The 112,304-nt window shown below is 46.6% G+C and overlaps 1 protein-coding gene across 1 annotated transcript; it reads right to left on the bottom strand.

Moving 5' to 3' along the window:
• Positions 1-36,471: 36,471 nt before the first annotated feature.
• LOC142464235 (vomeronasal type-2 receptor 26-like) lies at positions 36,472-92,375 on the bottom strand. Its single transcript, XM_075567641.1, has 5 exons — positions 92,172-92,375; positions 82,656-82,947; positions 51,207-51,434; positions 39,084-39,207; positions 36,472-37,485 (listed from the first exon to the last, which is right to left on the bottom strand). Exons 1-5 carry the CDS (start codon positions 92,240-92,242, stop codon positions 36,581-36,583), a joined length of 1,620 nt encoding a protein of 539 aa, XP_075423756.1. The 5' UTR covers positions 92,243-92,375; the 3' UTR covers positions 36,472-36,580.
• Between the last annotated feature and the right edge of the window lie 19,929 nt (positions 92,376-112,304).

Below are 112,304 nucleotides of genomic sequence, written 5' to 3'. Positions count from 1 at the left end.
CTTAAGTAATAATCCCTGAAGAACAGGGCATTACTGGCCAATAATGCCCTGTTCTGAGGGGATTATGACTATTATAGGCTTTTTTCATAAATAATAGACACTTTTGTATAGTTAAATAGATTTTTTTATTAAAATAAAATGGTAAATACATTAAAGTACCTCTATATACTCTTACAATGCAGCTATCTATATCCACACACTGCCGCCCCCTCTGTGTACACACACACACACACACACACACACACACACACACACACACACACACACACACACACACACACACACACACACACACACACACACACACACACACACACACACACACACACACACACAGCACCTCTACACCTCACCCCTCACAACACACACACAACACTGCACCTCTACACCTCACCCCTCAAAACACACACACAAACACACACACACACACACACCACAGCACCTCTACACCTGACCCCTCACCCCACACTTCTTTGCAGTCCCCCCAATTCATCTGAATCTGCTCAGAAAATCTCAGTCAGCTCGGGAGGGGGAGGAGTCAAACACCTGCCCTGTCTCAGAGCTGGTTCTTAATTCAAACCAATCCCCTGCCCTGTCTCCGCTGTTCTGAAAGCTGATTGGCTGGAAATAAACAGATTGAAAACTGCACTTTGCAAGCTGCTGAAATTCAGGGCATCACTGATTAAACTGTGTTATGCTCGGTACTCCTCTTTGTTCTTTAAGAGAGAGACACGCGTGGTCAGACCATCTTTATGCAGACCTATGTGAGTGATGTGTTCACTTAACCACTTTCACACCACTTTCACTGGGTCAATCTTAGTATAAGTTGTTTGTGTGCCAGCACTCCATTGCGCTTTATATTTCTCCACTAATGTTGTTAGCCTATATAAGGAAACATCCGTGCTGCATCAAACACATTTTTGGTTCATACCTGGCAAACTCATTCTGCTCTTGCAGCTTAAACAGACATTTTAATGTTCACGCCAAGCTGAACTTGGTAGACGATTTTGACCCACCCCTCTAATTATTTTTGGAGCACATACTATTTTCGTACATACCATTTGCATCTGTAGCCTAGCGCAGTTCCTATCCGTGCGCCAAGAAAAAAAAACACATTTTTGACGCTGAAAGCGCAGATTGATAAATTCCAGGTTAGTACATACGTAGGCACACACAATCTCTATTTAAAATGAGACATTACCATGCACCAATTTTGCACCATTACAGCAGTGTGGGATGCTTAGTACATAGGGACCTTAATGTCTCCTCCACATGTCTAAATAATGAATCTAATTCACCCGTAAAGCTTGAGGGCCATGTTTACTAAGCAGCTGTAAATTGTCTTTCAGAGCCGGAAGGTGTCATATGGCAGAAGGCTGCTAAGAAATGTACAGTATATGGCCTACTGTACAGGCATACCCCAGTTTAAGGACACTCACTTTAAGTACACTTGCGAGTAACTACATCTCGCTCAATAGGCAAACAGCAGCTCGCGCATGCGCCGGTCAGCATGTCCTGAACAGCAATACCGGCTCCCTACCTGTACCGAAGCTGTGCGCAAGCGGGGAGACTATAGAGCCTGTTACACGTGTTATTTACATCAGTTATGCACGTATATGATGATTGCAGAACAATACATGCATCGATAAGTGGAAAAAAGGTAGTGCTTCACTTTAAGTACATTTTCGCTTTACATACATGCTCCGGTCCCATTGCGTACGTTAATGCGGGGTATGCCTGTATATGATTTTGAACACCAATGTATTAATGTATAATGCGGTGTGTTACTTACATTTGAAGATTTGCAGCAAGAAGCAGAATGTTTGGGACATCCACAGTCATGAAAGAGAGCAAAAGATTCCATAGATATTCCGTTCCTTGGATTGGAGAGCTGCAGGACACTTTTCCCTTCTGAGCTGTTACTCTACCCATAGCAAGAGGGAGTTTGCAGCTCCTAGAAACCACCATCTGCTGGAACGCAGATTCAGGATTGCATGCTGCCATGTTTCAGGCTGACTTAGTATGAGCTACTTACCCTCCTCATATGAACCAGCGGACAGATATACAGTACCCTGCAACTGTTATCACTGCATGGGATACTGTGCAACGATACAGGGCTTTAATAGACTGAGACAAACACCAGGCAATCTAATTTTAACCGAACGCGTGTTCTGAGGGCGTAATGTGACAGTTTCTGTGCTTCAAAAGTATAATCATATTAATGATTTAATTATAGTTTATAATAGAGCTGGAAAACAACAAGTAAAAAAATTAGAAGTTGTACTGTGAGTTTATTTTGATGTAATTCCCCATAAGAATTTAGGTAAAGAAAAACACCTGTACTGAGGAGTGTGTGCAACTCTGGCAAAGATTACAAATGTACGGCATTTTGTTACCAAAGATGGAATGATGTAATATAAATTGGAATAAAAAAAATTAAAGTGACTGGCTTCTTTAAAAAATATAAATATTAAAATAGATTATAAGTGTAGCCAGGTCCCCCTTTGTCCCGCGACCCTGCCCTCGTTACCTCCGCTGCCGGGGGTCACTCGACAGACCCGCCGGCACTTCTGGAGGGTGGGGGCCGAGCAGGGAGCACTCCGGTGCTCCGGAGGTCCCCGGCGGCTCCCGAGCAGGGCGTCACCATCTTGCGCAAGTTCGCGCATGCGCAGTACCAAGGTATATGCGGCGGCCAGCCAGAGACCATGCGCAGTGATAGCGCGCAAACCCTAGCCTATCAGGGAGGCTCTTGGAAGGGACTACAAGTCCCATGAGCCTCAGCAGCGACCCACGTGATGCCAGGGAGCCAATAGGGCTGTAGTATCTCCCTGCACCAAGGGATTGATACATTTCGCGGGCTATGCGTATGCCAGTTGGAGCAGGGAGCTGGGTGAGTGACGGTGCAGGGGAGCAGTAGCCCCTTGCACTAGGCCAGTTAACCCTATAGGCCCCAGATACAGTTACCCTTGACCCCAGTTTGTGGTTGCTTCAGGGACAGGCCTTAAGGAGGGAGATCTGCCCCTTTAGCTATTTGGTTGCTCTAAATATACACTCTGTGGCGCGCAGCCTGATTCCTGGGTCTGGGCTCAGACCCCTATTATATAAAGACTATCTTCCCAGAGACTCATATATATATATATATATATATATATATATATATAGAGACTATCTTCACGGAGGCCCCGCCAAGCAGTGACTGCGGCCTGCCGGCTGCAGACGGATCCCCTTCAAGGTACAGACGGTACGGCGCATGGTGATATTATCCACGCCGGAATTCACCCCACGCGTAATCGGACGTCTCGTCGGATCAGGCGGATCCAATCCCGTTATCTTGCGGCCCTGTGGGCTGGAGCCACGGGCAGGTACCTATAATAGTGCACTCAACACTCCAAGGGATAGCGCTATCTCCAACACACGTGGGTGGGTTTGGACATAAGGGACATCAAGGAATTGGTGCCCAGCACCCAGGTACTCTACTCAGGTAAATCTACTCGCCGAACAAAAAAATCTACTCGCCACCTAGTACCACACGTGTGCTGCTTGGGCCAATAGGAGCTCGCCACGATGTTAAATCCACTCGCCCGGGGCATGCAAATGTATAGGCTTGTCGAACACTGGTTATATGCATTATGCTGTGTGGTACAGGGTACCGAGGTTATTATTAGTTATAGTAAAACGGTTGCTAACATATATTGTGTGCGTGTCTTACTATTACTCTGTTCCTGTAAGAGAATCATCCCACTCAGGTGGGAACCTTTACAGGTGGAGGCGCTGTGTTTTCGAATCATCAGGTAACCCCAGGCTCCCCGTGGCGGAGGTTCAGGCCTTCTGTGAGCCTATCAGGTAACGCACCACACCCGGTAACAGAAGTGTACTTCCCCACATGGTCCCCATCTGTGATAGGGGGTGGGGGGGGGGAGTGTTACATAGGTGTAGCCATGTATAAAAATGGTATACAGTTCTTTCTCATGCTGGCAGCAAACCTGGTAAGTATACAGGATTGCCAGCATCAATCATGGAGGTTTGCCCTCACACCCTGGTGAGGTGTCATATGTACTCAAGGGGAGTGGTAACATGCTCTGAGTCCACTATTAGTGACACAAGAGGTGTGGCTATTTCCTAAGTCTATATAACACAGCACTGCCAAAAGTTAGTTGGTTCTGTAGTGGTTGGAGAACGTTAATCAAGGGATCCGTTATGATCCAGTTCCAGAAGTCTGCAGCAGTTAATGCTGTCAGATATAATTGATAGCTATCTACACTGTGTTCAGTGACCTGACACAGTTGGTGATCTCCCTGAGGGGAGAGGTGACCCAACTCCATTAGGAGGGAAGGAACTTCCTCAAGGACAGAGTGCACAGAGACAATGAGCGGCTAGGACGACCGCTGTGAGGGGCAGTCTGCCAATGATGCCAATAAAGATGCCCAGATTCACAAGACACTTGCTGTGTATGTGTGGAGTCCTCATCAGGCACATCCCCCTGCGGACGCAGAGATCCTGATGAGGTGGAGGCGCTGCATCGGATGTAGGTAGGACTCTAAGCACACTACCTCAGTGCCTGTCATGCTGATATCCCCACCAACATCATGCGGGAGACTCAGGAGTCCTGTAAGCCAGCAGGTGCACCACAACACACATCCATGTAATGGGGACCAGTTAGACCACAGGGGCCAATGTGAGATTGGGTGGGTCCAGAAACACCGTTACATAGGCTAAAGTGGGTGCATACTGGGCATTATTGATATCCCTGCTCTCTGATTGGTTAAAATTCCGGGCATTATCCATTCTGTAATGGCCCGGAATTTTGGCCAAGATTTTCAGCCAATCAGCTTTCAGTTCTCATCCACATAGAGTGAAAGTAGCTCTCAGTCAGGGGAGGTGATTGGACAAGAGGCAGCAACAAGGCTCCTGAACCACCCTGCCTGCAGAGAGCTCTGCACTGGAGAACACTGAGGAGAAAGGTTTGTGTGTCTTTGTGTCTGCTGAGTATTTTGTGGGTCTAAAGGGGAGCAGCAGAGTGTTTTGTTGTGTGTGTCTTGTTGGTTGTGTTTTGTGGGTGTGGAGGGGGGCAGCAGAATCTGTTTTGTTGTTGTGTGTGTCTTCAGTGTGTGTTTTGTGGGTGGAGGAGGGGTGCAGAGTGTTTTGTTGGTTTGTGTGTCTGTGTCTGCAGTGTGTGAGTTTACAGGGGGGCTGTAGGGGTATTGAGGGGGGGGGGGTGTAACGCTCGCGCTACCCACAAACAAGACAAGACCCCGGTACTGAGGTGGGAAGGCACAAAGCCACGCACCCACAGCAGCGGAAGTGAAGACGGGTGCTTCTGTGAGGCTATTCTTAAGGCCGATGAATGCCTGTTCGCAGGCAGATGTTCGCTTGTCTCCGAAGGGTGTCCATGGGGAGGCGGCCTTCTGTCTAGGTTCCTCTGGGTAGATCTTCAGGAATAATTGAGCTATATATAGGAGATATACTGTGTATAGCCGTTGGTGGATTTGTATACCTTCCTGGTCTCCATCCAGACCAGGGTACATGGAAGATGATGTGTCCGCAGGCCGCAACATGATACCACGACGCGGTCTACTGGATCCTCTCCTGTCCGTAGGCGTCTGCCTCTTGAGGGAGTTCCAGCTGGAGTTTGTTCCCTAATGTCTCTTAAGGCTGCCTGTGGTTTGGTCCCAGACCGCAGGCCGAGCGCAGTGTCTGGCGTCACAGATGCAGCACTCTATCACTATATATTACTAAGGGAAGTGTCCCTATCTGGGGCCTTCCCTACAACAATCACAACCTGGTAGGGACTCAGGGCCTAGCTGGGGCCTAAGGGGCAAATCTAGCCCTAGTCCAGGGAAGCACTGCTTCCTGGACCCTACCTCTCTAGATGCCGCCTCCTTCCAACTGACAGCACACGCCTTTCGCGCCAAAGACCCTCTCCAATCACCTGGCTGTACCCCTATGCTTCTAGAACATGTAGTCCCTTGCAGAGCCATGGGCAAGATGGCCGCCGCAACTCTAGGTTCTACTGCGCATGCTCAAACCATCAAGATTGCGGCCGCAACTCGGCCCCCTCTACGCATGCGCGAGGCACTCGACGCACATGTGCTTAGACCCAAAATGGCGGCACCCTGCACCGGCGATCCGCCTTGCGGTCCAATCGCACTGCAGCCGCCCCCCCACAGGCCACAGAGGTGAGCGGGGACCTGGCTACATCTGTATAGAGGGGGGCTGCAGAGTGTGTGTTTATAGAGGGGGCTATGTGTATGTACAATTTCCTTTTAATAAACACATGCAGTAAAATAATGTAGACGATCATGCTGATAAAAATCAAAATGACTAAAAAAGTGTCTACAAAAGTATCTTTTTTATGAAAAATTAAAAATAAGCCTAACTTTAGCCTATAATAGTAATAATCCCCTCAGAATAGGGCATTACTGGCCAATAATGCCCTGGCTAAGTTAAAGTCCATTAGCTTCGCTTCAGGCCTTCAACTCTTCCAGCCAGGGCATTATTGGCCAGTAGTGACCTGTTCTGCTGGGATTATTACTTAAATATACTGCTAATTAATTCACAAAATGTCTGAATCCTACAAGTGTAATGTTGCAGAATATTCCAGAAAAACCTATAAGATAAATGAACTACATCTGGTTGTTTAATAAAACAGAAAAGTGTGTAAAAGTACTTGATCTAAACTGATATATTAGACAAATACAATGTATCTATGTATTTAAAAGCTTAGTTATTTCAAATGTGTAAAGATTACATTAAAGCAGTGATTTCCAACCTTTTTTTGGTTAAGGAACCCTATGTGAAATTCTGTTGAACCCCATCCCTCTTTAATAGCGTGGCTGAGATCAGATGCATCGTAAGGAAACCCAACCCTCTTTAATAGCGCGTCTGAGATCAGATGCATTGTAAGGAACCCCGACCCTCTCTAATAGCGCGTCTGAGATCAGATGCATTGTAAGGATCACCCAACGTTCCCCACTAGCGCGTTGAGATCAGATTCATTGTAAATGTGGCCTGGGTTCCCCCTTACCCCCGCTGCAGCTGGGGAGAGTGTGGTTGCTGCAAACGGGGGTTGCCCCTGAGCGAGCGCATCGCCGGTGACTACCTGCGGCTCTCGATCAGAGCGCCGCCATTTTTGATTATATCGTGCATGCGCCAGATGCCGCACATGCGCAGTACAGGCGCGTGAGGCAAAGAGTAAGGAGAGTGCTCTGCAGGGACTACAACCCCCAGCAGCCATCAGGGCTGCAAACCACGTGATGCCAGGGAGCCAATCGCGCGTCTGGATTTCCCTGCTAAGGGAAAGATACATTTTGCGCAAAGGGACCACGCTAGCAGTCGGTGCTGGGACAGGATAGGGGTAAGAGGTGTATGTGCAGGGGTCTATGACCCTCTGCACTAGGCCAAATTCCCCCTAGGCCCCAGCCAGGCCCCGACTCCCGTTAATAGATTGTAGTTGCTACAGGGTCAGACCCTTAGGTAGGGACCCTACCTCCTTAGCTTTTTAATAATTCAGGACAGAGCTGCTACGCTGCGCGACCCTGATACTTATGGTCTGGGTCAGACTACTGTTGCGGAGACAGAAACTATCTTCATGGTGGGACACTCAGACGGGACACCACCCCACATGGAGGCGGACTCATCGCGGAGGATATCGTTGGATCAGCGGATCCCCATGATCTCTAAATCGGTGCACCCTGCATGTACCTATATCTTAAAGTGCACCAACCAAGTACATACACCATAGTGGCAGCGCTGACCACATATAGGGGTGGGGTTGTATACTTCTGGACACCCGGTGGGGGTTGGATGCCAAGGGCCCCATCAGGTACTGTGGACACGATGTGGGTTACACACGGGGTGGGATAAGGCCCTGCGTGGTGAAGGTATAGCTGTAACCAGTAGCGTTATTATTTCCATTTATACTGCATATATCTATGTGTCACAGAAAAGGTTATTGTTATAATCTGTGTGCTATTATTATTTGTTCCTGCATGGGGTTATCCCACCTAGTTAGGTGCCAGCGCCTTCACCTGCACGGGATCCTATCGAATCAGGTACACCCCAGGCTCACAGCGGCGGAGATTGAGGCTTCCTGTGAGCCACAGGTAAAGTACCACACACACCGTAGACGCCTTATCTCTCAGAAGGTGGGGGAATACGCTACTTTTGGAGGCGCTGCTGAGATTCTCAGACCTGGGGTGCCCACCCAAACGCGAAGTTATACCAGAATCATATTTGTGCCCTCAAAGCAAGAGGTCCACGAATGGGACTTGGTGCACAAAGTATCCTGGTGACACGTGGTCGCAGTGGGAGGAGTTTCCACCCTTACGTCTGCATTTACAGTTCGTGAGCAAATAAGAAGCTCCCCGGGCCTGGCAACCGCACGACTCCTAGACTGGAGATATGATGATGCCTTCCGTTGGTGTAAGGTACTCCGGTCCACCGAGCATGAAATGCTCAGAGACTGTACCTCGAGTACTAAACTTACCTGAGCCCTCAAGTGAAGGTTGCCCCCTTATTTACCATGAAATACCAGATACTCAGGCCACATCCACGCCGCTTCCCTCGGGCACCGTACATTACTCGGATCTGACCCCCATGCCTTTCCTCCAAGAGTTCTGTAAGGAGGTAACCCGAGTGTCGGCTGCTGGTACCCCTGAAGGAATGTTGGACATGGGGAGATGACCGGGATGAAAGCCATAATTCGCAAACAATGGGGATTCCTGGGTAGATTCGTTCCTGTGTGAATTGATTGCGAATTCAGCCCAGGGTAGTAACTTGGACCAGTCATCAAGTGTTTTGGACACAAAGCATCTTAGATACTGCTCCAAATTCTGGTTCATTCTCTCGGTCTGCCCGTTGGTTTGGGGGGTGGTAGCCGGATGAGAACGAGAGGGAGATACCGAGTCTCTTGGAGGAAGCCCGCCAAAATTTGGAGATGAATTGTGAGCCCCTGTCGGATACTATGGACTTAGGAATGCCATGAATTCTGAACATCTCCTTGGAGAAGACATCGGCCAAAATGGACCTTGAGGGGAATGAAGGGCGCTTGTTTAGTGAATCTATCCACAATGACGAGTATGGTAGTCATTCCCGTGGAGGGTGGGAGTTCTACTATGAAATCCATGGATATGTGAGTCCATGGGCGTTCGGGAATGGGCAATGGTAGCAGGAAACCTGAAGGCTTGTGTCGAGCGGACTTGCTTTGGGCGCATGTGGGGCAAGCGCTAGTGAACTCCTAGACTACTCTTCCCATCTTGGGCCACCAGAAGGTACATCTGATGAGATCCAGAGTTTTCTTGAAGCCAGGATGACCAGCAGCTCTGGAAGAATGACCCCATTCCAGGATCTTCCGCCGGAATTGCCGGGATGCTTATAGTCCAAGACGTCAAATGAGGTAGCCGAGATGATACATTTAGAAGGCAGAATGGTCTCAGAGGATGCGTCTGACCTCTCTTCTGGCGAGAATTGCCGGGATAATGCATCAGGCTTAACATTCTTGGTACCAGGTATGTAAGATAGAACATAGTTAAATCTTGAGAAAAACAATGCCCACCGAGCCTATCGGGACCCAGCCGGCGAGCTCCTTTGATGTATAAGAGGTTCTTATGATCCGTGAGAATGGAAATGGGTTCCCGGGTACCCTCCAGTAGATTCGCCATTCAAGAAGAGCCATCTTGATGGCCAGTAGTTCCCTGTTCCCAACATCGTAATTCCTTTCGGCCGAATATTGTTTTTTAGAGAAGAACCCACATGGATGTAGCTTGTCCTGGGGTCCAGCTCTTTGAGAGAGCACTGCACCTGCTCCAGAGTCCGAGGCATCCACCTCCAGAGTGAAAGGGAGAGAAGTATCAGGATGGCGGAGGATGGGTGCTGAAACAAAGATTTTCTTGAGGGTTTCGAAGGCAGCAGTGGCTTCGGGGGGCCAGGAGAAGTGGTCGGCTCCTTTCTTGGTAAGGGCTGTGATGGAAGCCACGGTAGTGGAAAATATGCGAATAAACTTCCTATAATAATTCGAAAATCCGAGGAAGCGTTGAATAGCCTTTAACGACTTGGGCTGAGGCCACTCCAGTATGGCTTTCAGCTTTTCGGGGTCCATACTAAACCCTTGGTCAGAGATGACATAGCCAAGAAAGGCTCTGGGGTCTGATGAAAGAGGCACTTCTCCAGTTTGGCGTAGAGATGGTTAGAGTGGAGACAGGTAAGAACGAGCCTGGTGTGGAGAGTTTTGGAAAAGATGAGTATATCATCTAGGTAGATGATTACAAAAACGTTCAGTACGTCGCGGAAAACCTAATTCATAAAGTCCTGAAAGACCGCCGGGGCGTTGCAAAAGCCAAAGGGCATCACCAGGTACTCGTAGTGGCCGCTACGGGTGTTGAAGGCGGTTTTCCACTCGTCACCCTCTCGGATGCGGATAAGGCTGCGGTCCCAGTGCACACGTGCACAGCGCTGCACCCACACACGCGGTCCTGGGAGGGAGAGAGGTTGCGATGGAAGGGGGCGGGGGGTGTGCGGGGGTGTGGCCATGACTTCATGCGGCTGGTTCGTCATCATTGGCTGAACCGCTGGCGGCGGCGTGGCCACAGCTCCTTCGCAAGTTCCACACACAAATTTTTTGTGTGTGTGGAATCTTGCAGTACAGCGCGGCTGCTGAATGTGCGCGATGCATGTACTAGGCCCTGAGTGACTGGGGGGGGCGGTGCTTGTGTGCAAAGCGCATGCTGAGGCGTGCGCTGTGGCAGTCACTGGGACCGCAGCCTAAGGTTCTAAGCCCCTCTAAAATCGATCTTGGAAAAAATGGTAGCCCCTTGTAACCTGTCAAATAACTCAGAGATGAAGGGAAGAGGATAACGATTTTTGATGGTTATGCGGTTGAGACCTCTATAGTCAATGCAGGGTCTAAGCGTACCGTCCTTCTTCACAAAAAAGAAACCTGCGCCAGCTGGGGAAGTGGAGTGTCGAATAAACCCCTTTTGGAGATTCTCCTGAATATAGTCCGCTATGGCTGTGGTTTCAGGTACAGAGAGAGGATAAGACTTGGACTTAGGGAGAGTTGCGCCGGGAACCAAATCGATGGGGCAGTCGTACGGGCGATGCAGAGGTAGGAGGTCGGATTGGGTTTTACTGAAGACGTCCAGGAAGTCAGCGTATGCCTCCAGAAGAGAAGAATGTTTAGGAGAGGATGAATCCACCCCGGCGAGCAGTGTGGTAGGAAAGGGGAGTTCTGTTGGAGCCTGCCACTGAATGGGTACCTGATCCCTCCAATCAATGCGCGGGTTGTGCAGTTGTAGCCAGGGCAAACCAAGGATAACTTGAACTGTGGGGGAGTGAAATACATCGAACGAGATGATTTCGCTGTGACCATCCTTCGTGGACAAGGTAAGCATGGGAGTCTCAAATGAAATAAAGGCCGGTCGCAAAGGATGTCCATCAATTGCCTCTAGCCCTATGGGAAACCTCTTCTTGATCAGTGGAATCTTGTTCAGGATGGTGAAATTATGATCTATGAAGTTTCCTCCTGATCAAGAGTCGAGGAAGGCGGAAGGCGGTATACGAAATCCGGACCCTCGAGAAGAATGGGTAACATGATCCTCTTGGGAAGTTCTTCTTTAGAAAGGGGGCGAGAAGAGCTGGTACCCAGGGAGAGCCCCGTATAACTCACTGGGTGTACTCATTTCCCGGTCTCAGGGGTCAGAAACGTACCGGTTGTTCAGGAGAGCCGCAGTTGAAGCAAAGACCTTCGTTTCTTCGAGGGATCTCTCTGTAGCCCGAACTTGTTGGCTGCCAATCTGCATCTGTTCAGAAGTATCTGTGAGGTGGTAGGATAGCCGGAGGACCCCTGAAAGGCATAGAAGGAGGTGGAGAGGAGACGGGCATGACGAACCGGGGATGCTGGCATTCGTGACGTCTCTCCAGAAGGCGCTGGTCCACCGAATACACTGAGTAATAAGATCCTCCAAGGTATCAGGCCGTGGGCGTGTCGCGAGATCGTCCTTCACTGGCTCGACCAGACCCTGCCAGAATACTGCTACGACGGCTTCTTCATTCCATCGAATCTCCACCGCGATGGTCCGGAATTCTAATGCGTATTTCGCTACGGACCTACGCCCCTGGTAAGATACATCAAGGAAGTGGCTGCGGTGTCCTGGCGGGATGGGGTGTCGAACACCTGTTGAAATTCCCTTTTGAAGTGGGGGTAGTCCCTGGTAAATTCCAGCCGCATGTCCCAGATGGGAGAGACCCAGGCCAGGGCGCTTCCTGTATGGAGAGAGAAAATGTAGCCCACCTTGGCGTGGTCAGAAGAGAGGTGGCTAGTTTAAACTGAATCTTGCACTGGTTCAGGAAGCCACGACAGGCGAGTGGGTCTCCGGAATATGGTTTGGGTGCAGGGATCTTAGGTTCCGAGGCGGTGGCTCCTTCTCGAGTGGGCGAGGAGAGGCACGGGGTGCGTGGTACTCTTGGTGGATTCTCTTGGAGGGAAAGGTTAGCGAGTTGTTGCGTGAGGGTGCCTACTTGAGTCCCGAGAGTTTGGCAATGTTGTGCAAGGGCCATTAATATTTGGTCCATCTCAGGGGGAGTCTGCGTTGGTTTGGCTCTGCATAATGTCACGCTGTGCTGCCCACAGACCAGACTAACCCCCAGTACTGAGGTGGAGAGTTAGTAGACCACGTACCCGCAGCAGTGAGGGCGTGCCCGGAATATGGATTTAGTAGCGTAGTCTAGGCCAGGGTACAAGGGTTTAGCCAAAGTACTTGCCAGATCCGGGCGCAGAGTAGTGATGTCCGTAGCGAAGGGTCGTGGGCAGTAGAGGTCCGAGTAGTAGAGGTCTGTGAGCCGTGTTCATGGGGTCTGAGAGGTAAACGAGGCCAAGAGATTGCCGGGGTCGAGGAGCCAGAGAGGGTAAGTAGACAAGCCGGTTCGGTAACGAGATCTGAAAGGTAAGAGGGAGCTGGGCATAGGATCCAAACAGCACGAGGCAAACAAAACTATGCAGAGCGATGTTGCAACGGAGCTACAGGGGTAATAAAGCGCAGTGAGCCAATCAGAGGTGGAGGCAGGGCAGAGGTAAGCTGACGAGCCTCCTGTGATAGGATAGGAGAAGATGAGTAGTATTGCTGCAGCTGAAGGGCTGGAGGGCGGGAGGCTGGACCCAGAGTCATTCGGTGGAGCTAGCCGCCGGGTGCAGTGCATAAATTAACTTATGCGGCGCTCGCCCTGTAAGTGGGGGCAGCGCACGCCTATTGATAGCAACGGCGGTGTGTGAGAGAGCCGCGGGGGAACGGGGGGGGGGGTGATGCGAGCCATCCTCTGCTGCGAGGAGCAGGGGCGGAGGGACCCTGCTGCCGGAAGTCGAGGTAAGGAGTGGCAGCACCGAGGGCGGCGTGTGTCCTGATTCCTTACACAAGACTATCTGTCCAATGCCTGAATCAAATAGCCGGTTTCTAGTGGCGGCTCTCTTCAGGGAGTGACGATGCCTCAACTGGTGGACGCCCTGACCCAATCATCCCAATCCCAACAACACCGCAAACTCAAGGCTTTCTCGTGGACCCGGCCTTCGCCCCTCGGCGAGGCAGAGTTTGAATCAGGTACACCCCAGGCTCCCAGCAGCAGAGGTTAAGGCCTCCTGTGAGCCACAAGTAAAGCACCACACACACCGTAGATGCCTTATTTCTCAGAGGGTGGGGGAAAAGGCACTACATAAGGAATCCCAACCCTCTCTAATAGCGGGTCTAAGATCAGATGCATTGTAGGGAACCCCAACTCTTTGTGAGGATTCACCATCCTGGCGGCCGAAGACTGTCTCCTCACCTCAGACTTGCGGCAGTGTCAGACTCCCTGGAAGCACAGTTGTGAGGTCCTGCTATGCGCACGTGGATCTTGCGCGGACTGCCTGCCCGTTCGCAGGTCCTGGCCCCCTGCTCTTGCTCTCATCCAGCCTCCACTCTGTGGCATGCCCCGGTCTCTGCCCCCGCTCCGCTGACGGACAGGACGGCGTGGGAGTGACTTGCGTACCAGGCTCCACCCCCTGAACTCCGTGACCTCCGTCGCCGCGACCTCAGTCCCGCCTCCCTTCCTGATCAGGCTGCATCATAGGGCACACCTGTGTGCACCAGCAGCCTATAGGATTCAGTTTCCTGGTTCCGCCCTGGCTTACCATTGGAGGATCTTCCTTTATATACCCTCTTGTTCCTGACTCTCATTGCTGAGCATAGTCTAGTATGACGCTGTGCCTTGCTGCATTCAATTCCTGTGACCTTGCCTTGCCTGTTAACCTCTTGTTGCCTGACCCTGCTTCTCTCATTGGACTCCGCACCTCTCCTCTCCTGATCCGGCTACGAACGACCATTCTCCTGCCTCCAGTCCTGACCTTGGCTAAGTACTCCATGATCCGCTACACTCCTATCCTAAACCTGGCTATGTACCCAGACGATCTGCTACTCTCCAATCCTGAACTTGGCAAGTACCATATACTATTCTCACATCTCTAATCCTGATCTTGCTTGCACGACCAATCTACATCCTAGGCGCGCCCGCGTGGCTGTGGGTTGGCGTTACTCAATTCCCTACCTCAGTACCGCAGTTGCGCTTCGTTTGTGGTGAGCTACGCGTTACAGTATGCTCAGCCACACAAACGTCAACCCCGCTGAGGTAGGAAGAGTCCTGAGCACACACGCAAGCTACCTGTCTAGTATTGAGGAAAAACTTGTGGCTAGTGATCAAAGCATGCGCTCCCTTCAGGAGAACTTCAGGTCTCTCACTCGCTCTCTCCAAGAACCTCGTTCCTCTCTTGCTCCTGCTGTTCTTGAGCCTGCCACTATACCCTCTTCACACTTCTCCCAAGAACCTCGGTTACCTACCCCTAACCGATATGGGGGTGACCCTCACGAATGCCGGGGATTTCTTAATCAATGCTTAATACAATTTGAAATTAATCCTCCACGCTTCACGGCACCCCGCGCAAAAGTGGCGTAATTGTTTCTCTTCTCATAGATAATGCTCTTGCCTGGGCCTCTCCCATCTGGGAACGAAGATCCGACCTCACACAGGAAATCGGAGCCTTTGCAAGGGAGTTCCGGAAAGTGTTTTATACACCAGGCCGTAAGGTGTGTGCTGCCTTTGCACTATTTCATGTTTCTCAACGCAATCGCCCAGTTGCTAGATAGGCACTCGAGTTTAGGACTATAGCTGCAGAAACCGACCGGAACGACGAAGCCCTGTCTGTGGCTTTTTGGCAAGGGCTATCAGACGCTTTGAAGGATGAGCTGGCAACTTTCGAATGTCCCACCGACTTGGAAGAACTTATCGCCATCTGCATCAAGGTGGATAATCGTTTTCAGGAAAGGAGGTCAGAGACGGTTCATCATCGTGTCATGCCATCCCGGATCACTCCCTGTCAGGTGAGCCAAGCTGAACCTCAGCTCCCGGATACTTCTGAACCTATGCAATTAGGGGGTACTAGTCTTTCCAAATCTGAGAAATTACGACACAAGAATGCCGGTTTATGCCTTTACTGCAGTACTTCTGGACATTTTGCATATATTTGTCCCCAAAAGTCAGGAAATGTAAAGTTCCCATGAGACCCGCGTGAGTCTCATTGGGAACGCTTTTTTTCCCCCATTTCTGCTAACAACCCTTCTTGCATTCTTATTCCCATCACTCTCTTCGGGAGGGCTTCCAAGTATCTACACTTGCTTTCCTTGATTCAGGTTCAGGGGGAAACTTCATAGATCAAGCATTCGCGAAACACCATCTGGTACCTATCAGGCGCAGAAGGAAGCCCATTGCCCTTGAAGGCATAGATGGAAGACCTCTTCAGCCGGCTTTTATCTCCTTGGAGACAGAAGTACTTCAGCTCAAGATTGAGAATAAACACCTGGAAAAGATTCAATTCAACGTTATTCACACTCCATCCATTAGCGTGATCCTCGGTCTACCCTGGCTACAGATTCATAACCCTCGGGTGGATTGACTCAACAAAGAACCCATTCAATGGAGTTCCTTCTGCAATGAGAACTGCATCCTAGAAGCAAGTAGCATTGGGGTACCACCGTGTACGAGGAGAAGGAAAAGGTACAATTGCCAGTGGAGTATGATGACATCCGGGACGTCTTCGATAAGGTCAAATCCAAGGCCCTTCCTCCTCATCCTCCATTCAATTGTCCCATTGATCTACTTCCAGGTACCACACCACCCAGAGGGACCGCTTACCCGTTGTCTATGCCTGAAACCAAGGCAATGCAAGAATATATTGCAGAGAATTTACAGAAGGGATTTATACGTAAGTCCACTTCTCCTGTGGGCGCTCAGTTTTTCTTTGTGAAGAAGGACGGAGCCTTACACCCCTGCATAGACTACCAGGCCCTCAACAAAATCACCGTTAAAAATCGCTATCCTTTACCCCTCATTTCTGAACTGTTTGATCGATTACAAGGAGCTAATATTTTCTCTAAACTAGTTTTACGAGGTGCCTACAATCTTGTTAGGATCCGTCAGGGTGACGAATGGAAGACTGCTTTCAACACCAGAGATGGACATTATGAGTACTTGGTCATGCCTTTTGGTTTGTGCAATGCCCCAGCCGTGTTTCAGGATTTCGTAAATTAAGTTTTTAGAGACCTTCTCAATTCCTTTGTAATCATTTATCTCGATGACATATTAATCTTTTCTAAATCCATATAAGAACACATTACTCATGTGAAACAAGTGCTTCTTCACCTACACGAAAACAGACTTTTTGCCAAACTTGAGAATTGTCATTTTCATCAAACGTCTACCATTTTCCTGGGATACATCATTTCCGACACCGGCCTCACCATGGATCCCGCCAAGGTTAAAGCAGTCCTGTCTTGGCCTCAACCGACTACTCTCAAAGCGGTACAGTGATTTCTTGGATTCTCAAATTATTATCGCAGATTCATCCAAAACTTTTCTTCTTTAGTGGCTCCGCTTACGGAATTAACCAAGAAAGGAGCGAACCCTGGTTCCTAGCCCACTGCTGCGCTTCAGTCTTTCGCACTTCTCAAGAAGGCCTTCGTCTCTGCCCCTGTTCTCATTCATCCTGATCCTAAACTTCCTTTTACTCTTGAAGTTCGTGCCTCTGACGTTGGTGTTGGCGCTGTTCTGTCCCAGAGAAAGAATCCTCTATCCAGGTTGCATCCTTGTGCTTTCTTTTCGAAAACAATTTCTCTGGCTAAATGTAACTATGATATTGGGAATCTGAACTTCTGGCCCTGAAATTAGCTCTCGAAGAATGAAGACATCTTCTGGAGGGCACCGAAGATCCAATAACTATCCTCACGGATCATAAGAACTTGCTATACATTGAAGGAGCACTTGGCCTGGGAGCCCGTCAAGCCAGATGGTCGCAATTTTTCTCTAGATTTCATTTCATAATTTCCTATCTCCCTGGATCCAAAAATGTCAAGGCTGGTGCCTTATCTCGTCAATTCTCTCTGGACGACAAGTCTGAGGATCAGCAGAAACCCATCGTATCGCCTAAATTTATGCTTTCGGCCACGTCATTCGGAGCACTCAAGGACATTGTCCACCAACAGTCATATTCCACCTGGCGTCTCACCACCTCAGGACTGTCTCTTCACTTCTTCTCTGCACTAAAAGAAAGTCCTCGAGTGGAGCCATTCTTCCAAATCTGCAGGACAACCCCGCACCAAGAGGACAGTGGACCTTATTTCTCGCACATTTTGGTGGCCGGGGATGCAAAAGAATGTAAAATGTTTCGTAGTTGCGTGCCCCACGTTTGCCAGGACTAAAACTCCCAGAAATCTTTGCTCAGGTCTTCTTCAACTTCTCCCTGTTCCTGACCGGCCATGGACACACTTGTCCATGGATTTCATTGTTGACTTACCTATCTCTAAGGATATGGACACGATTCTTGTGGTAGTGGACCTATTCTCGAAACAGGCTCACTTCATACCCCTCAAGGGTCTCCCCAATTCTCCCAAATTAGCCGATATTTTCATCAAGGAGATTTTTCGCTTACATGGAGTACCTATGGTAATAGTATCAGACAGAGGTTCTCAGTTCATTCACTGGTTCTGGCGCTTGATTTGCCTCCAGCTAGGTATCGTACTCCTTTTCTCCTCTGGATACCACCCACACGGGTCACACGGAGGTCACAAAGGTCACACGGAGAGGACCAATCAGTCTCTCGAACAATATTTACGCTGTTTGTATTGGATGCCCAAGATGACTGGGCTGAACTCTTACCCTGGGCAGAATTCGCTCACAACAACATGACCTTATACAGCTTTTCTTCCCTAAAGTTCAAGTTGCGTCTCCATGCACGGCTCTTACAGGCGATCATAAAGTTTAAATATTAATTTTAACACCAGTGTGCGGGAGCAGGGGGTCTCCTGAGCTGAACCACATTAGTTTCAGCCTCTTGGACCCCCTACTTCCTGAGATACAGGCCCCGGAACGGGGTGTCGGTATCCCCGCCACCATACCACACCATAACGAGGAGACCCCCTGCTCCCGCACACGAGTATTAAAACAAAAAAATAAATAAAAACGTTATTACTGTAGCGGCTAGCTGCTAAGGTAATGAAGCTGCTTTAATGTAATTTTTACTAATAGTGTACGGGAGATGGGGTTCTCCGGAGTTTAACCTCATTAATTTCAGCCTTGGGGACCCCCTACTTCCTGAGTTATAGGCCCCAGTATGGGGTGCAAGTAAAGGCTGTGAGATTTCTGTGATATGTGTTTGAAAAGGCCTGCGGGCACTGTGTTAATCCAATGGGCCATTAGTCTGCCTGCAGATCTTGCAACTTTTACTGTGAGATTGCTCCAGATTTTCAAAGGCAAGTGGTTGGATACATGGGCTGCATCTGTAGCAGGCTGCCAGTAATCAAAATGTCCACAGCCGCCAGGTAAGGGTAGGTTCCAGCAAAAGCCTGGACTGGAACCCTTACAGGACCCCTGTACACAAAATTCTTCCTCCATGGACTGCTTGGTTCTCCCGCCTAATGACTGCACTCTGCTACCTGCCTAGGCGCTCCATAGCTGGCTGCTGGCAGTGGCTGTAGGGACCACTGGCTGTGTTCTCTCCTGTAACTACTGCACCGATATTTGATGGTCGGGGACAGCCTTTCATAGGTTGTCTGCCATATAGCTGGGGAGCTTTGCCCCAGACTGGGGATACTGGCTCGATGGGTACTGGGTCTCACAACGGGGTTCACAACCTGCTTCTCTATCTTTGGCCATGCGGGCACACAGTCCGCCACCATCTTGGTGACCGCGAGGCATGGTACCTCCTGGGCACCCTCGTCAACCCGCATGGGAGCTCTCGGCTGACTCCTCCACGGCTTGGTGGCTTGAGGGGAGTCAGCTACCAGGAGTGCTTGCCCCTCTGGCATGCTTGTAGGGCTCTGGACCTGCTTCTCCTGTTGTGTCCTTGTAGGCACACTGCCGGTTGCCATCTTGGCAACAATGAGGCATGGCACCCGCGTGGCACCATCCTCAGCCAGCATGGTGGCTCTCAGGGAGGCAGATTTGCCAGCATCACCTTGGCTGATCTCTCCATGAGCCCCTCTGGCTCTCGGCTGAGTCCTGGTTTGGTAAGAGTCAGCCCCTGGGAGCGCTCGGATCACCGGTACTTCTGCGGGGGTTAGGACCTGCTTCTCTGACTGTGCCCATGCGGGCACACAGTCTGCCACTCTTTGAGCGGCTGTGGGGTAAGGCACCAGCTTAGGTCCACACACGAGCCGCAAGTCAGCGCCCACCCAGTTATAGTCATTGGCATAGGCTTGGTCCATTGCTCGGTGGAAAGCCCACCTTCTCTCATTCAGTGTGGGGAGAAGGTATGTTAGCCACCAGGATTCACGCACCTTGAGCTTCAAGCATTGGCTCTCAAAAGCCTGCAGGAAATTCTAGATGGTGTTGGTGTCTTCCATAAACTTAACAAAGTTTGGGACCTCCCCTTGGCATGGGGAGTCCGGTGACTGTTCTTCACACTCGGGGAGAGGATTGAAGTGAGTCCCGCTGGACTTCATTCATCCGAATAAACTATAGGGACACTGACTGGCTATATTCCCCGAAATGTACAATATATGTCTGCAAAAAATTGTCCTGTGATCTTGCAACTTCAAGACCGACTTTGAGTTCTGATTCCCTGCAAGAAATCCTAGCTCTTAGCCCAGTGATCCCAACGCTGTCACCATAAAAAAAGCCTGTCACAGGAGACCAGTACTTTTAACACATTTTACCTTTCGGGATCAATTCACTAGGCAGGACAACATTATTGAATACAATTGTGTTTATTCGGGCAAGCCCTCAAACATACAAAAATGCACAAATACATGGCAATACATACCAACTGGGGGTCTGGGGGGAGAGACTAGCTTCAACTAGGTGCAGGGCGCCTGCTTCAGGAAGGCTTACCCTTTCTGATCCAAAATCAGGAACACACAACACTTTTTCAGGAGAGTCGCCCCGCTGTCCCTGCATTCTCAAAACTTGGCCGCACTCTGAGAAGTTGGCCGTGACTATAGAACTTGTCCTCAGCTAGGCTAGGCTTTCCCGGCAACTCCGTTCCCAGAGCTTTGCTATTCAGAGCAAAGAACTTTTGAAAAGCCCGCCAGCATTTCACCGGAACAAGCCCTAGGATGCTCTGGGTCGCTAATTGGGAAGTCCCCTTACATAGACCTCGCTCTGCTATGTTTAACATGGAAATGGGACTGGCGACCAATCGGAGCGTGGGATTGTACACAGCAGCCAATCATGAATCAGAGGCTCACCTGACTGTAACCAATCAAAGGAGTGGGCGTCCTTAGGCTCAGGTTGCCGGCAAGGCGGGAAATATGAACTGGCCAATGGAAATCATGGCTACGAGCTCCGTCTCGACAATGGCTTTCTCTGGCCAGCCCATTACCGCCTGCTGGGTAGGCTCCACAGAGTCTGGCTACAACACTCCTTTCCCCCCCAAAATCCACCCTTAAACTCCTGTTCCCAAAGTCCCAGTTCTGCAGCTATTTCCCATAAGGGGTCCTAAACACACAGGACATTCCTAGCTTATGAGCTCACAGGGGGCAGTTCAAGGAAACATGGTTACAGGGGACAATAATTACATATATTCAGTGTAGGTACCCGCAAATTCGGCTTTGCCTTGACATTGGCTGCAGGCTTATAACGCTTTGGCCAAAGGGTTTAACTAAATAACCCTTATTCATGAGATTACTACTGTATTTTATTTTATCCTAATTGGTAGGAGCGCAGGAATCATTCTTTTAACTTACTAGAACATAGGTGATCAGAAATACACAGAAAACCAATAATGGGCTGGATCAGAATTCCTAACCACACCACCCTTCCAATCAGGTACTTCTACATAATGAACCTGTTTAGCCCTCTTTTTGTCTATATACTCCACTTGGTCTTTGTAAATGCTCTGACCAATGTACCATACTCTCACTATTTTATTTACTCTATCCTTATTTTCTGCAAACAGGGCATGCCCACACTGAGAAATGTGAGCCTTAGCTTTGCATTGTAACCAATGTTTTCTGAACATATCGACTATATCCATAGTATCCCCAGGTACATATGGGTACGCATAACCCCAGGTCTTCTTGACCCGATCCCGGACCATGGGATTAGCCCCACTCAACCGTGTTAGCTTACGGCCTCTCAGAGCACTGGGTTGAACCCCGACTATTGGCTTCTCTTTGGGAAGCTCTGTCGTCACCATGTCCCACTGTACATCGTCACTGAAACATAAGCGCTCATGTAGTTCTTCAATGTGCCATGTATAGGCCTTGTTTTCCCTCAAAGTGTTCATAGGGCCCTCTTCCCATTACTGTTCCACCTTACCCCATCAGCCAGACACCATTTGTGTCATACCAACGGCTGGCACCATCCTGGAGCAAATCCGCGCTGCCGGGTGACTTCCTCTGCGGGGGTTTCTCCGGACACTCTGGAGCGACTGAGTTAGTGGTGCAATCTGGCAACACAGCAGCTACCGGGCATTTCCCCATAGATGGGAGAGAAGGCGCTCCATTCTTGGAATCATTGCAGGCCACACAAGCTGAAACCGAGCAAGCCGCATCAATCAGGCCCACAGGTTCCACCACTTGCGAAAACTTACGTGGGTCCTCAATCATCTCCCAGGTAGTGGTGCCCTTCGGTGTCCCCCCGTAAGGGTCTCTAGAGGTGTCTCAGCAACCGTAGGGATAGGTATGGCATCACTCCTCTCTTCCGGGGTGGAAGTCACGGGTTTGGGGTTGTGTATGCCTTCCACCAACCCAGGTCAACTGGTAAAGGGAGGAGGTGTGTCAGGTTCTGCCGGAATTTCAGGGACAGATCTGTCAGTTTTTTTTTTTCAACTTCAAGTTTATTGGGTTTTTGTTGACAAGACATGGAGCCACTTCATATATATATATGTAAACATATTATCATCAGAGTATCTGTGATACAGACCCCCTGCCTTTGCATACTTCCACGACACTCAACAAATAACAAATATGGGAGGGGGAAGACATGGGGAAGGAAGGAAAGGTAGGGGTGGCAGGTCATTGTGATGTAACTCTCTTGCCCGGTTGATCTTGGCTCGGCTTCCAGCGGACCATCCTGTGGTTCTGAGCCTCGCACACAGAGCTTTTCAAAATTGGTTAAAGGCGGCCGTATCATGTGTTTGGTGTAGAATGCCCGTACCTGGAGGTATCTAAGAAATTCTGTGTTGGAGATGTCCATTTCTGACTAGATTGGTTCGAATGTCCCTCCAGGTCTCTTAGCCTCTTTAAGCCTACTTGTCTCCAAAATTTAAAACTTGTACTGTCTAGCCCCGGAGCAAACTCTGGGCTACCGAATAGGGGGGACATCAGTGAGTGTCGTGAAGTCAGAGAGCATCTAAATTTAGTTGCCTCCCAGACCTATAATGAGCTGAGCATTGAGGATAGTGGTTTCTCTGACTCTTTTAATCTAATATGGGGTACCAAATTAAGTTCTCAAGCTTTAGAGGGGCGCACATCTCCTTCTCTAGCGCTACCCATCGTCTCACCTCTGGCTCTACGTGCCATTGTATAATTTGGGTAAATTGTGCCGCCTTATAGTAAGATAACAAGCAAGGTACTGCCAATCCACCATTCTCCCTGGGTCTTTGCAAAATCTTTGCTTTAGTCCGTGGTTTCTTATTTTTCCAAATAAATTTATAGATCGGTCTTTGCAAGGTTAATATATCAGATTGAACCACGGGTATCGTAAGAGTCTGAAACAAATACTGTAAATGGGGTAGTAGGTTCATCTTTACACTATAGATTCTTCCGATCCAAGAGATTTCAAATGAAACCCATTCTTGTAATTCATCCTTCAAGGATCGTAAGAGTCTGGAATAATTTGCCTGATATAGGGATTTCGCATTCTTTGTGAGGTTTATACCTAGATATTTTATAATTTCAGCTGCCACTTATATTTGAAATTGATCTCTATTAATTTTTCCAAATCTTTTGAAATGTTCAGGCTAAGGGCCTCCGATTTTGATTGATTAATTTTGAAACCAGATATCCTGTTGCACTTTCCTAACAGGTCAAATAGGTTGGGTAGCGAGGTGAGTGGCCTTGTTAGTGTCAAGATGACGTCATCTGCGTACAGTGCCACTTTGTGTGTTTGCAAACGAATTTGGATTCCAGCTATGTCCTGATTACTGCGAATCTGAGCAGCCAGTGGTTTCATGCATAGGCCGAACAACAGGGGCGAAAGCAGGCAGCTCTTTCTTGTACCACTTTTAATTTTGAACACCTCTGAGGAAAGCCCTGGTGTAAGACCTTCGCCGCCGGTGTAGTGTATAATGCTTTAATTGCCCTTAAAATGTTGCCACCAAATCCAAATGCCCCAAGCGTGGCCTCCATGTACTGTATGGCCAGTCTATTCTGTCGAAGGCCTTTTCTGCGTCCAGGCTTAACACAATACCCGGGACCTTGTTGGTATTAATATAGTCAATTATATCTATTATCCTTCTGGTATTGTCGGCCGCCTGACGGACTCTATGAACCCAACCTGGTCAGGGTTAATCAACCTGGGCAGAATAGCGCTCAATCTGTTGGCCAGTAATTTGGAATATATTTTGATGTCTGAATTTATTAAGGATATCGGCCTATAGCTTTGGCAATTGGAGGGATCATTGCCCTTTTTATGGATCAAGGAGATTGACACCTGGAGCATTTGTTCCGGAAAAGGTTCTCCTGCTAGGACTGCATCCTCAGCATGTGCGGGGCCAAGATCCCTATAAACGTCTTGTAATATAAATTGGAGAACCCATCCGGCCCCGGTGCCTTAGAGGGTTTTAGATTTTTAACTACCTCTTTTACAGGTCTGTCAGTTTTGCTCCAGGTCACCACTGCCTTGGGCAGAGTCGATCAGTGACTCCATCATCCAATGGGCATGCGGCTGCATGTAAGGTAATCCATACAACGCACACTTGGCAGTAATAAACAAGGCTCTTCGTTGACATCGACATTCAAAACAAGTAGCTTGTAGGAATTCTGTGTCTCCTACGATAATGACAAAAACTCCGCCGGGGATGCAAAACTGCACTAGCTGTGGAGTAATGAAAGCAGCTGCCATCTCACCAAAACTACACTAAAATAGTGCAGTACACACAATGGCGAGAGTGAATGATATGGTCAATCCCTGTTCCACGTGTTTTTGTCTCTCTTACTGTCAGTCCTTTCCCTAACAAACCGGAATGATTAAGGCAATGCCCATATTGTATATAGCAAAAAACTTATAAATAGTGGCGCTCTGTGTATTAGGTTAAAATATTAAATGATATAAACCCACAGTGTAGTGCAAAATCAACTGAATAAAAAACAATAGTGAATTAAGGCAATGCCCATATTGACCTGTATGTCCAAATGGTTGCTGGACAGTCCAGATGGAAAGGGATGGCCACACACTGCGCGTAACTAGGCAATGGACTCCGCACATCATTGCCACCATATTGTACATTCTTGCATCTTTGTTAGGAAACTTCGTCCCTCTTTAACTGGTTGGGAAATGCTGTAGCTCTTGACTGGGTGGGAAACGCTGTCCCTATTAACTGGGAGGGAAAAGCAGTACCTCTTAACCTCGCGGGAAACTCAGTCCCTCTTGACTCAATGCAAAATGTTCTGGTAGTGAGGAATTGGGTTCACCATGAGTTTACTGGACTGGGGTTTTGATTAACAGTCACTTTTGTCCCATGTACACTCACATTTTCCTCAGGGACGTTATTTTGGCTTTGCAGTAGGCTAGTACCGTTTGTCGCGAATCACCGCCATTTTGAATGTACAATTCCCCTAACCGGGATTTATGCAATTTCAAATTGTGGATATCGGGAAAGCTTTGCACAGCCATAGTCCACAATGTTTTTTTTTTTATTCACCCCACGAAAGCGTACAATATTGTCAAAATCCACACAAAACAAATGCTTCGCCCTAAAAGTTCCAAAACGGACAAAACACAAAAGTATTCTTCCTCTTTCTTTTGCTTGCTGGCCCAGCCCCATGTTGGGCGTCAAATGTAACTCTCCCTGCCCGGCTCCTGGGGAGTTTACATCGTAGAGCAAAGGTTGACTACTCAACATGGATTACCTTGACTCAGGGTGCTGGGTTCAGGCAGCTGGGCAATGAATTAGCAAGGATGTATAAGAATGGGCGCCAAGAACTTTTGTTGTGCAACTGTCATTTATTCATGTCCCCAAACACAGGAACTCCTCATACATATATTGACAATAGTGCACTGTATTTTATATCAGACATACATGAATATAGTTCTTCCATCAGTGCCCATGCTTAAAACTAGAATGGAGGTACATTGACATAGTTGTTCTACGTAGGTGTGGCACCCGAATCCCTTGTTGTCTCAGAATGATAGTCAGAATTAATCCGTTTACTCTATGGCCTCTATGGGAATCCTGGTGAGTACTTCTTTCGGGACCCAATACCTTTGGCCGGTTGGGGAACTACCACTCCCATACAGACTGTTGAAGTGTATTAGCACAGATCCGCGGTTAGAGCTAATCCTCCGACACCTGGGAGCCATTGTTCTAGAGGCCCTCTATGGCGTGCTGTATTCCTTTTCCTTAACTATTCAAGACTCCACTCCTTGTTTTGAGGATCCTAAGGCCGAGGTGTCTCTACATTTTGCCTTCAGGAACCTAACTTTCTCGAATGTTCCACATCCCTAATATATATTATCTGTGATGTCGAGAACCCATGGCAACACAGGGTGGGGCCCGGCACATGCTAACCTGCTAGTAACCCTTTAGATGGGGGGAGGGGTTACATATGTGTAACCCCCCCACCCCCCGTACCCACACCCCTCGCCCGGTTCCAAAGGAGTATACAGAGTCAGAATAGGTGTCAGTCTCTCAGGGTACATACCTGAAGTCCAGAGGTTGTTTCTGGTTGCTGGGCATGGCTCTCTCAGATTTCTTGCAAGATGGTAACTAAAGGGTGCCAGGAGTTGTATAGTTTAAAATAAAAATATAATGTATTGAACTGCAGTGCCACTTTGGTTACATTCCTCACAGTAAGGAGGCTCATACTTAATAACTTTAAACAGTTTCTTATAAAATGTTTCTGTAATTGCAACCACTATCTCTGTAATGTATATTTAACATCAACTTGGTTCTGACCATACACATATATTTACGCTATGATCCAACTCTTACTACAACATCAACTACTCCTATTGTACCTGTAACCTAACTGTATTATCTACAACCTACATTGCAAACAGTGCATCTACAAAGCATCCTACACTATCACGACCTTCTGACTCAAATCCTGCCCAAGTTACCAGGTATACTGTTCTCTTATTACAGACCTACACAATTCCAGTCCTCGAGGGCTGCAAACAGGCCAGGTTTTCAGGGTATCCCCACTTCAGCACAGCTGGCTCAATTAGTGGCTCAGTCATACTGAACCACTAATTGAGCCAAAACTCAGTCATACTGAGACACTAATTGAGCCAGCTGTGCTGAAGTAGGGATATCCTGAAAACCTGGCCCGTTTGCGGCCCTCGAGGACTGGAGTTGTGCAGGCCTGTCTTATTACAACAGTCTCTATCCTGTCCAAGTTACCATGTATACTCCTCTCTTAGTATAACTGTTTCTAGTGTAACAGTGTTTCCCCATCCTCTGGGAGTACCTGTTGGTTCACAGAAGCTCTGAGGTTCCGCCGTTATTGTTGGGGAAGACAGGACAGGCTTTCAAGGTAATAGTTGGTTCTTTCTCACTCTCGGTTCAGTGCCTCCATCTCTTGCAGGCTTCAGGGATGTTGGAGAACCCCCTGCTACTCCCCCTGATAGGTTGCAGACTCAGGCAGGAGTGTATTATAAACTTGAACAACTTTATTCTCTGCAGCAAACAGCATACACTAGAAACACTGCAGACACTAGGCCTCCAGCCTTCAGATGGTCCTCAGGCATCAATCCTGTTTTTCCCATGCCAACATATATGTGTCGGTCTTGGGGTACCCTGGGATGCTGCATATTCCTGACACTATTGGTCTCCCCTGGGGACAATCAAGGCTCTTGTGAATCTTAGGGAGGTGGTCATAAATGGGAATCTAGCCCATAGTCTTTCTAAACATTTTCATCCTGTCACAATAGAGATCCTGCTTCTTTGACCATCAAGGGGCTAGAGTGTGTGTCATGTCCCTAATTGGGGGGGGGGATAGATTAAGGAGGTTGTGCCTTAGGGAGACCTTCTGGATCTATACATTAGACACACTGTCCCCCAAGGGGTTCAATGAACACATAGATACCAGTACATTGGTGTAACATCCTCTTGGTCCCCTGCAATATTTGTTGACTTCATCGTCTTTTTGTTCATTCAAAGATCTCGAAGAAATTTCAAAAGGTTTCAAAAAGTTTTAAATAATATTTGTAGAATATGTTTTAGAACCATTTTCAGCATACCCCTATGTAGACTACATATGTGTATGAAAATGTATAGAATATAATAAATTGTAGTCTATTATGATAAATTATATTAATGCATGTTGGGGGTTCTGATGTATCTATAGATGGTTAGCTATATATTTAAAATTCAAATAAAATATTTACAGATGGTCAGACATATATCTAGGTGTATTAAGATCATTTTTATAGTTCATTTCTTCTCTGTAGGTTGTTTACCCGCACGGTATGGGAGATTTTGCTTGTCTAAGGTATATCCTATGTTTTCTTGAAGGTAAATTAGGTTCAATGTGAGAAGTGACATTAGCATACAGTATCTACATATATCATGTGGCTATAATTAAATGACATAAGCATTTTTTATATATATTTTTTACATTTTTTATATATCATACAATTTTTAATCACACGTTTTTTATATACACTTCTTATCATTATATACAGTGTTCGACAATCCTATACATTTACACGCCCGGGGCGTATAGATTTAACCCCCGGGCGAGTAAATATTGGCCCAAGCAGCACATGTGTTTTTTTTTTAAATTTCCTTGCTCGCGCTGAAAAAAAATAAATAAAAAAAACTCCCCTGTTACCTGACTGCTGATTGGCGCGTGCTCCCAGGCTTTGTGGGCGCGCGGCCAGGCTCTATATGAGCCCGCCCCCAATGAGCGGCCATTCTTTCTTCCCGGACATCTGTTGGAGGGTAAGTACTCGCCATGCTGCGGCCCCTCTGCTCCTTCCCTGCGATCCCCCTGGTCCCCACATGGCTCCCTACTCCCCACCGCGGCAACTCTCCTGTCCCCTGCTCCTGTCCCCTCCTCCTGTTCCTGTCCCCGTCCCCTGCTCCTGTCCCCTCCTCCTGTCCCTTTCCCGTCCCCTGCTCCTGTCCCCTTCCCCTGCTCCTGTCCCCTTCCCCTGCTCCTGTCCCCTTCCACTCCTCCTGTCCCCTGTTCCTGTCCCATCCCCTGCTCCTGTCCCCTGCTCCTGTCCCCTTCCCCTCCTCCTGTCCCCTGTTCCTGTCCCGTCCCCTGCTCCTGTCCCCGTCCACTGCTCCTGTCCCCTGCTCCTGTCCCCTGCTCCTGTCCCCTTCCACTCCTCCTGTCCCCTGTTCCTGTCCCGTCCCCTGCTCCTGTCCCCTGCTCTTGTCCCCGTCCCCTGCTCCCGTCCCCTTCCCCTGCTTCTGTCCCCTTCTCCTGTCCCCTTCCCCTGCTCCTGTCCCCTTCCCCTCGATCCACCGATCACTGCCCGGGGCGGGAGGTCCCCACTGCTGCAGCCCGGTTGGCGTGCGGGGGCCTCGGCCCTCACCCCTCACCACGTGCCTACCATGCGCCAGCTAGCTTCATGACGGCGCAGCCACCGCATGAGGAGGGGGGGATGTCGGCCTGCCCCCCTACCCCACCCCCGAGCTTCATGCCGCCGCGAGCTGGGGGGGAAGATGCAGCCTGCAAAGCTGCTTGGCCGCGCACTGTGACAAGCCGGCGAGGGGAGCAGTGGCGGCCACGGTGGGGCTGACTGTCCCCTGGGGCGCCCGCTGGGGATACCTCGCCACGTGCCTCCCACCCACCCTGCTGATTGGGGGGGGATGTCGGCCTGCCCCCCCCCCACGAGCGGGAGATGGGCGCGGGTGGGTGGGGAAGGAGGGTTGTGCTGGTCGCGGCCTTTCCTCCCCTGTGTGTGTGTGGGAGAGTGTGTGTGTATGTGTGTATGGGAGTATGTGTATGAGTGTGACAGTCAGTCACCCCCCCCAGTCAGTCACCCCCCCCAGTCAGTCACCCCCCCCATTCAGTCACCCCCCCCAGTCACCCCCACCAGTCACCCCCCCCAGTCAGTCACCCCCCCCAGTCAGTCACCCCCCCAGTCAGTCACCCCCCCCCCAGTCAGTCACCCCCCCCAGTCAGTCACCCCTCCCCCCAGTCAGTCACCCCTCCCCCCAGTCAGTCACCCCCCCCAGTCAGTCACCCCCCCAGTCAGTCACCCCCCCAGTCAGTCACCCCCCCCGTCAGTCACCCCCCCCCAGTCAGTCACCCCCCCAGGTCAGTCTCCCCCCCCAGTCAATCACCCCCCCCCCCAGTCAGTCACCCCCCCAGTCAGTCACCCACCCCCACTCTGTGTATCACCCACCCTCTGTGTGTGACCCACCGTTTCTCCCCTCTGTCTACCCCCCACACTCTCTCTCTCCCCCACACTCTCTCTCTCCTCCACACACACTCTCTCTCTCTACCCCCACACTCTCTCTCTACCCCCACAATCTCTCTCTCTCCCCCACACTCTCTCTCTCCCCCACACACTCTCTCTCCCCCACACACTCTCTCTCTCTCCCCCACTCTCTCTCTCCCCCACACACTCTCTCTCCCCCAAACTCTCTCTCTATCCCCCACACACGCTCTCTCTCCCCCCCACACACTCTCTCTCTCTCCCCCACACACACACTCTCTCTCCCCCACTCTCTCTCTCTCTCCCCCACTCTATTTCTCTCTCCCCCAGACACTCTCTCTCTCCCCCACACACTCTCTCTCTATCACCCACACACTCTCTCTCCCCCCCACACACTCTCTCTCTCTCCCCCACTCTCTCTCTTTCCCCCACTCTCTCTCTCTCTCCCCCACTCTCTCTCCCACACACTCTCTCTCTCCCCCACACTCTCTCTCTCTCTCCCCCACTCTCTCTCTCCCCCCCACTCTCTCTCTCCCCCACACACTCTCTCTCTCTCCCCCACACTCTCTCTTTCTCTCTCCCACACTGTCTCTCTCTCCCCCACTCTCTCTCTCCCCCACACACTCTCTCTCTCCCCCACACACTCTCTCTCCCCCACACACTCTCTCTCCCCCACACACTCTCTCTCCCCACACACTCTCTCTCTCTCCCCCCCACACACTCTCTCTCTCTCCCCACACACTCTCTCCCTCCCCCACACACTCTCTCTGTCTCCCCCACTCTCTCTCTCTCCCCCACTCTCTCCCTCCCACTCTCTCTCTCTCTCCCCCACTTTCTCTCTCTCCCACACACTCTCTCTCTCTCCCCCCCACACTCTCTCTCTCTCCCCCACTCTCTCTCTCTCCCACTCTCTCTCTCTCCCCCACACTCTCTCTCTCCCCCCCACTCTCTCTCTCTCCCCCCCCACACTCTCTCTCTCCCCCCCCCACACTCTCTCTCTCTCCCCCACACTCTCTCTCCCCCACACTCTCTCTCCCTCTCTCCCCCACACTCTCTCTCCCTCTCTCCCCCCACACTCTCTCTCCCTCTCTCCCCCACACTCTCTCTCCCTCTCTCCCCCACACTCTCTCTCCCTCTCTCCCCCACACTCTCTCCCCCACACTCTCTCTCCCTCTCCCCCACACTCTCTCTCTCCCCCCCCCCACTCTCTCTCTCTCTCTCCCCCACACTCTCTCTCTCCCCCACACTCTCTCTCCCTCTCTCCCCCACACTCTCTGTCCCTCTCTCCCCCACACTCTCTCTCCCTCTCTCCCCCACACTCTCTCTCCCTCTCTCCCCCACACGCTCTCTCCCTCTTCCCCACACTCTCTCTCTCTCTCTCTCTCCCCCACACTCTCTCTCTCTCTCTCCCCCACACTCTCTCTCTCTGTCACTCCCACACTCTCTCTCTCTGTCACTCACACTCTGGATCTCTTATTTACCCTATATATCTTAACTGCCCTATACTACACCGAAATCTTAACTACCCTATACTGCTTTCTTCCAGATCTGGCTCAAGCTTCACACGGAAGACATCGGAACCCCCCCCTAACCCAGAAGACAGGTAATGAACACCTCCCCAATGTATAACATTGTGGGAATGAGCGTACCTGGACATTGAGGGACTGCGGATCAGGTAAGATCCCAGGTGGGATTGCTGCTTTAGATATTGTGAAGCGGGGACATCCAGACACTGGTTAAGGGGTTCAGGAAACTAGTCATTCACACCAGGCTTTTATTTCTAGATCCGACATTTACACACACACACACACGTAACAAGGACTAATTGTAGTATAATGTAATACAATAAATACATTTATGTCAAAAACGAATGTTGTTCTGACTAGGAATTTATTAAATGTATTTTATTTATATATTTTATTTTAAAGCGGGGTTGGGGGCGGGACTAGGGTTGGGGAGCGGGACTAGGGGCGGAGTTGGGGGCGGGGTTGGGGGCGGGACTAGGTGGCGAGTAGATTTTTTGGTTGGGCGAGTAGATTTTTGGGTGATTTGTCGAACACTGTATATATATATATATATACACACACACACACACACTTTGGAAATTGCATCAAACACGTACATAAAAGTAAAGAAACATTTGCTTAATTTGATTTGAATTCACTTGGATGGGCTGTTGCATACTGTTTATTTTATATTTAACCGAAGGCTCCAAACCCAAACACAACAGTAAACACACAACAGTAAATTGCAATAGCTTAAATTGTATCATAAGCTAAAACTCACCACAAACACCAAGCTGTACTCTAAATTAAAGTGTAATTGTTATCTCATCTGTCATAGGAAGTGTGTAAAACATCTATAAATATTGACAAACCCTCCGATTGATGGCACATGAAAGTAGGTTCACTATTTTCTCTGCAGGGTGGTGGAACTTCCAATCAATAGTGCAAATTACAAGGCGACACCTTAACATATGTAGAATAAAAATGTGGTGTATTTAACGGGGCAGCTCCTCCTACTCGTTTTTATGTGCGATTTTTTTGGCATGGGATTCATGCCGGGGATCTCCGGTGCTGGTATTAATGGGTATCAGCTCTGGAAACCCCTGGCATCAATTAGATGCAGGAAAAATGCATTTTTTTTCTAAGTCCCACTCTCACCACTTCGCGGCAGCTTCTCACCACCTTCCTGCTGTCTTTTCCTGGCGGGAGGATTTTGAGAGGAAATCTCCATTCTTGAGCCGCGATTAGCCTTGATAAGCTAATCAGGGCTACTAGAATTGCGCGAGTTTGAAAACCTGCTGATAAGTGGCTTATCGCCACTCAAAAAGGTTTTTTATCTGCTTCTTATCGGGGCTTACTGAATCACAGTAGGCCTTTTTGGTAGGCGCTTATTGCATAGGCAGAGTTGGATAGGATACGCTCAGGGGCTTACAACAATTTTGGCCAAAAATGTCAACTAAAAGACCATTTTACTTATTAGATATTTATACATATATATTTAGGCACTGTACGTGTATGAGTTTCACTGGATGTGCTAAAACTGAGCCCTGTCTGTGTTTTATGTTCTGTCTCTGGTTTTAAATATATATTGCCATGCTCAGTATCACTCCTCTGTGACACTCATATGCTTATATATATGTTGTGGTTATTTTGGGGGTTCAATAGGAGCTTGTTAGGTGTCCAGTATGTTTTACAATTCTTATTCAGCTAGTCTTGGCTGTTTGGAGGGTGGCAACCTCCTACCTAATTTAAGCTCACCCCCTCCCACATTTAAATGATTAAGGGCTCACTCCATAGCATCTTCCACTCAGGGGAACTTGCTTGCTTGCAGGATGGTTGTGACAACTCTAATACAGAGTGCTTTTCCTGGTAATGTACAGGTTAATAAAAGCTTCAATCAGACTTAGAACTTTGCAAGTAATATTGACAGATTTACTATAAATCATTCTTCCTGTTATTACACAGGTTATTAAGAATTTATATTAGCGTTAGGGACCCCTGAAATGTGGTCTGCCGTGCCGTTGGCTCAGGGGCTTACAACAATTTTGGCCAAAAATGTCAATTAAAAGACCATTTTACTTATTAGATATTTATACATATATATTTAGGCACTGTACCGTGTATGAGTTTCACTGGATGTGCTAAAACTGAGCCCTGTCTGTGTTTTATGTTCTGAATAACAACATCAATTAGATCAACACCCTGAACACATGATGTTTGTAATGATAATGGAGTTTATTGTGTTTCTGATGGCCAAGGTGCAAGACGGGTTAACTTTAGTCTCTTACAGACATGCTTAAATGTAGTAATTTGCTGTGAACAGGCTACTGATGGAAAATAACAGCTAGAATAATTGTTATGAGAAAGTGCGAGATATAGCTCGGATATAGCTGGAGTCCCTCGCATCCCTAACTGGGATGTTGGCTGAATGCCTGGATGTGTTCTCTGATACATTTGTACAGCACAGAAATGTGCCAGACTCTCAACTGTGCCAAAGCTGATAGTATACTCAGGACTATGCGCAGCACAAATTGATCACAAAATAGCAACTATTGACAAGGCAGTTCATCTTAACCGATGATGGGAGTCCCCTGGTTATTGATGACATCATGAGCGGTATCCTGAGTGCCATAGAATGCTGAAATATATCCGAAGCTAAGTACCCAATAAATTATATTTACTCATAACAACTGGTGTGTGCACTCGTGGCTCAGATCGAAAATCCGAATTAATCTCTCTAACAAGTAATTTTTTTCACATTATATATATATATATATGTACAAAAAACACAAAAAGAAAGCACCCGATCCTAGTGCAATAAGTCCAAAAAAATACACATTTAATATCCCTTAAAATTCCAACAAAATGCAAACTCACAAAGAACAAAGTTAAAATAGCATGTTATGAGGTATACTCATGCACCAAACGAGGACTCAGCTATTCAGCTCACTCGATCTCTTCACCGCATGGAATCGCAATGCTCCTCTGGGTCTCCGTCCATGCAGGAACTCAGGGAGCGACACAGTTACTCTTGATGTCCTCCGGCAACCCAACTGGCGTATATTAGGTGCCGGGCAGAGCTGTGTACTGCGTGCATGCTGATATTGCAGCCGATAGCATCTATGAGTCCAGGATGCCAAGGTGAGCAACCACACTAGCAACGCGACATACACCCTACGCGTTTCTTCACATTACGTGATTTCATCAGGGGATGGATATGAGATGTAATTCATTAGTATATATATTTAAACGATCCAATCAAATAAGATCTAGCTAAATGGCCTGATTGGTAACAGTTGGAGATTTGCTTGTGTCACATTAACTCTTTGTATACAACAATAAAATTGTGCAGAGCAAATATAAAGCAAATACAAGAATAAATCTAATACAAACATAAAAAATTAATAAAATTAAAATAATCAGATATATAATTATCTAACTGCACAGTAAATGCCATAAAATTCATTAAAAAAAAAACACAAAAAAACTAAATCTCCCTTTAAGATATTTGAATATATTCTCTCATGTGTATGAGTGTATCTGTACACTGTTAGTGTGGCCGTTACATAGATGACCTTTTATTCATATGGGATGGTGAGGGGCAAGATTTATTGGATATTTTTCAGACATTTAACATTAATAATAGGGGATAAAGATTCACATTTGAAATAAATAAATGTATCAATTTAACAATTTTATTGTTGTATACAAGAGTATTACTACTACCCGCATCATCTAGCACAGAGCTGTTTCCAAAGCGAGGTTGAAGAAAGTTGAACCTCCCTCAAGCTCAACTCAGACATATCCTGTCTCTGTAGCAGAGGCTGAACAACAATAGGAGCAACAGGTTCCTGAGGCATGCACACAACAGGAGATGCAGTCGCAGGACTTCTACTACTGCTGGTACCAGGAAAAACAACCGGTACATCTACTGCTGCCCTTGCTGTTCTGCCTCATTGTTAAGTGAGCATGAAAATGTCCTCCTCACAGGAAAGGCAAGAGCAAATCCCATCCTTCCCTAGATGCCACCACCACGTTCCATAATGAAAATAAAAATTAAACCAAAAATAAAACAAACAAACTCACTCATCTCTTTCTCCCTGCCTGCGGCTGATAGAACTGCCTGCTGTCTATCCACACACCAACCCAGCCACCAGCCCGTTCCCACACACCCTCTCCCCTCCCTCACAGTCACAAGCATGAGAAAAACAAAAGGCAGGAAGCGGGAGTGGCAAAATGGAGGTGCGCGGATTTGATTTTTAAATAGTACGCTTAGAAACATTATCGGATTCAAAAGAAATCTGTACTTGTGGAATCCAAAGGCAGATTCAAAGACTCCAAATGGATTTATTAACGCCAAATCCGCATGCTGATTTCATGAAATCAGGAAGGAATTAATTTTTACTCTTATGAGATATCATTGAATGTTTCACTTGGGTTTTTTGTTTTCCTTCTTCTGGATCAATATACTGTAAATACAAATATAGGACGAGTATTATTCATCTGAATTTAATATAGTTTGGACTCAATGTACTCTACATGTCTTTTAAACCTTTTCTAATATGTAATGCTGTAACTATATGAAACAATGTATTATAGCAGCAGCATAATCAAATCAGTATTAAGTGGAATCCCTCTACATATGGACCCTACATTCTGATGGAAGCATTCTACCATTCCATTCGCTTGTGGGTGGTAATGAAGGGACTCACTGTAAATATGTGTTTGAGCATTACGTGAAAGAAAATAGAATTAAAGCTCCCTAAAGACCAACTGTGGGTCACTATATTAAGTTTCCATAGTAATCTTCATGTAACAATAAAAAAATAGAAAGCAAGACAAGGGCCACTCACTATTGTTGAAAGAAACTGGGCACTGGAAAAATTGTTGACTGGGATTTTAATCACTGAGATTTAAGTTCATACTGGAGTGTATTATTTCTAATTTATCTAATATTTTAGTTAAAAAAAGTAAATGCCATAGACACACAAATACATTTACTTTGGCTAATTTCGTATTCTACCTAATAATGTTTCCCTACTATTTAAGTTAGACTTTATCATTATAGTGTAGCACTTAGAAATAAATATACAGCCCAGGAGCCCTGCACTAGAAGCCAGAATGGCAAATATCTCCACAGCCACCATGGTTTTGCCTTTGGTGGTCTCATATGCTGGGATGAAGGTTACCCAAACAGTACAGAAGACCATCATGCTGAATGTTATATTGCGAGCTTCATTAAAGTGATCAGGCAACTTCCTTACCATAAAAGCTACAATAAAGCTGACGAGAGCCAGAAATCCAATATAGCCAAGTCGTATATAAAACCCAACGATGGAGCCTTCATTACATAGTAATATTATATTCCCAGTTTCCGTCTTGGTGTCTCTATCTGGGAATGGAGGGGAGTGGCCTAAAGACACCAGGCAGATCCCCAATTCCACTAGTGAGCATATTAGGACAACCGAGCTAGATAATCTCTTTCCCATCCACTTTTTTAACTTGCTGCCGGGTTTTGTGGATCTGAAAGCAACAAAAACTGTGATAGTTTTTCCTAGGACTGAGGAAACCGCCAATGTGAAGATGACACAGAAGGCAGCACGTCTCAGCAGGCAGATCACCATTGTAGGTTGGCCAATGAATAACAAGGGGCAGAGGAAGCACAGCATGAGGGAGATGAGGAGGGTGTAGCTGAGATCTCTGTTGTTGGCCTTGACTATGGGTGTGTCCCTATGTATAATGAAGACCACTAGCACAGAAAAAGTTCCAATACAGAATGTAACAGAAAGTGTTGCTAAAGCCAAACCCAGGGGTTCCTGAAAGGACAGGAAATTCAATGTTTTCTTGACACACAAGACTTTCTTCTCATCGGGCCACGCATCTTCAGGACACTGCAGACAGTTTGCCATGTCTGAAAGAGAAAGTGTAGAATGCATCAAGGCCAGAAAATATGTCATATCTATGCTCTGGAAGCTGCCCTCTCCTACGGTGGCCTTTCCTTCTCCCACACTCCGCCACTGATGGCAGGGGTGGAGGCATGGGGCTTCTGCTCTCCTCTATTTGCCGTTACCGAACCCTTCCTATTCCACCATCTCTTGCTTTTCCCTCCTATGAGGCTCACACTGTCCAGATTTTCTATTCTCTCCCTGTCCATATGGCGGTCATCTATCGCCCACCTACTTCTACTCGCCCCCCCCCTCTGCCTTTCTCTCTCACTTTGAATCCTGGCTCTCTTTCTTCCTCTCCTCAGACTCCCCTGTTCTTCTCCTTGGGGTCTTCAATTGCCACATTGATGGCCCCTCTCTCCCTTGGGCTTCCCGCTTTCTTTCTCTAACCTCTTTTTTTGGCCTTCAACAGTGGACTGCATTCAGCACCCACAAGGATGGCCACTACTTAGACCTGGTTTTCACTAAAAACTTCTCTCTCCCCGATTTCTCCATTTCCCCTTTTCCTCTCTCTGACCATCACCTCATCTCATTCTCTCTATCTCGCTTCTCCCCTTCTCCACCTACATCTACCCCCCGGTTCTGCAGAAACCTGCGCTCTAGTCACTTACCTGAACACATGATACATAAAGCTTGGCCCCCTTCAGACCCACTTACCAGAACTCCCTCCTACTGTCTCTGTACGTTCTCCCTACCTACCAATTAGATTGTAAGCTCCTCGGGCAGGGACTCCTCTTCCTTAATGTTACTTTTAACAATAATAATAATAATACTTGTAGCATGTCTATTACTTTTCTCCTTTATAGGCACACAGAAAACCTTTTATGCCTACAATCTGCAGTGTTTCCACACTGACTGCTCTCTTTCCCACAGTAATAGATAAGGGGAGAAAAAACATTCCCGACACACCATGCGAGTTTCTGTATTGGTGAATTTATTTTATATCCTGAAAGTGTTCGGGGCCTATGTATTAAGATCATATTTAATTAATTTTTTTTTGTATCAAATGTTTGTGTGCTAAAAAGTAGTACAAACGTTCCTAAAATGCACATGATATTTATGAAGGCTTCATACATTTTGTTGTTTGACATTAATTTTGACAACATATTAAATACCTGATACAAGTTAAATTATAACCAAATTCTGTGTATTTTTTTACATTTATAACTAGTGTTTGTAAATATAAATTATTTGTATAATATTATTTATAACAGCCATACTGTGAAAGTAATACATTTCCTTTAGCTATTTAATGAAACAACCATACCGTGTAAAATCTAAATTCGGGTTGATAAATAGCAACTTAATGATGAGTCAACAATATAAATAGACTTTTTTAGAGTTTACGCCAGGTTCAACTTGGGGAAACATTCATTTTTAATACATACTATTCACATCTGTACGCCTAGCTCAGTCCATTTCTGTGCAAACGTTATTTTGTACGGCGATGATGCAGACTGAGAAATGTCAGGTTAGTACATAGGCACACACGCTTAATATAAAATGAGATTTACGTGCAGCAATTTAGCCCCCGGTAGTGATTATGGGGTGTGTGCTCACCCACCTGTCATGTTTGAGATAGTTCCCTCTGAGCAAGGAACGCAGTCGTAGCAGCAGACAGGCTGTCCGACCCGTACAGCTTTCCTATACCCCGGGGAACAGCTGTCACTGCACACGGAGCGCGGAATCTAGAAGTAATATGGAGTGAGACGGCAAACTCAAGAATGCTCAGAACTAATATATAGGGAAAAACCGGGATAAATGGCTTAAGGGGCAGGGGGGGGGGGGGTGGGGAGCTCTTACTACAGTCTAATATATTGTTGATTGGGTGCTAGAAGGTAGCGCACTGGCCAATGAGAAAAAATGCCTGCAAAGGCTAGAAAATAGCACTGCAATCAAGGGATGAATTAGTTGCCTAGTTAAAAGTCACTTTTAATAAAATACCCTTATTAGGAAATGACAGACAAGCAGGGACGTTAAGACAGCACGGAAATTCAATAAAAATACGCGGATCACACACTGTTGGGAACAATAGAATTATTCTCCTCCTCCTAACCCTCTGTACAGTTAGGATGTAATTGGTGGGTGTGTGGATAGATTTTAAGATAGGTTGATTTCAAGCCTAAATATTAAGTATGCTATATTCGCTATATACATATGTAACACACTTCCCCCCCCTAATCGCAGATAGGGACCATGTGGGGAAATCTACATGTATTACCAGGTGTGGTGCATTACCTGTCAGGCTCACAGGAGGCCTGAGCCTCCGCCACGTGGAGCCTGGGGTGTATCCTGGAACATATTTACAGCGCCTCCACCTGTGCAGGATTCTAGAGTGTAGAATAACCCCTGACACAGGACCCACATACAGTAACCACATACACCAGGGTATGGATAAACAGTTTACTATATGCACACAGAACCATATAACCATATGACAATAGTGTCACCCTGTAACACTGGGCCTCACAGGGCCATAACTCCACACCTTATCCCCCAACTCCGTGTCCCAGAGTCCCAAGGTCACCCAAGTGTGAGACAGCGCTGCCCACTAGTTTGAGTAGGTGGTTGGTGCACGTGTTGTGAAGAAGGTACCTGCCGGGTGTGTCCACACCCGAGCGCTGAAAGGAATACAGAGTGGATCCACTGATCCCACGATGAATCTGCCTCGGCATGGGGTGGTATCCCACTGGGCGATCCCACCATGAAGATAGTCTCTATCTTGAGTGGTGGTCTGATCCCAGACACGATAATCAGGGCTGCCAGCAGATGAACTGTATCCCTGAACGTAGCAAATAACTAAAGGGGAAGGGTCCCTACTTAAGTAGCAACCAGAATCTAGGTTATAGGATTGGGGACTAACTGGGGCCTAGTGGGGTAACCTGGCATAGTGCAGGGGCTACACATACAACCTCCCCTAACCTTCTGCGTTTGGCTGCTGTGGGTTCACATGGATAGCAGCCACCATGGCTGCTGGGTCTTGTAGTCCCCTGTGGAGTCCTTTCCTATTGGGGCCGCGTGCACTATCTGCTGCGCATGCGTGAGTTTGTAATGGCCGCCGCTAGCTCTATCTGCGCATGCGCGACTCCATGTAGATGCGTGATCTCTCTCGCCAATCCTAACATGGCTGCAGGACTCCTGGCCGTCACTGCGCAAGCGCGACTACACTGCGCATGCACGACCGCATAGAAGATGGCGGCGCCCTGTGGAGTGGGCCCGCCGGGGCCCCAGGCGATCCTGTTGCCAGTCACACTCCCCTGCATCACTGGGGTAAGGGGAGTGAAAACGGAGGTCTGGGGAGCCAGAGGGGACCTGGCTACACATATATATTCAGCATGTAACTAGCTAAAATAAGAATTTAGCATTAAGTTCGATTTTATATTGGAAAATGATTAGCTGACTCTGCAAAGATAAGCTGAAGACAGCCATGTGTAAACATGTTTTAAACCTTGAGATGTATACATATGGCCCAGCACGCAAGAATAGAAGCAATGAACAATAGTCAATTGGAATAAGTCAAAAGTGTATACTATTGTTCATTGCTTCTATTGTTGTGTGCTGGGGCCATATGTATATCTCTATTCACCTTGGGGTGATAGAGGTTCACCCTGCTACCGTGCACCAAATCACTTTATTTGTTTGTTTATCACTGACGTGGAGTGCTACTTAACAGACACATACTTACTGTTTTAAACCTTGTATGTTTAATGTCTGTTAAGTTGCAACTGTTTGGAATCAAAGGTTAATTAAATAGTTAATAAAAGACAACACAATAGAGAGAGGACTTCAAAGCTTAGGAGCATAATTAACTATAGTTACATAGGGCCTCATGCAGTAAGCGCCGAAAAAGTGCAATCGCCAAGTGTTCCCTATTGGCATGATTTTGGCGATTTGCCCTCGCAGTATTCAGTAAGGGCCGAATCCATGCCGAATCCCTGGCGAATCACTGCGAAAGCAAAACGCAGATGAGCCGGTGATAAAAAAGCCTGGCTCCCGATAGCCTGGCGATAGGCCGTTTCTGCCGATATGTGTTTGCAGCAGAGAGAGACCCGCTGCTCTCTCTGCGCAAACATCGGCAAAATAAAAATATATCAAAACAACTTTTACTCATAGTGTACATGTGCAGGGGGTCTCCGGAGCTGAATCGCAAAAGTTTCAGGTCCCGGGACCCCCTGCTTCCCGAGATACAGGCCCCTTTATGAGGTGCCAGTATCCTTCTGCATTAAATGTCCCGATCACGTGACCGCGGAATGTAAACAAAGCAGAGGGATACCGGCACCCCATAAAGGGGCCTGTATCTCGGGAAGCAGGGGGTCCCCGGACCTAAAACCAAAGCGGTTCAGCTCCGGAGACCCTCTGCACATCTACAGTATAAATAAAACACACATATCAATACACAATCATTCCTTACCTTAGCGGCTATCCGCTATGGTAATTAAGCAGCCTTAATGTATTTTTAATAATATTGTGGGGGAGCAGGGGGTCCCCTGAGCTGAACCACATTGATTTTTGGCTCAGGGACCCCCTGCTTCCCGAGTCACAGGCCCCGGGAAGGGGCATCGGGTGCCAGTGTTGCCGCCATCTTTATAGAGCCCACGTCGCGTCTTCCCTGTAACTCGGGAAGCAGGGGGTCCCTGAGCCACAAATCAATGCGGTTCAGCTCAGGGGACCCCCTGCTCCCGCACAATATTATTAAAATACATTAATGCTGCTTCATTACCACAGCGGATAGCCGCGAAGGCAATTAAGGGGTTATTGCCCCAATAAACATTGCAATACACAACATACACCCCCTGTGCCCACCAACAACCCCTATACCCCCAATAAATATATCTCATTTTTGGGATGCACAGCAATGATACTAGAGGCCGGCGGGGGCCCTCGGGTGTTCCCCGCAGACCTGCAGTACCAATTCTGTGCCCCCCCCAAAATACAACAACACAAATACTTTACAATAAATACACCCCCCCTAAAACATACAATACAGTAATGGGCAAAATTACTATTATCCACAAATGGATAATAGTGCATTTGTCCATTTAAAATACATAAAGAACAATAAATACATTAAATACATATTGCACTCACCCATGTCCGGCTGCCACGATGAAGGCCATCCTCATCTTCATCCTGCCCATGCCCCCTCCGATGCTGCAAAACAGAACAAGAATAAAAACATCCAATGTAATGTCCCCTAACCCCTTAATCACCATAGCAGTTATTAACTGCTACAGTCATTAAGGGGTTAACCCACCCTCACCCACCACTCGGGAGGCCTACATTCCCTCCCCCACTAACCCCCCACCCCGTGAGGCCTAACCACCCTTACCCACTACCCAGCCGGGAGGCCTACCCACATACCCTTGGGGCCAATACCCCCTCCCCCGACCCCCAGTACCACAATAAAAACAATACACTGCCCCACAATAAACATCATTCTATTTATTAAATACTTAACCCACCCCCTGTGCCCCCCCATAAATACATGATTTATCCATTTACATACAGGGTTCATACCCCAAGCCCACGTGAGTCCCTGGTGGGCCCGACAGGTCACCTCACAGACCTACAGGTTACCAGCAACTTGTTTCATACAGGTTCTGGAGGCCTGTTCGTGGGTCCCGCCAGGCGCCATGGCCCACCAGGTGGTCTCCGCAGGTCACCGTGGGCCACAATTGGTAGGCCCGCGGATGTCTGGGAGTCCCAGGTCAGACCCACAGGTGTCTGCGGGACCTCGGGTGGTTCCCACGGGGGTCTGGGGACCCACAGGTGGGCACTATGGGTCTGCGGTGCCGCCACAGGTGTGGGGCCACCGGTTCTTCCCCGCACACTACGGGTCCGCGGTGCCCCCACAGATGTGAGGCCACCGTTTTTTATATATATCGAGATATATATATATATATATATACACACACACATGATGAACCAATATACAAATAATGTAGAAGGGTTATCAAAAACATGCTCTACTACAAATACCACTTCTCCATACAGACACAGTACAATAAAATCATATTTCCTTAAAAAATCCAATCTCATCTTCCAATCAAAATCCTGAAATGCCAATCAAAAGCCTCAAATGCCAATCAAAACATTGCATTTACATTGTATACATGATGCATACAATCTATGCACCATGTACACTCTGCCAATGAATGTTAACAATAACATATTCCAAACAAAATACCAATACAGCCAAACAAGTATACTATTTAAACCAATCAAGTAACCATAAATCAATTAGCATTCATTAATTAAATCACTAAACAATTTAAATTCCATCCATAACAATTAAACAATTAACTATTTCAATCGTTAAACAGAACAAGTTATCCTCAGACAAAATATAAGTACCAAAAAGAATACAATATACAAAAGCAAGCCTCAACCTGACCTAAAGTACACCATACAAGACCAAAAATTACATCTATCTAATTTTTAATTTTAAAATACATGACACACACATTTATATATAGCAGTATAGCCAAAAACATTTTAAACACTGCGAAACAAGCTTTTAAAACAACGTCATTTCTTACCCTGTATGTATATATCGATCTAGACATACATACATTGGCAAGAAATGATATAATCGAAATACAGAGAACACTGTATGATGCAAAGGCACATAACATACAGATAAGGCCCTATTGATGCACTCAAAGTCTGGGGGGTAGGTCACCCTAATAAAACAGCAGCAACAAAGGAATAATCTGAACCAAGCCAAAAAGTATGGTATAAAGTGAATGCTTTATTAAAGTGATTAAAAATGTGGTACCAGAGTAAATAGTGAACTGAATGAACTAAATACAATAAGTGCAGGTGGGGTAAGTAACCAAATAGTTATTCCAAAACAATTGGAAAACTACACCTAAGCACTATATGTATCAGATAGCATACAATCAATGCCAGTGGTATGGGACAGTGAAGGCTATCTGAGTGAGATGACGTCACACGTCGTGCTTTCCAGCATGGACGCCAGCAGCTTCTAGCAGAGCTCACTGTGCCCACGCCAGAGTTCCCTTCAGCTGCGCTCTCCACGAGGCATCTCTACAGGTTGACCGGCAGGATCGTGTACCCAGGGCCAGTACAGATAAGTTTACAGGGCCACCTTTCCCTCTTTTCTGTCCTCCTACCCTCCCCTCTCCCCCCCGTGTGCTGTAGGGGTATGTTATTGAGGGCCAGAGTCAGTAGGTTACACGATCCTGTAGTATTGTTCTCTCCCACAGGGACTACATATATTGGTGTGCAGGGTACCCCATTCCTTATCTCTATCCCTATATGCAGTTACTAACGAGCAGGGACAGGTTTTGTGGGGCTCACACTACAATTATGTCATCGATCATTGCATGTCAGCTGTATTAATATTTATGTGTGCTAATAATGATTACTTCTACTACTGTTTACCTTCTATCATATCACTGGTGAATGGTTCACAGTAAGATTGTGCTCACACACATTTAACTGCCTCCAGTGGATATATATACTATATCCAGTGCTCCAGTGACGTCATCTCACTCAGATAGCCTTCACTGTCCCATACCACTGGCATTGATTGTATGCTCTCCGATACATATACTGTAGTGCTTAGGTGTAGTTTTCCAATTGTTTTGAAATAACTATTTGGTTACTTTCCCCACCTGCACTTATTGTATTTAGTTCATTCAGTTCACTATTTACTCTGGTACCACATTTTTAATCACTTTAATAAAGCATTCACTTTATATCATACTTTTTGGCTTGGTTCAGATTATTCCTGTGTTGCTGCTGTTTTATTAGGGTGACCTACCCCCCAGACTTTGAGTGCATCAATAGGGCCTTATCTGTATGTTATGTGCCTTTGCATCATACAGTGTTCTCTGTATTTCGATTAAGTCTCCTTGCCCTATTGCACCAGTCTGACGGAGTGACCCCTGCGGTCACACTAGGTTGAACGGGTGCAACCCCTCTTCTGTTCTCCAAGAAATGATATACCAAAAAAAAAAAAAAACCACATGTAAAAAACAAAAAAAAAATGCACAAGTTAAATAAAATACATTTCTTTTGTTCACTTACCATTACTTGACCCACTCACCGACTCCCGTTGAACAGTTTACTCTCGAACCAATCCACGGACAGGAACCCATAAAATAATAAACCATAAAATAATAAACATTAAAATAAAAAAATAAAACAATCCAGAGGTCTTCTGTAACAAAACAATCCATCTTCATCTGTATTCTTTTTTCTTGTATCTTCTTCTGGTCTCTTCCGGGGTCTTCTTGTCTTCTTCGGCCACGCCCTGGCCGTCTTCTTCTGTAGGAGGTCCTTCCTCCTCGGCGTCTGCCTTCAAAATGAGACGACATAGGCTTTTATAGGCCTATGACGTCACATTTTCGGCATATGGTTCCCACGGCCCTGATTGGCCAATATATATATTGGGAAAAACCATGTGCTTTGGCCGAGAGAAAAAAAATGATGACATCATTTAAAGGCAATGAAAGAACAGCCAATCAGAATGGCTGTGCTTCAATTGCCTTTAAGATGATGTCAGGAAAAGAAAGATGGCCGGTCTCACATGGTATGGTAGCCAATCAGAGCATGGGAACTCCATCCAAACTCTGATTGGCTCTTGTAGACCATGGGGCAGAGGCTTGGGGGAGAACGGATGTGATGTCATTGAAAGCCTGTCACATAGTACTAGAGCCAATCAGAGTTGACCATTCATTTGCACCCATCTAAGGAGGCAAATCTTCAAGATTCATGAGAGATAATCCCTGAGAGCGCTGAACAATGTGACTTAAGGTCAGAGTTGTTACCTAGACGTCAGACCCTCACTGAGCCACTCCTTCACATATATATATGTAGGGATGTTTAAGTTTGCTTCTCTTCGCTGCAGCGTGTCTCCAGAGGAAGTGTCGGAAGGTTCCGCGGCGGCCCGATAGCATAGGGTGCCGCCATGTTGTTGCGTAATAGTTAGGAGCACTGTCAGAGCGGCGAGAGGTCGCGCATGCGCCGTGCAAGTGCGCGAACGGTGGGCCAATAAGAAAGTAACTACAACTCCCAGGAGCCTTAGCAAAATCACCTGACGCCAGGGAGCGAATAGGAGGGCCGGATTCGCGGGAGGCAGGAAAGGGAAGCGTTGGGGAGAGACCACGCTAGCCAGAGGGCACCGGAGGAGCAAGGGAAGAGGTAGTGTGTGAGCAGGGGATCAGTGACCCACCTGCATAGGCAGATTCTCCCTCAGGCCCCAGTGTATTCCCTGAGTCACCATAGCTTGTGGTGCTGCAGGGACGCCCTATATTGGTAGCGACACAGGCACCTTACTGCATAGACAGATAGGGACACAGTGTCGCAGAGCTGCGGTTGGTGACAGACGTTTGGGCCCAGGCTGCTGTGCATCATCCACTACTCGTGAGAGACTGCGCTGGATCGGCGGATCCTTTGTGAAGTTGTTGCCGGTCACCACAGTGAACGGAAGGTATTACTAAAGTGCACCAACACCGGTCAACAGGCGCTGATCCCGCCTTAGGGAACACTCTTTGGGGACACTACGTGGAGTGGCCAAAGGACTGAGCCTATATACATAATTACATTTACATGGACACGGTGTGGGGGCATGCGGTGACGGGACAGTGACATTTCTCCTTATGAGAGTGGCCGAGCCACTAGTGTTATAGTATAAGCAGTTGCTTGATGTGTTATATGTGTTCTTGCATGACTATGCGATAAGGGTTATCCGTACCTTACAGTAAACAGTTCCAATCATATGTGTGTTGCTATTGTTCTTGCCCAGGGGAATCTTACACAATGGGGATCCTGGGTAAGTGGAAGCGCTGCCAATAAGATAACTATTACCCCAGGCTCCCAGTTAGCGGAGGCCCAGATCTCCTTGAGCTAACAGGTGTGTGCAGTACCCGTAGTCACTCTAGAGCGTAGGAAAGAGGGCTATATATATATATATAAATATCTATATATATCTTATACTATATTAGTGAAAGCACTGTATGTTTGCCTGCCTGCATGCATGCCTGCCTGCTGGATGTCCGGTGTCCCTAGCGGCAATCTCATTGGTCCCTTGGCCCGCCCGCCCCCGCACACCTCTCATTGGCCTCACACACTCACACCACCCCCTTGGCCCGCCCCCCACACCTCTCATTGGCCTGAGGCGGAGTGACGGGCCAAAGGTCCAAAAAAATAAATAAAAAACACACACACACACACACACACACACACACACACACCTCTCTCCCCTCTCCAAATCACCTTTTCCCCCTCCCCAGCGGCATCACCTCTTCCCCCTCCCCAGCGGCATCACCTCTTCCCCCTCCCCAGCGGCATCACCTCTTCCCCCTCCCCAGCGGCATCACCTCTTCCCCCTCCCTAGCGGCATCACCTCTTCCCCCTCCCCAGCGGCATCACCTCTTCCCCCTCCCCAGCGGCATCACCTCTTCCCCCTCCCCAGCGGCATCACCTCTTCCCCCTCCCCAGCGGCATCACCTCTTCCCCGCTCCAAATCACCTTTCCCCCTCCCCAGCGGCATCACCTCTCCCCCCTCACCGCTCCAAATCACCTCTCCCCGCTCCAAATCACCTCTCCCCGCTCCAAATCACCTCTCCCCGCTCCAAATCACCTCTCCCCCCTCACCGCTCCAAATCACCTCTCCCCGCTCCAAATCACCTCTCCCCGCTCCAAATCACCTCGCTTCCCGCAGCTGCCACGCGGCGCGTAAGATGGCGGACCCCCTTCCTCCCTCGCGGCGCCGAGTCAGACGGTGGCGGCGCCCGGAAGTACAGGTAGGTGTCGCTCCCCACCTCCGGCGCCAAACGGAACTGAGAAAGGGCGCATCAACTGAGGTGTGTGTGTGTGTGTGTGTGTGTGTGTGTGTGTCACTGTCCACTGCCCCCCCCTCCTATCCACTGCCCCCCCTCCTGTCCACTGCGTCCCCCTCCTGTCCACTGCGTCCCCCTCCTGTCCACTGCGTCCCCCCTCCTGTCCACTGCGTCCCCCCTCCTGTCCACTGCCCCCCCCTCCTGTCCACTGCCCCCCCCCCTCCTGTCCACTGCCCCCCCCTCCTGTCCACTGCCCCCCCCTCCTGTCCACTGCCCCCCCTCCTGTCCACTGCCCCCCCTCCTGTCCACTGCCCCCCCTCCTGTCCACTGCCCCCCCCCTCCTGTCCACTGCCCCCTCCCTCCTGTCCACTGCCCCCCCCCTCCTGTCCACTGCCCCCCCCCCTCCTGTCCACTGCCCCCCCTCCTGTTCACTGCCCCCCCCTCCTGTCCACTGCCCCCCCCCCTCCTGTCCACTGCCCCCCCCCTCCTGTCCACTGCCCCCCCCCCTCCTGTCCACTGCCCCCCCCTCCTGTCCCCTGCCCCCCCCCTCCTGTCCACTGCCCCCCCCCTCCTGTCCACTACCCCCCCCCTCCTGTCCACTGCCCCCTCCCTCCTGTCCACTGCCCCCCCTCCTGTCCACTGCCCCCCCCTCCTGTCCACTGCAGGAAATGCAGGGGGAGGAATCCATGCCTTTGAGGCGCCCCCCCCTCCCTTTGACGCCCCCCCCCTCCCTTTGATGCCCCCCCCCTCCCTTTGACGCCCCCCCCTCCCTTTGACGCCCCCCCCTCCCTTTGACGCCCCCCCCTCCCTTTGACGCCCCCCCCTCCCTTTGACGCCCCCCCCCTCCCTTTGACACCCCCCCCCTCCCTTTGACGCCCCCCCCTCCCTTTGACGCCCCCCCCCCTCCCTTTGACGCCCCCCCCCCTCCCTTTGACGCCCCCCCCCCTCCCTTTGACGCCCCCCCCCTCCCTTTGACGCCCCCCCCTCCCTTTGACGCCCCCCCCCTCCCTTTGACGCCCCCTCCCTTTGACGCCCCCCCCCCTCCCTTTGACGCCCCCCCCCTCCCTTTGACGCCCCCCCCCTCCCTTTGACGCCCACCCCTCCCTTTGACGCCCCCCCCCCCTCCCTTTGACGCCCCCCCCCTCCCTTTGACGCCCCCCCCCTCCCTTTGACGCCCCCCCCCTCCCTTTGACGCCCCCCCCTGCCTTTGACGCCCCCCCTGCCTTTGACGCCCCCCCTGCCTTTGACGCCCCGCGCGCACACACTGACTGACTGCCGCACGCACGCACACACTGACTGACGCGCACACAAAGCCTGACTGACGCACGCACACACTGACTGAGGCACACACTGACTGTGTGTGCGTCAGTCAGTCTGTGTGTGTTTGTGTTTCTGCCTCAGACTCACTGACGCGCGAGCAAACACACAGTGACTGACGCACACACGCTACATGAAGCTGTAAAGGAGGGAGGGAGGGGGGGGACTGGATTCATGTGAATGGGGGACAAACAGAGAGAGGGGGGAGGAGAGAGAGGAACGGGAACATTACATCCCGGGCAACGCCGGGTCTCTCAGCTAGTATATATATATATATATATATATATATACCAAAAAAGAAAGAAGCGCCAGTTCCATACAATGAATAATATAAACTGGAATTTGTTAATAACCAGAATAGACTCAAGGACAATGCAAAACTGGTGTGTTTAAAAAGCAATATTTACAAAAAATAAAATGAAATGGTTAGCAGCAATATGCAAGTGACGTACAGTATATGAGGAACTTGTGAGCGAGGAGGCAATTGATGGTAAGGAGGAGGTAACCACTGGAGCATATAAGAGTATTTGTAGTCTGTGTATTAGCTTACAGCTAGGGAACAATAGTCACCAATTAGAGAATGACCCATCTCAGAAGTAAATAGGTGTAATGTAGACAGACCTGATGGTGCACGGAGTAAATCCTCTCACCGTGCAGTCTGATTCCGCTGTATAACAGTGCTCACTCCTAGAAGAAATCCCTCCTGTGATGTAATGAGACCCAGCTGTTTGCCAAATCTTACGGAGGGATGGTAATTTTCTCCGTGTTAGACCTCATAGGTAAAATTCCGGTGTATGCCTCTTCCTGAGATGAGTAATATCCTGTGCTCAATGCACCTCCGTGTTAAGCCTCGCTCTGTCGCAAAGTGTACAACTACAGTGTATATCCAGATAGAGATCTGAAATCTGTACTTCAAGTTCCTCTGAGTGTAACCGCGTCACTGCGTAGCTGCGTGATGGCGTCATCACATTCTTTTTTGGTTTGTAGTTCATTATGGTCAAGCTTGACCATTTAGAAGCATTGCCTCTTCCGTACAGACTGATCTTATGCTAACATCAATATTTCATCTACATATTTAATATTAACTGCACTTCACCTTCACCTTTTAAACATTTATAACTTTTTGCACATCACGGTTATTTCTATCAGAAACTAGCGCTACTATTTTTTTTTTTTTGTGTATATATATATATATATATATATATATATATATATATACATATATATATATATACATATATATATATATATATATTTTTTTTTTTTTTTGTTTGGTGTGCAGCATTGTTTATATATTTTGCCCTATTCCCTAAAGTCCATGGCCCTGCTTACTATGAATAATGCTAATTTCTAAAAGTATCCCAAAATAGAGCCATTTCAGAAAGCCTTAGTAATATTTTGCGTATGAGCTGGGATCGGTATGTGTATATTTTGCTTTATTTTTTATACATTTAATAACAAAAAAATTGAAAATTGTTTTTGAAAAAAGTGGTTTGCATTCCACTTATCCATGAATAATGACAAGAACTTTAATTAACGAATTTAGCATTGTTACTTACCCCCTTTTTATCAAATCCCCATATGATGATGCTATCATTGACAAGTAACTGTTGTCCATGAGAGGTAGAGGAGAGATATTGTCCAACCTGGATGCTTCTTGATGTTTCATTAGGATAGATCACATAGTTTAACAAATCCAATTTACTTGTTGAGCTCCCCATTTCATCAAAGAAGATCTCATCTCCAGAAGGGGTCTTAAAATGAACATGTTTTAAATACTGTGCAAGCTAAGGAGAATAACAAAATACAAGAGAGAACAATTATGTTGCATATTCAATCAAGGGTTTTCAAAACTGCATTATTAGTACAGCAAATTACACCTGGCTGCTAATACTTACTGGACTTTAGAAATACAGTACATGTGGCATTCTTTGAAGATATTATACAGTCTTTTTCTAAGTATCTATCAGTACATAAGGTGCCTTTGTTGATCTGCAGCACTGAATGTGATCATCATCATGAGTGACTGGAATCTTGCGCATTATCTCTTGAATTAGCTTTGTTTGGAGGCACGAGGACAGCAGGCATGGCAGAACAGTGAATTGGGGCCATAGTGCAAAAATATTTTTGGGCATCCCTGCACGCGATTTCTCAGGCCTTCTCTAACTTGTCACGGGGTGCGCCAATGGCAGACTCATATTTTTTGTGGGCCTTCTCTGTAAGTGCGACGTTTAAGTCTTACGCTCTGTTGCGTCTATTCCAGTTGTGTAGAGGACTCAGCGTCTGTGTTGTCAATCAGTTTCGTGGTGTCTGGTGAGACTCCGAGTCCTGCCATGCTGCGGGTGTCTGTAGGCCTTTGTCAATGTGTGTGGGGTGCGGTCTGTTACCTGTGTTAATGGTGGTCGACTGCCTCAGATTGTGCCAGCCCGTGTCCTGTAGCGGTCAGTCTAGTGATAGCTGTACTCACAGGTGTCCGTGGCTCTGATCCCTGTCCTGACTGGATGTCCATAGCATGGCCCTTTGTTGGCATACCTGTTGGGACGTAGCTTAGGGGTGGATTTAAGGGGCTTGTACCTTGGCTTGGGAAGCTACACTGGCGACACACTTTATTCGAGCTCGGCTAGTCCCACGAATTCGGGTATACTCGGGTGTATTGAGGTTTGTGACTGTTTTCTGCCCGAGTGCATTGAGGTATTTTCCAAGCAGGGATTGAAGCATTTTATTCCCGCTGGCTGCAATAATGCACAGTATATATATATATACTGCATTACAATTCATGAATTTATGCCATCTGGTAGACACGCGAAGCATTGCAGCCTATTAAATCCTAATCATTATCATTTAACAGATCAGCCGCCCATCAGCCAGGCATGAACCCAGGCTGGGAAGGCAAATGCAACGGGGCTTGTCAGAGGTGAGGAGCGGCGCATTCCAGGTATCTGCCAGGTACATACCGGGTATTTGCTCGAATAAAGTGTGTCGGTGCAGTATGCTGAGTTGCCATGTGTCTGCTTTCTCTATAGTTTGTCCGTGATCAGCCTCTCTCCAGCTGTTTTTACTTTTCTGTCCTAGGTTTACTAAGACTTAATAAGCAGTTAACCCATCTCCTTCTTTCTTTCACACAAAGTCTTCTTTGGATTTATGATGGTTTTTATTATTGGAATACAAACAGTAATGTAGGGAAAACATTTGGGAATGCATAAAATAAGGAATAAGGTAAGAAACAATGCTATCACAGGGAGAACCGTGGGGAAGAACAAGGCAGAAGACTACAATATCTAAAAAGACCTAACGTCCGGGATTGACCTTCAGGGAAACAGGCGGAAGCAAGTGCTAGTGAGAGATGAACAAACCAAAACCACAGGGATCGGGAAGGGTTTTTGCTGATAGCAATAGCAGGAAACAAGATAAAAATACAGGGATGGAAACCACACAGCGTACATTACCATTGTCCAGAATTAGACTTACCGCAGTGGTGTGTGAAGGCAGAAGCACTTATAATCCATTCTTCTACTAAATATTAATGTTTCATGAACATTTGAAATATTTGTGATATGCATTTCTTAAGAAGCAATCAAAAGAAACCACCCAAAACATAGGTGGTTAAAGACCCCAGGTATGTGCAACCATTACCAATGAACGTGTAAGTCGATGAACTAATAATGTCAGTAAATATTAATACGGCATGTGGAGAAGTGGGCAGATTAAGGCTAGAAGTAGCCCTGATGGAGAAGAATCAAAACAGGCATCCAGAGAACGAAGATGTGCACCAGAGCTTGTGATTTAATTAGCAATAAGGCAATATTGAGCCTGGTTCTATATCGAATGTGGGATTACTCATCCAGTATGGATATGGTAAAATCTAAAGATTATTATTAATATATTTTTTTTAAATAGACAAGAACTAATGTAAGTGCATATATACATGGTGAGGTCTAAACAAAATATAAAAACATTCGACAATAGCAATTGATCTGATTGGTGGAGAGGGAATGTTTTTCCCTATAAAGAACACCCCATCTAGCAGGGAGGCCGATTCCTTGTGTGGTGTAGCTCCCCTCCTGTTAGGCATTCAATATAGAGCTAAAGGCACTCTTTATAGGGCAAGATTCTCCCTCTCCACTCCTACCTTGTCTCTCTTCCTTCTGTCAGGGACATTGTAGGGCAGTTAGAAGGAGAGACCTCACGGTATTACCCAGCACATAGCTACTTTGACATTTTTACCGTGTTTACCAACACATTGAAAAGCTGACATTGAGCATTTATGAAATGTCTGATGGTAGCTATGAGCATAAGTGATATCCACAAATTGAATTAATAGTTTTACAGTGGATATCCTGTCACAGCCAGGGAATTTGGGGTATTGGTGTTTCACATTAGTGATATCACGTATATACACACTTCCTTGGGCTTTTGGGTCCTATAACTGGACTTTATTATCTTGGTTATAAAAGTTCACATTGTGGCTACTCATATCAGTTTATATGTGGCACAGAATTTTTACTCTGAACTTCATCAATTGCGGTGACGGTAGGGGCAAGCTAGCCAGCACATTAAAGGTTAAGTCCCACAAAAAGCGTAAATAAGAACACAAATAATACAATAGTGATAGTGATCTGTTCTAAAAGTCTAATTAGAGCCTAGGTGGGCAACGTATTTTTCAATGTAGCCACAGGTGTGACGAATGAGAAGTGAAAATAGCCACACCATGTAAAAATTGAGAAATTAAGTTGCTCAATCGAACATTGAAAACAACACACACTGTTTGAACAAGTTTATTCAAAACATGCACACTTTGACTACTCAGTTACAACTGCCTGAGACGCAAATGATGAAAATTCTTCAAATTGAAAATGTAAGACAATTTAATGCGAAATTTGACTCCTTACTGACAAGTTGCAGAAACATTGGCTGAATATCTGTTCTCAATCTTATCTCTGCCTCCAAATTTACATCAACAATTCGAGATCTGTATATGGACTTGATGCATCCCATTGTAGAGAACGTTGATTCACACACTCACGTTGATCCAAACATGGATAATAATTTTGAAATGACAGTTTTCAAAGTTGGGAGATGGTTGTCAGTCAGAATAGATTTACATGTATCTGTGACTGAAGAATTCAGGTAAAGTGTTCCAGACTGTGAAGAGAAAGCAAATCACCTTCAAGCCCGCGGGTGTCCAAAGACAGAAGGATGGAAATTTCTTTGCTTGAATTTGTAATATCAAAGTGGAATGGAGCACGCAATAATTTAAATGCCAATTTGAAGTCTTTGAAATCAGAAAAATGTGATTCAAATTTCTGGGACAGGTTTTTTATCCAGTTTACGTAGAGTTGCCGTTTCACGCCGAGTAAACCAGCAGTGCGCAAACTGGGGGACGTGCCCCCCTAGGGGCGCGCAAGATTGTTTAGGGGGGAGCAGGTGGCGGAACCTGGTGTATGCAGGCCGGCAGACACCAAAACATGCTGTTTGCGGGCGGCGATATTGCCAGGAGCAGAGAGAAAAGCAGTCGGTAGCTGCAATTTCTCTTTCAGCCATTAGGTGGCGCTGTGTGGCACAGCTCATGCAGCTCCTTCTTTGCCTTGCTGCATGCAGCGTGATAAGGTGAGTGTGTGAGTCAGTGTGTCATGGGGAGGGCGTGAAAGAGAGACATGGAGAGGTGGGAAGGGGGTGAAAGAGAGACATGGAGAGGGTGAAAGAGAGATATGGGGAGGGGAGGGTAAAAGAGAGACATGGGGAGGGGAGGGTGAAAGAGAGACATGGGGTGGGGAAGGTGAAAGAGAGACATGGGGAAGGGGGTGAAAGAGAAATGGGAGGAGGGGTGAAAAAGACATGGGGAAGGGTGGTGAAAGAGAAATGGGGAGGGGGTGAAAGAGATACATGGGGAGGAAAGGGTGAAAGAGAGACATGGGGAAGGGGGTGAAAGAGAAATGGGAGGAGGGGTGAAAGAGACATGGGGAGGGTGGTGAAAGAGAAATGGGGAGGGGTGGTGAAAGAGAGACATGGGGAGGAAAGGGTGAAAGAGAGACATGGGGAGGGGAGGGTGAAAAAGACATGGGATGGGGATGAAAGAGAGACATGTGGAGGGAAGGGTGAAAGAGAGACATGGGGAGGGGGTGAAAGAAAGACATTGTTAGGAGGGATAAAATAGAGACAAGGGGAGGGGGAGTTAAATAGAAATGGGGAGAGGGGGTGAAAGAGAGACACGGGGTGGGGAAAGAGAGAAATGAGGGGGTGATAGAGACATGAGGAGGGAGGATGAAAGAGACCTGGGGAGGGGGGGGGGTGAAAGTGCAACATGGGAGTGAGAGAAAGACACTGGGGGGAAGGGGAGAGTGACACTGGAGGGAAGGGAGAAACACACACACTGGCTGGGAGAGAGAGAGACACAGGGGGAGGGAAAGTGAGAGAGACACTGGTGGGAGGAAGAGACACGAGGGCTGGAGGGAGAGAGACACACTGGGGGAGGGAGAGTGTGTGAGACACTAGGGGGAGGGAGAAAGAGAGAGACATACACTGGGGGGAGGGAAAGAGAGAATGGGGGGAGGGAGGAAGAGCCACTGAGGGGAGGGATAGAGAGACACTGGAGAGGGAGTGAGAAATACTGGGAGAGTGTGAGACTGTGGAAGAGGGAAGAGAGGTCCTGATGTGGTGGGGAGAGATTAATAATACAGCATAAATGGGGACACTATTAGACAAATATCATAATATTTATTTTTAAGTGATGTAATTTGTGTTATAAATACTTTTTTGATGTGTCTCGGGCTGGCGGCCAACATCATGGGGCACACGGGGGCTGCGGAGGTACGGTGGCTGAAGAAAAATGGCTCCAAAGAGGCCAGGGGAGGAGCACGCCCCAGCGCAGTGACATGAAACGCGCTGCAGATCTGTCCGGCACCGTGGAGTGATTGATGTTCCAGCTGCAGCTGCACACTTTGCTGTGTCTGCTGCTGCTGGGGAAGAGGGCAGATGAGGGAAATTCTGGCTGGGGAGGAGGTGATTCCCCTTTCAGACTAATGAGCTGCACACCCACTGGTAGCAGGGCCTTCCAGCACCTGGAGTAGCCGGAGCAGGCCCCCGCCTCATGATCACCTATCCCCAGGGAGCTCCAGCAGGACAGGAAGAGATCAACAAAGCAACCCCCCCTCCCCCCAGCTAAACGGAGGGATGAAGGTCAGGCAGAGATGGCAGAATTGGGGGGCTTGAGAGGAGGATGAGTTTTGGGGGTCTGAGGGTTATTCTTTGGGTCAGGGAGGGACACTTGGGAGTGTTGATCAGCAGGGGAGATCCATCAGTACCCCCCTTGAGTTTGGTTATTGGGGTCCCTGATCCCTGGGCAACATTTAAAATGGAAATAAATAAATAATACATCATACTGGTAGGTAGGAGTGGATGACACTGGGGAAAGCAAATGGGAGGAGGAAAAAAGGGAAGGGAAGGGGAAAAAAGGGGGGGGGAAGAGGGAAGGGAGGAAGCAATGAGGTGGATGAATGCCCCCCTCAAATGGATTGTCTTTGTGCACCAGAAAAAACATATTACCAGATGCCAGCAAACAATAAAATAAACAGTAAAATCTACGTAAATACCAGCACTCACTGTCTAATAGCTAAATGATGAAAACAGTTGTAATGCAGAATAAACATTTAATAACAAAACGACCAGAAATAAATCAAATGTGTTTGCAGAAACCAGTATCACAAATGGGCATGTCACAAAGTGAGGGGTGGGGGGGAGGGGGTGGGGAAGGAAAAGGGGAAAAAACATGAAACACAAGGAATATACACAAAATGGAGAATGGCAAGTATGCTAGGGGGGCGACGTTTCGAGGGACTACCTCTTCATCTGGCCCATTCCCCCTGGTCCAAAAGATCCCAGAGGTACTTCCCTAAGCCTCCCTTCCCCTATAACTGGTCAAATCAGACACCCCTTAAAATAGATAGCAAACATACAGTGTAGGCTAAATACAGCTAAACAGCTAATAGCAGGGCAGCAAGAATCCACTAAAGTCAATGCCAGTAGTTCAAGTACCACAAGAAACTGTGGGCAATAGTACAGTAAAGGCTGAACACAGCTTGCAAGAAAGCAGCTTGCAAGAAAGCACCAGGAGTCCACAACAGTCAATGAAAGGTTAATGGGAATAGCAAATGAACACAGTAATCAAACCCTCTGGCTCTGCTCCTTGTGCACTCCACACGAGCATTGCCCACAGTTTCTTGTGGTACTTGAACTACTCCTCATTTTTTTCTAGAAATCTAGTCAGGTTTGCAAAATGGGTCCAATCGTCTTTCTGAGTTTGCACCAGAATGAGGTTCAGTTTTGACTTGAATTGTTGAGTATGCTGTGCCAGCTCACATATTACTTTACCCTTTCCCTGCAGCTTCACGTTTAATTCATTTAAGTGAGCCATATCGCCCAGAAAATGTAAATCACACTGCATGAAGGGTTCTCAATGTCAGAAATGTTTCTATCTGACGTTTCTCAACAATAAGTTTTTTAATTTCAGGAAGCCAATAGGGAAACTGTTCCAGAACTTTTCCTCTGCTCAACCATCTCACATTTGCATAGTCAGTAAGATCATCGAAATCACAGTCACCGCATTCTTTAAAGGCCTCAACAAACTGTCGATGGATGAGGGAACTTCCACCTGGGATGTAATTCACGATTTTCACAATCATGTCCATCAAAATGTTCAACGTATCGGTTCCGAGCATCTGAGCACAAATTCTACTGATGCAGAATGCAATGGAAGGCGGGCAGCAGGTTTTTCACACCATTCTCACTCAAATGCGGCTTCAATCGAGAAACAAATCCCGATTTTCTTCCAATCATTGCGGGTGCACCGTCCGTTGTAATAGAAGCGAGTTTTATCATATCTAGGTCACATTTTTTTTAAAGCTTTTTTGGCAAACTCCAATTAGCCACACTTTGATGGCCAATTAGCTACTCGTGGCTATTGGCTACAGGGTTGCACACCTTAGAATTAGAGGATTGCTGCCCCCAAATAGCAGGTTCCAAGCCACTATAATAAAGTAACACAAGCCAACAGAGCAGCGCAGAGCCCCAATAAGTGAACACTAGAAGGCAATAAAAGTACACTGGTATAACGTCCTCCTCCAAATGAGTAGCGGGACCTCCTCAGTACAAGAAAGCCATTGAGCTCTGACAAAAACAGAAGAAAAAAAGGCAACCATACTGTAACAATGTCATTCTATTGTGTACGCAGGCAATCACAATCGCACTTACAGAAAGTCCAATGAATTCAAGCCTTGGGTGCTAGTGACGGGACACCCGCTCCTTAATTGCAAGCAAACACTGGAAGACGCGCTCTGATACTGAGGAGGTCCCGCTACTCATTTGGAGCAGAACGGAGGACGGTATCGTTATACCAGTGTACTATTATTGTCTGCTAGTTCCCACTTATTGAGGCTCTTTGCGCTCCTTTGTTTGTATGTGGTAAGTACACTTCTGTGTATCCTCCTGTAAAACAGTTTATTCCCCATGTTGCTTGCTGCTTTGCATTTGTAAGGCTGCGCTTATAGTGCGCGCGATGGTGACGCGACGGATGATGTCACCCATCGCCGCTATCGAAAGTTGTAATTCGCTTTGCGGCGAGGTCGCGGGCTACCAGGTCTTTGATTGGTTCAGAGGCTGTCACATGTGGCGACAGCCTCTGAAAAATCAAATTTGACTGGCTTCAGAAAATCGAATCGCTCCCGTCGCGCTTACTATAGCACACGTGATGGCAATACATTTGTTTTGCCGCGACATACACACACATACTGTACACACACATACACACACACATACAGACATACACACACACATACACACACATACATAAACAGCGGCGGTAGCGGCGCAAATTCATTATTGTCTTCATCTTCTCCCTCGTCGGTCGGCCCAACCTCACTGCCATGCGCACACGGCACCATTATAGAAAGGCTGACTAACCTCAGCCAACTATAACTGCCGCGCACGGCGGAGCAAGACGCCCTCTATAGAACAGCCCTTAAGCACCAATGACTTCAACTAAGCGTTTCCTGTAACTGCTGGTCAATCTCTCACATCAGTTTTGAGGAATTTGGGCCCATTCCTCCTTAAAGAACTTCAACTCAGTGACATTTGAGGGCTTCCTTGCATGGAGTGCTCGCTTCAGGTCCTGCCACACCATTTCGATGGGGTTTAGGTCAGGACTTTGACCAGGCCATTCTAAAATGCGGAATTTCTTCTTTTACAGCAGTTCTTTTGTAGATCTGCTTGTATGTTTAGGATCATTGTCTTTCTGCATAACCCACTTTCACTTCAGCTTCATCTCACAAATGAATGGCTTGACATTCTCCTCTAGAATCTTTTGATACAATGCAGAATGCATGTGTAGCCAGGTCCCCCAGGTTTACCCTCACCTCCGCTGCAGTGGGAGAGTTAGGGAAGGTTGCAGAGCGTGCAGGGAGCGCTTCGGTGCACAGGTGGCTCCGCGGTGGGCCGAGCACCCAGGGCGCCGCCATTTTGGTACTCGCGCATGCGCAGTGAGTCCCGCGCTGGAAGAGAGTTTGCGCATGCGCAGGGAGTGGCTGCGGTAGCGCGTGAAGCCCAGACCAATAGGAGTAGGGCTAGAGTGGGGAACTACATGTCCCATGAGCATCCACAAGATCAGGTGAGGCCGGAGAGCCAATAGGAGGACAGGGACTCTGCAGGAAGAGGATAGTAGGTTGCGCAGGGGAGCACATTGCTCAGTCCAGAACAGGAAGTGAAAGAGGTAGGAGCTCAGGGTGTAGAGAGGTAATTAGCCTCTACACTATGCCAGAACCTTTCCCCTAGGCCCTGAGTCACAGACAGTTTGTGATTACTACAGGGACAGGCCCTAGACTAGGAACCTGCCCCATTAGTGTGTTAGTACAGAGACACTGCGGTCACTGCAGAGTTGTATCAGAGGTTTGGGATCAGACCTCTTCAGAGACATCAGTATCCACCCGGGTGAGATCGCCCCGGAGGAGCATCGCGGAAGGCCCTGTGTCTGCTGATCCTTTGCAAAGATTGTTTGCGGGTCCGAGTGCAGGAGCGCTCGGCAGGTAATATCTACTAAGTGCACCAACTGTAAAATTTCTCATCCTAGTGGCTGCGCAGTCACCACACACATACTTGGGGGTTTGCGGTGTGTGGGACATTGGACACGGTGTGGGGAACACGGTGGAGGATTGCGTCCTGCGAGTCGCGTTGGCTAGTTGTGTCTCCTCAGGGAAGAATACTGACATCTCATGCATATAAGGTTATGGTTACCATTAGTAAAGATGCTATTTCTTTTACATGCTGTGTGAATATTATTGTGTTGGTGTCCTGCGAGGAACAAACCCGCTCTGCTGGGAGCCATCGCAGGTGGAGGCGCTGCATCTGGTAAGATACAATACGTATATATATATTGCCCCAGGCTCTCCCTGGCAGAGGCTCAGGCCCTGCAACTCAACAGGTTATACAGCATTGGTAGTCTTCCTGTATTCTCGGAGAAGCAGGGCTACACATGGTTTTGTTAATAACATATACAAACCTAACTAAAACCCTAAATTAAAAAGCGCTAGACTTATAATAAGTGCACCAAATGAATAAACAAACAGTGTTCGTGCCAACAAATGAATAAGTGCACAGGTGATCCTAATCTATAAATTAATATACCCACTAACGACCTGGATAAAGAATAATCAGCTGGGTGGAGCTGCCTAGGGGATTTCAATTACAATTTTTTCTATAAACTTGTCACATGGAAAACAGTAAAAAGAAAAAGCAATCCCAGGCGCTTGTACCTGACAGCAATCATTCAGTGGATACACATTATAAGGGATAAATGTCCACAACAAATGTCCAAAAGTATGTTCCAATTATGTTCCAGTCCTGGATCCTCCTTGCCAATCCCCTGAGGAAGTGGCCAGTAGCGTCACGAAACATGTTGGGAGGATCCTAAGCACGTTGCCGGTTGAGGAGTGTGGAGTGAGCCTTACAATGACGTCATCAGTGCGCGCGCCTGGACACGCGAGCGCGACCGCGGGGGTGACCACCCAGCACATGCATTTTGGAACTGCGGCTCTGCTCTGGACACGCTGCGGATGGCAGCAGTGTTTCACTTTTAGCAGAGATACATTGTAAGTGTGTTTCTCTGCCTTGCCATTTTTAAATTAAAGCTTTGTAGATCTGCACCATCTTTCTCCCTCTGTTTACTTTCTGGGGGAACTGATGTGGTGCTAAGTGTGGGAGTGCAACAACGGATTCCAGGGAGCGGCAGCTTTTTGTTTTTACTGTTATGGTTTTGTCAATGATGGCAAGCCGTCCAGCAAACCCGCCCCAAAATCATCACACTCCCATGCTTGACAGTTGGAATGAGGACGTTCGAACGCAGTGTTTGGTTTTCACCAAACATAACATTTCTCATTGAGGCCAAAAAGATCTGCCTTTGACTCATCTGTCCAGAGAACATTGTTCCAGAAGTCGTGTGGATCATTTGTATATTATGCTCTTTAACTAACTTCAGATGGGCAGCAATGTTCTTTTTAGAGAGCAGTGGTTTCCTCCTGGATATTCTTCCATGAGTAGCATTCTCGTTCAGTCTTTTTCTGATAGTTGAGTCATGAACACTCACATTAGCCAAGGTGAGAGTGGCCTGCAGATCCTTGGATGTTACTCTGGGGTTCTTTCTGATTTCCTGGATGAATTGATGGTTTATTCTTGTAGAGAATTTGGTAGGAAGATCGCTCCTGGGAAGAGTGACTGCAGTCTTGAACATTCTTCACTCTGTCTGACAGTGGATTGGTGAACAGTGGATTTATGAAGCCCCAAATCATTCGAAATGGGTTTGTAACTGTAGAGGGAGAGGGGGGTTGGCCCGGTATTAAAGGGGTTGCACCCCATATGGCCACACCCTGACCTCACCAGGGAGGCAAGGGGTTAACTGGACTGCGGTCCAGGAAGGTGGTTTACACCTTGTCATTTCATGAAAATGTATGTTCCCCTGTTCCCATGTTTCATTATAATCCTGTATTTTAAAGATGTTTTAAAGTGCATTTCTGTATCTCCAGTTCTGGAGGTCGCAGAGAGTTGATATTTGGCCAATATGTGGAGTCACTGTAGGCATTAAGAACTGGCAAATTTCGACCCACTGAGCCCACCAGATTGGAACTTATTAATATGTGTATATATTAAAGTATATACATGGTATTTTGGATCTGCTCTGGAAATGCAGACCATCTGCTATGCTAATAGGTCATGAAGGGCAGCCGGCTGATTGAGCCTAAGTACTGTGATCAAAAGTTAACTGCCTGATTGTTTACACTAAGTACTAATCAACAGACTCTGCCACTCTAATTGTTACCTGAGGGTGGAGAATCATCAAACTGGAGTGGTTTGTAAGTGTTATGTCTACACCTACAAACAATGCAGATACTTCATTTGGTAGACTGGTCATTGCCTTTGATTTAATTATGGGGCTACCCATAGAGTACCAGTACACATGGGCTAATTAGCTGGGGGGCATGGGTTAATCTATGTCGCCACGTTAGGGATTGGATACAGATAATTGTTCACCAATAGTCTGTATTCAATGTTAAGAATAGGGTTACACAGGTATATAAACTGTGTCAACCCTACAGTTTTTAGTTCTTCTTCTGATACCATCTTGAATGTCACCGGATTGCTGGAGAATTGCTAGCTGATGCTTCTCCATTCCCCAACCCTAAGTAAGTGTTACCTTATTGTCTGTAAATTGTACTATATTGTTGTGTTCACCTTATTTAAGGAATAAATATATTTTAATATTTCTAAGCCTCGTTCAGTTCAACCCAGATATTTGGTGTTCATTATATCTTGTCATAAGCTACCGTGACAATAACCCTTTCTAGACTGATGAGCATCAAATAACTGCTTGTCTGAGGTCCTCAGAGATTTCTTTTGATCATGGCATGACTTGTTAACACACACCTGTACGCTGAAGACCAAACTCACAAAGTTTCTGATGTTTATATAGGATGGGGCCTCCCAAACTCACCCATGAAGATCTACCTAATTATTTAAACACCTGATTCTACTTATCTCCTTTCATTTAGCTGATAAAACCAGGGTTTTACTTACTTTTGCACATACCCTGACTTCATTGTTTGTCTATTTCAAATATAATGTGTTTTTCAAAAGACATGGAATTGGTTCATATAAACCCTTTTGGATTTGTAAGAAAAGACTGGTTTTGATTCAAGAAGGTTATCATGGGAAACATGATTTACATAAATTTTACATTTGTAATTTACAAATTTACATAATTATCATTGGAGTTCGCAAACTTTTTCTCGCCACTGTATATGAGTAATTATTTATTGCATGAATGTCTTACCTGAATAAGACAAATTGTCCTGTATTTAACGAATGAAAAGACAATATAACAGAGCTTCCCAAGTGAGATACTGAGCAGAACTCTGCCCACGAATGTCTTAGCGCCGTCTCTTCCATGTATTAAAGAGCAGTGAGGAATGCAATGTTGTAAGTCCCATACAGACCTTTCATCAGGTCCATACGGGACCTGAAACGTTGTTTTCTTCACTGCTCTTTAATAAATGGCAGAGACCGCACTAAGACATTCGTGGGCAGAGTTCTGCTCAGTATCTCACTTACAGTAGGAAGCTTTGGTCTATGTTTTTCAGTCTCTCTTGTGCTGGACACACATCAGATTCTTTCCCACCTACTGTGCTTCCCCAAAATATTTTTCTGTATTTAAATAAGAAATCCAATAGTAGTCATTACTTTTTTTTTTTTAATAAACATCAAGCAGTGGGTCCGGGAGCTGAAATTAATGCGTTTCAGCCCGGAGAACCCCTTGCTGTCACATAGGTTATTGGTTTATTCCCCTATGTGAAACCACACCTTTAACTTTATTAGTTCAGCTGTATATTTATGTACTTTGCTGATCACTTACCTTTCCAGGATACAAAGTATTAATTTTTGATAAAGGGATCTTTTGCTTCTGGAAATAAGTTGAATACAGGTTGTGTAAAGAATGTGCCAAAGCATATACTGCAGTGTAAACACTGTACGTGAGTCTGAAATTATCAACGTCATAGTCAGAGGTAGACAGTAAACTGAGTGACTCATTATCTGTGCAGATATAGTATTTCTGGAATTTGGGGTGTGCATTGCAACTAAATGTTGTCCTCCACAAATCCCTTATCATCCTGTTGTTTGGATATATGGATGGACTTGCTCTGTAGAGAAATTCCTTCAAACCAGGAATGTTTCCTTTTGGAGGAGAGAACATTAGGGAGCCATTTAGGGCAGGCATCAGTGTTCTGGTCTGATAATTATTTGCCACTGATACGGTAGCAGGTAAAATCAAAACCTTTGTAATGATCTGAATCCGGGTCATAAATTCGAACAAATTTATCCCATAATCGAATGTGAGGTAGGTGATTATCACTTGGGCTGAAGAATTCCCTATCACATGAAGAGCATGTCGATGGTATTTTTTCCAATCAGAAATATCATCCAATGGTAGCTGCAATAAATAGGCAACACAGTTCCCACTTGTGATGATTTCATTTCTTAGTTCCTCGCTGGCTCTTTGGTTACTGTCATCAATTGTGGTCACAATCCCAACCCAAGTCCAACCAAAGTGCTTCAGTAACTGTAGGATTGCTGCATTTTGGACAAAATCAGTAGGGACAGTCCGGAAGAATAATGGAAACTTTTTCCTGTCATTGAAAATGGAATCCATTGCTCCATAACTGATCTGTCAAATATAGGAAAATATGAGACATTACTTATTGCACAGTATTTGCCAAGTAGATTCAGTGGCATATTGAAATGTGGGCATACAAAGCATTAGATTGCAGGCTTCGTGACAGTGAAGCAGGAGGTTAGACTTGCATTATCTAGATTTTTTAAAGCTCAAACAAGTTTCTTTGTTCTTTATTCTATATATGCAATTAAAGTTTATGGAGATTTCCATCTGATCGAACGGACATAAGGACACACACGTATATATATAAATATATATAACAAAAAACAGAAGCGCATGCCCCATAGCATAATTCAATTTGAATACATTTGTAGTTTGAGATCTGTAAAAATGCACACTCACTAGTGTAGATGTTTAAAACGCAGTTCGTTAAACCTGATACAAGTTGGAGTCACTCACAAAGTTTCTGATCTTTATCTAGGATGGGGCCTCTCAAACTCATACCTGAAGATCTACCTAATTATTTAAACACTTGATTTTAATTATTCTCTTTAATTTAGCTGATAAAACAAGGGTTTCACTTACTATTTCACATACCCTGACTCTTAATTATGCATTGTTTGTCTAATTCATACATCATTTTGTTTCAAAAGACATGGAATTGGTTAATATAAACCCTACTGGATATTTAAGAAAAGACTGGTTTTGATTCAAAAAGGTTATCATGGAAAAACGATGAAATGACCATTGCGGTTCACAAACTTGTTATCGCCACTCTATATATTGTGACCGAGTCACTGTCTGTGTAGGTCAGAGAGAAGTGCAGTATATGTGCCTTCCAGCATGCAGGAGGTTAAACTCCTCTGGAGAGGCTAGCTGCAGGTGCACCTAATTAAGGCAGCCTGAAGTCCTTAATGCAAGGCGGTTTTAAAAGGCAGTCTGCAAGCTGCCAGAGCTGAGAGACTTTCTTCACACAGTAAGGTCGCTGGTTGGTACGGTTCCCCAGGCCAGCTGGACGCAGGACCTAATGGGATCCAGCAAAACAAACCTCCATGAAACCGAACAAGCCTTCTGGACGTAGCGCTTGTCTACAAGGACATACAATAGATGTAACTCTTGCTCAGCTAAAGTAGTAAAAGAGGGGGAGGTGCATCTCTGCGCTAGTTACTGATTAAGCAGAAACTAAATAAAGAAAATGCAAAACCAGTTGTGGGCACTCAGCCACCTTTCGTAGTGATAATAGTTCAAATAAAACTTTAATAGATACATTTTAAATAATGGGGTAAATTAAACAACAATCAACGATGTGTACCATTAATGAAGCACTAAAGTGGGTGCTGGGCATAACTTAAGTTATCCAAGTGTAGAAAATTGTAGAACAAAAGTTAACATACTGTACAGGGGACAACCCCAGAAAAGTATAGTCAAGGTAAAAATCTGACTCTTTGTGGGGGGGTTGGCAATTGCTCCTCTGTTATTCGGGGGCCCCTACTCTTCTCAGTGTTCATCAATGATCTTCCCACAGCTTGTCAGGAAGTCTCAATACACATGTATGCAGATGACACAATCCTATATGCGCTCAGCCATAGCCTCTCTGACCTTCAACACATACTACAGTCTGACTTTTTGAAACTCGAAAACTGGATTTCCCAAAACAAACTGTTTTTAAACACTGACAAGACTGTAACAATGGTATTTGGGACCAAGACTAAATTTTTAAAGCTTGCAGTGACTGAGCTCCAGATCAGAACCAACACTAACACCACCCTAACCCCTGTCACTAGTTTTAAATACCTGGGCTTATGGTTCAACTCCCACTTAACATTCGGGATGCACCCTGACATCCAAGACCTATGCCAAACTAGGGGTACTTTACAGGAACAAACCCTCCCTAAGTCTCCTGGTCAGAAAGCGTATCGCACAGCAGATGCTAATGCCAATTATCGACTATGGAGACATAGTATACGGCTCAGCACCCCAAACCACCTTAGCAAACTTGACACCATCTACAATTCAATTTGTCGTTTTGTTCTCCAATGCAACTATGTTAAATGTCCTTAAATTCGCTTTTTCTGTAGATTCACATCAGTATAACAGAATTCAGCATTCTTGTCGTTTGCACACAAAAACAAAACGTTTATTTTGAAAATAATTACTTACATACAAAAATAGTAAGAATGACGATGGTGATGTTTCAAATAGATTGATATTCTTAAGAATAGTTGCACATAGTAACCTTCTTTCTGTTAATATTCTCTTCAGGTATTAACATGTCCTTTTCTCCTCTTCATGGTATTATCAATCTGGCCTGGTCTTTCTTCGTCTGGCCTATCTTCTCTCCATCCTTCCTTCCTAAACTCACTAAGCTCACTGCTGTATTTATCCATAAAGACCCACCCAGTCAGCCATTTTAACCTTTAAGATGTTATATCCCAACATGGTATTCACCTACATTACTGATGTCATATGAACTACTTCTGAACATATAAGTAGTTTCAAACTTACTGAATTGAAAAGTCTTATGCAGCATTTTTCCCAGTTAGGACTTGCAGCTGTTCAACAACTTGAGGCCACGAATTGACCTTTTGGGTCAATTCTGTCTGTCAGAATAGATCTGACCTTTCACTTAGAATACTGCACATGTAACAATAACTGAATATACAATCAGATAATATATAGATATGAAGGAAAGTCCAGACTATTATACTGTATACTTTAACATTCTGCCTTTGATAACAGATTCATTCATTACAATGTAATTATTGCTAAATTGGATTTCTTACAAACTACAACACACATCACTGTGAAATGCTCAAAGAACTAGATTGGTCATCACGCGAGTCTAGGCGCAAAGTTCACATTTCCTGTCTTGCCTTCATATACTTTCTGGACAAGCTACCAATCTATCTGAACAAGCTCCTCACCCCTACCACATGCAGCACGTATCATCTGAGATCTGACACCAAAAAACTGTTCATGGTCCCAATGCTCAACAAAGTATCCAGCCACTCCTAATCCTCTTACCGTGAACCCCAAAACTGCAACAACCTTCCGGAGACTCTCACATCCACCATGTATTATTTGTCTTAACTCTGTGCCCAGGACATTCTTGAAAACGAGAGGTAACTCTCAATGTAGTTCTTCCTGGTAAAATATTTTATAAATAAATAAATAATACTACCTTGCCCTATACCCCATAACGGGGCCTGTATCTCATGAAGTAGGGGGTCCCCGGACCTGAAACCAATGCGGTTCAGCTCCGGAGACCCCCTGCTCATGTACACTATTATTAAAATGTATTTTCTTAATGCACGATCGCCTGTAACAGCCATGCATGGAGATGAAGAATCTCCATGCAAATGTTACAGGAGGATCTTTTTTTTCTATCAGTTATCGTACTTGAAGCACAGTAACAGGGGGGGGGGAAGCACGCACGATCTGGCAGATTTGAGCACGTCCGATCCCGAATGCGCTGAACCCTTTAGTGAAACGCGCCTCCAGCTTCACTTTTTAGCAGACGTTTTATTTTTTTTCAGGCCAGCGCAAAAGCTCACAGCTTAGTGCATAGCCCCCATGTATTTAAATCATTATGACATCTTAAATCTATTAACTCAATCTTATACACTCTCATTATTTATTTATTATTATCTTGTTCTAAATATAGGGTAACTCTAATTTATACATATCAGAATTATATAATTATATATGAATTTGGAAAATTGTGGATTATATTATTGTAAATTTAATTTATACATATCGGAAGTATATACTTTTATATACAATTGAATAGGGATTATATTATTTGAATTATTATTTGAATTATAATAATTATATAACCAACACATCACACTCAATTTTATTTTATTTCAATTTAAAATATTTCTTTGTGGTATTAGTATAAAACTATTATTATATTGTGAGTTGTAAACATATATAGGGGCAGAGGTTCTTGTTGATATAAAGCCAGACATACTATTCAATATTTTATCGGCATATATAATATAACAGATATTTTAAATGACCAGTATAATGAGATTAACCATGTAGATAGAACTTATTTTATTTTCAAACACATAATTTAATAGCCGCAATACATACAGCTTGTAGGATACCTCTCTCGTATATAAAGAGATTATTTCTTATCATTATCATACCTCTTTCCTAAATAGAAAGATTATTTATTATCATAGGAAATTTTATCACTTTAATATTATCTCGGTCACTTATATATGATCGTTAGATTTTTGTATATATAAAAAATCATCGTGAAAGGAGTACTTAGTACCTGACACACACAGTTGGAATTAGAGGCCTGGGTCAACCAAACCTAACTCTAAAGAAAATCTGGGTCATCCAAATGACCGGGCTGAATCGCACATTTACTTTATATGAGAACTGTCTGAAAAGAGAGTACTGAGGCCAAATGAGAAAGTAATTAATTTACACTAGAGAGAGAACTAATTCACACAACTTGAGAAAGGACTGATTCCCACAAAAAAACTGGAAATTTAAATAGATAATTCTAGTTATGGGAATTACATATCTTTTGATAGACACCTAAATATTTATGCAGACATATTGGAGAAAATTGTTTCCCAATGATAGCTACCACTCCAGAAAATATTGTAAAGGCACTCATTTGAATTAACCATAATAGATGTCTACACACAAGTAACACATCATAGCCCCAACAGAGAATTTGCACTGTACAGTAGTAAAACAGAACCACAACCAAATCAAAAAAGGTCTCACCAGCTAGCTAGTCCCTCAAAAATGAACAAAGATCAATATCGATGTTTAGATCATTAGGTACTAGAGTTTTAAGGGTATAGATCTAATATGTTTCCTGTTTTGAAGTTTGGTTTACTTTATTGCCCCCTCTCCAGCTGTATGCCAGCTTTCTATTCCCAAAAACCTCAAACCCATAGGGTTTTGGTTTGAAATGCTGCCAATCCTGAGTCTTTGCTGGTTATAGATCCTCTTATTCGGAAAGGTCAATCCTAGGGCGAAGCATACAAGAAAAAAACTTCATAGTGTAATATGTAATGTTCAACCAAAAAGATGCTTAATAGACTATAAAAATGCCTACTTACAAGATACACCTGTATCTAACTCAGCTGATAGAAGCTGAGCAACACCGTGTTGCGGTGTACTGAACTCCGTCGCTGTGTTCCCGCACTCAGCTCCAATCAGTGTCCCCAGAATAAACAGAAGGGGAAGATAGTGCAAATCTATGAGGCTTTAATTAAAATACAACAATACACAGAGATACACTTACATTGTATCCTGGTTAAAATGTGACACTTGTGCCGTCCGCTACATGTGCCGGCTGAGTCTCAGTTGCTGCGCGTCTGCCCTTGCGCTCCCTAGTCGCGGGTCGCCGAGCATGCGCCAATGACGTGACTCTGAGGCTCGCTGCACACTTCCTGGTTGGCAACGTGAATTGGCTCCTCCTCCTTACTAGTTTCGTGACAGCATGTCACTTCCTCAGGGGATTCCCCAGGAAGTGTGCAGCGAGCCTCAGAGTCATGTCATTGGCGCACGCTCGGCGACCCGCGACTAGGGAGCGCAAGGGCAGACGCGCAGCAACTGAGACTCAGCCGGCACATGTAGCGGACGGCACAAGTGTCACATTTTAACCAGGAATTAATGTAAGTGTATCTCTGTGTATTGTTGTATTTTAAATAAAGCCTCGTAGATTTGCACTATCTTCCCCTTCTGTTTATTCTGGGGACACTGATTGGAGCTGAGTGCGGGAACACAGCGACGGAGTTCAGTACACCGCAACACGTGGGGTTCGTGGAGCGGTGAGAGACCTGGGCTAAAGCACAGCTTCTATCAGCTGAGTTAGATACAGGTGTATCTTGTAAGTAGGCATTTTTATAGTCTATTAAGCATCTTTTTGGTTGAACAATACATACTACACTATGAAGTTTGTTTCTTGTATGCTTCGCACTAGGATTGACCTTTCTGAATAAGAGGATCTTTAACCAGCAAAGACCCAGGATTGGCAGCATTTCAAATTGACACTTATTTGTGGATATTTGTGGTGGACTATTTTCGTCAAATAGTGCAATAATCATTGCGTTTGTAAGGTACTAGCGCCGGGGATGTTTTTTTTGTAATTGTATGTTTCTATTTAACTAGTTGTAGAAGACAACTTGTAACTATTATCCCCTGGGCTGTTTTACCCAGTCCAATTATCCTTAGTTGGGTGATTGGGGTTTATTTTTGGTAGCACTCTTGGATCTATACATCATAGTTTATTATTCACTATTCATTATCATAGTTTGTAATATTTTTATTTATAAAATTTAGGTCTAGCGCTTTGTTGAGGTTTTAGTTAGATTTGTTTTTCCATAGGGTTTTGGGCATGATGCTCCTTGAAATGTTCAGGCACACTGTGCTGAATGAGGCCTTTTTCAATATTAACAATGTGTTCCGCAATGCGAAGCTTTAGCTTTCAAGTAGTTCTCCCAGCATATTGTTTATTGCAGGGACATTGCAATACATATGTAGCCAGGTCCCCTTTGGCTCCCCAGTTCCCCAGTGAGAAGGCAGATGCGGGGGCGAGCGCGTCTCTCGGTGGAGTCAAAGAGGCACGGCGCAGCTATCTTTGTTATGTCCGCACGGGCGCAGAGGCTCGCGCATGCGCAGACGCGAAACTGAGGCCAATATAGTGAGCGCGAAGGGGCAGAGATGGCGCTCCGTAGCGCAGGGATTCCCCAAGGTCGCGCAGGCGCAGAAGAGAGCAGTGGCGGCCATTACAGGGTTGCACAGGTGCGGCAGACATAGCCGGCCCTAATGTTAAAGAGGTCCTGAGTGGACTACAATTCCCAGCAGCCTCTTGGGATTGCCCTTTCACCTACATCACGTGCAGCCAGCAAATGGGGTTTGCAGCTTCACCTGTGGGAGAAGGATACAATGTTGCGAGGACCACGCTAGGCAGTTGGAGCTGGGAGCAGGAAGGGGGAGGAAGTGTGTAAGGAGCAAGGCTCTTACACTAGGCCAGGTTACCCCCAGGCCCCAGGTAGGTCCCAATCCCCACTAGGTTAGTGGGTAAGTTCTTAGGGAAGGCCCCTTAGGTAGGGTCCCTGCCCTTAGGTGTGTGTAAGTCTTGTCAGTGACACAGCTGCAGTGCTGTGTGCTCTGACAAGAAGAGACAGTGTGGCTTTAAGTGCAGCCATAGCAGTTAGCTTTGTTTGTGTCAGTGAGAGGCCCCTCATAGGAAGAAGAGGGGATTGTGTTCTAGTTATACAGTGTGTGTATATCACCAGTGCCAGTTGCACGTGGTGAGCTGCCAGAGTCTGGGATCAGACAGAAGCTACCGGAAGAGATCTTCTGCGTGCAGGAACTAGAGTAGAGGTATACCCAAGGGCCCAATTAGTCCCCGGAGACACTGCAGATGGAGACTGTATGGTATAGGGTCGGCCTTAGGACAGGGACTCCTTCACCATACTTAGAGAGGAAGAGGAAGGCTGCCTGACAGTGATTGATTGTCAGTACAGTGTGTAGCAGAGACTGTGATTAAGGAGCATTCCGGCTGGAGATTCCTTCCCCTGTGGAGTCAGCAGTTGCATCCATTCCTGCAGAGAACAGCACAGCACGCCGTGGGATCATTGTGCGGTGTTTCTGAATTCCAAGGATTTTCCTAATCAGAACTCATCAGGGAGGTAGTATATAATTGTCACGGTTGTGCTCGCCACAAACCTGGGTCGGACCGCGTGGCTGAGGTGGGGTTGTAAAAGCACCGACCTTAGGGTTCACATTATCGCAGGTTAAAGGGGAACCAGGGGAGCGAACACAAGTGGCCAGAGACTGTTTTAAGTCCTTGAGGCAAATAGCCTTACTAATGAGATCATAACGGCCTCTCTTTTGCAAAGGGGTTAAACCTTCATACATATACGGACCCTCAATCCGAGGTAGAATCTCGCATAGATACTGGGACTGGTCTACAGGCCGGGACAGGATTTCAGACAGAAACTTACCAACCCGCACCACAGGGCGGGCCGAGTTTGTGTGGCCGAGCATACTGTCACGGTTGTGCTCGCCACAAACCTGGGTCGGACCGCGTGGCTGAGGTGGGGTTGTAAAAGCACCGACCTTAGACCGCGCAGGCTGATCCGGATTGCGCAGTTCGTAGTCGTACGTAGCAGGGTCGGGACTGGAGAAGGCAGCATCGTCAGTGGACAAGCCATGGTCAGGACTGGAGAGATCAGGAAAAACGTTATTCAAGCAGGAGTTTGGCAACAGGTAATCAGAAGTTCCCCGCTTCAGCTTAGGAGCGTGAGCGCGGGCCTGGTTTCTGTGCGTGCGGCGACCATGGCCCATGGTACTGGTCTCAGGAAGGGGTAGGCAGACCGGAGTGGGCACACGGCCAGGCAACACTGGTAAACCAGTGCTTCAGCGCAAGAGTCCAGAGCGGGCCTGTGCAAGGAGAGAGAGAGCTACAGACCTCAGGACTCGTAGACTGTCCGCTGCTAAGGGTAGGGCAGCAGACCACATGAAACAGGGAGCTGAAGTATACACTAGAGGTGCTCCGCTTCAGCACAGGAACCAGGACAAGGCCTCTGCTATGGAGAATGAGCAGCAGGCCCCAGGAACCAGTAGATAGGCTCTGCTGAGAAAGGACAGCAAGCCTCAGGAAACAGGGAGCTGAGGTCAACACTGAAGAGACCTCCACTTCAGCACAGGAACCAGGACACGGCCTCTGCAATGGAGAATGAGCAGCAGGCCCCAGGTACCAGTAGATAGGCTCAGCTGTGGAAGGATAGTGGACCTCAGGAAATGGAGCTGAAGTCAACGCTGGAGAGACCTCCGCTTCAGCACAGGAGACAGGAACAGGCCTCTGTGTGATACTAGCAGCCGGCCTCAGGAAACAGGGAGCTGAAGTTAACATGGAGAGTACTCCACTTCAGCACAGGAGACAGGAACAGGCCACTGCGTGAGACTAGCAGCCGGCCTCAGGAAACAGGGAGCTGAATTTAACATGGAGAGTACTCCGCTTCAGCACAGGAGACAAGAACAGACCTCTGCGTGAACTAGGGAATAGAACTTTGAGAGATTAGTACACAACAGAGCCAAGCCTTAGGGTTTATGGCAGAACACTTGTGACAACCAGGAAGGGTTATGCTCGGCAGGGAAGCATTGTGGGAAAGGTGTCTTTAAAGGTCAGTGAACCAATAGCAGAGGGGGCGTGTGACAGCATTGCCTCAATGAGTGAACTCAGGGTGGAGCTGCAGCAAACATCTGGAGCAGTGATCCAGGGCTGCACAGGTCTCTAAGGCAAGGCAAACAGCAAACTAAGATGCGGATCCGTTACAATAATAAGTGCACCACCGGGCCCCAACACAGGGAAGCGCTATCCCTCACACTCACACTGGTCTTTATTGTTGTGGACACTCAAGGGACTGAGGGGAATGTGATGATGGACATGTGGGTGTGGGTATGGTATGCATTCAGGTTGATGCACTGTTGTTCATATGATGTATTGAGGTTATGCAAAGAGCGTTTCATTGGAGTTATTGTTCAGGCTCAGTAAATACTGTTTATTCACACGGTGTGCATTTACTGTATGGTTGTTCTGGTGAGGGCACACTCCCACCCCGTTGGGATCCCTCATCAGTGGAGGCGCTGCACCGAGTGTAAGTACATACCCCAGGTTCCCCGTGGCGGAAGCTCAGCTCTCCTTGTTGCCAAACAGGTATCGCACCACACTGATAAGTAGTCAGATACACCTACCCACCCCAATCTCACTTAGGTTGGGGATAAGAGGGCTACACATATATAACATGATCTGAATTACAGTCAATGAAGTTACCGATTTCAAAAACGTCTTGTGTAACCATAGATTGTACAGATTTACAAGCTTTCATAGAATGACTGTTTAATCTACATCCTTTGCACTTTAAACATTTAAAGAAGCCTTGGGTCACATCATGTCTTTTCACTATTTCATTTTTAAAACAGCTTCGCACTATTCTCTGTTTTAAGTTTGGGACCTTTATGAAAATCACTTTTGTTTGTTTTTTGGATAATTTTCTGAAGAATGGGATCCTTAAGTAGGATATCCCAATGTTTATTTATTATTTTTCTTATTTGTACCGAGGAGCTATTAAACTGTGTTATGAAAGGAACTGATACAGTGTGTATTTCATTATTTGCAATTGGAATATTTTCTTTGTGTGTTATTAGAGTGGTTCTCTCCACTTCTAAAACTTTTTCATATGCCTTATCCACAATAGATGTCTTATATTTTCTCTCTTTAATTTTTTTCATCATATTTTTCGCTTGATCTTGTGTATAGTTTCTTTTTAATCTTTGTAGCTGTCCTAATGGGATATTGTTCAACCAATTATCCAAGTGTCTACTATCTGCCTCCAGAAAGTTGTTACAATCTACTTGTTTGATATGAGTCTTTGTTCCCACACAACCCTCAGCTATGTAGATATGCAAATCTAAAAATGTAATTTCCTTTGTGTAGTCATCTGTGTAGTGAACTGCAAATTGTAAGGGTTATTATTTAAATTAGAAAGGAAAATCTCAAGTCCTTCCATACTCCCTCCCAGACAAAGAGGATGTCGTCAATGTATCTATGCCACTGTACCAAGTCTGCGCCAAACTCATTCCCCGACCAAATATATTCATCTTCCCATTTACCCATGAATATATTGGCATAATTCGGCGCAAACATGAAACCCATGGCAGTTCCCCTTTTCTGCAGGAAATATTGTTCTCCGAACCAAAAATAGTTGTGAGATAGAATGAATTGGATGCTATCCACAATAAATCTGATCTGGTCCAATTCCAATTCTCCTGATCTAATAAGATTTTCTTGAACCGCTATACAGCACTGTTTAAGGTCAATTACTGTATACAGCGATGATACATCGCATGAAACTAAGATGTAGTTTGATTCCCATTTCAATTGTCCTAGAATGTTTAATACATGAATTGTGTCTTTCACATAGAGCTTAGTAACTGGTTCCTTAAGAAATTGATCTATATAACCTGATAAATTTCATGTCAGTGACTTAATTCCCAAAACTATCGGTCTTCCGGGCTGGTTTATGATGTCCTTATGTCGTTTTGGAAGATAATAGAATATGGGGATCTTTGGTGTCTCTATATTCAAATAGTCCCATTCAAATTCATTGAGGATCCCCTCATTCAATCCTCTGTTTAGTAATTCTAGGAGTGATTTTTGAAAAGTAGATGTTGGATTATTCTCCAATTTTATATAGGTCTGTGTGTCATTCAATAACCTAAAAGCTTCCTTGTTGTAGTCTGATCTATTAAGGACAACCACTCCTCCCCCCTTATCAGCTGATTTTATTACAATGGTTTCAATTTTTGATAGTTCCTGCATGGCTGTAATCTCTCATTTTGTCATGTTTTAAGGGTATCTTGTACTGTTTCGTTTTTCAATATCCTCTTGTACAAGTGTAACCCTTCTATGGTACCCAACCCAACATGAGATTTGGGGGGTACACTCCTTCTGGTCACTCTGAGAGGTTTTGGTGCTGTGACCTGCTGGTAAATAGGAGGGCTGAGGGCTCTGCGGTGTTGTGGGGAGAACCCAGGACAGGGACAGGAGGTGTGGGACAAGTTACCTTGTTCTCTCAGGGTGCACAGCGCCTTCAGCCAGCAGGGATCTTCTGGGGTCTCCAGAGGAGAGACCCCCACTGACACTCCATTCTCCAGACACAGGAACAGGGACACACACAGCAGCATCTTTTCTGTGGATCTTTATTTAGCATAGGTGTGCAGACAGCATATCTTATAATATATAATTGAAAGCACTGTATGCCTGTCTGGATGTCCGAGACAATCGCATTGCACCTTTGGCCTGTCACTCCACCTCAGGCCATGCCCGCCCCCCGCACATGCCTGCCCCCGCACACCTCTCATTGGTTGGCCATGCCCGCCCCCGCACCATGCCCGCCCCCGCACACCTCTCATTGGTCTGCGGCCAACACCACTGCCACACCGTGATAACCCTCACTGAGCTACACCACTGACACACTCTCCCACCCCTCACTGAGCTTTGGGAATCGCAGCACCTAACCCTCACTGCTCTGAGACATTTGCACCTCTGAGACATTTGAAACTTTTTTGGGACCACGCTTCACAACTCTCAACAGAGAAAACCCTGACCACCTGCTACCAATCAGGTACAGACTCTTACCTCGATAAATATTTATTTCACCACTGCAAACATACACCGCACGATCACATCCACACACCGCCTCTTAAAAACACCACCCCCAACCCCCCAGCCCACATCGCAGTCTGCTCCAGGCCTACCGACACAGCATTAACTCCCCCCCCCCCACCCAAACAACATCGCAACACCATAAACCTCCCCAACCCCCCCCCCCCCCCCCCCGCTCATCACCTCGCCAACGCCCACCGCACGGAGCTCCTCCAGAGCCCGCAACACAGCATTAACCCTCCCGCTCCTCACCTCGCCGCCGCCCACTGCACGGAGCTCCTCCGGAGGCCGCAACCCAGCATTAAGCCCCCCCCCCGCTCCTCACCTCGCCGACGCCCACTGCACGGAGCTCCTCCGGAGGCCGCAACCCAGCATTAAGCCCCCCCCCCGCTCCTCACCTCGCCGACGCCCACTGCACGGAGCTCCTCCGGAGGCCGCAACCCAGCATTAGATACTGGATACCGATTGGCTCACACACACATCAGGGGATGTCCAACCCATATCCACCCTTTGGATTAACACATTCAAATGTTGCTTAGGTCTGCCCCTGAACATTGCTACATACTCCGAGCTGAAATGCAAAACAGGCCAACTGAAGGAATTAACCTTTCCACTGCCTGTTCTAACAGGACTGACAGAGGAAAGGCCCAGAAGAATACATGGCTGCCGAAGGCCAGGCTATACAATTTTACTGAAAGCGTCTATTTGGCCACTTTTCAGATAGCTTGGATAAAAAAACCGAATTATTTCTACATGTTGTATGTTTGAATTTGGTAGTGACTATTAGACGTATTTTCCCTCTCATAAGTGACATTTTGCTTGAAAAAGTACTTTTTTAGTGTTAAATTCCTTGCGCATTTTCCTATATCAGTAGGTATTAAATGTGTTAATTTTATTTGTAGGCGCAAAGGCCAAACCTCTTTTCAGGACTTTTGTCTGTTCTGAAGTCAATACCACATTACTTAAATTGAAAATCCCATCACTATTTGTTTCTTTTCTATCTGCTGGTTTTTTTTTTGAGGTTTGTATTCCTCCTCTTTTTCCTCTTTTTGTTGGCTTTCCCTGCTTCTTTTCTGTGGTCGTTTTGCGTGTATCTAGTTGTTTCCCACTCCTCTCTATTTCCTCTGTTCTGTTTTTCCCTCTCCTCTCTAAAAAAAGAAGAAGTGTAGGGTTGAGCATCTCCAAACACCTCATCTCTTTCATTTGGTTTATTCTGATATGTATTTCTATGGTGATCTTTTTTCCCATAACTTCTCCAACTATTTTACAATTCCTGTAACTCCCTGATTCATGTCTAACCCTGTCATTAGTGTATTTATTCTGATACTCTCTAGACGGTTGATAGTGTTTTTTAGGGTTATGATATTTGGATTGGTTTACATTTTGATGTCCGGGTACATTAGCAGAAGGTTTGAAACTTTCTGACTCTCTTTTTTCTGGTCTATTTTGTTTCCAATTTCTATAACTTTTTGTCTCGTAATCTTCTTTATCCCTTCTAAACTTTTTTTGTTTCAACAAAATTGTATCTTTCTCGACTCCATCTGTTTTATTTTAACTTTTTTCTCAATTTCTTTAAAGTCTTCCATCTCTTGGAAATCTTCTAATTTCCTTTGTATTGCGTTTATATCAATGGCTATTGCTGTGAGACTTATTTTCCTATGTTCCATCAGTAACTTCATTAGATTAAATGATGCCTGATCCAATATTTTATTCCAATTTTCCATATAGGTATGATCTCCAATGTCCAATGTCCAAGGTCCAATGTTGGATCCTTGAAAATCCTTAGACCTCTTGGAATCCTATTATGTTCCACATATTGTTCTAATGTAAATATATTCCATTCGATTTTGATCTCTTTAATCAATAGTTTCTCCAAATTAGGTCATCTACATATACATATATATATACAGTATATATATACATGTATATACCACACTTCTTAAGGTTATGGTGGGTAAAAAAAGTGACAAACCCCTCCACAGTAAAGCATATAGCAACTGTAAATATTACTGTATGTTCATTTGCATTGTATTGTATGTCTTTATTTATATAGCGCCAAAAGTGTACTCAGCGCTTCACAAAGAATACAGCACAGGGAATTTTAAAAATACAATACGTGCAGCAAAAATCAGACAATGGGAAAGGAAATCCCTGCCCCGAAGTGCTTACAATTTAAGAGGTTTGAGGGGAAACTTACAGAGACAGCATGTGAGGGAATAAGTGCTGTAGATGGCAGTGCTTGCCCACAATGGGTGGTAAAAGGGACTGTGGGACAATAGCCATGAGTGCAGGCTATTGGGATGCTTGATTTGTGGGGCAAGTTTTAAGGTTAGTCGGTGTTAAATGAACAGAGTTAAATTTGCATGTCTTAGACAGGTCTGCAACCCTGTCTTTCACCCTTATCGCCCAGCACACAGCACTTCCACTGCAGCAAAGGATTCTGGGAAATGACATGCAAATGAGCACACAGTGCCACCTTTTGTCTCAAGCTCATATTACACGAGCACCCCTTAAGCCAATCCATGCTGCTATAAGCACAGCTTTTAAGCATAGGCTGGGGTGAGATGCAAAGCCAGTAAACCCACTCACAGACATATTTGAACCTTGATGGGTATCATCAGTGTGAGGTTGGTTGCTGGCTCTGCTGGTTTGAGATTAAGAGTAGGTATTCACCACACTTATTAAGGTTATGGTGGGTAAAAAAAGTGACAAAACCCCTTCACAGTAAAGCATATAGCAACTGTAAATATTACTGTATGTTCATTTGCATGTCTTGGAAAGGTCTGCAACTCTGTCTTTCACCATTATCACCCAGCACACAGCACTTCCACTGCAGCAAGGGATTTGGGGAAATGACATGCAAATGAGCACACAGTGCCACCTTTTCTTAGTCTCAAGCCAGCATAGCCAGCAATCAACCTCACACTGATGATACCCATAATACCTATCAAGGTTGAAACATGTCTGTGAGTGGGTTTACTGGCTTTGCATATCACCCCAGCCTATGCTTAAAAGCTGTGTTTATAGCAGCATGCATTGGCTTAAGGGTTGCTCGTGTAATATGAGCTTGAGACAAAAGCATGTCATTTCCCAGAATCCCTTGCTGCAGTGGAAGTGCTGTGTGCTGGACAATAATGGTGAAAGACAGGGTTGCAGACCTGTCTAAGACATACAAATGAACATACAGTAATATTTACAGATGCTATATATATATTTACATATATATACATATATAATATATATATATATATATATATATACAGTATACAGTAGCCCATAGCGTAAAAAAGTTTACACATTTACTAAAAGAAAGAATGCTTGATTTATTTTTATTCTCCGTTTGTGAGTGATCTTATTTCCCCCCCTCCCTACTCTTTTATTAAATGTGTAAACATTTTTACGCAATGGGCTGTGCACTCTCTCCCTTTTTCGTTTTTAGATTTCTATCTGGATGTGGTTCATCCCTCTGAAAGCTACCTACACCCTACTACAGAATTCTTCTGCTATAATTGAACATTGTCTGTTCTATTCATTTTTTATTTATGTAGCCAGGCCCCCCAGACTCACCCCTATCGCTGTATGCGCAGGGAAGGTTGCAGCGAGTGCAGGGAGCGCTCCGACATACCGGAGGCTCCGCAGTTGTCCGAGCGATCAGGGCGTCGCCATGTTGGGTGCTCGCGCAAGCGCAGCGGGCCGTGGAGGTGGCGATGGAGCAGAGGTCGCGCATGCACGGCCAGAGGTTGCAAAGCCCGCGAAAGAGGAGCGGCTCCTATAGAGTGGAGGGCACGGAACTACGAGTCCCAGCAGGCATAGTGAGACCAGGTGACGCCAGGGAGCCTATAGGGCGGCCAGGATATCGGAAGGAGGGTTAGAGGTCGCGCAGGGGAGCACGCTTGTCAGAACGGAGCAGGAAGTGGAAGGAGAAGGAGCTCTACGTGTGGGGAGGCCAGTAGCCCCTACACTAGGCCACATACCCCGGCCCAGTTAGGCCCTGAGTCCCCGTAGAGTGGAGCGGAAGCAGGGACCGGCCCTTAGATAGGTTACAGTCTCCTTTAGTGTGCTCGGAGAACTATAATCACAGAGACAGAGGCATTATCCTGCCAGAGGTTTGGGCTCAGACCTTCACAGCCGCAGCAGCAGCCGACCGGGTGTGATCGCCCCGGAAGGTAGTCCTGCCATTCACCCGTCGTCTGATCCTTTGTGAAGTTCCTTGGCAGACCCGGGCACTGGAGTGCCCGGTAGGTAACATCATCAAGTGCACCAACTATACCATATATCAGGACATAGTGGCTGCGCAGTCACACACACATATCTCACTTGAGGGTGGGAAGACACTGAGTGTGGGTATTAGACACGGGGTGGGATCACCCGGTGAAGGGGGTAGCGTCCTGCGAGACGCAGTAGTTAGTGTCTCCTCTAGGGAGGGACACCTGTTGATTATATGCATACTTATGGTTGCGTTAGTAAAGTCATTGCTTATTTTACATGCTGTGTGTGTATTGATATCTAATTGTCCTGCAAGGAACCACTCCCCCTCTGGTGGGAGCCATCGCAGGTGGAGGCGCTGCACCAAGTAAGAGGTTATCAATATTCCTACGCGTGCCCCAGGCTCTCCGTGGCAGAGGCTCAGGCCCTGCGAGCCAACAAGTTACACAGCATTGGTAGCGTATTGTATTTACTAGGAAACAGGGCTACATTTAGATTTGTTTATTGAATTACATTATCTTGCATTTAGGATTTAATATTGAATATAGAATTGATCTATAATATTATATTCATTTTGGTGCTACATTTTCCCATACACACTCACACTCACACTCACCTCTCCCTAGGTATGTGGAAGATAGTGAGTGAAGACCTCTTGGACGAGCTGACCTCACATGTGTTGGGCAAACCTCTCAACTTCTCATATCACTGCGAGAATCAAGAAAAGCAATGTAGAATGCAATTTTCTTGAAACATTCCCAAGATCTCTTTTGGTATCAGTGGGAAGTTTTGGAAATTGCTATTGTGGGAAACTTTTCAATTAAATAAAAAAAATGTTTTAATATATAAATCCATTTTTTTAAAAATACATATATCTCTTACCTGTGGGTACCTGTATACTTGAAGTAGAGTTGAAATTGCCTGAGATGGGGAAGATAGCAGATGTCCGATGATAGCCACAACAGTTCCATTCTTGTGACAGTTATAGTTAGGATAGATGGTTCTCCTCTGTGAGGAAACTCGCATGGTCCCCTCCACTGCTGCCAGATCCATATGACAAGAGTCACTTATTTCATATCCCAGAGTAATGTTGGGTAAGATATTCATATTCTCATTAATTTCATTGACTGCAAAATCAAACGCCAGAAAGTGCCGAAGAAAACGAATGGAGTGTCTGTAAAAAGAGATCATCCTTGTAAAGAAGGTTAACGTTTAGGTCCATGCTAAAAAGTATTTTGCTACAAGACACCTTTGTGCGATGGAGGACAGCCCACTGACTTAAATCTCAGGAAGGTGCCTTATAGCAAAAGACATAAGGTACTTGTAATATCTGTGAGTAATATTCTGCAATCGGGTTTCCTTACATTTGACACAGAACATAGGGAGGTTATCATCACTTCAGACCTGATGGTGTTTTTGTTTACGCTAAAGAAAGGGGTAAAGAAACCCATGCATAGAACTTGGGTCAGTCCCATACAATACAGTGTCACAATACCCTCCTAAAAATACTCCCCAAATAGTTCACTGATGCAGAAGATGCTCGTCTTATTCAAAATAAATTATGCAAAGAACCATACTACATTTATAGTTAGGGGTTTATTAAATAAGCCCCAAACTCACATTAATCTGAGTGGGAGTTTTCGGAAAGGCTACTTCGGGTCCTTTGAATACCCCATTTAAATGAAATGTCTTCACAATCCTTAAGAGCTGCAAAGGCAAACAAGATCTAATCTTGCATTAAATGGGCAATGGATAGAAGGGAAGTAAACATAATTATGCCCCTTTATAAAGCATTAGTAAGACCACATCTTGAATATGGAGTACAAATTGGGGAATCAGTCCTTTAGAAAAGACATTATGGAACCAGAGAGTGCAGAGAAGAGCAACAAATGAATAAAGGGGATGGACAATCTAACATGAGGAGAGGCTAGCTACTGTAAATTAGATTTGTCTACGTTAGAAAAAGTACAAGGAGCTTTCAAAATAATTATTCATCCCAAGGGCAGTACAAAGGACTCGGGGCCATCCCTTAAGGTTGGTGGAAAGGAGATTTCACTCGCAACAAAGGAAAGGGTTCTTTACAGAAATGGCACTTAAAATGTGGAATTCATTACCCATGGAGACTGTGATGGCAGATACAATAGATATGTTCAAGAAAAGGTTGGACATCTCTTTAGAAAGGAAAGGTATACATGGACATGTATTTTTTCAACCTCATTTACTATGTAACTATGTAACTATGGGCTCGATGCAGTAAGCATTGAAAAGGCACTCTCGGCAGGGGTTCAAACTCGGCATGTTATTGGCTTGTTGCCCTCGCAGCCGAGTTGCTGGCACATGAGAGCCAATCTCATACATGCTTTTTATTGCTGTACCTTTGTGAGTGGGCATTTGATCGATTTTATGTTCTTTGAATACAATGTTTATTATGTTAATGCACTGGGTGTGCGCCTGTTTTTTCTTTCTTTTTTTTTCATATATATATATATTTATTTATTTATTGTGGGGCTGTAGTGTGTAGTTTTTTTATTGTGGGCAGCGGGGGTTGGTGAAGTGGTTATTATCCCTAACGGTGGGTGAAGGGGGTATTTGGCCCTTGGTAGCTGTTTAGGGCTTGCGGGTGGGTAGCGGGAGGGGTTAACCCCTTCATGACCGCAGCGGTATTAACCGCTATGGTCGTGAAGGGGTTAAGTGCACCCGCAACCCCCCCGCAAGCCCTAAACAAGCAACAAGGGCCAAACACCCCCTTCATCCACCCCCGCTACCCACAATAAACCTGGCACGGGTATTTAACCCCTTCATTTCCTTAGCGGTTAGCTGCTAAAGTAATGAAGTGGGCTGTAAATGCATTTTTCCTGCCTCGGATGCATGCCGGGGGGCTCCGATGCTGGTATTAATAGGTAACAGCTCCAGAGACCCCCGACTCCAATCCCAGGCAGGAAAAAGGCCTGATTTTTTTCTAAGTGAAGCCCTTGCAGATGCTTCTCCAGCACCAACTTGCCAACTTTAGTTGGCGGGACGGATTGGCATAAAAATCTCAATTCTAGAGTGGCGATCAGCAGCGAAAAGCTGATCAGGGCTACTAGAATTGAGCGGTTTTCAAAAAGTGGCGATGAGTGCCGAAAAGTGGCTTATCGGCACCCGGCTACCGATAATTTTTTTCGACAAGAAAAAATGCCGGATTTTTGTGTTTTTTGGCAGCTTATCGGCGCTTATTGAATCGGAGAGGCATTATTGGCCAGAAAATGGCGAAAAACGGCTTTTCGGTGCTTACTGCATGAGGCCCTATGTAACTATAATAACTTTATCAGACTGATAATGCCAACACCTGATACTGTGTATTCCAAAGGCACCAATTCACGAACACACATTCCACATATACAAACTCACTGATGCACACGGAGTATGTACACATACACTGATACACAGACACATTGATACTCATCAGCATTAAAATAGTTCCAGTGACGCACAGACCGGAAATGGACACAGGAACCGGAAATGAACTCTCATGGACTGTTATGGCTATGCATGAAGGTAGCACTGATCGGGGGAAGCAGATTGGGAGCAGCTGGGGTGATTATGTAAATGTTTTCACTTGTTTTCACTTGTTTGATTAATGTTGGAGGGTATATATACTGGGTAGATCCTTATTTGAGTATGCCTAATCACTTGAAAAAGACCTGTTGGTCGAAACGTCGTGTGGCACAATAAATTCATTTATCTTAAAATCCGTGGAGCGCTGGATCTCTCTTTTTTCCTCAGTGTAAATTGGAATTTGCCTGGCAGGTACTTCCTTGAACCAGCAGCACCGGTAAACTGTATGTATTTATTATATTGTGGTGTCCAGCCAAAACCCCTTTACATTGGTTCAAAATTACTATTATCCATAAATGGATAATAATGCATTTGCCCATTTCAAATACAAGAAACAGAATTAATAAAATAAATACATCTTGCACTCACCACTGCCAGGCACCCACGATGGCCATGTAAGGAATCCAGTTCTGCTTTTGCTTATAGCCTTACAGAACTGTGCAGTTTATAATTACTGCTACATACAAATTAATGATATCCTCTCTCAACTCTGCCCTGTCGCAAGTTAAACAAGCCTACTTTTCTGCACTAATCAACATGCACAAGTCTAACCCACGCCGACTCTTCTCTGTCTTTGATGCTCTACTCAAACCACCCTCAGCTGCCTCTTCTTCCTCCATCTCCACTCAGGACTTTGCTGACTATTTTAAGGAAAAGGTGGAATCCATACGTCAGAACATCCCGTCTGTTTCTTCCTCCCACCCTACACCTCTTCCTAACTCTCCTCCTGCCTTCCTTGACTCTTTTTCCATGGTCTCAGAGGAGGATGTATCACTGTTGATCTCCTCTTCTTCCTCTACCACTTGCCCTCTTGACCCCATTCCCTCCCATCTCCTAAAACCTCTTGGTCCTACTATAATCCCTACGCTCACACACATTTTTAACTCCTCCCTCTACTCTGGTACCTTTCCCTCCTCCTTCAAACTTGCAACAGTTATACCATTACTCAAAAACAGCAAGCTTGACCCTACCTGTCCGTCTAACTATCGACCTGTCTCCCTCCTGCCTTTTGCCTCTAAACTCCTTGAACGTCTTGTATTCTCTCGCTTGCTTCATTTTCTCAACACCTATTCTTTCCTAGACCCTCTACAATCTGGCTTCCGCACTGCTCACTCCACGGAAACAGCCCTCACTAAAATAACTGATGACCTCCATGCTGCCAAAGACAGAGGTCATTACACTCTGCTCATATTACTCAACCTCTCCGCAGCATTTGACACCGTGGACCACCCTCTTCTCCTTCACATTCTCCATACTCTTGGTATTCGGAACAAACCTCTATCCTGGATCTCCTCTTACCTCTCCCATCGTACTTTCAGTGTCTCTTCTGCTAACATCACCTCCTCCTCTATTGATCTCTCTGTGGGGGTACCCCAGGGCTCTGTCCTGGGACCTCTTCACTTTTCTCTGTACACACTCTCTCTAGGTGACCTAATAACATCTCTTGGGTTTAAGTATCACCTCTATGCTGACGACACACAAATTTACTTTTCAACACCTGACCTTACACCTGCTGTACAAACCAAAGTTACTGAATGTCTCTCTGCTATATCATCCTGGATGGCCCTCCGTCACCATAAACTCAACATGGCAAAAACTGAACTCCTCATACTTCCTCCCACATCTGGCCCTACTACCTCCTTCCACATTACTGTTGGAAGTACAGTCATTCACCCAGTAGCCCAAGCACGCTGCTTAGGGGTCACACTGGACTCCTCTCTCACATTCTCCTCTCACATTCAAAACATTTCTAAAACCTGTCGCTTTTTCCTCCGCAATATCACTAAGATACGCCCATTCCTCTCTTGCTCAACTGCTAAAACTCTGACTCAGGCCCTCTTTCTCTCCCGTCTTGATTACTGTAACCTCCTGCTGTCCGGCCTCCCTGCCTCTCACCTATCTCCCCTACAATCTATGCTAAACACTGCTGCCAGAATCGCTCTGCTCTTTCCTAAATCTGTCTCGCATGTCCCCTCCTGAAATCCCTATCCTGGCTTCCGATCAAATCCCACATCTCACACTCGATTCTCCTCCTCACTTTTAAAGCTTTGCACTCTTCTGCCCCGCCTTACATCTCAGCCCTTATTTCTCGTTATACACCATCCCGACTCTTGCATTCTTCTCAAGGATGTCTTCTTTCTACCCCTTTGTATCTAAAGCCCTCTTCCGCCTTAAATCTTTTTCACTGACTGCCCCACACCTCTGGAATGCCCTTCCCCTCAATACCCGACTAGCACCCACTCTATCCACCTTTAAGACACACCTTAAGACACACTTGCTTAAACAAACATATGAATAGCACTGTGGATAATACTGGACACATGATATAAAGCTTAGCCCCCTGCAGACGCACTTACCAGAACTCCCTCCTACTGTCTCTGTACGTTCTCCCTACCTACCAATTAGACTGTAAGCTCCTCAGAGTAGGGACTCCTCTTCCTTAATGTTACTTTTATGTTTGAAGCACTTATTCGCGTGATCTGTTATTTATATTATCTGTTATTTATTTGATTACCACGTGTTTTACTACTGTGAAGCGCTATGTACATTAATGGCGCTATATAAATAAAGACATACAATACAATACAATACTCCCTCTGGCAATATATAAACACCTGTGCTAGCTATCTCTGCTGCCCTAGCCAGTGCTCCGTCATTGGAGGAATTCTCACACACCTCCCTCCTGTCATTGGCTCACTGCTGGGCTTTGGCACTGATTCAGTGCAGAGCATAAATCCTTCTCTGGACGTTACTGTGTTCAGCCACAAGCCTCTTGGCTAGTCTCCTTGTGTACTAACCTTTCTGCTGCTACTCTCCACGCAGAGGCCTTTTTTCCAGAGGCCTGCTGTTACTATCTACGCAGAGGCCTGAGTTCCTGTGTTCCTGAGGTCTGCTGCTACACCCCACGCAGAGACCTGTCCCGGACTCCTGTGCTGAAGCATTGGTTTGCCAGCACTGGTCCCTGCATCCTGCTGCATACACCTCTTGCAGAGGTTGCTGTTTTCACCCCGTGGCCTGCTGCTCTTTCTCCTTCGCAGAGGCCAGCTCGTACTCCTCCGATGAAGCACTGGTTTACCAGTGTTGCCTGGCTGTGTACCCACTCTGGTCAGTCTTCCCTCTCCTAGACCGGTGCCATGGGCCATGGACGCCACTCGCGCAAACCCCATTCCCGACCTGCAGCGATTACGCTGAAGCAGGAGGACCTGCTTGATTTCCTGTTGCCGACTCCCTGCTTGGACTACGACAACCCGGATATCTCCTCTCCCAACACTGGCTCGTCCAATGACTACTCTGTCCTTTCCTGTCCTGACCCCGGCCTGTTTGACTATAAACTTCGCAATCCGGACCAGTCTGCGCGGTCTACGGTCGGTGATTTCATAACCCAACCTCAGCCACGCGGTCCGGCCCAGGCTTGTGGTGAGCACAATCGTAACACCTAATCCTCATCCAGTCCCTGCTCTCTGGTGCTGCAATAAATATACAAGAATAAAAAGAGCCAATATAATGTCCCCTAACCCCTTAAACACACAGTTATTAACCGCTAGAGTAATTAAGGGGTTAACACACCCTCCCCCACTACCCACCCATGAGGCCTAACCAACCTCCCCCACTACCAACCCGTGAGGCCTAACCACCCTCCCCACGACCCACCCATGAGGCCTAACCACCCTCACCCACTACCCACCTGGGAGGCCTACCCACCCACCCTTGGGGACAATACCCCTAGAACCCCCCCCCCACTACCCACAATAAAAACACTACAGAGAATAGCTCCACAACCTAACTCCTAGGCCCCACGATAAACATTACCATATTTAATTACATTAATACATAACCCACCCACCCCCTGTCCGCCCCCCCATAAAAACATGATTTATTATTTTACATATAGGGTTAATACACCAGGCCTATGGTAGTCCCTGGTGGTCTCGGGTGTCTGCAGGCCCCACAGTGCACCAGAGGGTGGTGCCCGCAGGGTCTGGGGGTCTCCAGGTGGTCCCCTCTTGGTGCCATGAGCCTCCAGGTGGTCCCCGCGGGTCACTGTGGGCCACAATGGGGTCCACGGGTGGGCCCGCGAGTGTCTGGGGGTCCCCATGTCAACGCCACAGGTCTCTGAGGCCCTCGGGTGGTTCCCATGGGGGTCTGGGGGCCCTCAGGTGGTCAGCTGTGGTGCCCCCGGTTCTTCCCCACAGGTGGCCCCCGTGGGTCCACAGGTGGTACCTGTTGGTGTTCGGGGGTCCTCAGGTGGTCTCCATACACTGGCGACACACTTTATTCGAGCTCGGCTAGTCCCACGAATTCGGGTATACTCGGGTGTATTGAGGTTTGTGACTGTTTTCTGCCCGAGTGCATTGCGTTATTTTCCAGGCAGGGATTGAAGCATTTTATTCCCGCTGGCTGCAATACTGCACAGTATATATATATATACTGCATTACAATTCATGAATTTATGCCATCTGGTAGACACGCGAAGCATTGCAGCCTATTAAATCCTAATCATTATCATTTAACAGATCAGCCGCCCGTCAGCCAGGCATGAACCATGGCTGGGAAGGCAAATGCAACGGGGCTTGTCAGAGGTGAGGAGCGGCACATTCCAGGTATCTGCCAGGTACATACTGGGTATTTGCTCGAATAAAGTGTGTCGCAGCAGTAGGTCCCCGCAGACCTAAGGTACCAACCCTGTATGTAAAAAAAATAAAACTTATCCTACATTTAAATAAATCAATACCCCACCCCCCTCCACCACCAAACACAGTAATGTGCCAAATAACTATTATCCAGATATGGATAATAGATTATTTGCCCATTATTAAACACAACATTGACCAGCATAAATAAAGTAAATAAAAACTGTTCTACTTACCACAGGAATAGGATGGATGTCAGGATACAGCAGGTGTCCTCCGTTGCCACAAAAATGCATAGAAAATACATTCTAATGTCCCCAAACCTTATTGGTTAATAACCGCGAAAGCAATTAAGGGGTTAACCCACCCTGCCCCGATACCCACCCACAAGGCCTAAGCACCCTTCCCAGGCAACTACCCCCACCCTTCACCCATTCATTTGTACAGTGGCTTCATCATGCATATCTATATATAGGAAGAAGGAAAAGAAAAAGATATGGCGCCACCTAAATCTATTATAACACAAATATGATAAATGTGAATGATAGTCTATGCTAAAAAATAAAAATAAAAAATATATAAAAAATATATGTGAATATTGTCCAGATAAATAAAAAATAAAAAATACAATACATATCATATATTTAAATGTAGGACATGTTTTATTTTTTTTACAAACAGAGGTACAGGTCTGCAGGGACCTATGGAGACCACCTGAGGAACCCCGGACACCCACGGGTACCACTTGCGAACCCACGGGGACACCTGCAAGGAAGAACCAGGGACACCACAACCTTGGGGGGGGGGATATATTTATTTTAAATATTTATGCATTTTTAAATTATTTTTGGGGGGCACAGAATTGGTACCGCAGGCAAGCGTGGACCTCCGGACACCTGCGGGACCACCCGAGGGCCACCGCCGGCCTGTAGTATCATTCCTGTGCATCCCCAAACAATTAAGATATGTTATGTATGTTAGGGGGGTATAAGGTTTGTTGGGGGCACAGGGGGTGGATGTGTTGTGTATTGCAATGTTTATTGGAGGCAATTGTCCCCAATAAACATGCTATTGTGCCTTAATCCCTTCATTGCCTTAGCGAATAGCCGCTCTGGTAATGAAGCTGCTTTAATGTATTTTTATTAATAGTGTGCGGGAGCAGGGGGTCTCCTGAGCTGAACCTCATTGATTTCAGCCACGAGGACCCCCTGCTTCCCGAATTACAGGCCCCGGTATGGGGCATCGGGTGCCGGTATCCCATTGTTTATATGTCACACGTCACGCGATGTGGACGCAATAAAAATGGCGGCGACACATTTGGGACAATTGCTCCAATACACATTGCAATACACAACACACACACACCCGCATAATATTAATAAAAATGACATTAATGCAGCTTCATTAGTGGATAGCCGCTACGGTAATGAATTATTATTTATTGATATGTGTGTTTTGACTCTAGTGTAGATGTGCAGGGGGTCTCCGGAGCGGAACCGCTTTGGTTTCAGGTCCGGGGACACCCTACTTCCCGAGATACATGCCCCGTTATGGGGTGCCGGTATCTCTCTGCTTTGTTTACATAGCAGGGTCACATGATCGGGATATTTAAAAGCAGAGGGATACAGGCAACCCATAACGGGGCTTGTATCTCGGGCAGCAGGGGGTCCCCAGACATGAAACAAACGCGGTTCAACTCCGGAGACCCCCTGAACACCTACCCTATGAATAAAAATGTATGATATCGCCAGGGAGCCCTTTTCGGCAGGCAGACCGTCTCCCCACCATTTCGAGAAAGGTTGCTCTCACAGGTATTCGGGCCTTACTACATAACGTCAGAGCAAATCACCCAAAAAATGGCAGATTCAAAACCCTGCCGAAAGTGCTTTTTTGTCGCTTACTGCATAGACCCCACAGAGTTTAAAAAGACAGTTGCATACATTCAATGATATACTGTACACAATTTGGCAAGTGCACGCGCACACATGAACAAATGCAGTAGCTTTACAGACCCACACATTGTTATATAGTGTTACACTACTGACATTGTAAGCCTGGGTTTTTACATTAAGCCTCATTCAATATGTTTAATAAAGGACCAATATCTACACAATGCAGTCATTTTAAACATGTTGACTGATAAATGAAGATAGGATAAAATAATACTTACTTTTCACATAGAGAAACTGAAGGTGGATATATGTTGCTAGACACATCTACTCGTGTGTAGTACAACTGCATGACTCCTCCTAGGAGTATGTCTCCTTCTTTGAAGTAGTTTGGAATAATCCCCGTTAACCTCAATGAACAGACCGGGATTGCACTTGTCTTTCCGAAAGCATCACTAACGAGCAGCAAAGTCACAATTATCTTCTTCAGGAATCTATTTCAGAAAGGCAGAAATCTCACTGTCAGTGTTTAAACAGATATTTGAAAGACATTTTGCGCATAACTCACCATGGGCTTCGCCGGAAGTTTTGGTTATTGTGATGTGAAGTGTAGAGATGAGAGGACTGGTCTGAATCCCCTTCCTGGTCTGAATCCCTTTCCCGGTCTAAATCCCTTTCCCGGTCTAAATCCCTTTCCCGGTCTCAATCCCCTTCCTGGTATAAATCCCCTTCCCGGTCTAAATCCCCTTCCTGGTCTGAATCCCCTTCCCGGTCTGAATCCCCTTCCTTGTCTGAATCCCCTTCCTTGTCTGAATCCCATTTCCAGTCTAAATCCCCTTCCTGGTCTAAATCCCCTTCCCGGTCTAAATCCCCTTCCTGGTCTAAATCCCCTTCTTGGTCTAAATCCCCTTCCTGGACTAAATCCCCTTCCTGGTCTGAATCCCCTTCCCGGTCTAAATCCCCTTCTTGGTCTAAATCCCCTTCCTGGTCTAAATCCCTTCATGGTCTAAATCCCCTTCCTGGTCTGAATCCCCTTCCTGGTCTAAATCCCCTTCCTGGTCTAAATCCCCTTCCTGGTCTAAATCCCCTTCCTGGTCTGAATCCCCTTCCTGGTCTGAATCCCCTTCCTGGTCTAAATCCCCTTCCTGGTCTAAATCCCCTCCCCGGTCTAAATCCCCTTCCCGATCTAAATCCCCTTCCCGGTCTAAATCCCCTTCCCGGTGTAAATCCCCTTCCCGGTGTGAATTCCCTTCCCGGTCTGAATCCCCTTCCTGGTCTAAATCCCCTTCCTGGTCTAAATCCCCTTCTTGGTCTAAATCCCCTTCCTGGACTAAATCCCCTTCCTGGTCTGAATCCCCTTCCCGGTCTAAATCCCCTTCTTGGTCTAAATCCCCTTCCTGGTCTAAATCCCTTCATGGTCTAAATCCCCTTCCCGGTCTGAATCCCCTTCCCGGTCTAAATCCCCTTCCTGGTCTAAATCCCCTTCCTGGTCTAAGTCCCCTTCCTGGTCTTAATCCCCTTCCTGTTCTGAATCCCCTTCCTGGTCTAAATCCCCTTCCCGGTCTAAATCCCCTTCCCGGTGTAAATCCCCTTCCCGGTGTAAATCCCCTTCCCGGTGTGAATCCCCTTCCCGGTCTGAATCCCCTTCCCGGTCTAAATCCCCTTCTTGGTCTAAATCCCCTTCCCGGTCTAAATCCACTTCCCGGTCTAAATCCCCTTCCCGGTCTAAATCCCCTTCCTGGTCTAAATCCCCTTCCTGGTCTAAATCCCCTTCCTGGTCTAAATCCCCTTCCCGGTGTAAATCCCCTTCCCGGTGTGAATCCCCTTCCCGGTCTGAATCCCCTTCCTGGTCTAAATCCCCTTCTTGGTCTAAATCCCCTTCCCGGTCTAAATCCACTTCCCGGTCTAAATCCCCTTCCCGGTCTAAATCCCCTTCCCGGTCTAAATCCCCTTCCCGGTCTAAATCCCCTTCCCGGTCTAAATCCCCTTCCCGGTCTAAATCCCCTTCCCGGTCTAAATCCCCTTCCCGGTCTAAATCCCCTTCCTGGTCTAAATCCCCTTCCTGGTCTAAATCCCCTTCCTGGTCTAAATCCCCTTCCTGGTCTAAATCCCCTTCCCGGTCTGAATACCCTTCCTGGTCTAAATCCCCTTCCTGGTCTAAATCCCCTTCCTAGTCTGAATCCCCTTCCTGGTCTGAATCCCCTTCCTGGTCTAAATCCCCTTCCTGGTCTAAATCCCCTTCCCGGTCTAAATCCCCTTCCCGGTCTAAATCCCCTTCCCGGTCTAAATCCCCTTCCCGGTCTAAATCCCCTTCCCGGTGTAAATCCCCTTCCTGGTGTGAATCCCCTTCCCGGTCTGATTCCCCTTCCTGGTCTAAATCCCCTTCTTGGTCTAAATCCCCTTCCCGGTCTAAATCCACTTCCCGGTCTAAATCCCCTTCCTGGTCTAAATCCCCTTCCTGGTCTAAATCCCCTTCCTGGTCTGAATCCCCTTCTTGGTCTAAATCCCCTTCCCGGTCTGAATCCCCTTCCCGGTCTAAATCCCCTTCCCGGTCTAAATCCCCTTCCCGGTCTATATCCCCTTCCTGGTCTAAATCCCCTTCCTGGTCTAAATCCCCTTCCTGGTCTAAATCCCCTTCCCGGTCTGAATACCCTTCCTGGTCTAAATCCCCTTCCCGGTCTGAATCCCCTTCCCGGTCTAAATCCCCTTCCCGGTCTAAATCCCCTTCCCGGTCTATATCCCCTTCCTGGTCTAAATCCCCTTCCTGGTCTAAATCCCCTTCCTGGTCTAAATCCCCTTCCCGGTCTGAATACCCTTCCTGGTCTATATCCCCTTCCTGGTCTACATCCCCTTCCTGGTCTAAATCCCCTTTCTGCTCTAAATCCCCTTCCCGCTCTAAATCCCCTTCCTGCTCTAAATCCCCTTCCCGGATTTCCCAGAGCTTGTCAGACAAAATCCGATCCGCACGTTGAAATCCGAGTTCCGATTTTAGCAACTATAGCCCACGCCGATTGGTTATTCGAGCAGCATAGACAGATTTAATAAAATCCAACGTCTGATTTAACGTTAACCCGGTCCACAGAACGTGTTTATATCGGATCGGACCAATAGGGAAAAAAAAGAAAAAGAATCTGCCTTTTTACGACTAATGCGCAGCTGAGAGGATCTGGCTAATCCGCACCGGGTTAAAATTGGAGCCAAAAATGTGTCCATCTCTAGTGAGTAAGAGTCACTTCTAATATACATGTCTTAGAACAGGGGTGGCCAATCTGTGGCCCACGGGCCACGTTGGCATGTGGAATGACTCACGTTATTGAGCAACTGAAAAATCGATTAAGGAGCCATACCAAATCCTTAAAATTAAAAAACATGACCGGGAAACTCATAAATATTAACATAAATTTTGAAAATTGAACACAATTTGAATAACTTTAATTAAAAACAAAACATAAATCACATTAGTTTTAATAACTAGTTTAAATAATTACAATTAAATGTAATTTATTCCCCATATTTGTTTTGTGAGCCGACGTTTTTAGCAGTGAACTTTGTTCAAAATACAGCGAGTACAGATCTGCATTGACAGACGCTCATTTGGGCGCATTCTGCTTCTGTTATCAACCTCGGACATCAGTCCCAATATGGAGAAACTGGGAACTGAAATGCAAGTTCAGAAATCACATTGAGATATTTTAAATTCACATTATTCTTTTTTTTTTAATTAGGATTTTAAGTTTTTTTTCTTTTTTTTTTTTTTTTTTTTAAATAAAAGATGTTTGTAATATTTGAATGTTTTTATTACCCATCTTTACTTTTGCCATTTATTTACTTTAGAGTTGGCTGTTTGTTTAAAATGGATGTAGGGGGTCCGTTTAGTAGTAAGTTTGAAACGAAGAAGGTTCACCACCTCTGTCTTATAATAAATATAAGCATTTTCTTGTATAGTGCTGCTAGTTTTATGTAGCGCTCTACCATGGAGTTTGCAGTTTATTTTTTTTGGTGCCTGAGGCACAGGGAATTAAAGTGACATGACAAGGTCACAAGGAGCCGACTCCGGGAATTGAACCAGGTTCCCCTGCTTCAAACTCAGTACCAGTCTTTACTCACTAAGCCGCTCCTTCTCCCAGGTTCCCCTGCTTCACACTCAGTGCCAGTCAGTGTCTTTACTCACTGAGCCGCTCCTTCTCCCAGGTTCCCCTGCTTCACACTCAGTGCCAGTCAATGTCTTTACTCACTGAGCCGCTCCTTCTCCCAGGTTCCCCTGCTTCACACTCAGTACCAGTCAGTGTCTTTACTCACTGAGCCGCTCCTTCTCCCAGGTTCCCCTGCTTCACACTCAGTACCAGTCAGTGTCTTTACTCACTGAGCCGCTCCTTCTCCCAGGTTCTCCCTGCTTCACACTCAGTACCACTCAGTGTCTTTACTCACTGAGCCGCTCCTTCTCCCAGGCTCCCCTGCTTCACACTCAGTGCCAGTCAGTGTCTTTACTCACTGAGCCGCTCCTTCTCCCAGGTTCCCCTGCTTCACACTCAGTGCCAGTCTTTACTCACTGAGCTGCTCCTTCTCCCAGGCTCCCCTGCTTCACACTCAGTGCCAGTCAGTGTCTTTACTCACTGAGCCGCTCCTTCTTCCAGGCTCCCCTGCTTCACACTCAGTGCCAGTCAGTGTCTTTACTCACTGAGCCGCTCCTTCTCCCAGGCTCCCCTGCTTCACACTCAGTGCCAGTCAGTATCTTTACTCACTGAGCCGCTCCTTCTCCCAGGCTCCCCTGCTTCACACTCAGTGCCAGTCAGTGTCTTTACTCACTGAGCCGCTCCTTCTCCCAGGTTCCCCTGCTTCACACTCAGTGCCAGTCAGTGTCTTTACTCACTGAGCCGCTCCTTCTCCCAGGCTCCCCTGCTTCACACTCAGTGCCAGTCAGTATCTTTACTCACTGAGCCGCTCCTTCTCCCAGGCTCCCCTGCTTCACACTCAGTGCCAGTCAGTGTCTTTACTCACTGAGCCGCTCCTTCTCCCAGGCTCCCCTGCTTCACACTCAGTGCCAGTCAGTATCTTTACTCACTGAGCCGCTCCTTCTCCCAGGCTCCCCTGCTTCACACTCAGTGCCAGTCAGTGTCTTTACTCACTGAGCCGCTCCTTCTCCCAGGTTCCCCTGCTTCACACTCAGTGCCAGTCAGTGTCTTTACTCACTGAGCCGCTCCTTCTCCCAGGTCCCCTGCTTCACACTCAGTGCCAGTCAGTGTCTGTACTCACTGAGCCGCTCCTTCTCCCAGGCTCCCCTGCTTCACACTCAGTGCTAGTCAGTGTCTCACTGAGCCGCTCCTTCTCCCAGGCTCCCCTGCTTCCCACTCAGTGCCAGTCAGTGTCTTTACTCACTGAGCCGCTCCTTCTCCCAGGCTCCCCTGCTTCACACTCAGTGCCAGTCAGTGTCTTTACTCACTGAGCCGCTCCTTCTCCCAGGCTCCCCTGCTTCACACTCAGTACCAGTCAGTGTCTTTACTCACTGAGCCGCTCCTTCTCCCAGGTTCCCCTGCTTCACACTCAGTGCCAGTCAGTGTCTTTACTCACTGAGCCGCTCCTTCTCCCAGGTTCCCCTGCTTCACACTCAGTGCCAGTCAGTGTCTTTACTCACTGAGCCGCTCCTTCTCCCAGGTCCCCTGCTTCACACTCAGTGCCAGTCAGTGTCTGTACTCACTGAGCCGCTCCTTCTCCCAGGCTCCCCTGCTTCACTCTCAGTGCCAGTCAGTGTCTTTACTCACTGAGCCGCTCCCTCTCCCAGGTTCCCCTGCTTCACACTCAGTGACAGTCAGTGTCTTTACTCACTGAGCCGCTCCTTCTCCCAGGTTCCCCTGCCTCACACTCAGTGCCAGTCAGTGTCTTTACTCACTGAGCCGCTCCTTCTCCCAGGTTCCCCTGCTTCACACTCAGTGCCAGTCAGTGTCTTTACTCACTGAGCCGCTCCTTCTCCCAGGTTCCCCTGCTTCACACTCAGTGTCTTTACTCACTGAGCCGCTCCTTCTCCCAGGCTCCCCTGCTTCACATTCAGTGCCAGTCAGTGTCTTTACTCACTGAGCCGCTCCTTCTCCCAGGTTCTCCTGCTTCACACTCAGTGCCAGTCAGTGTCTTTACTCACTGAGCCGCTCCTTCTCCCAGGCTCCCCTGCTTCACCCTCAGTGCCAGTCAGTGTCTTTACTCACTGAGCCGCTCCTTCTCCCAGGTTCCCCTGCTTCACACTCAGTGCCAGTCAGTGTCTTTACTCACTGAGCCGCTCCTTCTCCCAGGTCCCCTGCTTCACACTCAGTGCCAGTCAGTGTCTGTACTCACTGAGCCGCTCCTTCTCCCAGGCTCCCCTGCTTCACACTCAGTGCCAGTCAGTGTCTCACTGAGCCGCTCCTTCTCCCAGGCTCCCCTGCTTCCCACTCAGTGCCAGTCAGTGTCTTTACTCACTGAGCCGCTCCTTCTCCCAGGCTCCCCTGCTTCCCACTCAGTGCCAGTCAGTGTCTTTACTCACTGAGCCGCTCCTTCTCCCAGGTTCCCCTGCTTCACACTCAGTGCCAGTCAGTGTCTTTACTCACTGAGCCGCTCCTTCTCCCAGGTCCCCTGCTTCACACTCAGTGCCAGTCAGTGTCTGTACTCACTGAGCCGCTCCTTCTCCCAGGCTCCCCTGCTTCACACTCAGTGCCAGTCAGTGTCTCACTGAGCCGCTCCTTCTCCCAGGCTCCCCTGCTTCCCACTCAGTGCCAGTCAGTGTCTTTACTCACTGAGCCGCTCCTTCTCCCAGGCTCCCCTGCTTCCCACTCAGTGCCAGTCAGTGTCTTTACTCACTGAGCCGCTCCCTCTCCCAGGTTCCCCTGCTTCACACTCAGTGCCAGTCAGTGTCTTTACTCACTGAGCCGCTCCCTCTCCCAGGTTCCCCTGCTTCACACTCAGTGCCAGTCAGTGTCTTTACTCACTGAGCCGCTCCTTCTCCCAGGTTCCCCTGCTTCACTCTCAGTGCCAGTCAGTGTCTTTACTCACTGAGCCGCTCCCTCTCCCAGGTTCCCCTGCTTCACACTCAGTGCCAGTCAGTGTCTTTACTCACTGAGCCGCTCCTTCTCCCAGGTTCCCCTGCCTCACACTCAGTGCCAGTCAGTGTCTTTACTCACTGAGCCGCTCCTTCTCCCAGGTTCCCCTGCTTCACACTCAGTGCCAGTCAGTGTCTTTACTCACTGAGCCGCTCCTTCTCCCAGGTTCCCCTGCTTCACACTCAGTGCCAGTCAGTGTCTTTACTCACTGAGCCGCTCCCTCTACCAGGTTCCCCTGCTTCACACTCAGTGCCAGTCAGTGTCTTTACTCACTGAGCCGCTCCTTCTCCCAGGTTCCCCTGCCTCACACTCAGTGCCAGTCAGTGTCTTTACTCACTGAGCCGCTCCTTCTCCCAGGTTCCCCTGCTTCACACTCAGTGCCAGTCAGTGTCTTTACTCACTGAGCCGCTCCTTCTCCCAGGTTCCCCTGCTTCACACTCAGTGCCAGTCAGTGTCTTTACTCACTGAGCCGCTCCTTCTCCCAGGCTCCCCTGCTTCACACTCAGTGCCAGTCAGTGTCTTTACTCACTGAGCCGCTCCTTCTCCCAGGTTCCCCTGCTTCACACTCAGTACCAGTCAGTGTCTTTACTCACTGAGCCGCTCCTTCTCCCAGGCTCCCCTGCTTCACACTCAGTACCAGTCAGTGTCTTTACTCACTGAGCCGCTCCTTCTTAGAATACATGTGTCGGGATTCTATAATACAATGTTTCTCCTGTTGTATTATTGAGGGAAAGGATACTTTTATTGCAATCTAATCTGCTCTATTTATTAAAGCTGCAAATGCCATGTAGAAAATATTCTAATCCCATCGCTGATGCTGTTTTCGGACCATTTAGGCATCTGGGGAAAATATGTTAATTTGCCAAAACCAGCATCCCTTTTACACTAAAAGTATTTACTTGTTAATAATTAATTAACAATAAGGATTACAATAAATGAGTAATGTACAGTAAGGGTATCTGTGTTGACTTGTAAAAAGTCGTCGGTATGTCTTATTTTTTTATATGCTATACAATAAAATAAGGTTGGTAGCTGCTCACCTAAATAAACTGGACAAAGACAGGATTAAAAAAATGAACCCCACGGGTCAGTGTAAGGTTTCCTTCATAACAATGACCTACAGTATATCCACTGGTCAAGTGGCTCGAAAAAGCTGTGCCACTGCTCCTAATATATACTGTAAGAGACCTATATTTATTCAATATTTGGTCTAGCCTTTTTGCACTGTATTTCACAAATATTTCAACAATGTTTATGCTATCAGAATAGGAAGGGGAAAACGATATATATATATATATATATATATATATATATATATATATATATATATATATATATATATATATATATACCACTTAGTACCGTTACATTTCACCTATGCCAACAAGTTTTTTATGGTAACAATATATAGGAGAGGTGATATATCAATGAGTTTTATTTATCAAAATTTCCACTGTGCCACATAGATGCACAAAGAATAAATAAAAATAATAGCAGCTGTGTGTATGAAAGCGATTGTGTGCATCACATGCCTGTCATCTACTCCACATTGTTCTAATCCTGGTTGCTTTCTATCCACACAATACTGAGACATTTTCCAGCATTTTTCTGCACATTTAAATCCCAACCACAATACCAACAGGGGCTGTGTGAGTTTCCAAACCAGACAGGATCAAACTCACATGATGATTTTCAGCTCAATATTCAGTTAGAACCTAACCAGTATTTTCTCTTTAATAAACTTTTTTGGGGAGGAGGGGAAGATTTGGGGGCTATGCTAGTAGAATTTAAATAAATGAATTATTGAGCATTTTGGGCACATCATGAGCGGGTTTGCATGTGTAGCTATACAGAAAGCTCCGATAACATGGCAAACTCGCTCGAGAAGTGCTTCTTCCTGATTGGTAGGGCTCCCGCTCAGACAAACCGTGCCGGAACTCAAAAAATGCTCAAACTCACTTTTTTTGTGCAATCGCGTTATTCTAGAATCTCCGAGATTCGCAACTCGCAAGAAACTCGCAGGTTGGAAGTGGCGAGATGGGATCCGCAATGTGACATTGAAGAAAAAAATTATTTTTACTGCATCAGATTGAAGCCGGGTGTCTCCGGAGCCCGACCTGTATTAATCCCAGCTCAGAAGATCCCGTGCTCCCATCCTATGTAATAAAAATACATTTACATGCAGCATCATTACCTTAGCCTCTAGCCACTAAGGTAATGAAGGTGTTAAATACCAGTGCCCGGTTTGTTGGGGGTAGAAGGGTCAGGCGAAGGTGGTATTTGGTGGGTGGGTGTTTATGCCTACAGGGAGGGTTGCGGGAGGAGTTAACCTCTTCATTACCTTAGTAACCACTAAGGTAATGAAGGGGTTAACTCTTCCCGCAAACCTCCAGGATGACATAAAAACCGACCACGGGCCAAATACCACCTTCACCTGCCCCCTCTACCTCTAATAAACCGGGCACTGGTATTTAACACCTTCATTACCTTAGTTGCTAGCGGCTAAGGTAATGATGCTGCCTGTAAATGTATTTTTATTACATAGAATGGAAGCAGGGGGTCTTCGGAGATGGTATTAATGCAGGTCAGTTCCAGAGACCCCCTGCTTCAATACTGAGTTATAAAAATAAAATAAAAACAGTGCGATCTCCTGTAAGAGCTATGCAGGGAGAGCAGCTCTCTCTGTGCAGGGAGATCGCCTGTAAGAGCTGTGTAGGGATAGGCAGCTCTCTCTGTGCAGGGAGATCGCCTGTAAGAGCTGTGCAGGGACAGGCAGCTCTCTCTGTGCAGGGAGATCGCCTGTAAGAGCTGTGCAGGGAGATGCAGGGAGAGGCAGCTCTCTGTGCAGGGAGATCGCCTGTAAGAGCTGTGCAGGGAGAGGCAGCTCTCTGTGCAGGGAGATCGCCTGTAAGAGCTGTGCAGGGAGATGCAGGGAGAGGCAGCTCTCTCTGTGCAGCTCTCTCTGTGCAGCTCTCTCTGTGCTGCTCTCTCTGTGCAGTTCTCTCTGTGCCGCTCCTACAGACTGCAGGCAGATTGCAGCGGTAGAATTTAGAGACACAGATAAGGACACTGCTATCCCGAGCGGTTTGGCATTTTCCTACCCCCGGTTTCTGACTTGTGATAACTCTTTCTGATACCGTGATAACACAAATGTCAGACCGTGAGGTAGGATCATGCCAAAACGTTTGATTTGGCAGTGATAACATCAAAGCTACTACAATAGACCCCTTGGGGTCCAACATACAAAGATCACATTTAAATTTGTATTGTAAGTGAAAATGTCAGTGCTAAAAAGTAGTACAACCCTTCATGTGTTCCACAGTATGTACCAAGGCTTATACATACAGTATGTACCAAGGCTTATACATACAGTATGTACCAAGGCTTATACATATGACACAAGATTAGTTTCAAATTCATTTCAATGCATTGCGCCCTATTTTATACCTGATTTTGATACAATTTAAATCAAACCAGAATGGTGTTTTTTTTTTTTTAAACTTATAACTAGTGTTTAATGTTATTTGTAAAGATCACTGTGAAAAAAATGTATATTGTAAACCTATATAAGGAAACATCCGTGCTGCATCAAATACATGTTTGGTTCATACCTGGCAACCTCATTCTGCTCTAGCAGCTTAAACAGACATTTTAATGTTCACGCCAAGCTGAACTTGGTAGACGATTTTGACCCACTCTCTAATTATTTTTGGAGCACATACTATTTTCGTACATACCATTTGCATCTGTAGCCTAGCGCTGTCCCTATCCGTGCGCCAAGAAAAAAAAATTTGCCGCTGAAAGCGCAGATTGATAAATTCCAGGTTAGTACATACGTAGGCACACACAATCTCTATATAAAATGAGACATTACCATGCACCAATTTTGCACCATTACAGCCGTTTGGGATGCTTAGTACATAGGGACCTTAATGTCTCCTCCACATGTCTAAATAATGGATCTAATTTACCCGTAAAGGTTGAGGGCCATGTTTACTAAGCACCTGTAAAGTGTCTTACAGAGCCGGAAGGTGTCATATGGCAGAAGGCTGCTAAGAAAGATATATGGCCTACTGTATAAGATTTTGAACACCAATGTATTCATGTATAATGCGGTGTGTTACTTACATTTGAAGATTTGCAGCAAGAAGCAGAATGTTTGGGACATCCACAGTCATGAAAGAGAGCAAAAGATTCCATAGATATTCCGTTCCTCGGATTGGAGCGCTGCAGGACACTTTTCCCTTCTGAGCTGTTACTCTACCCATAGCAAGAGGGAGTTTGCAGCTCCTAGAAACCACCATCTGCTGGAACGCAGATTCAGGATTTCATGCTGCCATGTTTCAGGCTGACTGAGTTTAGTATGAGCTACTTACCCTCCTCATATGAAGCAGCGGACAGATATACAGTACCCTGCAACTGTTATCACTGCATGGGATACTGTGCAACGATACAGGGCTTTAATAGACTGAGACAAACACCAGGCAATCTAATTTTAACCGATTGCGTGTTTTGGGGGTGTAATGCAACAGTTTCTGTTGCTTCAAAAGTATAATCATATTAATGATATAATTACAGTTTACAATTGATCTGGAAAACAACAAGTAAAAAATTAGAAGTTGTGCTGTGAGTTTATTTTGATGTAATTCCACATAAGAATTTAGGTAAAGAAAAACACCTGTACTGAGGAGTGTGTGCAACTCTGGCAAAGAAGGGATTCCAAATGTTCAGTATTTTGTTACCAAAGATGGAGTGATGTAATACAAATTGGAATAAAATTTTTTTAAAGTGACTGGCTTCTTTAAAAAATATAAATGTTAAAATAGATTATAGGCTAAAGTGGGTGCATTCTGTGCATTATTGATATCCCGGAATTTTGGCCAAGTTTTTCAACCAATCAGCTTTCAGTTCTCATCCACATAGAGTGAAAGTAGCTCTCAGTCAGGGAGGTGATTGGACAAGAGGCAGCAACAAGGCACTGACTCCTGAACCACCCTACCTGCAGAGAGCTCCGCACTAGAGAACACTGAGGAGAAAGGTTTGTGTGTCTGTGTGTCTGCTGAGTATTTTGTGGGTCTAAGGACGGCAGCAGAGTGTTTTGTTGTGTGTGTCTTGTTGGTTGTGTTTTGTGGGTGTGGAGGGGGGCAGCAGAATCTGTTTTGTTGTTGTGTGTCTTCAGTGTGTGTTTTGTGGGTGGAGGAGGGGTGCAGAGTGTTTTGTTGGTGTGTTTGTCTGTGTCTGCAGTGTGTGGGTTTAAAGGGGGGCTGTAGGGGTGTTGAGGGGGGGGGGGTGTAACGCTCGCGCTACCCACAAACAAGGCAAGACCCCGGTACTGAGGTGGGAAGGCACAAAGCCACGCACCCACAGCAGCGGAAGTGAAGACGGGTGCTTCTTTGAGGGTATTCTTAAGGCCGATGAATGCCTGTTCGCAGGCAGATGTTCGCTTGTCTCCGAACGGGTGTCCATGGGGAGGCGGCCTTCTTTCTAGGTTCCTCTGGGTAGATCTTCAGGAGATAATGAGCTATAAATAGGAGATATACTGTGTATAGCCGTTGGTGCATGTGTATACCTTCCAGGTCTCCATCCAGACCAGGGTACATGGAAGATGATGTGTCCGCAGACCGCAACATGATACCACGACGCGGTCTACAAAATCCTGTCCATAGGCATCTGCCTCTTGAGGGAGTTCCAGCTGGAGTTTGTTCCCTAATGTGGGAGCTATGGTAATGAAGCTGCATTAATGTACATTTTAATAATAGTGTGCGAGAGCAGGGGGTCCCCTGAGCTGAACCGCATTGATTCCTGCCTCAGAGACCCCATGCTTCCCGAGTTACAGTCCCCGGTATGGGGTATCGGAGGCCAATGTCGCCGCCATCTTTATAGCGTCCAAGACACGACATGGGCTCTATAAAGATGGCGGCGACACTGGCACCGATGCCCCAAACCGGGGCCTGTAACTCGGGAAGCAGGGGGTCCCTGAAGCAGAAATCAATGCAGTTCAGCTCAGGGGCCCCCTGCTCTCGCACACTATTAACGAAAATACATTAAAGCAGCTTCATTACCTTAGCGGCTATTCGCTAAGGCAATGAAGGGGTTAAGGCACAATAGCATGTTTATTGGGGCCAATTGCCCCCAATAAACATAGCAATATACAACACACATCCCACCCGCCCCCTAACACATACAGTACAGTAATGGGCAAAAGAACTATTATCCACATATGGATAATAATGCATTTGCCCATTTTAAATACATATAAATTACAATAAATACAGTAAATACATATTACACTTACCTTTTCCACACCCACGATGAAGGGCATCTTCATCCTCATCTTCATCCTGCCCATGTCCCTCCGGTGCTGCAAAACATACTGTACACAAGAATAAAAATAGCCCCTAACCCCTTAATCACCTTAGCGGTCATTAACCGCTACAGTCATTAAGAGGTTAACCCTCACCCACTAACCCCGGCGGGAGGCCCACAGTAAATACCCTCCTCCACTACCCATCCCGTGAGGCCTAACCAGCCTCACCCACTAAACCACTAACCCAGATGGGAGGCCTATCCACATACCCTTTTGGCCAATACCCCCTTCCCCCACCCCCAGTACCCACAAGAAAAACAATACAAAGCCCCACAATAAACATCATTATATTTATTCTATACATAACCCACCCCCTGTACCCCCCCATAAATACATGATTTATTATTTTACATACAGGGTTAATATCCCAGGCCCACGGGAGTCCCCGGTGGGCCTGACGGGTCACCTCACAGACCTACAGTAGCCCAGCACCATGTTTCAAACAGGGTCTGGAGGCCTGTTGGTGGTCCCCGCCAGGCGCCATGGTCCACCATGTGGTCTCCGCGAGTCACCGTGGGCCACAATGGGGTCTCCACGGTAGGCCCGCGGATGTCTGAGGGGCCTCTGGTGGTTCCCACGGGGGTCTGGGGACCCACGGGTGGTTCCTACGGGTCGGCGGTGCCCCCAAAGATGGGGGCCACTGGTTCTTCCCCGCAGGTGTCCCCCGTGGACCCGGCAGCCTGCTACCCGTGGAAAGCCCGAGGAGACCTCAGGTGGTCTCCAGTGGTCTCCCGCAGACTAAAAGGAACCAACCCTGTATGTAAAAAAAATAAACCGGGCCTATACATTAAATACATACATCCCCTCCTCCCCCACCCCCAACACATACAATACAATAATGTGCAAAATAACTATTATCCAGATATGGATAATAGATTATTTGGCCATTATGAAACACATAAAACATGCATAAATCAAAACATGAATTCTTAATCTTAAAATCACCACATTGCATGTTACAATAAATCCAGCAGCACTTGTAAAAATAAACCAACAAACCAGCAGCTACACAAATGTATATGAAATGTCACACAATTGCATCATGTAACACTATGCAAAATATATGTAACAATAAAATACAATATGAACAATGTCCCCTAACCCCCAATGCCATCATGAAAATCAAATAGAAACTAAGCAACATAAATACATTTACCATCAATCAATTAATCCATTTCCTAAACCAATTACAATATAATACAAATTAATTATACAATTCACTATTCAATTCCTAAAGCCAAACCATTGCCAAAAGAATTCTAATTGAAAGTAACCACCATCATTCTAATCTAACTACCAGAAATAAGCCATTAAAAATAACCTGTAACTAAATACAAATTACATTATTCACAACAATGGGGATTGATGTATTTCATGTATAGGTCCGGTTTATTTTTTTTACATACAGGGTTGGTTCCTTTTTGTCTGCGGGAGACCTCTGGAGACCACCTGAGTTCTCCTCGGGCTTTCCACCGGTAGCAGGATGCCGGGTTCACGGGGGACACCTGCGGGGAAGAACCGCTGGTCCCACATCTGTGGGGGCACCGCGGACCTGTAGGGACCACCCGTGGGTCCCCAGACCCCCGTGGGAACCACCCGAGGCCCCTCAGACACCTGTGGGTCTGACCCGGGGCCCCCCAGACATCTGCGGGCCTACAGTGGAGACCCCATTGTGGCCCACGGTGACTCGCGGAGACCACATGGTGGACCATGGCACCTGGCGGGGACCACCAACAGGCCTCCAGACCCTGTTTGAAACATGGTGTTGGGCTACTGTAGGTCTGTGAGGTGACCCGTCAGGCCCACCGGGGACTCCCGTGGGCCGGGGGTATTAACCCTGTATGTAAAATAATAAATCATGTATTTATGGGGGGGCACAGGGGGTGGGTTATGTATAGAATAAATATAATGATGTTAATTGTGGGGCTGTGTATTGTTTTTCTTGTGGGTACTGGGGGTGGGGGAAGGGGGTATTGGCCCCCAGGGTATGTGGGTAGGCCTCCCATCTGGGTTAGTGGGTTAGTGGGTGAGGGTGGTTTGGCCTCCCGGGATGGGTAGTGGGGGAGGGTATGTAGGCCTCCCGTCTGGGTTAGTGGGTGAGGGTGGGTTAACCCCTTAATGACTGTAGCGGTTAATGACCGCTAAGGTAATTAAGGGGTTAGGGGCTATTTTTATTCTTGAGTACAGTATGTTTTGCAGCACCAGAGAGACATGGGCAGGATGAAGATGAGGATGAAGACGCCCTTCATCGTGGTTGCCTGTAAAAGGTAAGTGTAATATGTATTTACTGTATTTATTGAAAGTTATATGTATTTAAATTTGGCAAATGCATGATTACCCATATGTGGATAATAGTAATTTTGCCCATTACTGTATGGTATGTGTTAGGGGGGTGTATTTAGTTATTAATATAGTTTATAATTTTTGGAGGTGCAACATTGGTACCGCAGGGCCGCGGGTACCCCGGGACTCCCGCGGGGACCCCGGGACAGCCGCGGGTACACCCGGACACCCACGGGGACCACCCCACTCACGCGGGGACCCCCGCTTGGTGAGCCGGGAACCCCCAGACCCTCGCGGGGTCAGCTGGGGACACCCGCGTGACCCCCGGCCTCCCCCGGGGATCCCTGCGGGGTCAGCCGGGGACACCCGCCGGCCTATTGTATGGGTATTGCGCATGCAAAAATGTAAAGCAATACATTTTTCTAAGTCACGTACGCTAAGGTTGCGTTGCTTAGTGCATCCCGCTTAAGGGCAGAATTTAACGCAAACAGGGTATTGAACGAGCAAAGTTGGACTTACAAATATTTCCTGAAAAAAGTCAGTTTTAGAGCGTGCCTGTTTGCGTGGCTTAGTGCATCGTGTTCAGCGCAACATCACGTTCTAAGGGCACTTTGCGCTCTAAAAACAACTTAACGGAGCTCCTGACATGACATGACATGACCCCCTTAGTGTCAGGGTCTCCTAGACCTCCTGCCTAGCCATAGTTCTTCTTTGTCCACTATGTGTGCTGCTGCCTTCTGTGTGCTCTGGGGTTCCTCTGTCTGTCTGTCTGTCTTGTTGTTGCTCCTGTTTCTGTCCTTTATAGCCTCTGCTTCCTGTTGGATCATTGCCTTTGTTTCAAGTCAGACTCCTATTGCACATGCCTCTGTCTCTGATCCTGATCTGTTCCTGTACCCGTCTGTATTTGATTCTGTTCTTAGTAAAGGCCCTTGCTGGTAATCTGGCTTGTCCCTGTTTGTGAAACCCAGTGACTTGGAAAGGCGCTTAACAACTATAAAAGTGCTCAAAAAAATAAAATTAAAAGTTTGTGAAACTGACGAATTCTCTCAACCTTCCAGGGAATATGCACTGATTCCCTTACAACAGTTTAGGATCCAGGGCAGGAAGGGAGCAGCATCATCAGGAACACCCAGAAAAAAATACAAAACTCATCATAGTGTAGTATGAAAAATAAATGTCAATATGTGGAACTTGGCTCTTTAAATAACCTACTTACAGAATGTAAGATATATAAGAGCAGGTTTGTAATTGTGATGGATCTTTGGACACCTCAGGTTATGGGTTGCAGCAAGCAGCAGCATACATCAGATAGGGGTGGTGTCAGGCAAGATGGTGTTTTCACTCTGGCAGCAGCTTCCAATCAGTCATATGCAGTCATACAAAGATAAGGGAAACAATAGTGCTTTACCAAAATAACACAGAGTTTTATCGTGAAGACGAGCAGGAAATGTACTCACAATATAATAAATGAGCACATTCACATCATGGTATCTTTAGGAACCAGGGTATTGGATCGGCCGGTGGAGAAATCCCTCACTTCACTCCGCTTCCTTGTCCTCCACGAGGGTGCCCCCTCGTCCGGTGCCAGATGGATGGCGTCTGTCGTCACTTCCTGGCCTGGCGGTGACGACTTCCGGTGAGCGTAAGTAGAGCGGAGAGTAGGGGGAACGCCGGTCCAAGACTATGCCTCCGTGAATACAGCAGAAAGACAGTTCCCAAACGGTAGATACAGCTGGGCTCTGCTAACTGTCTGCAGATTTCTTTAGCTCAACGTGTTTCACTGCATGCCGCAGCTTCCTCAGGAGCTAGTCCCTGTTTGTTCCTTGCTCCCTGGTCTCAGTCCCTGTTCCCCGGTCTCAGTCCCTGCTCCCAGACCTGTTCCTGCACCCTTGTCCTGTTCCAGTCTCCTCGTTGCCGACCTCTGCTTGCTACCTGACTTCACTATCTGCCGCCTGCCTTGGACCCCTGCTTGTGACCCCTACTACGCTCCTGCTGTTCCTGTCACCGAGATCCTACCCGCCACAGGAGTCTCCCGTGACAGAAAACAAAGGCCACTTCTGGATCACGCCGGAACAGATTCTCTGCCTGCCTGCAGCAGCAGACCGCATCCGCATGGTTGAAGATAAGTACTTTTGTTTCTTTTTGGAAATCCCAGTTGGGATCTTGAAGGTTTATTTTTGTTGCTGCTAAGTGAGCTGCAAAAATTATTGCGTTCATAAAGAAATTTTTTTTGCTGAGACTAGAACTGTTGCTGCAGAGACTAGTGCACCTTTCTTTGAGGTTCTTTCTTTTGTGCAGTGCCTGGGTTAACCCTTGCAGTACCTGTTGCCACCTTTTTAGACTCTGACTTTCATTCCCTGGACAAGGCTTGTCTCTGCATCCCTGGTTGGACCACTGCTGTTCACAGGGTTCCCATTTCAAAAGACAAGAGTGCTTCCATTATTTGTGACTGCATGCTGTGATTTTTCCTGCAATTTGTAGTTCTTCCTATGATTGGTTCTAAGGTTTCAGGTTTACCTGCAAGTTCCCCTGAAGTTTGTTTCTCTGCAACCTGTGATGTCCCTACGCCTGATATCAAAAGTTTCAGATTTAACTGCAGGGTTCTCTGTCTGATATCCCTACGCCTGATATCTAAAGTTTTCAGATTTAACTGCAGGTTTCTCTGTCTGATATTCCTATGTCTGATGTCAAACGTTTCGGATCTAACTGCAAGTTTTCTCTGTAGTAGTTTCCTGCTGTCTATGATATTTCTATGCCTGATTGCTAAAGATTCAGATTTAACTGCAGGTTTTTCTCTGTCTATATGATAAACCTACGCCTGATGTCTAAAGATTATATTTAACTGCAGGTTTTCTGTTTTATATGCTATCCCTACGCCTGATATCTAAAGTTTCAGATATAACTACAGGTTTCTCTGTCTATGTTTTTTCCTTGCATTTATGATATCTCTGTGACTGATGCTAAGGTCTCAAAAGGTCAGCTCTCCTATCTTGTGTCTCTCTGTGTCTAATATTCCTGTTGTTCATTCTAATGGTTCTGCTTTAAAGACACATTTTCTGCTTTACTGGTTATTGGGAAGTTTGGTTTCCCTACAGTATGTCCGTAGTTATGGCTCCCACTCTGAAAACAGTCTTGAGCAATAAATGTGAACACAGTACCATTGATTCTTCAGAACTTCTCAAAGCAAGGAAGAAGAAAAAGAATGAAAGAGATATGCTGCAGCTTAAGGCAACTCACAGACTTATCCCAAGAATAGTGGAAGAAAAGAAAGAAGTATTTAATCAAGGAAAAGATGCCCTAACTCAGACACTTCAATCTGCACGAAAAGAGATTGATTGTCTTCATGGACGTTTAGATAAAGCGCAAGAAGCCAAGGCTGCACTACAAAGCCGTCTATCCTCAGCAATTGCTAAGTGTGTTCTCCAGGAAAAAGAAAAGCACCAATTGGAGAGTGACCTGGATGTCATGTCAGGTGAGCTGGAGAGGGCATATGCTGATACTGCCCAGGATCAGCGCCTTGCTTCTAAAAGTAACGAATTCCTGGAAATCTCTATGAAGGAAATTGACAGGCTTAATACAGAGCTTAAAGTCTCCCAGGAGGAGATACGTTCTGTGAGAGAGAGCTTTGAAGGGTTAAATAGCAGTTTTGAAACTGTAACCCAAGAGTGCAAGAATCTCTATGTCCAAGTCAGTGAAGGAGATAAGAAACTCCATGAATTAGGAGAGGAGAAGAAACAGTTGGCCCAGGAAAAGTTAGACATGCAGACAGCACTGCAGAATGCAGAGAGAGTGCTGCAAGAAGAACGTGTCTCCCTGGAGCGGCGCACACAAGCAGAAAATATGCTGCAGAGTCGGCTGCAAGAACTGCGTACACATCTGCAGGACACGAAGGAGAAATGGGTGAATGCTGAAGAAAAGCAGCAAGTTCTGCAGGAAGAAAGTTTCCAGACTGCCTACAAAGTAAAGATGCTGCAAGAGTATTTGAGTACCCAGTGTGTCCCCAAAGAACAGCATGAGGTGCTAAAGGCCACACTGAGCATAACCAGAGCCTCGCTGAAGGAGGAGCTTAGAGCCCAGGTAACCCTGTATGAGAGGGAACACAAGGCGGTCCAGAAACTGAAACAAGAGTTAGAGGAGAAGAGACACTGCTCCATCCCTAACAGTCAGTACACCCAGGAGAAAGAGACCTGGAAAAGGCAGGCTGCTGTGACCTTAGCAAATGAATTGTCAGAGCTCCAAAACGTAATGAGGGATGCATGGAAGCAAGCTCAAAATGATCACAGTGACGAGATGAAAGCTCTCAGAGGAGAATTACAAAATGCTCTCAACCGGAGGTCTCTCGCGGAGGAGTGGAAATTGCAGCAACGCCTAAAGATGGAAGAGCTAAAGCTAGCAGCTGAACACACATCTCAGCAACTCACAGCACTGCAGGCACAGATCGCTGAGCTCAAGACACGGCTTGCCAAAAGGAGGAGAGAGAGAAGGTGTCCGTCTGTCAAGTGGCTGGCCTGACACTACGCTATGAGGTCAAAATGGCCGATGCCTGCAAATTATTGGACCACACAGCCCGTGATATGGTCCGGCTGAAGCTGGAGCTGGACAAGGCCCGGGAGGTTGTACCGGCAGCTGCAGATCAGAAATGAAGAAGATGAAACACATTTAAGCTTTACTCTGAGTCAGCTGGGAGATATGGAGTCACG

Source organism: Ascaphus truei, chromosome 12 (assembly GCF_040206685.1).
Source record: "Ascaphus truei isolate aAscTru1 chromosome 12, aAscTru1.hap1, whole genome shotgun sequence".
NCBI lineage: Eukaryota > Metazoa > Chordata > Amphibia > Anura > Ascaphidae > Ascaphus > Ascaphus truei.
Note: the sequence above shows the minus strand (reverse complement) of the source record. Positions and strands in the feature narration are given on the sequence as shown.

Bases quoted from the DNA above. Each gene is read 5' to 3' on its own strand.
- LOC142464235 (XM_075567641.1), bottom strand. From the start codon at position 92,242: ATGCAGTTGTACTACACACGAGTAGATGTGTCTAGCAACATATATCCA. The intron at 39,208-51,206 runs GTAAGTAACAAT...TATTACTTCTAG, and splicing joins GGGGATTTGATAAAAAGGGG to ATTCCGCGCTCCGTGTGCAG. The intron at 37,486-39,083 runs GTGGGTGAGCAC...TTTCTCTTTCAG, and splicing joins AACTATCTCAAACATGACAG to ACATGGCAAACTGTCTGCAG.